At 37.2% G+C, this 144179-nt stretch overlaps 1 protein-coding gene, 1 long non-coding RNA gene and 1 pseudogene across 3 annotated transcripts; 1 reads left to right on the top strand and 2 right to left on the bottom strand.

Moving 5' to 3' along the window:
• Nucleotides 1–50361: 50361 nt before the first annotated feature.
• On the top strand, nt 50362–83652 carry WDR75 (WD repeat domain 75). 2 transcript variants are annotated; one of them, XM_025848764.2, is made up of 21 exons: nt 50362–50515; nt 55687–55816; nt 58381–58446; nt 59323–59413; nt 62746–62870; nt 64338–64408; nt 65397–65516; nt 65844–65932; nt 71038–71196; nt 72250–72309; nt 72401–72516; nt 73562–73737; nt 75253–75410; nt 75873–76053; nt 76893–76987; nt 77809–77904; nt 78541–78710; nt 79253–79312; nt 81863–82009; nt 82513–82604; nt 83291–83652. In XM_025848764.2, the coding sequence occupies exons 1-21, from the start codon at nt 50430–50432 to the stop codon at nt 83490–83492; spliced, it is 2490 nt and encodes an 829-aa protein (XP_025704549.1). In that variant the 5' UTR covers nt 50362–50429; the 3' UTR covers nt 83493–83652. The 2 variants fall into 2 exon arrangements, with proteins under 2 accessions (XP_025704549.1, XP_025704552.1); XM_025848767.2 differs by having other exon boundaries at nt 83296–83439.
• On the bottom strand, nt 59439–140639 carry LOC141370675 (uncharacterized). The gene is made up of 3 exons (XR_012374929.1): nt 140523–140639; nt 112095–112131; nt 59439–59579 (listed from the first exon to the last, which is right to left on the bottom strand). It is a non-coding gene; the product is annotated as an uncharacterized lncRNA (long non-coding RNA).
• Nucleotides 84203–111560, bottom strand: LOC112807773 (lysine-specific demethylase 3A-like; annotated as a pseudogene).
• Nucleotides 140640–144179: the final 3540 nt, after the last annotated feature.

Below are 144179 nucleotides of genomic sequence, written 5' to 3'. Positions count from 1 at the left end.
CACTAAGGTATTATTTCCAGGAGATAAAAACAGTTAACGAAGGGCTAACCAAAAGCCTGTTTATGTTAATGTGAAAAAGAAAAGCTCTGAGCATAGTTTAAAGCTCGAAAGTGTAAAGGACACCAGAGATGCCTTTTGGTTTTCCAAAAAGACCAAGACCAAGACCAGGAGAATCAACACATGGTAAATACATCTGATCCCGCAAAGGGCCTCAAACAGAACAGGAAATGGACGATGTTAAGATCCCTAAAAGGAGTTTTAAAGACAATATGCTTCCGAGCAGGGAAATTCCATGAATAAAGAAGTATTTGAAAAAGTCTGTTCTTGCTCTACTACAAGAGATAGAAAGCTCAGGAGAGATTATCAGGAAGTAGAGAGGCCTCTAAGGAGGCTGCTGCGGAAGTTTGACAAATAATGGAAATGTACTGAAACCCTAACACTGAAAGCTAGAGGGAACCTTGGAGAGCTTCTAGGCCAATATTCTCTTCTTGAAGCCAGTCAAGCAAGACAGGTTCACAAAATGTAACTGACATAAAAACTCAGATGTGCCAGAAAACTTAAGTTCCTTATTTTGTTGAAAACGAATCTGTTTCCTGTGTCTCCACCTAATACCTAGCAGTTTAAATACAGACATATTAGAGACATAGAGAGCTCTCCAGTACAATCTGGTCATTTAACAGTCCCTTCAAGTAACGTTCAAGTAATGCTCTCTCATTTGAACAAAAATCCTCAGCTTCACAGGAGCCCCTTCCTGCCCAACCTCCAGTAAAGCTGCAACCATTTGGGGTGTTATATTCTCCTGGTATTGGAGTAAAGGGGCCCTCAGCCTCATGCCAGTCCTTGGACTGGCAACTGCTGGTCTCTGAACTGACGTCCCCTGTTCTCCTGGTTACAGTTTGCCCCATTGGCCTCTGTTGTTGAGTTTATGGCCAGCAAATTTATGGTCCATTCCTTTAGCTTGGACTTTGTTCCCAGGAGAAATTGGCCTCTTCCTTCTGCCAACTCACCTTTTTTTCAATTCTTACTGGCTTTAAACTCCTGGTTTACCCTGCAGCCTCCATCCAGTACCCTGGCCCGATAGCCTTTTCTCAACCCCTGCCATGAAGTCACCTCACCCTGACTGTCTCTCATGTTAGTGTCCAAATCCCTCCCTTCCACACATTGGTCAGGGTCTCTACCCCTACTCCTAAGCTCCCCACCGAGTCCAGTTAAGGGAACAGGAAAGAGCCATATGACATTGATAGCCCATCAACTTCCCAAACACTCCTTCAACCCAGGCTAAAGCCGAGAGAGGGAAAATCAGGACACATATTTCACTGGTTCCATATTCTGCCTCTTGCTATCCCTTCTGTCCACCAATCCCGGGCCAAAAAGGAGGTTAGCACTCCTTGTATTTCCCGAACTTGAGCCCCCTTCTCTCTGACTGAAGTCTCTTTATTATCCCTTAGAGAAGATTAGGGAAACCTTCACTAAACATTATGACAAGAAATAAATTACAACTAAAGACCCGGGGCTAACCTTAATATAATATATGAGCTTAAAGGGTTAAGAATTCCTAACTCTTCGGGGTACCCAGTGGCTCAGTTGGTTAATTGTCTGAGTCTTGATTTTGGCTCAGGTCATGATCTCAGTGTCATGAGACAGAGCCCCTGGTCAAGATCTGCACTGGGCGTGGAGCCTGCTTAAGATTCTCTCTCTCCCTCCCACTTTGTCCCTCCCCACCTCCACCCCCACCCCACTTCTACTTCCGTGTGTGCATGTGCTCTCTCTCTCTCTCTCTAAAAAAAAAGAAAAAGAAAAAGAATTCCTAACGCTTCAAAAGCTTTCAAATAGGCTTTCAAATCTCTTACGAATTTATCAAGTATGCGCCTTCTATTAACCAAAGAAATCACAAGGCCAGCCCATATTCAAAGGTTAGGGAAATACTCTTCTCCTTAGTGGAAGAAACAACAAAATACTGTGGCCAAATACTTTAAGGCACGAGAGGGAAATAAGGGCTGAATCAATCCATTAGAGTCTTCCCCAAAATCTACCCAACATCATCTATTGGCATATCATTTTCTACCCCTAGCTATAAGAAAGGAAGAAAGTGAAATCTTTCTGCTGGACCCATGGCTGTCTAAAATAAAAGCAGAGTTCTGCTAGTAGAAGTAGAGATGGAGAAGGGATCTGGAGGCATTCTCACCACATTAAGTATCTCCCAAAGTTACATGAATTTTTCTGAGCCTGTGTTCTTAACCCTTAAATAAATATTACCCCAAAGTAACATCTGCTGTCATTCTATTTTGCCAAATAGGTGCTTAATAAGTTTAAACATCCTTTCTCCAAAATAACTTACTGAAATCCCTTGATATGTCCAGCACTGTGAGACGCTAGAGAGCCTTCCCCACTAAGGGATTACAATTGGTGAATAAGATGGGCTGGTAAAGAGCTAGGATATCATGTGGTAATTACACATGCATACACAGGGCACTAAGGGAGCTCAGACTAGGGGCAGGATCAATCTTCAAAGCTCATTCCCGACTCTTTCTGGTAGAGGATTTTAAGAATGTAATTACAAGGGGTGCCTGGGTGGCTCAGGTGGTTACACAACTGCCTTCGGCTCAGGTCATGATCCTGAGTCCCGGAATCGAGTCCCGCATCGGGCTCCCTGCTTGGCAGGGAGTCTGCTTCTCCCTCTGACCCTCCCCCCTCTTGTGCTCTCTCTCTCTCTCTCTCATTCTCTCTCTCAAATAAATAAAATCTTTAAAAAAAAGAATGTAGTTACAAATTCAGCATTTACTCATTTAACCTGTGCCAGTTTCTGTTCTAGATACCGAGATACAGTACTAAAGATGACTGCCCTGGAAAACAATATCATGAAGCCATTACTGCTATATATAAATACAGAGTGACTTGGCAGGGAGTGCTGGAGGGAGTATCATGGAAATGTGTTGGGGTGGTCAAGGAAGGCATCTTTAGGGAGGTGGGTGACTTTGACGAGAACTAAATAATGGGAAGAAGCCAGGTATGTGAAGATATGCCTCTCAGGTCTAGAGAATAGTCAGTTCAACAGTCCTGAGTTGGAAACTATGAAGAGAAAGAGGGTCAATGTGACTAATGTGCAGTGTGAGAGAAAAAGAGCTATGGGGCATGAGAATGGATAAGTGGGCAAGCATGTACTTGTAGGTTGTGATAAATGGTTGGAATTTTTGTACTAAATGCACTGAGAAGTCAGAAGATTTTAAAGCAGAAATAGGATAGCATATGATTTATGGTTTTTGAAAGATCACTGTTATGTAAAAAAAAATAGATTGTAGGCAAATAGGGTTAAAGGAGGAGGAAAATAAAATTAGGAATTAAGAGCTTACCGCATTCACAAACTGAAAGGGAATTATGTTCCTTTTGTTTTCATAACATTAAGTAGTAGTAATGCTGAGCAGAGAGTAGCACCTCAGTCCATGCAGTATATTTCCTCTCTTCCATTCATTCATTCATTCATTCATTCTGCAAACCTTTTTTCTAAGTCCCTTTTATGTTGTAGGCACTGATCCTAATCAGCAGAGCATAAGATTATCCCCAGTGCTTTCCACAATTCCTGATTCCAGGATATGCTAATGGAAGAACCACTGAAGAATTCCTAACATTCTATCTCACTCAGGCTATCTTGAATAGCAAGGATTAAATATTGTAAATCAGAAACCTTCTGGTTCTCATATTCTATGATTCTATGATAGTTCTATATTATTTTAGAAATTTTTAAGAAATTGCTTTGAGGAAGTAAGATTCAGAGAGAAATATGGATACACAAATATGGGGACACATTTTATTCATTATACTAAAAAAAAGAACTTTTTATTATGGATGAATGATAAAGATTCTAGGAATTTTTTCCAAGATATTTTTACATTGTTCCTCAGAGACTTTATCTGTGCTAGTGTCCTTAGAATGCTCAAATCCATGTTGTCGGTCCAATCTTTAGTGTAGAATCATTCTATAAATTTTAAATTGAAAAAAATGCAATTTGGCTTTACAACCATATATATGATCTATTTGAAATTTGTAAAGGGGTGGTGACATTATTGCTTATTCTTGTTGTATTCTCAGGAAAAGAAAATATGGTCACTTAAAGCTCCTAATCCCCACACCTCAAGCACACAACAATTAGCAATTAGATCACTGATGAAAACAAATGCTATTCCAATTTAAACTGAGTATCACTACAGTGAGAAATGTTAACTTCTAATGACCTGCTAGCATTAATGAGTTTTTAGTAAATCTAAATATATTTAAAGACTGGAAGGAAGCTATTACTGTATCAAGAAGTAAAATTCCATCAACACATTTTGTGCTTCAATAAATTTCATAAAACGTGGAAACATCATGAAGCATTTTGAATTGTGAAAACATTAGTCAGTGGAGGCACACTAGTCTATCTTTCTAATGAACAAGATGACTGAGCCCTAGAACAGACACAAGTGCTTATAAACCTCCTGGATCTCTAGGGCCCACCCAAAATCTGGTAAGTCCAGCCTATAACATTGCCTAAATAGAAAAGAATGTTTTAAAATGGGTCCCTAGAGGATGACTCTGTGTTTAACTACAGACTCACCATCTTAGCAACACCAGGTGCAGGAGCTCACCAGCACAAACCGCAACAGCATACGCCCAGATGGTTCGGACCTTCAAACCAAGACATTCACGGTCACACTAGAACATATCCATGTGGTATAACTCAAGAGTCAGCTAAAATGTTTGCAAAGACAAAAACAGATCTAATAAATAAAATATTTATATTTAATAAATAAAGCCAGGATGATTGAAACTACCAAATGTTGGCAAAATTTCTTCAGAATCAAAGAATAAAGGTAAGTTTGACTGCCTACACATCCTGATAGAGGAAAAGGCCCTTAAAGAACAGACCAAGTTAGAATTAATGAGAATCTAATGAAATCTGGCTGCTGGTGCCTAGCAATGGGATAGAGGGAGGATAGAGGGAGGAAAATAGTGACAGGGTAAGGGCTACACACAAAGATAAGCCAGGAATAAAAAGTTGGGATAAGCTAACTAAACACAGTAGCCACCCTATCTCAAAGGTCTCAAGAACATGTGGTATGGGCCATGCTCACATATGTCCCAGATTGTTTAATGATCTTAATAATGAGTTCCCAACTGTAGCCTTCACTTTATAGTGTAACCAAATACAAGAAAATAAAACATCAAAGGTAAGAATAGGTAGTCAGTAAGTAGAAGCCATTTCCCTGATTTATTTAGCAAACTGAGCCACTTATAACAAATTAGCAAGGCATCAGTAATTTATTTTTGGAATTCATTAACACTGAACTATTTTCATGCTGTGAATTGTTACCTTGGGATGAGATGCTTTCTCTAATAACTGCAGCTAATTTCTTAAAATAATAAACTATTCCTTTTGGTCATTAGGTTTGTCTAGTTTAAGTGCAAGTTTATTAAAGTTGGCTTCAAAGGTAAGTCATTAAGAAGGGAAATTTGGTGCTTGCTGTTTTCAAAGACTTTTAAAAATTACTTATTTCTGAAATGCATCTAAAGCAATAACACTCCTTTAAAACAAACAAATGGTCTGAGACTCAAATTTGGCTGGATCTCTTGGGATGGCACTGTGATTTAGATCAGAAATGAGTTAGGAGGGTAGGATACCTCCTAACCCTGTGTTCCATGAACAGCATCTAACTGACATGGAGAATTCAGCTTAGTATTAGAGCTGCACAGGCTCCTAGGCTGTATAGAAGCGGGAATCATGGAGAACATCTCTGACTTATGGCTATGGTTTCCACCTAATGCTACAAACTTAAAATAAAAACCCATTGCTCCTATTAAATGAAAGAAATTAGGGGTGCCTGAGTGACTCAGTTGGTTGAGTATCTGCCTTCGGCTCAGGTCATGATCCCAGGGTCCTGGGAACAAGCCCGGCGTTGTGCTCCCTGTTCAGCTTGTCCCTCTACCCCTCCCCCTGCTCATGCTTTCTCTCTCTCTCTCAAATAAATAAATAAAAATCTTAAAAAAACTAATTTGCGGGGCGCCTGGCTGGCTCAGTCGTTAAGTGTCTGTCTTCAGCTCAGGTCATGATCCCAGGGTTCTGGGATCGAGCCCCGCATTGGGCTCCCTGCTCCGTGGGAAGCCTGCTTCTCCCTCTCCCACTCCCCCTGCTTGTGTTCACTCTTTCGCTGTGTCTCTCTCTGTCAAATAAATAAATAAAATCTTAAAAAAAAAAAACTAATTTGCTAGTTCCTTAGGTAAAGGCTGATTGTAGTCACCGTATAGAACCAGTTTGAGCAAGGTAATAATATGAACAAAATAGCAATCTATTGTCTCAGATCTGGTGATGTGCAAAGTGTAATGTATTCTCCATTCGTTTTTAGGAATAGGAACTAATTATCTGATATATTACATATAATCTTCTCAGAGGACATCCACCAGAGTTCTTCCACTAGTATAAAGAACAAAGTTGTTAGTCCTGAAAAGATGAATTTATAAAGCCTTTTTAGGTACACTCATTAAGTGTCTTATTTCTGGACTATAAAAAAAATTAAAACTTGCTTTTAAAAGGACTTAGATCACAGTAGCTCATTCTACATGCTAAAATCATTTAATTTGTTGCTTTTGATGTTGTTGCTAATTGGCCACTAGTTCTTTTGATTTAAATGGATATGTTTTCCCCACATCAGTTATGCATCTTACTATCACTACTAAGTTTGACATCATATTGAAATAGTGTTCCCAGTAGGTAACCAGTCTATGTAAGTTATTAATGTTTAGCTGAGATACTAGTTTACCCTTTATTAAAACATCTCTTTGCCATATTAATACATGATAATGTTCCTTTATTTCCACTATTTTAAAAATAATTTGAGCAAATTTAATATTGAAATGTACAGAACTATTTTCACCTTTATGTATCCAGTTATAAAATATCTTAAAATTTTAGACATTGAACTTAATTTAACAACTCAAAATTCCACATAAACCTAGAAAAGAAAACTATGGGATGTAAAAAACCACCAGTGCAGTCCAAAGAACAGACATCTTTACAACTCTGTTGATAGATCTTGGATTCAACCAGAACAACTGGGAATATGTATACAGCATTCAAGAAATACTTCCTTAAAAATGTCACACTGACTTTGACCTTATCCTCTACAGGGGCAGTTATGTCTCCTGTGCCCCTAATTGTCCCAAACTTTCACATTCATATCAAATGACTATCTGTCACTTTTCCCTAACTCTTAAAGCAAAATCAGACAACATTTCCCTACCTCTAGCAGTAAAGAATATGCCTTCCACCTTCCTCTGACTTTATAGAACAAATGTGCTTTCACATCCCCTGATCTAAAGAAACAAATCATCTACTTATCACCAGTAGAAATAGCTTCCCTCCATCCATCACTCCCAGCCTGCAAACAGCTTGGATCCAGCCTTACAGCAGAGTGGAAGAACGAAGGGGTAAGACAGAATAAGAATTTACTGGGGCTCCTGGGTGGCTCAGTTGGTTAAGCATCTGCCTTCAGCTCAGGTCATGATCTCCAGGGTCCTGGGATCAAGCCCCACATCAGGCTCCCTGCTAGGCAGGGAGTCTGCTTCTCCCTCTGCCCCTCTACTCCCCCTTCTGCTCTCTCTCATGCTCTCTCTCTGCCTCTCAAAAAAATAAATAAAATCTAAAAAAAAAAAAAAAGAATTTACTGCAGTTGTATTACGAGTCAGAGGCACAGCAATCACACCACACGGCCCACGGTACAAAGAATCATTTGAAGGACCACCTATTTGGTAACCCTGATTGGAAGCCTTGTTCAGCATCTTCTCTTTGGATTTAGTTTGGTGATGAATTATCCAGTCACCTGGGCAGCTTAAGTAGCTACTCTGAGAGTACTGTCATCATCAGGCAAGGGTAATTAATCAAAGAGATGCCACATCTATCTGTAAAAGAAAAAAGCTGTATACTAGTTACATCCAGATTGCCATAGTCAATCTTTGCCAAGTCATATCTTACTACTCCAAATCATAGCACAGAATTCTGCTGACAAATGAAAAACTTTACTGTAAGAACAAACAGACTGAAATAAGTTCATTGCTAATTTGCCTCTAATTAGCAATGCCAATTTAACATAGTATGTGTGCCCCTGGAACTCATAGTCTTCCATCTTTCTGACACTATTTCAAAATCTTCAAATCCTTTTTATAGAAAAACACAAAAAGAAGCTGATTCCAGCTGTGCCTTCATTCCATATGTCTAAAGATACTATAATTGTCCAGTCTTGGGCCTGGCAACATCTGTATTTATTCTTTAGTCCAACACTTTTTTAAAAATTAACTGTAAACTGAAAGAAAACTAATAACTAATGGGACCAGACCATGTCCCATTTCATAGTAGCTGCAAATTTTCCTATTTTAAGGGTTCTGACACATTCCTGTTAACTCATTTCTTAATCAGCTCAATTACTGGCTAGAACTACAGGGACCTGTCTTTCTGCCTTCTAACTAACATCTCTACTTAAATTTTACAAGACTCTCATTTCTTCCCTTAGAGAGAATGTGAGTCATTGTCAAAGCACTATCTGTATAATGTCTGATGGCTGATGGGATGGGTTCATGATTTGAGGAATGCTGTTTATAACAGAGAGATTTAAAGTTGGATTCTCCTGGACAACAGTGATACAAACAAACTCTTCCTTAATCAACAAAAAAGATTAGTCATAAAGTGATAACTGGGTTTCTCAGTAACTACTTCTTACCCTTCCATTCTTGTAACTTCTCTTTGATCTACTATTCCTAGAATGTCAAAAGAAATAAACTTTCAAGTGCCTTTACTTTATGCGAAAATTCATTCAATATTTCTCAGTTACAGTGGCAAGACATGCTTTTCAAGGCATGCAGGCCCTTCATACAACAATAGCTCCCAATTGCCTTCCTGCTGTTAAGTCCTTAAAAAACATTCTGTTCACTTAATTTTCACCCCTTCTCAGACACATTTTTCATGCTTCCCATCCTTGGTAGGCATTTTCCTCTATTCAACTGTATTAATCAGACTAAATCAGGCCTCCCCTTGGGCACATCTCCTAATTACAAGTTACCATGACAACCAATCCTCTATAATTACCAACAAGTCATTATTGTGGTTTCTTTTCAAAGATCTACCCTTCCTGCAGAAGAGTTAAGTTGTTCCTAGATAAGGCTGATCTTAACCTAGGTAGAGTAGGTAATGTGCTATGAGAGAGTAAGACATGATCTAAGGAATATCAGGAAGATTCTAGAAAAAAAAAATCCCTTTAAAATTCTTCATACAAAGCTTCCTTCCTTTTTAAAAATATGAATATTCTGGGAGAGTTATGCTATGGGCTGAATGTTTGTGTCCGTTCCAAAATTCACATGTTGAAAATCCTAATCCCCAATGTGATGATATTTGGAGATGGAGCCACTGGGAGGTAATTAGGTCCTGAGAGGTGGAGCCCTCATGATGGGATTAGTGCCCTTTTAAGAAGAGACACAGACAGGTTGGTTCCTCTCTCTGGTCTCTACAGGCGAAGATACAATGAGAAGATGACCTTCTGCAAACAGGAAAAGGACCTTCCCTAAGAACCTGCCCCTGCTGGCATGCTGATCTAGAACTTTTAGAAATAAACGTTTAAGCCACCCAGCCTATGGTATTCTGTTATAACAACCCAGACTAACCTAGATAGGTTAACTCAGCAAACTATTCACATGATGGAGTCAGAGATTTATAAAATACTTTCACCTCTATACACTTATTAAGACACAAAGTATGAGAGGCAGGATGGAGTAGGAAAAAGGTATGTAATAAAATGAAGCACAGCTCACTGAAGGCTAATTCTACCTAATTAAAAATTGTTCCTGTCCCAGGGAGTCACATTTTGCTCAAGGAAAAATAAATATTCTAAACTAGACTGAACAATAACTAGTCTTGATTTACACATTTTATTTTAGTTCATTTTAGGTTTGTCTTTTCATGAGATGGTTTATAGCAGCTCCAGAATTTGTGTTATTTTCTTAGAGTACAATGCTCATTATTGGAATTTCCACAAAGCTCTTTACATAAAAAAAGATACCAGAGAAATATCTGAGTCACTAGAAGCATAATCTTCTAAAAGAATTTCAAAGTCAATAAAATTACTTCCAGATGATGCTACAAGAATAATTTAATTTAAATAAAAGATGAGAGACAGTCAAAAAGTGCCAGATTTTGAGAAGTTCTGTGTCATACTTCATTGCACACTTTTTAATGTCATTTAAAAATTTTTTTCACACTTATCATGATCCTCTGAACAAGGATGATTTTTACATTATGAATTAATGAAATAAATGAAATAAAATTTATAAAGAAAAGCATAGTGTAGATATATGCTAGAAAGCAATGAAAGAATTTTCATCTATTAATAATTTACCAAGGTCACATCACAATTTGTAGGCCAAATTTTAATCTCTCATTTTCCATTTTTAAAAACCACCCCTATGCATGTACTTGGAATCCATAACATAAAAATTATAAGCTTCAATAAATTCCATGAACTCAGGGCACCTGGGTGGCTTAGTTGGTTAAGCATGTGACTTCCGCTAGGGTCAAGATCTCAGACTCCTGGGATTGAGCCCTGTTCCGGGCTCCCAGCTCAGCAGGATTCTTCTCATCCCTCTCCCTCTCCTCCCCCCAACACATGCTTGTTCTTTCTCTCTCAAATAAATAAATAAAATCTTAAAAATTAAATAAACTCCATAAGCTCTCCTTTTGGTCTTCATCTTAGAAATGCCAGCTACAACTTGGAATTTTTTTATCGCCACTACATAATTTTAGTTAACAGTCTTAGGAAAACATAGCTGACAGTTCACATTTCCAAATGAAATTTGGAACAAAGATAGCACAGAAAGCCATTCTTTTTTTTTTTAACTTTATTTTTTTTTTCCATGCAGAATGTGCCCTCTTTAATACCCATCACCAGGCTAACCCATCCCCCTACCCTCCTCCCCTCTAGAATCCTCAGTCCGTTTTTCAGAGTCCATCATCTCTCCTAGTTCGTCTACCCCTCTGACTTACTCCCCTTCATTCTTCCTCTCCTGCTATCTTCTTCTTTTTCTTTTTTCTTAAAATATGTTGCGTTATTTGTTTCAGAAGTACAGATCTGTGATTCAACAGTCTTGCACAATTCACAGCATTCACCATAGCACATATCTTCCCCAATGTCTATCACCCAGCCACCCCACCCCTCCCACCCCTGACCACTCCAGCAACCCTCAGTTTGTTCCTGAGATTAAGAATTCCTCATATCAGTGAGGTCATGTGATACATGTCTTTCTCTGATTGACTTATTTCACTCAGCATAACACCCTCCAGTTCCATCCACGTCGTTGCAAATGGCAAGATCTCATTCCTTTTGATGGCTGCATAATATTCCATTGTGTATATACACCACATCTTCTTTATCCATTCATCTGTCGATGGACATCTTGGCTCTTTCCACAGTTTGGCTATTGTGGACATTGCTCAGAAAGCCATTCTTAAGAAGCTACTGGCTAATTTCACAATTTTGCATGAAAAGTGGTAGCTACATTTTTTTGTTGGTATTTAGAATATACCATTTATAAAGAATGTATATAAAGTGCTAGATAAGAATCAAAATATTTGAGGGAGAGTAGAAACCAAGATGCCTTTATTCAGAATATAGAAAACCTTATTACCCTTGGTCCTAATTTCTCAGTATTAGTTTTGCTAAACTTTTATAAAGTTTAAGCAATTTATAGATATTTTCTTAATGGTAAATGTACTAGATGAAAAAGCTGAAGCGTATGACCTCAAATTATTATCTCAAACTCCCATTCCCAGTTTGTTCTTTCTAAAATTTTCTTTCCTTGATTGAGTATCCCCTATGGTACACACAGTCAGTTTGGAAAGCACTAGTATAAAGAAATGGGCTTTGAAGATACTTCCAATCCTGGCTCTGCTGCTTTTGAGCATGAGCAAGTTAATTATTTCAGATGTAGTCCCTCCATGGGGCTAAAAATTCCTGTCATAAAAGTATTGTTAAGAATAAGTAAGATGGGGCGCCTGAGTGGCTCAGTCATTAAGCGTCTGCCTTCAGCTCAGGTCATGATCCCAGGGTCCTGGGATGGAGCCCTGCTTCGGGCTCCCTGCTCAGCGGGAAGCCCGCTTCTCCTTCTCCCACTCCCCCTGCTTGTGTTCCCTCTCTCACTGTGTCTCTCTCTGTCAAATAAATAAATAATCTTTAAAAAAAAAAAAGAATAAGTAAGATAACTTTTTGAGGAACCTCCCTACTGTTTTCCACAGTTGTACCAGTTTGCATTCCCACCAATAGTGTAGGAAGGTTCCTCTTTCCCCACATTCTTGTCAACACCTATTGTTTCTTGTGTTGTTGGTTTCAGCCATTCTGACAGGTGTGAGATGACATCTCATTGTAGTTTTGACTTGTATTTCCCTGATGATCAGCGATGTTGAGCATCTTTACGTGCGTCTTTGGCCATTGGTATGTCTTCTTTGGAGAAATGTTTGTTCATGTCTTCTGTCCATTTTTTAACTGGATTATTCATATTTTGGGTGTTGAGTTGTACAAATTCTTTATATATTTTGGATACTAACCCTTTATCAGTTATGTCATTTGCAAATATCTTCTCCCATTCCATAGGTTACCTGTTAGTTTTATTGATTGTTTCCTTTGCTGTGCAGAAGATTTTTATTTTGATGAAGTACCAAGAGTTTATTTTTGCTTTTATTTCCCTTGCCTCAGGAGGGAATTTAAATTAAAACTTTAAAAAAAATAATAATAAGATAATTATGTAAGTGTTCCTCTCATAGATCCTGGTGTATAAAAGACAATCACTAAATAGTTTTCTTCCTTTTTTTTTTTTTTGATTTATTTATTTATTTGAGAGAGCGAGAATGAGAGAGAGAGAGCACATGAGAGGGGGTAGGGTCAGAGGGAGAAGCAGGCTCCTTGCTGAGCAGGGAGCCTGATGTGGGACTCGATCCCGGGACTCCAGGATCATGACCTGAGCCGAAGGCAGTCGCTTAACCAACTGAGCCACCCAGGCGCCCTTTCTTCCTTTTTAATTCAATTATTCAACAAACCTTTATTGACCAGTTATAAATACTGGTGCTGGATGCTGGGGATACAAAGACAGCTAAGACTCCATGTTCCATTCAAGCCCGTGGTTTAACAGGGGACAAGGATATATAAACAAATATTAGCAATAGAGTAGGAATATTTCAATACTAGAGACTTATTTATCCATTCAACTAGTTATTTTGTGAGCTATACATCAGGCATTCTACTTGGTACTGGAAATCCAAAGGTAAAATTTAATCCCATCTGGGAAGGCTATCAATTGTTGATTCTATTTCTTTACTATCTAGAAGGATTCATATTTTCTCTTTCATGCGTGTCAGTTTTGTTAGCTTGAGTTTTTAAGGAACTTGTTTATCTAAATTCCTTAATGTGTTAGCCTAAATTAGCTTATATTTCCTTCCCATCATTTTAATGTCTGTAAGATCAGTGGTGATGTCCCCCTCTTTCATTTCAATATTGGACATTTGTGCCTTCTCTTTTCCTTGATTAATCACACAGAAGGTTTATCCATTTTATTAATCTTTTATAAAAATTGAATTTTGGCTTTTTAATTTGCTCTATTCCTTTTTTTCTATTTTATTAATTTCTACTCTTATCCTCATTATGTCTTTTATTTTACTTTCTTTGAATTTAATTTGCTGTTTAATGATTTTAAGATGAATCATTGACTTAAGCCCTTCTTCTATAATAAATTTACTCAAGACTATGAGTTCACCTCTGAGGAGAATTTTAGCTGCATTCCACAAATTTTAATATGTTATGTTTTCATTAGCATTCAGTTTGAAATGTTTTCTAATCTCTATGGCAATTCTTCTCTAAACCCATGTATTATTCACAATGGTATTTATTAATTTCCAAATCCTTGGAAATTTTCTAGTTGACATTTAGTCATTGATTTCTAGGAAAATTAAACTGTGTTCAATGAACATATTCTGATGTTGAACATCTCTTCTTTCTTACATTATTTTCAATTAATTATGTAGTTTTTATTATTTCATTTTCTTCCTATTAGCTATTTAGTTACACATTCTCTTTACTATTAAAGTGTACTCTACAACTACAATATGCGTCCTTGATTCCTTTAAGTCTAACAGTATTTTTACCATTTTTAGACAATGTGTGGACTTTAGAATAATTGTACTCCATTACCCCTTGCTCATATTTTGTGCTCTTTTTGTTACATGTTTTAAAACCAGTGGGATAGTAGCATTGATTAATACAATCAATAGCATTTGGATGCATCCATATGTTTACTCTTTCCATGGATTTTCATTCCTTTTTGCATTTTTATGCTTCTAGGTAGAATTATTTTCCTTCTGTATGAAGTACTTCATTACTACTTCTTTTAGTACAGATCTTCTGAAGATAAATTATTTCAGTCTTTGTTTACCTAAAAATATTTATTCATCCTTTTTGAAGGATATTATTTTGTAGACTGATATGTGTGTGTGTGTGTGTGTATATATATATTGCATAATTTTTTGCATTGAGTTGTAATTATAGTATCTTCTGTCCTCCATTCTTTCTGTTGAACAGTCAACTATAAGATACTGTGGCTCATTTGGCAATAAAAGCTCTTCTAGTCTGATTTAATGATTTTTTTTGCTATGATCTTTCAGCACTTTTACTATGATCTGCTTAGATGTTTTTTTCCTCCATTTTATCCTGCTCAGAGTTCACAGTACTTCTTGCATATATAGCTCGACTTCTTTAATACATTTTAGAAATTTCTCAGCCATTATCTCCTCAAATATTGGGTCTGCCCCATTCTCTTTCTTCTCACAGAACTCCAGTTACACACATGTCAGATCTCTGCACATTAACTCATGTCTCTTACATTCTCTTCTACATTTTCTATTCTTTTGTTTCTGTGATTCTGTCTGAACATTTTCTTATTCTCCATATACCAAATTCCTAATTCTCTATAGTTGCACCAAATGCTAGTAAGCTCCCCATTGAGTTCTTAGTTTCAGATATTTATTTTGAGTTCCAGAATTTCTATTTGATTTTTTTCTACAATTGATAGTTCTCTGCCAAAATTCTTCTTTCTTGACTATTAATCATAGTTATTTTAAAGTCTGGGAAACACCAGTATCTGAACCTCCTGATAATGTATTTCTATCATCCTTGATTTAGGTCAGTTCTTTTATTTCTGTATGAATGAATTAGGTTTTTATTGGGTAAAAGACCCTGAAGACTGTAAAAATAATTTGAAGATCTGGATGATATTACCTTTCTCCAAAGAATCTACTTTTGCTTTTGTCAAGCACAAAGGCCAAGAGAAGTTTGCTTTAATCAAATCAGAGATCAAGATGATTTGAAACTGGCCTTCAGTTCCCAGCCTTCAGGGTTAGTCTAATTCTGGTTTACCCTTATTCTAGGAAGCAGCCCTTTGAGAGTCCCAAATGAAAAGGAAGGCTATTTAAATGGAGTCTACTTCCTTGACAAATCCTCAACTCCAATTTTTATTCCTGCAGCTCCATATCACTCAAAGAAGCTTTCCTCAGCTTCTCAGTCTTCCACCCCTGGTTTCACTTTTGAAATCTACAATTTCCTTGAAGGTGAAAGTATCTCCAAATGCTGGGCTCATTTTGTTAGTTTCCCTCTTTTTTCAGACCTTGGCTTAGAAATACTAGGTAGCTAACTGATACCTTCATATGGCATGTTCTTTTCTTCTTAAAATTTTATCCAGACTTTATAATCATCCTCAATAGAACTGGTTTTAAGTAACCTAGTCAACCTCATGCACATTAATGGAAACTCTCTGACCCATGCTCTTAATTTTTTTAATCTATTGGCTTTTGACTGCTCTTTTCCTTCTACATTGTGTCACTTAAATTTTCAACCTTAAAAAACATTTTTAGCCAGACTATTAGTGCATCCATACTAGGCTCAGGTAGCTCAGAAAGTCTATCTCAGGAATACAATCTGAAAAAAAGAAAAACCACAATCCAGCAAAAATACTCTAGCATCTAAGATATCTGTAAATGTTGATATATCCTCAAATTATTTCCCCTAATTTTTACTTTCTTAGCATATCCACCATTGTGGGAATTCTGGGTGATTCACCTGTTATTGGACTCCAGTGCTCTGAGGTTATGATGCCTGACAGACACCACAGCTACCAGTTACTAGCTCCAGTAGGGACGTGATACAACCCAGAAAGCATATATTTCCACTTGAACTATTCCACAATTTACCCAAAAAAAATCATTAACACTAGAATGAGTAGTATGTTTCCTTTAATGGTCAACAACCATTGTTCAAGGGAAACAGAAAAAGAGCCCTAGAAATACATGATACAAGCATAAAGTAAGGGTCATTAGAAAGAAAACTTACAACTGGAGAAAACATCAGATTGCACAAGACACCAAGAGTGCTTATAATCCCATAGAACAGAGTAACTGAACTGGGCACAGCTAGATTCATCCTATAAAGTAAAGAACCCTGCCCTTGTATCATTGTCAAGTGGTATGGTTGCAAGATAAACTCCAAGTGTACTGTGTAACAATGGGAGCTTCCCGGCTGAAAGAATGTTTAAAAATAAGGGGAGCAACCGGAGCTCAGTTAAGGTGTTAATTATTAGCAACATAGCAGGTGTTAGTGAGAAATTCTTGTTATCCTCACGTGGAACAAGCATGTTCCTGCTGAGCCAAGTTTTTGCAAAGCCATCAAAAAGGAGAAGAGAGAGAGAGCCACCACGGCAATTTCCAGGGCAAGCCAAGAAGCAAGATTTATCTCTTCTCAGTTTTAGCCCTAGCTAGCCCTACCATTATGTGTGTTGTTTAGACACTTGGCTCCCATCAGTCTCAGTCCCCTCTTCAGTACACTGGAGATAATAGAGGTGAGACTGGATAAATTCAATGCCAGCTCTGGTATTAGGACACTGTTTTCCAATTATGCACAAAGTGTTTCCAAGCTCAAGTTTTGCATAACACAATTTTTCTTTCTCTAATCCACTTAGATCAGTGGGCTCTCAGTCTTGGATGCACATCAGAATCACTAAGATGTACTTGTTTTTCATTTTTATTACAAACTATGTCAAACATATGTAAGTAATCAGAAGAGTACATTAAGGCTCATGTACCCATTATGTGATTGCAACAATTATCAATATTTGGCCATTCTTATTTTATCCATATCTTCTGCCACTCCCCAATCCATCCCCAATTATCATTATTCTTAATAGTTATAAGGTATAATTTACATACATTGAAGTACAAAAATCTTGGAAGTACAACTTTGATAAATGAGTACAACTATATAATTCACATCCCTACCACAAAACAGAATATTTCCACCTGCCCAGAAAGTTCCCACATTTGGAACTGCTTTAGAACTTCATATAAATGGAAACACAGAGTTTGTATTATTTTGTCCAGCTCTGTTTGCTTAACATAAAAACATGGAATTAATGTTTTTTTAAGATATATTCCAATGTATTATATTTTTGGAAACAACATTATTTCACAAATAAAATGAAGAAATCGTAGGCTCCATCTCTGAGATAACATCTCAGACACTAATAGAAGTTGACTATGTTGAGAAATATCCAAGGCCATCAAAAAGCATATATTGCTAAAAATCTAAAAAATTAATTTTAGTGCATATTTCTGCCACCAATTATAATCTTATCCTTGCACTTCGCTTTAGTCTAAAATCAAGTTCTTCCCCCTGCTATATTCCACCAGAAAATGCACTCCTTGAGGGTCTTGGAAGATAATACCTATGTGGAAAAATTTCTATAATAAACATGATTGACCCAGCTCTGACCCATAGCCACATGACTAGGAAAATTGTTTTAAAAGTGGCTTAGACTGGATTACATATATCTTTTTTTTTAAAGATTTTATTTATTTATTTGAGAGAGAGAATGAGAGAGAGCACAAGAGGGAAGAGGGTCAGAGGGAAAAGCAGAACCCCCGCTGAGCAGGGAGCCTGATGTGGGACTCAATCCCAGGACTCCAGCATCATGACCTGAGCCGAAGGCAGTCGCTTAACCAACTGAGCCACCCAGGTGCCCTGGATTACATATACCTTAAAGGCCACTTGTGTATGGTGTAATTCAAATACAAGAAATAGCTATTAATTTGTTAATACAGCTTCTAAGGTATGGGAAATGTATCAATGATGCATGCAAGATCTTAACAATGTTCAGACAAGAGCCCATAGATAAATCATCACAAAAGCAAGAAAGATGGAGCTAAATTTATATAAGTTGAAGAAACTGGAAGAATTATTTCCTTAAACTCAAAAGGGACAGAATTGTAATTGGCTTACCAGTTTCAACCCAAATATCTATTGAATATGTATTAATTTATACTGTTTGTGCTGGCCAAGTTCTTCCTAAGCAGGAAATGCATTTGAAAATTTGTTAATGGCTATACCTTAATAGGGTGTTTTAAGATAACACCTCCTTTTCAAGAAAATGCTTAATGTTTTTCAACCACTATTAGGTTGTTGGCTTCAAGTAAGTGTTCAAAGTCTATCTCTGTAAAAGTTTTCCTATAAAATATTACTTAGTTAGAAGGTAAATAGTTGTAGGAAGTGCATGGTAAAAAGAAACTGCAAGGTTTTTCAATCCTTTGCCTTGAGCTGGGAAAGTGTAAGAAGAAGAAGGAGGTGGAGGGAAATGTTTACATCACTCAAAACATAGCTACAGCTGTTTTGCATCAAAGGAAATGTTTTTAAAATGTGCTAAAAGCTAGTTCAAAATACCTAAAAAAGAGATTCACTAGCATTGAAAGGGACATCCACCTTCCTCAAAACTTAGTTTCCTAAACGATTATGTTACTTTGGCATTGTATTTATGTGATCATGATCCAACATTATAATCACAAAAGATAAGACTCTGCTTTTAAAAATCCAAAAGCCTCCACAGCTCAGCAGCTGTGTATGATTAAGAATGTAAATAGGCTCAAGAGACTGATTCCATTTCCAGGTTCTCTGTTTATGAATCACCTACCCGGAGACATAATTTTAATGGAAACAGAATTTCTTTCTAAAGCAACAAATAAATTAACTTTCAGGAACCTCCCAGCAAGGCACTTCTTTACTAGTACTGTTGCACTGAACAAAAGCAGATTCCATTTTCTTTGCTTTAAGACATCTGTAACAGTTGACATGTCAGGAAATGAGGGTTTCTCTGTTTTTCATTTTCTAGGAAAAGAAAAATATTAAGGTGCCTTTTTCAGTCACAGCAACTTAAACTCCAGATCTTGTTATGGCAAATGAAAGATCTGTCACTGAGGATGGGTACAGCACTTAAAAAAAAAAAAAAAAAGATTTTATTTATTTATTTATTAGAGAGAGAGAGTAAGAGACAGCATGAGAGGCTAGAGGGTCAGAGGGAGCAGCAGACTCCCCGCTGAGCAGGGAGCCTGATGTGGGACTCAGTCCTAGGACTCCAGGACCTGAGCCAAAGGCAGTTGCTTAACCAACTGAGCCACCCAGGGGCCCCTGGGTACAGTACTTCTGATGGCGAAACTAGAATGTATTACTTAAGGCTGTTCAAGCCAAGAATGGGTTGGCTGCTTCTATTAACCTGGCCCATTAAACTGTTAATCTTGACCCCGATTGATGTGCTTGATTTACAGTTCAAGATGAAATCCACTCAAAAGACTGTGCTGTAAAAAATTTAGCCAATTATTTAGCCCAAGGGACCTGCTTCAAGTCTGAAAGCCATTATTCTTTCTGAGTAAAGGACAATGGGAAGTGAATACAAATCTAAGAAAAAGTAATACTAAGTAATCTGAAATAAGAGGCTATACCTGACGCTGAAGCTAAAGGTAATTCAACCTCATTGACATTAATATCCTGCTCACTGTACTATAAATTATAGTGCTTGGACATATGCAGTTTTGCTTTTTGCCTCTTCAACAGTGTGATGTTGAAAGTGCATCGATAGCATTGCTATGGAAACAGACTTGGCATACAACAATTAAATCAGACTTTTAAAAACATCCGTGTCTATCAAAACATCAAGTTATATACCTTAAATATATATAATTTTTGTAAATTATATCCCAACAAAGCCATTTTTAAAAAAATTTCTGTGACTCCTAATTCCTGATTCTGGTTTGAAGAACACAGGATATAAATTAGAAAAAGAAAAACAATCCAGAAAATAAAACTCAGTGAACATGGTGACCTTGAATAGTCATTCTTCAATTGTAATATAATATAAACGTATCAAATCAACATTTTTACAGCTTAAGCTTACACGATATTACATGTCAATTAAATCTCATATAATTTTTTTTCGAAAATAAATTGGGATATAATACAAAAAACTTTTTTAATTTTATTTTGTTATGTTAATCACCATACATTACATCATTAGTTTTTGATGTAGTGTTCCATGATTCATTGTTTGCGTATAACACCCAGTGCTCCAATCAATACTTGCCCTCTTTAATACCCATCACCAGGCTAACCCATCCCCCCACTCCCTCCCCTCTAGAACCCTGTTTGTTTCTCAGAGTCCACAGTCTCTCATGGTTCGTCTCCCCCTCCAATTTCCCCCCTTCATTTAAATACCATGATTCCTACATACTAATTTATCTTTTTGCCACTAGCCTTAAATACCCTTACATTTTACTGATTTTATAAATCCACTCAATGCTAGGACATATGCCCTCGTCAACCTGAAATGCAAGCCTAACTGCTCAATTAGCATTGTCCTACTCTGTAAGGAATTCAATGAAATGAGGAAATTATTTTTACTTCTCCTCAATACTTTCTCTGAGAAATCCTAGAAATAAGAGTTAGATCCTACTTCTAATTGGGAAGTGATGTGGGAAACCTTAAGAAATAACAAAAATTCAGATTGAAATTATGACTTAAATCCTTAAAAATTATTTATTCATCCTAAAAACAGAATTCTCTTAATGCAAAAAATAAAAACACAACCTTTACAACACCCCTTTATAAAACTAAATTTATTTGTGACATAATTATTAGTGAATTATTTTTTCAAGTGGCTTTCATAAATGAAATTACTGAAGCTTTACTATTTATTTATGAAATCATGCAAGCAGACTAGAAAACCTAAAGAATGTCATACAAGTTTTCTATCCGCTTCCGAACCGCACTTTAATGAGAACTTTAAAATGGCAAGCAAAGTACTTAGAATTTGTTTGTTTTAGAATTATATAATTCAGGCTGAAAAAATAAAGAATTATATAATTCAGGCTGAAAAAGTAATTATATAATTCAGGGTGGAAAAAATAAAAAATAAAAATATATCAATATCAGGCATTAAGTAGAAAAAAGCAATGTGAATACTTCCTTCTTCACTTAGAAGTATATTTTATTCTGATCCAGCAGAAAGATGAGATACATAAAATACTCTCAGAACAAAGCAACAGCCAACAACATTTTAAAACATCCACATTTGCCCCAACAAAAAGCATCATTCATTCCCATGTACCTAAGACTGTGGTGTCAAGACCAAAAGATGTATGACTTGAGAATCAAACAAATACTAAAACCAGAAGTAGAAAAATTTAACTTAGTTTTATAAAATAGTATTATGCAAAAAACCAAGAGCTACTGAAACATTTCCATCAGTGACTCTAAAAGCTAGACAAAAATAACATGGAATTTATTTTTCGAACATGAGTTTCTCCACATAAACTTTGAACTTGGTTTTACTTTGTGAGGAAAACACTATCTAGATAATTATTTCTGTTACACTTAATATATACATTAAATTATTCCTGTTTTATTCAACATATACTAGAGCTATCCCTTAGCTATCTGAGTTAGCCATTAATAAAGGCCAAATCACCAATATTAATTACCAATACAGCACTATAATTATACATCTGCATAACTTTTCACTTAAACTTTGCTTCTTAATCTAGAAGCTAAATATCTATGAATCTGAATGATGATTAAATATAAAGACAAATTCAAGGAGACTTTTTATGTTTATGTAACAAAACAAAATTATGTGAATTACATGTAATTGCATAAATTTTAGTTAATTCACATATTTTACTGATGCATGTGAAAAGTAACTCACTAACTTTAAGAACATCAGCTATTATGATACCTATCTAAATTTTTACTATGCAGAAAAAAGGTCATATTTTATCACCTTGAAGTAACATAAATCAAAACTTTATCATAAATCAAAACATGTATCAAAACTTTAAACCTATAATCACTAGTTTTTAATTTAAAAAGATTTTGCATTTATATTTCCAAACCTTTAGGCATGACTAAATCTGGTCTTACCCATTCTTTCTATTCTCATCACCTAATTACTTCCCCCAGTATCTGTAAGTATACCATAGCACAGTCCTTCATGTTCCACAAACCCATCCTACTATGCTCATACCATTCTGCTGCCTAGAAAATGTGCTTTCCTTTTCACTGCCTAGAGAAATTCTCCTCCATCATTCAATGCCTAGCTCCAATATTATCTCCTCTATAAAGTCTTCTGTAGTTTCCCAGAATTATGGGTTGGCTCTTCTGTGCTGCCAGAGATTTTTAATTTGTGCTTCTTTCTTTAAGAGTGGGATCTATCTTAATCCTTTCTGAGGCTAGAGTAGTACCTGGGGGAGGCCCTTAACAAATATCTTTGAAAAAAAGAAAGGAGAGAAGGAAAGAGGAAGGAAAAAAGATTAAAAAAAAGTAAATAGATATTGCTTGCAGTAACTCTACTTTTTTTTTTTCTGGAAATCACTGTAATCACATATTGTGTGATTAGAACTCTGTGAACTATTACCAACATAATTCAGTTTTGGAAGTCTTTCAAATATGGTACTTTAATATCTCACAACATAGCAGTGAGAAGGTACACAGGTGTTACACAAACATCTGCCTTTATTACTGCTAATCTTTAGGAAAATAAAAGTTCAGAGTTACTATATGTCATAATATCAGTAAGATCTAGTTTGGTTTGTATTATTGGAGTGAATAGCTTCCTAATTAAAGAATAGTTAAACCAAGCTTACAGGGAAGGAAATAAAATCATATGGTTATTAAGGAAGGACTTTAAAGCAGATTCTAACATCTATTTGGGGCAACTGTTTCCCAGGAATGAATTGCTACATGCTAATGGGGTCAAAGACACTACATGATTCCCCAGGGGCCCTTTTCTATTCAAAAGAGCTTTCTTCAAAATACAGTGGGGGTGGAACAAGAGGCTAGGGAACTATTCCTTCGTGCACCAAATGCATTCTCAGAGTACTAACATCTGTTTCAGTTTACATACTTCGAGTATGACTTTATACATGGAATTAAACTTAGGCAACATGCCTAAGAAGCCTGTCTGCAAAAGAACTCCATGTACCATCAACAGCTGGAATTTGTATAGGTCCACATTTTACACAGCCTAATATCCTGTGAGCCACCAAATGACCCCAGTCTCAAAACCTAAATGTCAAAGAACAGCTCCTAATGCTCATGAACATTTTATAGTTGAAAGGGATAAGAAAGTAAAGGAAAAGGAATCTGATTCTAAAACAACATATAGTGCTAGAATTTAAAGAGATGCTTCTGTAAATAAAGACAAAGATCCAAAAATCTGTTCGAATTTCTTTATATTAAGACATGCTTACTCAATAACATTTCCCTAGTTTTGTTAGACATTAAAAATATTTTTCATATGCTAATAGGACAATTATAATTTCTTGTAGACTGAAATATGATACAAACTCTACAAAACTAATGATGTTCCTTTGCTGCCACCATGTGGTATATCTGTATTTTTGCAGCCATAGTTTAAGTTTGTAAATAATAATTTTTATACCTAGTTCTGAAGTCTTCATCATCAGCTCAAATCGCTGGTATGCAAATACTTTCAAAAACTTCAGGAACATAGTGTCTGTTCCCAGATAAGTTACATACTAATGGATCATCAACCAGTAAGTAGTAACTAGGATCCCACAATGCAGGAAGCATTGCATTATGATATCTGGAAGAACAACACACTGTCTTATTCACAAAGAGCATACATCTGTTAACATCAAAACACTGACAAATCTCTGAAAACAGTAAAACATTGGTGAAAGAAACTGAAGACAATGTAAACAAATGGGAACACGTTCCATACTCATGGATTATAAGAACATATATTGTTAAATGTCAATACTACCTAAACTACTCTACAGATTTAATGCAATCCATTTCAAAATACCAACAGCATTTTTCACAGTACTAGAAAAAACAATACTAAAATTTGTATGGAACCACAAAAGACCCCAAATAGCCAAAGGAATCTTGAGAAAGAAGAATAGATGGAGTTATCATGATCCCAGATTTCAAGATACACTATAAAAAGTGGATGATATTTTGATGGGGATTGCATTGAATGTGTAGATTGCTCTAGGTAGCATTGACGTCTTCACAATATTTGTTCTTCTAATCCATGAGCATGGAACATTTTTCCATTTCTTTGTGTCTTCCTCAATTTCTTTCCTGAGTATTTATAGTTTTCTGAGTACAGATTCTTTGCTTCTTTGGTTAGATTTATTCCTAGGTATCTTATGGTTTTGGGTGCAATTGTAAATGGGATCAACTCCTTAATTTCTCTTTCTTCTGTCTTCTTGTTGGTGTATAGGAATGCCACTGATTTCTGTGCATTGATTTTACATCCTGCCACTTTACTGAATTCCTTTATGAGTTCTAGCAGGGCGGGGATGCAGAGAAAGGGGAGCCCTCCTACACTGTTGGTGGGAATGCAAGCTGGTGCAGCCACTCTGGAAAACAGTATGGAGGTTCCTCAAAAAGTTGAAAATAGAGCTACCATATGATCCAGCAATTGCCCTACTGGGTATTTACTCCAAAGATAGGGTAGGGATGTAGGGACCCAAAGGGATACGTGCACCCCGATGTTTATAGCAGCAATGTTCACAATAGCCAAACTGTGGAAAGAGCCAAGATGTCCATCGACAGATGAATGGATAAAGAAGATGTGGTGTACACACACACACACACACACACACACACACACACTGGAATATTATGCAGCCATCAAAAGGAATAAAATTTTGCCATTTACAACGACGTGGACAGAACTGGAGAGTGTTGTGCTGAGCAAAATAAGTCAATCAGAGAAAGATATGTTATCATATGACCTCAATGATATGAGGAATTCTTAACCTCAGGAAACAAACTGAGGGTTGCTGGAGTGGTGGGGGGTGGGAGGGATGGGGTGGCTGGGTGATAGACATTGGGAGGGTATGTGCTATGGTGAGCACTGTGAATTGTGTTGTTGAATCACAGATCTGTACCTCCAAAACAAATAATACATTATATGTTAAAAAAAAGAAGAAGAAGAAGAAGAAGATAGCAGGAGGGGAAGAATGAAGGGGGGAAAATCGGAGGGGGAGATGAACCATGAGAGACGATGGACTCTGAAAAACAAACTGAGGGTTCTAGAGGGGAGGGGGGGAGGATGGGTTAGTCTGGTGATGGGTATCAAAGAGGGCATGTTCTGCATCGAGCACTGGGTGTTATACACAAATAATGAATCAAGGAACACTACATCAAAAACTAATGTAATGTATGGTGATTAATGTAACATAATAAAAAATATTATAGACAAAAAAAGATACACTATAAAGTGGTAGTAATCAAAACAGTATGGTACTGGCACAGAAACAAACACAGAAATCAATGGAACAAACCAGAGACCCCAAAAATAAACCCACATTTATATGGGCAATTAATCTTTGACAAAGGAGACAAGAATATACAATGGAGAAAAGACAGTCTCTTTAATAAATGGTACTGGGAAAAGTGGACAGCTATATGTATAAGAAACTGGGTTGTTTTCTAACACCATACACAAAAACAAACTCAAAATGGATTAAAGACCTAAATGTGAGATCTGAAACCATAAAAATCCTAGAAGAGCGCACAGGCAGTAATTTCTTTGACATTGGCCATAGCAACATTTTTCTAAATACGTCTTCTAAAGCAAGGGAAGAGTAAAAATGAACTTTTGGGACTACACCAAAAAAAAGGAAAAAAAAATAAAGCTTTTGCACAGCAAATGGAACCATCAACAAAACAACTTATTGAGTGGCAGAAGATATACGCAAATGATATATCCCATTAGGGGTTAATATCCAAAATACATAAAGAACTTCTACAACTTAATACCCAAAAAAAAAATCTGATTAAAAAGTCAGCAAAGGAACTGAATAGATATTTTTCCAAAAAAGACATACAGATGGCCAAAAGACACATGCAAAGATGCTCAACATGACCAGTCATCAGGGAAATACAAATCAAAACCACAATGAGATGTCATCTTACATCTGTCAGAATGACTATTAACAAAAAGACAAGAGATAACAAGTGGTGGCAAAGATGTGGAGAAAAAGGAACCCTTGACTACTATTGGTGGGAATATAAACTGGTACAGCCACTGTGTAAAATAGTATGGAGGTCCCCCCAAAATATTTTTTAAATTATATACTATATGATCCAATAACTCTACTACTGGGTATTTACCCAAAGAATGAAAACACTAATTCCAAAAAGATACATGCACCCCTATGTTTATTGCAGCATTATTTATTATAGCCAAGATATGGAAGCAGCCCAAGTGTCCATCAATAGATGAATGGATAAAAAAGATGTGGTGTGTTTATATATATACATACATATGAATATTATGCAGCCATCAAAAAAAGCATGAGATCTTGTCATTTGCAACAACATGGATGGACCTAGAGGGTATTATGCTAAGTGAAATAAGTCAGACTAAGAAAAACAAACACCATATGATTTCACTCATATGTGGAATCTAAAAAACAAATGAACAAACCAAAAAAAGGCAGAATCAGACCTTTAAATACAGAGACCTGCTGGTTGCCAGAAGAAGGGGGGGTGGGAGGATAGGTAGAAAAGGTGAAGGGGCGTGAGAGATACAGGCTTCCAGTTATTCAGTTAATACGTCACAGGAATAAAAGGCACAGCACAGGGAATATAGTCAATGATTTTGTAATAGTGTTGTATGGTGACAGATGGTAGCTACACTTGTGAACACAGCATATGGTATAGTGATGTTGTATATCTGAAATTAATGTCACATTGTGTGTCAACTATACTCAAAAACAATTTAAACACAGATAAATGAAGTATTAATGTGAGACAACTCAAGAGCTATTATATAATTGGACAGGAATGAGTAGTAAAGAAAATTTTAAGTGCTCTGAGTGGAAAGTAGGAAGACACTTGAGAAAGTTCACGGAAAAGAATTAAGTTTTGTGGCTCTTGGAAAAGATTTAGATATGCAGAATGAAAGCAAGAAGGCATTTCAGGTGGAAATAACATTTAAAAAAAAAAGGTACATGTCTAGAATCCTGAGGAATGCTGGGAGACCACACCCATAGTGAAGTTCAGGCAGGTAAGGAAAAAAACAGATCAGAAAGATGTCAGGACAATTTGTGGCAGGCTTTCAAGCCAAGAAGCTTGAATTTTGGCCTATAGGTCATGGGGAGTTAGTTTTTGATTTAACATACCGTGCATTTTTCCCCATTGTAGATATAAACCCTCAGCCACATGAATATCTATGAGTTTATATGAAAATAATTTATTTCCCAAACTGAGAATGATCTCGCAGCTCATATCCTCTACTCACTCACCTTGAGTAAGTGATTGGAAATTACCAGAGCCCTGAAGTCAAAGTCAACCTGTAAATCACTGCCAAATCTCCAGGGAGCAAATTTTTGATAAGTAAGTATTATAAAGGATGATGACTGGGCCCAAGGAGATGTGAAACAGGCTTCCTAATATTTTATTGAGATCTTCTGTTCTGTTCTGAAAGGATGCTCTGTAGAGAAAGAGGAGAATTTTAACAAAGAAGGAGAAGAAATTTAGGCTCCCAGGTCCCTCTGACAGCAGAGTATAATATAATGTGTTGGGCAGAGGCAGAGTCAGATAAAGGAATGAAGGGCTGGGACAATTGCAAGGTGACACTTAAGTCCAGGTAAAAGTAAAAACTCAAACATTTGGGTCTATTTGCTTAAAACAGTGAATGTAAAAATTCAAAAAATAAAATTAAAAGCTTATTGTGGGTCATATACTATTGGATGCTCTCCTGATTTCTTCCTAAAAATGAAGCTACAGAGCACTATGAATAAAGGATTTCCAGAATGAGGTTCAAATAAGTTCCTTAATCATCACCTGTACAAAACCATAAAGGAAATTTATACATAGCCCTCTTGAGAAAAAAACAGTAATTGCCAAAGAAATACAGTAAAAGTTCATCTTGTAAACGAAAACATTCTCTTAACATCATATGCACAGATGTTCCTGCCCTCTAAACAATAGCTCTTTACATCAATGTGCAAAGTAGATATGGTTTCCCATTATTCTCAAGCTTTCAAACTGATTCCTGGGACCTAACAACTCCTAATTGTTTCATTCCAGAGCCTTCTGCTCCTTAAATGCTGCTCCTTAGCCGTAAGACACAGCTACATTAGATATTCAAGCCTTTTCTTTCTTATATTTTGTAAGTAAGAAAAATTCGTAGGCAGAGCTTTCTCTTTATGATAGAAAAGCAACAGGAGGATCTATTCAAATATTAGGATTAAAAGGGATCAACAAAAACAAAGGAATGATATTCCCTTCCATTAATAACAAGCATTAATGGAATATGGAAAAAACTGAAGTAAGTTTATCTTGTTATTATCATTCTGGCCTCTTAAAAAAGCTTAACTAATTTTCAGTCTTCTTTTACGTTCTAATAAATGCCATTTAAAGAAAACATTTATAATAGTTTTAAGATTATTTGTTTATTCGATAGAGAGAGTGAGCGAGAACACAAGCGGGGGAGGGGCAGAGGGTGTGAGAGAAGCAGTCTCCCCACTGAGCAGGGAGCCCAACATGGGGCTCCATCCCAGGACCCCAGGATCATGACCTGAGCCCAAGGCAGATGCTTAACCGGCTGAGCCACCCAGGCGCCCCTCTAATAGTGTTATATTCTATTTTGATTATACTTAACCTTCAATTATTTAGGGAAAATTTAATTTCAAAATGGTAATTGGGGTTTTTCTCTTTGTTGTTCTTTTGTCAATCATTTTGTTTTTAATTTCTAATTGTTTCAAACTGTGGTCAGTAAATACAGCCTGCCTGATATATGCTTTGCAGAATTTATTTAAATAGTCTTCATGATCTAAATCATGGTCTGCTTTTGTGAATACTACAGTGTGTTTGGGGAGAAAAAAGTATGTTGTCTGTTGGATAGGTATGTAAATTAGATCAATCTGGCTAATTGTGTTATTCACACATTCTACATCTTTACTTTTTTGTCCACTTGGTCAGTTGATTTGTGATTGCCAATTTCACCTTTAACTTCTATCAGTTTTCTTTCACGTAGTTTGAAGCTTTGTTGTTGAATCATAAAATGTTCATGATTCATATCTCCTTAATGAAATGTATCTTTTAACAACCTAAAAGTATTTCCTTGTTCCTTTAAAAAACTTTTTCCCTAACTTATACTGATTTAAATATTGCTAAACCTACATTTCTTTTATAGCATTTTTGTTGTATTTTTTCCTGCCCTCATTTTCAAACTTTCTGTATCTTGTTCTTGACTAGGTCTTCAGAAAACATGTTTGTAGGCTATTGGGTTTGCTCTCCTGCTAATATTGTCTTTTCCCACTAGCTTGTTTGGGATGGGGGGTAGCGGAAGTCAATAAATAGAAGCATTTTATATATTTCTTATATTAATTCCTTTTCATCTGCTTAATAATTTTTCCCATATCTTTCATATGTCTATTTATTAATTTGTGTATGGTGTTTTTCTGGACATAAAGGATCATTATTTCTGTAAAGTTAAATATGTCTATCTATTCTTTATGACTGAAAGATTACAAGCCTTGGGGGTCATCCTCCCTCTAAATTTTAAGTAGTCTTCTAGATATTCTTATAAATTTGCATTTGCAAACTTTGTAACTGGTTTGGATTTTGCATTTACTTCATTGTTCCATCCTATGTTTATGGTATGTAAGTCTGTTTCTATTTTCTTCTAATTACTTTCAATAATGATAGCATTATTTATTTATTCATTCATTCACTCATTTTCTCATTGATCTCCTAGCTTTGTCATGTTATTTGAAATCTATTTCTGCATTAACTATTCTATTTTAATGATATATTGGTCTTTTTATAAGAGTCTTTGTGGTGTGCTTTGATTTCTCTAAGGTAAGGCCTCCTCACTATTCCTTTAATTTTTGTTTTTCATATTTGGTTGATTCTTCCATGGCATTTCTGTTCCTATTTAAGTTTCTAGATCATTTTGCTCAATCCCAATTAAATCACTGTTGGAATTCTAGTTGGAATTCTATTTGATTTATATATTAATTTTGTGGGAAATTAACATTTTTATGATATATAATCTTCCCATTCAAAAATATGAAATGCCTTTCCATTTGTTCAAACTTTAGTCCTTTAATAAGAATTTGTTTTCTCAAACAACTTACCATTTCCACTGCCATTCTCTGAAACTCTTCTATCACCTTCATAATGAGTTAAGAGGGATGTGACAACGAAGTCTTTAAAGGTGGCACCAATACCTCTGATGGTTAATTTTATATGTCTACTTGACTAGGCTAAAAGATGCCCAGATGGCTGATAAAACATTAATTCTGGGTGTGTCTGTAATGGTATTCCAGAAGAGATTAACATTTGAATATGTACACAGAATAAAGAAGATCACCAGCACCAAACAGCCAATCCACTGAGCACTTGAATAAAACAAAAAGGCAGGAGAAGGGTGAATTTACTCTTTTACTTGAGCAGGAACATCCAAGTTCTCCTGCCCTCATACATCAGCACACCTAGTTCTTGGGCCTTCAAGTCTTAGACCAGGTCAGACACCATTGTCCCTCAATTCTTGGGTCTTTGTGCTTGGTTTGGGATTTACATTATTGGTTCCCCTGACCTCAGGCTTGAGGCTGAGACTGCATTATACCACCAGCTTTCCTGATTCTCCAACTTGTAGACAACATATCATGGGACTTCTCTGCCTCCATAATCACATGAGCCAATTCCTATAATGAATCTCCTCTTATATATACTTATATATATAAATAAAAATTATATATATAAATTGAAGAAGGAAGGAAATAAAAGACTTACCATCTATTATGACCATTCTTTTACGAAATAGGAAACATTTAAACACCAAAAAGTGTAGGAAGACAATCTCCTGGTAAACAAGAGAGTTTTTAAAATTAGATTGAATAAATACAGCTTTATAAAAATAAAAGTTACCACCTGTCCCTGGACTACAGACCAGTGTTGGGAGAACTTTTGATTTTTAAAATAAAAATGCTAGATCTTTAAATATGGCAGACACAGTCCTCTGTGACTCACGCTCTGTCTTTCAGCCCAATTTTTTATCACTCTCTCCCTGGGTTCCAGAAATATTAAGGTGTGTATAGCTGTTCCAACATCCTCAATTTGGGGTCTTTCTTTATGCTGTCAATTCTGCCTATAATTTCCTTTATAGAATCGCTTTACATGGCTGACTTCTATTCATCATTTAAGAATTAGGTAAATGACCATCTTCTTCAAAAATGCAGGCCAGGTTAGGTATCCTTCCTCTTTAACCGCATATCATCATGTGTATACCTAACACTTACGCTTGAATACACCATAACATAATGATTACTTTGTATGTCCATTTTCCTCAATATAACATGAGATCCTTGACATAGGGACCATGTCTTAACTCATCTTTGTATCCCCGGAACCTAGGTCATTGTCTTATACTAAATGTTCAATGTTTGTTGAATTAAGAGGCAAATATTTTATTTAAAAGATAAAATTCACACCTATCAGAATTGCCAAAATCCAGAACACTGACAACACCAAATGCTGGCAAGGATGTGGAGCAACAGAAATTCTCATACATTGCTGGTGGGAATTCAAAATGGTACAGTCACTTTGAAAGACAGTTTGGCACTTTCTTACAAAACTAAACATACTCTTATCATTATGATCCAGCAATCATACTCCTTGGTATTTACTCAAAAGAGATGAAAACTTATATCCACACAAAAAACTACACATGGCTCTTCTTAATAGCAGCTTTATTCATAATTGCCAAAACTTGGAAGCAACCCAGCTGTCCTTCAGGAAGTGAATGGATAAACTGTGGTATATCCAGACAATGGAATATTATTCAATATCAAAAAGAAGTGAGCTATAAAGACATGAAGAAAACTTATATGCATATTACTGAGTGAAAGAAGCCAATCTGAAAAAGTCACATACTATATGACTCCAACTAAAACATCCTGGAAAAGGCAAAACTATGGAAACAGTAAAAAGATCAGTGGTTTCCAAAGGTGAGGCTGAGGAGGAAAGATGAATAGGGAGAGCACAGAGGATTTAGGGAACAGTAAAAATACTCTGTATGATATTATAATAATGGATATATATCATTATACATTTATCCAAACCCATAGAATGTATAACACTGAGAGTAAACCCTAGGTAAACTAGGACTTTGGGTAATTATGTTGTGGCAATATAGGTTCATCCTTGGTAACAAATTTACTACTCTGGTGTGTGATGTTGATAATGAGAGAGGCTATGCATGTGCAGGGACGGGGAGTATATGGGAAATCTCTGTACCTCCCACTCAATTTTGCCATAAACCTAAAACTGCTCCAAATAGTAAAGTTAAAAAAATCAAAATTCATTAGGAAAGTATAAATTAAAACAACGACATACTACTATATACCTGTTAAAATGGCAAAAAAAGATAAACTGGATGAGGTATTTTACATAATAGTGATTTCCACAGACTATTACAATCTTATACTTGTTTGATATGTGTTTTTACATTTTCATTTGTTTTTCAGAAAATAATTGTCAAATTTATGAACTGTATTAATGTACAATGGTCCTATGTCCACTCTAAGGTGTAGAAAACAGATTAATACCTTAAAAATAGCCTTGAGAAATTCATCACACACAAATATAATAACAGGATTCATTTTCAGACTATTCATCCATCCTATATGCTGAATTGAATTGAATTCCATGATTCAAGTACAAATGGAAATTGGGAGCTTATTCAATTCAGATTTTATGAATTACAAATTAGTAAACATAATGGAATATTATGCAGCCATCAAAAGGAATGAGATCTTGCCATTTGCAACAACATGGATGGAACTGGAGGGTATTATGCTGAGCGAAATAAGTCAATCAGAGAAAGACATGTATCATATGACCTCACTGATATGAGGAATTCTTAATCTCAGGAAACAAACTGAGGGTTGCTGGAGTGGTGGGGGGTGGGAGGGATGGGGTGGCTGGGTGATAGACATTGGGGAGGGTATGTGCTATGGTGAGCGCTGTGAATTGTGTAAGACTGTTGAATCACAGACCTGTACCTCTGAAACAAATAATACATTATATGTTTTTAAAAAGAAGAAGAAGAAGAAGAAGATAGCAGGAAGGGAAAAATGAAAGGGGAGAAATTGGAGGGGGAGATGAACCATGAGAGACTATGGACTCTGAGAAACAAACTGAGGGTTCTAGAGGGGAGGGGGGTCGGGGGGTCGGTTAGCCTGGTGATGGGTATTAAAAACGGCATGTACAGCATGGAGCACTGGGTGTATATGAATGAATACGGAACACTACATCAAAAACTAATGATGTAATGTATGGTGATTAACATAATAAAAAATAAATAAATAAATAAAAATAAGGTTACAAAACAGAGTAGACAATAGCTACATATAATTAAGAATTTTTTTAAAGTCCTACAGTATCTGGAAAACCAACTTGCTGTAGAATGCAGGCTTGAAAATAATACCGTGTTGGAGATGTCAAGAGTTTCCTCCATATTCACTCATTTCTTAGCAATTGGTCTCCAATCTTGTTTAATTGTGCACCCCAATAGCTTAAGAAATAATTTTAGTATACATCCTCAAACATATGTGTATTTACTTATTTATAAATGTTATGTATATATATAAACATGTAAATATAGAAATATATATATTTAGTACTACACTCATGTCTTGTAAACACAAAAACAAAATAGAAATGAAAAGAAATGATATAAATGATATCAGAGAAGCTACAAAGAGAGATTAACAACATCAGACCCTCATCAGAGGCAGTGACTGGCCATGCTATTACAAAGGCAGAAAAACTGTTTCTTAGGGCCTTCCTGCTTTTATTCTCCATCAAGCCCACAATTTGAATCCATGAGATTTCCCAAATCCCTGTCCCCACCCTTTTCCAGTAAGGACATTTATTGAGAATATTTCTGTTTCTTGCAACCAAATGATCACTAAAACAACAATTTGTAAGTAAATATTATTTACTTATAAGGCACTGTGTAGCTTTCATTTACATATATTTGAAGTATTCTACTTAAAATAATACTATTGTTTAATATTTGAGGCAATAATGAATCAACTGCTGTCCTGATAAATTAATTTACTTTAGAAACAGAGCCGCATGAACTCACTAATCCAAGAATAATTTTAAAAGCTAAAATTGGCAATAGGTATTCTATTTCTTGTTGTGTTTTGAAAGTATTAATATACTTCACTTAAATATAAATTGGTCTCCAATCTTGTAGTAGGTCCATAGACCAACTGAATTAGGACATTCTTCTCTTATATATCTCTTCCATGCACAAATGACCTCACCATAAGAAACCTAACTTGGAGCTTCAGAATCCAAATCCTTGTGGCCTTCAGTTTCAACTTTTGTATCCCAAGTGCCTCTGTGGGAGAATCTGATTGGCTCCTTGGTTTGGATACTCTCTCCAATTATCTGTGCCTTGGCGGGATTTCTCCGAGGCAGTAGTTTCCAAAGGGGGTCACCTGTAAGATGATGCCGGGGGACATGAGGTTTCAAAATTCTAACTGCAATTTATCTCTAGTATTAACCTCATTCTCATCTCATCTGGCAAGTGCAGAAGCTGTCCTGCTTGACAGCCAGATGACCCACAAGAGGCATTATCTCTTTTAACAAATCCATAAGCATTACTTCCAGAGTTCACATGAGGGACATGCTTAATTATAAGACTGAACACACTCAGATGAGCATAAATTAAAGCATCCTTATCAAGTATGTATGTATGGTTCATTTATAGTTCCTCCTTGCCCAGATGCAATTTATTAATCCAGGGTCATTTTACCATAGATAATACTGCCTGTAATATACATGATATTCTATCTTTATATGGTTTCCAGTGGAATAGAGATAGAAAGTAAACTAAAGGTCACATTACTATGGTAGAAGCAGTAGAGGTTTTATTAAATCCTTTACCCACAGTCCTCACAATGGGTTCTTTAATGTACTTAACTAGCATTGACAGATTTGATTGAAGTTGCTCTTAAACAAATAAAACATGGACCAGAGAATGTTAGTGGAGTTAGATGCACACCTCTCTCCTGCACTGTATCCACCTCCCTTCCAAGAATATTTGGGGAACACAATGATTGCCCACAAATATCTCAATGTGCATGGGACTCTTATGACCCATAAGAAAGAAATTTATCCCTCTCTACATACATATGGGTTGAGATATAGATATTCATCTGATAGAGTGACTAAAAAGAAGGGGTAGAACAAAAAAGGCCAGACTGTAAGGAGATTCAACTGCACCCCTGAGAGAAAAGCTCCCCAGGACCGGAAAACATTTTCGGGCCTGAGAGTCGGGAGAACAGTGGTTCCCAATACTGTTTCAAGCTGTTCTTGACTGCATGTCTACTCATCCTCTAAAAGTGCTCCTGTAGTAAAATGAAGAGATACATTGCCACAGGTTCATAGAATGCTTTTAGGGATTACTGAAAGCCGAAGACTTCCCTACTGGTTGGAGAGCCAGGCAAACCTCAATAGAGCAGCAGTGACTAGAGCAGTAGGGCACCTATACTGCTGGGAGAGGCTCCAATTATAGGGACAATCCCAACACCAGTGTAAGCCTTGACAAAAAGTACCCTCACCAAGAACACACAAACTGGTGAGACCAAAACATTCCATAAAGGGGAGTAAAACCTGGAAAAGATGAGACTTTCTTTGGATGAATACAGATTCTTGAGGATTGTATTTTCCAAAGACAGCTGTATCTCCCGTCCTAGTCTTTTCTACAGTATGATGGTACCACTTCTTCCCTTGAAAGGTGAGTCCATCTCCCCTTTACTTGAAACTGGGCAGCCTTGGACTGCTTTTAAAGTCTCCAGCTCTAGTAATGGATTCATCTATTTCTCCTTGCAGTTTTATCAGTTTTTGCCTCATGTATTTTCATGCTCTGGTGTTAGGCACATACACACTAAAGACTGTTATGTCTTCTAGGAGAACTGACCCCTTTGTCATGATGTAATTCCCCCTGTATATTTTATAATCTTCCTTGCTCTGAAGTTTGCTTTGTCTGAAATTAATAGTTATTCCAGCTTTCTTTTGATTGGAGTGAGCATAGCACATCTTTCTTTACTTTTAATCTATCTGTGTCTTTACATTTAAAACAAATTTCTGGGGCGCCTGTGTGGCTCAGTGGTTAAGCATCTGCCTTCGGCTCAGGTCATGGTCCCGGGGTCCTGGGATCAAGCCCCGCATCGGGCTCCCTGCTCTGCGGGAAGCCTGCTTCTCCCTCTCCCACTCCCCCTGCTTGTGTTCCCTCTCTCGCTGTCTCTCTCTCTGTCAAATAAATAAATAAAACCTTTAAAAAAATGAAAAATAAAATAAATTTCTTATAGAAAACAGAATTGGGTCTCGTTTTTTTATCCACTTTGATATTCTGGTTTTTAATTGGTATGTTTAGATCATTGATGTTTAAAGTGATTATTGTTATAGTTGGATTAATATCTACCATAATTTTTTTACTATTTTCTATCTGTTACCCTTATTCTTTGTTTCTTTGTCTTCCATCCATTTTCTGCCTTCTCTTGTTTTAAATGAGCATTAGTGGCTGTCCTTCAATTTGCAATATACATTTACGACTATGAGTCCACCTTCCAATAACACAATACCACCTCACAGGTAGTGCAAATACTTTAAAATATCCCCCATACCTCCCTATTTTCCACCCTTATAACATTTCTGTCAGTTATTCCACTTATTCATAGGCTATAATCATCCAATACATTGTTGATATTTTTATTTTGAACAAACTGCTAGTAAAAAAAAAATGAACAATTTTATATTTCTTATCTCATCTTCCTTCTTTCTGAAGAACTTTTAACACTTCTTACAAGACAGGTGTATTAAAGATGAATTTCCTCAGCTTTTGTCTGAGAGTCTTCTTCTTCACTTTTGAAAGATAATTTCACCGAATACAGAATTCTAAGTCAGTGATTTTTTTCTTTCAACATTTTAAATACTCCACTTCATTCACTTCTTGCTTGTATGGTTTCTGAAGAGAAGTCCAATGTAATTCTTATCCTTGTTCTTCTACAGCTACTGTGAGTTTTTTTCTCTCTTTGGCTCCTTTTGTGAGTTTTTTTCTCTCTTTGGCTCCTTTTAAGATTTTCTCTTTGTCCTTAATTTTCTACAGTTTGAGTATGATATACTTAGGTGTAAATATTTTTGATATTTACCCTGCCTGGTGTTCTTCTAGCTTCCTGGATCTCTTCTTTGGTGTCTGTTATTAGTTTTGTCTCAGTTATTATTACTCCTATGGCTCCTTCTTCTCCTTCTGGTATTCCCATTATACATACAGTTATACCTTTTATAATTGCCTCACAGTTCTTAGATATTCTGTTCCATTTTTGCGTTCTTTTTCTCTTTGCATTTCAGCTTTGGAAATTTTTATTGAATTTCTTCAAGCTCACTGATTCTTTCCTTGGCAGTGTCCAGTCTATTAATGAGCACATCAGACATTCTTCATTTCTGTTAAGGTATTTTTTATTGCCAGAATTTCCTTTTGATTCTTTCTTAGAGTTTCCATCTCTCTGTTTACATTACCTATATGTTCTTGCATTTTATCCACTTTTTCTCTAGAGCCCTGAGGATATTAATCACATTTGTTTTAATTTCCAGTCTAATAATTCCAACATCTCTACCATATCTGTGTCTGTTTTTAATGTTTCCTCTGTTTCTTCAAACTAGTTTTTGTCTTTTAGTATGCTTCATAACTTTGTTGAAAGACAGACATGATGCACTGGGTAAAAGAAATTGAGGTCAATAGGCTTAATAAGGTTTTCTGTTTATCTAGCTAGGGTTTTGGCTCTATTTATTGTTTACAGTAGCTTTAGTTAAGCTGTATTTACTGTTTTAGTAACTTTAGCTTTTATTTTAACTTTAGGTGTCAGAGGCTAAAATATCCTATGGCATCCTTATTTTTGTCTCCCTTTTTGTCTTTAGGTTTCCATATTGTCTTTGGGTTTCCCTAGAGACTTATCCTTAAATAGGGTCTGAGCTATGCAGTTATTTCAGTGATATTCCCCCTTCGTTATGCAAGCACTCTATCGATGTGGTGGTAAAGTGTGAGGAAGTGTTCTACAGTGCTATGATTAGATCTTAGTCTTTTAGTGAACCTATTCCCCTAGGTTATAACATGAGTGCTTCTCAGATTTTTCCCCCTTAGGTGAGACAAAAAGGCTAAAGAGAGCAGAGTTGAGTATTTCCCTTCCCCCTGGTCAGTTGGACTCCAGTAAAAACCCAGTCAGTTAGGCTCTGGTAAGATAGCTGTGAAGAGCAGGACTTGTTAAGAATAATAGAATGGTCTGGGCCTATTTAAAAATGGCTGTTTTCCCCTCCCTATCCTGGACGCATGAGGGAATTTTTGTTTCTCACATCTTCACTGTGAGAATCCAGTAGGGTTCTTGGAGACAAAACACATGAAAGGGTTGGGGTACTCCTGAGACTAGGAGTTATACCTTTTGTAATTGCCTCACATGAGACTAGGCCCTCATGAATATTTTTTTAACCCTTAAGCTTGTCCATACTGAGCCTTCAGTAATCTGTCAATTACAGTTTAAATTTTTTTCCCCCTGCACTGGCTCCAGCAGTGGTGGTTACCGCTCTTGGGCATCTGTTCTAATAAACCATGATTCTCTGTTTCTGCCTGTCTCCCATTTTGGGAGCAGGGATAGCACTTTTTCCTGTAACCTCAATTCTTTGAAAGATCTAAGAACAGTTGTTGGTTTTCAGTTTGTTCAGCTTTTTCTTGCTGGGAGGATGAGAGTAATGACTTCTATGCTCCTTACATGCTGAATATGACTACTTTGACATGGCAGTGGGGATCCTTATGACTTTTGACAGGTCATAAAAGGTCATGAAGCTATTGTTTGATTCTCTTGAGATGCTCTCTCTGCAGGATGTCAGCTACCATGTAAAAATTCCAACTACCCTGAGATTGCCATGTTGGAGAGGCCAGGTTTAGGGGCCTAGATTGACCCCAGCTAAGCTTGCAGCTGACAGCCAGCATCAACTGCCAACCATGAGGGAGCCATTTTGGATATCCAGTCAAATCAAACCTTCAAATGACTGCACCCCAGCCAATATAAGATTACAGCTGCACAACAGACACCAAGTGAAAGTGCCTAGCCAAGCCTTTCCTGAATTCCTGACCCAACAAAACTGTGAGCAAAATAAAATTGTTTGTTTTATGCCACTACATTTTGGGGGTAATATGTTACTAGTAGTAATAAGAGAACAGACTTTTGAAATATTACTATATATTACTATATATGATGATTTTCTTCAGTGCATCATTCTCTTTTACCATGAAACTCACCAAGAGCAAATTGACTAAATGACTTCAATTTTTACAGAGTTTGTTCAAAGAAACGCTAAGCTTGGCCCAAAACTGCTTTGCAACAGCTCAATCCCTAGTTAATCCTGAGTCTCTGAATGAATGTATACCAGCATGAAATGCACCACAGAAAATCTATACCCCCCCCCAAGGGCAGTCTGCCAAATGCCATCTCAGACGTAGCAATGGAGAACAATGAACAAAGTAGATATTCCCAGAATGCAGAACTAGGGACTACAGGAATTAGTTCAAACCTCACTCAGGTCAAGCAACTCAAATCAAGTATAAATCAAGCATACAGGACTGAGAGAGAAGTTTACAAGTATGGGGGCTTTTTGAGAAACACAAGTGCCTAAGATGTGTATGTCAGAGAAGCTTCAAGTTTACTTAAGAGTTCTTAACAAAACAAAATTGAACAAAACAAAAAAATTTTTACAGCTATATTCTTTTGAGAGACTTGACTGTTACTTGTTCCTTTTTACTGAATAAGAAATGTCCCTAAATGGCCTGCTGACTGAAATATCAAGAGTTTGTAGGTATTAAGTCATGTCACGAGAAATAACAACAAAGACCCAGTCTATATATAGACAATGACAATAACATTATGACTTCTTTGAAAGACAATGAATTAAGATGTCATCAACTATAAGATGCCATTGACCATTAGACCTAGCTCAGTCAGAGATCCAAAAATGTTTCATATTTGATGAAATATTGCAATGGTTTTAGATAAGGAGTTACCACTCATAATCTAATTTAAACCACTGGTTTACCTCTAATATTCTCAAAGGGAGGGGCTGGAGAAAGAGCTGTAGTCCTACCTTTATTGTTTGACTCCATCTAATCCTGCCAAATATTAATTTTCTGCCTTCCTGCCAATGTTCTCTCACTAACCACTTGGAGTAATGAACCCAGATTTTCCATGTTTTTCCCTCTCAGTTTTCAGTTTAGGTAAATTTTATCTGAGTTAATCTTTTTCTTATAGAACCTTACTTAGGGCTGCATTTTATAGGCAATACTCTCCTACAACTTAACTTAATACTATCTCCTTGGTAAATACAGATCTGATTCTCAAGTAAGAGTTTAACCAAATTTAAAAACACTCTGAAGTTTATTTTCCACTATGAAATATCTATTGATATTAGTTATTTAGGCTATTATATAGCACAAGTGTTATAAAACTATTATTACTAGATAAAAGCTCCTCTACTAGAGAAACTCTACTTCTATCATTTTACCCCTATTATAAATACTTGATTCTTATTTTCTTTTTTTCAATAAGTTCTTTGAAGTAATAACTTTATTCCTAGTACTCTTCAAAGATGACCAGTGACTTTGTTTTGTTTGTATTATGATGAACTCATGATTTTAACCATATGTTTCAATCCACTGCAGTTATTATTCTTTTTGATATTCAAAATGTCCCAACTCAGTGGGACCATCTTCAAGCTGTTCCTGAGTCCATTTTTGAGTCAGGAACAGCTGAGTCAACCCCAGTAGTCTTTGATAGCTCTCTTGCTCTGGTATGATAAGATGTTTTGTACATCTGTGTCTCATACCTAAAATCAGCCATTTCTTCAAGCAGCTTTGTTTCCTTTTAGTGGAAAATGGAATTTAGAAGCCATATCTGGGTGTTAAGAGTGCCCATTGCTACTAAGTTAGTGACAAAATACATTTTTAAAAAACAAAATACATCATAAATTCATAATGATGATTCCAATTCAAATTTAGAACTATCTTCAGATGTTTCTAATGGGCACCCAAGGTAGAGAACCAGTAAGCTAGGCCTAGCCTGTCTCCAAACACAGCAGTATTTTTAACGTTGGTCTTTTAGCATTAAAATCAACTGGAAAGCTTTTAAAAACTTGATGCCCAAAAAGAAAGATCTCAAATCAATAACCTAATTTTACACCTTAAAAAATCTAAAGAAAGGAAAGCAAACTAAACTCACAGCCAGTTGAAAAAAATAAAGATTAGAGTGGAGATAAACTAGGCAGAAAATAATAAACAATAGAGAAAATCAATGAAACCAAAATTGAAAAGATCAACAAGATGTTTCATTGACAAATATTTAGGTAGACTAAGAAAAAAACAAGAGAGATGATGCAAATAACTTAGATGAGAAATAAAAGTGGGAACATCACTACCAATCTTACAGAAATAAAAAAGAATAATATGAACAATTATAAGCAAACAAACTAGGTTACCTAGATGAAGTGAGAAAGTTGCTGGAAACTTATGAATTACCAAAACTAACAGAAGAAGAAACAGAATTATTTCAACAGACCTATAACAAGTAGAGACTGAATGAGCAATCACAAACCTCCCAACAAAGAAAAGTTCAGGACCAAATCGCTTTACTGGTGAATTTTACCAAATATTTTAAAAAATTAATACCAATCCTTCACAATCACCTAGAAAAAATTGGAGATGAGGAAACAATTCCTAACTCATTCTATTAGGCAAGCATTAGTCTAATACCAGAGCCAAAACACCACAGAAAAGGAAACTATAGGCCAATATTCCTTAGTAATGTAGGAATAAATATCCTTAGAAAATACGAGCAAACCAAATCCTATAGCATATCAAAAGGATCATATGCCATAACCAAGTGGTTTATCCCAGAAATGGAGGAGTGTTTCAAAATATGAAAATCAATGTGGTAATACAGCACATTAATAGAATCAAGCAAAAATCCCACATGATCATCTCAACTGGCACAGCAAATTCATTTACAAAATCCAACATCTTTTCATGATTAAAAAAACACTCAGCAAACTAGTAATAGAAGGGAATTTCCTCAACAAGATAAAAGGAATTTATGAAAAACCCACAGCTACCATCATACTCAAGAGTGAAAAACTGAAAACCTTCCCCCTAAGATCAGGAATAACACAAGGATGTCCACTTTCACCACTGCTATTCAGCACTGTATTAAAGTTCTAGTCAGATCAATTAGAGAAAGAAACAAAAAATATCCAAACTGGAAAAGAAGAAGTAAATATTCATAGACGACATGATCTGATAAATAAAAAAAATCCTAAAGAATATACAACAAAAAACTATTAGAACTATAAATGAATTCATCAAAGTCACAGGATACAATATCAACACACAAAAATCAGTTTTATTTCTATACACTAGCAACTGAGAGAGGATAGATACATAGTGAGTGCTTAATGGTAAAGGGTTTCCTTTTGGAGTGACAAAAATGTTCTTGATAGATACATAGAGTGAAGGGTTGCACAACACTGTGAATATATTGTCACTAATAAAAACTTTATGTTATGTGTATGTCACCACAATTAAAAAAAAAAAAAAACAAAACTCTGATGTCCAGGTGACACTGCAGACCAATTAAAATAGAATGTCTGGGGGTTGGACCAGGTTGCATTATTTTCTAAAACACTCCAGGTACTTCCTGTGTATAGCTAAGGTTTACTACTTGTTTATACATAGTAATGAGAATTTAGTAAAAGAGTGGTATCAATAGCTAGAATATCCTTTGGGGATATGACTGGCATAAAGTATTTATTAACGTCAGGTACTTAAAAGCATAGGGTTTTGCGTAAGTACATTTTTATGGGGATAGGGCCTCAGAGTCTACTTAAGGGCTTTTTTGCACAGCTGTCACTAAAATGTACAACTTTTTTAGCTTTATGAAGTTATTCCCTATTGCCTAGTCTCTCAAATTGAGATCGAGAGTTCACTTAGAATTTTTAAATTTTGAGATGTCATTTTGATAATCTGAGGAAAAAAAAGTATCAGTATAGCAACAAAAGTTCTCTTTTACAGTGATATTTCCCAACCGAATTACATCTTCAATCTGTAAAAAATAAAATATTATTATCTATGTTTCCTGTCTTCTTGGACACCCTCCATTCTCCCTTCCTACCTCCTAAACCAAGAGTCAATATAACTCTTCCATAACAGACCAAATAGCAAATATTTTAGCCTTTCATGACATACGATCTCTGTCACAACTACTCACCTCTGAGTCTGTAGTACAAGACCAGTCATAGACAATACATTAACAACTGGACATGGCTGTGTTCTAATAACTTTATTTTCAAGAGATATCACAGGCCACTTTTGGCCTACAGGCCAGTTTGCTAACTATTGATGTGGAAAGAATGTGGAAAAGATGATTATTTCATGTCTCCTTCTCTTCTCAAACTTCCAACAACTCCTTCCCAATCCTTATCTCAGTTGATCATCTTATTTGCTGTTTCACTGCAAAAACAGAGAGCAAGGAAAAGAAAAATTTCAAAAGCTCCCAGAAGAACATCTTCCCATCTAACTGCATCTTAATCTCTTTTCATTTCTAGAGCTGAAGTGTCTGTGCTCCTGGCAAAGGCCAATTCCTCTACTTATACACTAGATTCCAAACCTCTCTCACCTATTTAAGAAGTGTGCCAGCAATTATTTCCTTACTTCCTTTCATCGTCAGTTTTTATTTCTCCTGTGTCCTCTTTCTGTTAGCCTATTATCTGCTGTATCTCAACCTTAGAAACAAAAAAAAAAAAAGCCCTGTCTCTTGACATCACTTCCCCTCCAGCTATCATGTTTCTTCCTTTCTTTGTACACCAAAACTCTTAAAGAGTCCTACTATCTCTAACTTCACTCCTCCATTCTCTCCTAAACCTGAAAATCAGATTTTCACTCCCATCACTCCATCAAAACTGCTCTTATCAAAGTCCCCAATGACTTCCACATCGCTAAGTGCAACAGTCAATTCTTTGTCTTCCAGTTATTTAATCTATCAGTCACAATTGACAAAAAGATCAGTTCTACCTCTTTCTTCATTTGGTTTTCATGGCATATATCCTTCCGATTTCCTTCTAAAACTGGCCAGTCATTTGCCGGTTTTCTCTTCATCTTCCTGATCCCTAATATTAAGGTGCCTCAGGCTCACTCCATTGGTGACCTCAGCCAGTCCCATTGCTCCTCCATATCATCTATATGCCAATGACTCCCAAATTTATATCTCCAGCAGAGACCTCTGCACTAGATTCCAATAGGATATCCAACTGCCTACTCAACATCTTCATTTTGATGTCTGATAAGAAGCTTATACCTAGTTCCACCCTCCAAAATCTGTTCTCCCATAGTCTTCCCTTCACAGTACATAGTGATCTCAATATTCAAGACTCCCAGGTCTAACCTCTGGAGTCAAGTTGTCTTCCATTGTCTTACATACATTTCTTCTATCAGAAAATACTATTTGTTTTACATTCAAAATATACCCAGAACACAAACATTTCTCACCATTCTTATTACCCAAGTCTAAACCACCATCATCTCTCAACTACACTATTTCAAGAGGCTCCTAATAGGGCTTCAAGCTTCAATCCTTTCCCCGCATCAGTCTCTTATGTATAAGAATCAGAGTGATTCTGTTAAGAAGTTAACCTAGAGACTCTCAGTTCCTGTCAAAATGGAATCAGACACTCCACTCTATCTCTTCTACTAATTACAGCTAAAAACTCTAAACAAAACACAAAATAAACTAACAGAGGCCTCTGCAAGGTAGACAAAAGTGGGTGGACGAGGTAGGAAGATGAGGACTCCAAGTAGCGACAAAAATGAAGGAGCTCTCTCTTTCCGCTATCCCCATCTGGGAGTAATGTCCCCTGTGAGATGGAGGTCTTTTAATTCTCCTGGCTCTGCCCCAGATGAGATCCAATAATAAAGGTACAGTGACTCAGGAGCAATAACAATATGGAGGAGAGGGAGATGGCAGTGGTGGCCCCATATATTCTTTGCCCTCACTACTTAGCCCCATTACAGGCCTCACTGTGGAAAAGTATACAACACTGTGAGAGGAAAAACCCTGGGTTTTCTCCTTTCTTTTCTTTCTTTCTTTCTTTTTTTTTTTTTTTTTTAGAGAGAGAGAGAGCATGAGCAGGGGGGGGGGGGGAGGGGCAGAGGGAGAGAGAGAATCTTAAGCAGGTTCCATGCCCAGCACCCCCAGTGCAGAGCTCAATCTCACAACACTGAGATCATGACCTGAGCCAAAATCATGAGTTGCATGCTTAACTGACTGAGCCACCAGCTGCTCCAAGCCTGGGCTTTCTAATCAGAACACCAGGAGGAAAATAAATAGAGCCCAAGAATATAAAGAGTATCACAGAGGAAAGAATTGGAGAAAGGGATCCTTTAAATCATAAATACTGGGCTCACTTCTGAACTGTGCATGCACAGCCAAGGCTGGAAGGATTTTAGCAGGATCCAGGATCTCTTAACACAATATCTGGGATAAAATATGAAATTATTCAACACACAAAATCAGAACCAGAAAAATCTCAATAGCTCTGAAGGGAAAGGCAATCAACAAACACCAACCCCAAGAGGACCCAAATGTTGAGATTACTAGAAAAAGACTTTAATTCAGTTATTATAACAATACTCCAAAAAGTAGGCAAAATTCACTTAAAAGAAATGGAAAGATGGAAATTTTCATGAAAAAAATAGAGGCTGTAAAAAAGAACCAAATGGAAATTAACCCAGAACAGATCATAGACCTAAATATTAAGTGTAAAACATAACATTCTTCATATAAAACATAAGAGAAAATCTTCATGAGCATGGAATAGGTAAGGAGTTCTCAGATACAACAAAAAATGCATGATCCATAAAAGAAAAAAATTGAAAAACTGTACTTCATCCAAATTTAAAACTTTAATTCCATGAGAGACACTTAAAAGAATGAAAAGACAAGCCACAGAATGGGAGAAAATATTTACAATTCATACATCAGACAAAGGAAGTGTATCCAAAATAAAGAAATCTCAAAACTCAACAGTAAGAAAACTGTGAAATGTCATTAAATATGACATTTATTAGAATATATTAGATGAGAAAAATAGACATAAAAAAGTGGAGATAATATAAATTATCTATACACAAAGACCATTAAAGTAAATAAAGGACTGGGAGAAATTAAATCAAATGATTTACCAGTATTTTATAATAATGTAAATATTATAAATGGTGTCTGAAATACAAAAATTTCCTTTCAAAAGTAAAAACAAACAAACAACAAAAAAACAACAACCACCCAATAAAACAATGGGTAAAAGATTTGAGGACCTTGCACCAAAGATGTACAGATAGGAAATAAACACATGAAAAGATGCCTAACAGTCACTAGTGAAATGAAAACTAAAACAATGGAGTCCTACTACAAATTTAATATAATGGCTAAAATAGAAAATACTGACAACACCAAATGCTGATAAAGATGTGAAGCCAGTAAAACTTTCATATATTACTGACTGGAATGAAAATGGTACAGAAACTCTAGAAAAACAGCCCAACATTTCCTTAAAAATTTAAAGATATCATTTGACCCAGGAATCCCACTTATTGGTATTTATCCTAGAGAAAGAAAAACTCATTCACACAAAACCCTACAAATGAATGTTTAGAGCAGTATTAGAAATGGGGGGAAGACTTCAACAAAAGAATGAATAAACAAACTGTGGAATATCCATACAATAGAGTATTACTCAGCAATAAAAAAGAGAAAACCACTGATCTACCCAACATGAATCTCAAATGCATTATGCTAAGTGAAAGAAGCTAGACTCAAAAGGTTTTGTACTATATGATGCTATCTATATGAGTATCTGGAAAAGGCAAAACTGTAGGGACAAAGAACCAATCAGTAGTTGCCTGTGTTATGGCTAATTTATGTGTCAACTTAACTGGATCGTGGGGTTCCCAGATATTGGGCTAAACATTATTTCTAGGTTTGTCTGAGAGAGTATTTCCAGAGGAAGTTAGCATTTGAATCTATGGACTCATGGACTCAGCAAAGCAGACTGCCCTCCCCAATGTGAGTTGGCATCATTCAGGGCCCATTAAGGACCTGAAGAGAACAAAGAGAGGAGGAATGAAGAATTTGTTCCACTCTACCTGACTGTTGGACTGGGCCATTAGTCTCCTCCTGCACTTAGCCTGGATTTACACCATCAGCTCCCCAGGTTCTCATGCCTTCAGACTCAAACTGAATTACACCAACCAGCTCTCCAGGGTGTCCAACTTGCTGAACGCAGATTGTGGGACTTTTCAGCCTCCATAATTGAGTGTACCAATCCCTTTAAATGGATAGAGAGATCGATCGATCAATCTTATTGATTCTGTTTTTCTGGAGAACTCTCAATAATACAGATTTTAGTACTGAGAGTGGGATGTGGCTGTAATTAACAAATACCTGAAAAGGTGAAAGTGGCCTTGGAACTGGATAAGGGTACAGGCTGGAAGAGTTTTAAGGTGTGTGCTACAAAAAGTCAATATTGCCATTAAAGGACTTTTAAACATGATTTTAGCGAGGACTCAGAAAGAAAAGAGGAGAGCTGGAGAGAACTAGGGATCTGTCAAATATGCTCAGCTTCCCTTCTCAACAAGGGAGCCAAGCTTTCCTAGCTCTCTTCTATGAAATGCCTAGGGAAGTAACTGATAGTTTAATAGCACATGCAGAGACTATCTAGCCACCTTCCATCATCCTCAATATCATCTTAATTCTTTCTGGTCCTCCAAACGCTTTAGAAAATTTTGCTTGTGTACTAGTGCTTGAGAGCCAATCAACAAAGATTGATGTATTACTATACAAAGGCCAGCAAATGAAAGAAACTATCAGACTTAGGAAGCAGAATTCATTATACTTAACAATTCTTGGCAAAGTGAAACCCCACACAATCTAAATACAGATAGCTCTGGCTATCTTCCAATTGTTGCTTATTGCTGCAGTATCCATAGGCAATATTGCTTGCCTGATACAATTTCTCAGTCCTTTTCCCTTCTGATTTCTTCTTAAGAAAACATACTCTCTTGTAACTCTCTTCTTCCTATGGATTTTCCCCAAACTTTAGACTAAAAGCTAAGTTAAATATTTTCCCTTTTTGGCTGCCATTAGTTATTCCTCCTAGTTTCCCCAATAACTCAGGTCTCAATTCCACAAAACATTCCTTCAAAATAAAAATGTAGATATCTTTCAATCCTGCAATACCTATTCTAGGAAGCTCTCCTATAGCAATAACAACAAATTTATGTGTTCTATAGCACTATTTGCCACTTTAAAAAATGGAAATGACTAAATATCCACCTTTGAGACAATGATTTCATCAATTACGGTACATTTACTCTACAGAATACTATGCAGTCATTAAAAAGATAAAATCTGTTTGCAGTGAAAGCGTAAGAGAAAAAAGAATTCTGTAGTGCACTGTTTTGAAGAATAATGTTAAGGTATATATATATATATATAGAAAAATATCAGGAAATTTTCAATGGTGGAGAGATATTTGTGGGATATAAGATGGGCTGGGATCATTCTAACCATATTTCTGTACTGAAATTATTTTACTGCAAATCTGTACTAACGTTGAATTTTTAAAATATTTTTTAACCTGCACAACTTAAACACATATTCATCATGTTAAACTTAAACATCCTCACAGAAATCTTTTTTTCTCATGTTACGGTCTTATTTTCTTCAGCACACAATCTGATTTACTTGTCTCTCTCCCATTGGATCACGTCTGTCTTGCGCTGTGCCTCACAATAATTATTAATAATTGTTATTTGTCTCCAGAAAAACTGAAGAGATACCATAAATTTTAACACATCAAGAGGTAACGCGTACAAGTCAGATCTCCTGTTCCTGCTAAAATTAAGCTGTCAGTGGCTCTTCACTCTTCGTAATGATACAGAGCTGGCAGAGAGGATCGATAAATGTTTACTGGATGAGTGGATAAAGATAAGCACCTGTAATATACAGGGACCACAAAAAAAAAGTACGTAACTTTACAAAAAGGAATGGTAATAGAGTGTTAAGGCTTCCTCACCCACAGGCACGGTCGACTAATGGGGGAAGCTAAAATCAAAGCAACAGGCACAGAAGAACCCGTAGCAAGACATGGAACTTGGGCGGGGGTGGGAGGGAATGTCAGATCAGTCCGAGCGGCTCCATCGAATCGGTGAAAGAAAGGTGCGCCAGAATCCCGGAGCAGGAGCCAGGCGTCCAAAGGAAAAAGCAAGGCCCTCGGCGTTGTGGAGATTCTACAGGAACCTATGGGTACGCTCGGCGGAACAGGAGAAAATGACGGCTAACGGGTGGGTGAACAGCTATGCAAAAAGTAGACAGCTACCTTTCCACCCAAGAACTCAACTGCTCGGCCGAGTAACCAAGCAGTACGAAACGCTGGCGTCATCTCGCAGGGACCGAATCAAAGCGGAGAAAAAAGCGGCCTGGTGGGTGGGGAAGGGAGGCCGACTGGAGGTCACGTGATAGGACACCCTTCTCTTCTGGCGGAAGAAGATATATAATCAAATTGACAGGGCCAGAGAAAAGAAAATTAGCACTAAATAAAAGTTCAGGGGTGTCTAATATAAATTCATTGTCTCTATGTCTCTGTTTCGCTTCTACCTTTTTACATGTGTCCTAATTTAACGTTGCCCACACAAAAGATGGCGGCACAGGCGCTGGGTCCTACCATCGAGACTGAAGCCTAGAGGGGCCCAGGCACGGGTTATGAGGGCTGCGACTCGGGTTCTACTGCCCGGCCTCCATAAAGGAAATTCGGGGCGGGCCCACGAGCGTGAGTTCCTGCATCTGCGCAAAGATGGTGGAGGAGGAGAGTGTCCGCGTGGTTCGTTGTGGCGGCAGCGAGTTGAACTTCAGGAGAGCGGTGTTTTCTGCAGATTCTAAGTATGGGGCCACCGCACATTGCCAACCGGGCTGGGGGACGTGAGTCGCCGGGGGGGGGCGGGTAGGAGGAAAGAACTGTCAGGCTCGTCCGGACTCGCAAACCCGCGTTCTGGGCTCAGGGAAGGGGGAGAGTGCGGGGGAGCTCGCAGGGCACGCGTGAGGCAGCCGGTGCCTGAGTGCTGTTGAGAGTGAGAAACCACTTCGTGCCCTGGCACCGCAGGCTGGGGCGCGCTTCTCCTTCTCAATACAGTTTACCTGCAAGTAGATTGAGGGACCGGGGGCGGATGCGCGTGTCCAGACTCAGCTCCGCGTTGGGGGCGGCGAAAAAGTCCAGGTACAGGTTTTGTACGCTACCGCTCTTGCAATACCACGGGGAGTATTTCTCTTTCGGAAAGAATCGGGACTTTGAGTTACTGAGAGAGTGAAGATGTCCGTTTTCTCCACACTGCCCTATTCTCTGAAAAGGTATTTTGGCAACCTTTTTGCAGCTTTTCCTGGGTACGGATGTTAGATTCTATGCGGGGTAATAACATATAAACCTTGGTCCCTTTTCTCAGGAGTTCAGTATAGCTGGAAACCACACAACTCGCTGGGTTCAAAACCCGGTTCTTCCATCGTGTGAGCTTTGCGAGTTTTTAATCTTTGCCTCAGTTGCCTCATCTGTAAAACAGGAATGCTATTTTGTAGTCTGTCTCACAGGGTTGTTGAGAGGGTTAATTGCTTTAAGACATATGAAGCAGGTAAAATAAGCCTGGCATTAATGGCTCGGTGTGTGTCCGCTGTCATTATTATTGCTCTGTTGTCAGCATCATCTAGAAGTGACACAATGTAGGAAGAGATTTCAAATCATTTAAGGACAGAGTAGCCCTTAGTAAAAACGCTTTCTATCTTAGAAGAGTAAAGATTGTATCTTAATGGAAGTTTGTATCCCTCACAATATCTTGCTTATGAGTGTATAATAGTTGTTGAATGCATACATGACTGAAGGAATTTTCATAAACTGTCCTGGAGGCAAAAAAAAAAAAAAAAAAAGGAATCATCCTTGGTCTTTACATGAAAGAGGGTTTTGTTGATAGTCATCTTCTAAATCAGGAAGAAACCCAGACTTCAAGAGGGTGCCAAAGTTCTGCTACTTTGGACTTACATCTAGATAGCCAGTTTCTTGTTCCAGTGTACTGGAACTCTACACCTTATTCACTATAAGAAGATTCACTGTGTTTCATTTGCTCAGTCCTACAATTTAAGTATTTGTCAGCTGTCTGTTATAACAGACTGACATAACAAAAGCTAAATTTAATATGGATCCTACCTTCAAGACCTTACAGTCTAATGAGGAAAAGAAATTAATTAATTTTAATTAATTTAAATAATTTTATAATTAATTGATATTAATTGTAACATGTTTCATACTGTGGTACTTTGGGAGTTCATAAGAAGGAGAGAGTACTTCAGACTGGTGAGGTTCCTGAGGAAGTAACCTTTAGGCTAGGCCTAAATAGGTGAATGGTATTTTGACTAGGGGATGTGGACAGAAGGCATTCCAAATAGGGGGCACAGAACGAGCAAAAGGAATGAACAGACTGTGGTACAGTTAGCTAGTGTGAATGGTATATGAAGAGAGCTAGTGTGGTTGGACAAGAAACATGAAGCCAGTTCTTGATTGTTTGGTCCAAAGAGTGTATTTTTTTTTTCCCCTAGATGGAGGGTGGTGGGAGGTAACATGGTTGTGGTTTCTTCAAGAAAAATTAATCCAAAAACTGTGTATAAAACTATGTAATAAGTGGTGGAGAACAGCAAGATCAGAGGTGGGTTGGCTTAGCATACTTGAGGTACAGTGTTGGCATGGAAGGGAGAATGATGTAGTGAAAGTTTTCCTTCAGTAGGAGGACCTTGAAAGACTAATGGGAGTTTGCCCCACTGGTGATATTGGGGGAGGACATCCAGGCAAAGTGTGCAGCTTGAAATTGCTGGGGTGGGGTTGGGGGTAGGGAGTTTCATGTGTGTAAGTCAGTATAGTTGCAGCATAAAGGAAGTGGTAGGAGAAGAATCTGGAAAAGTATAGACAGGACTTAAAAGATGAATGCAGGCATCCAAGCAAGAGATTGCTTTGGCCTGAACTAAGATATATTGAAGATGAAAAGACAGAATTTTGGAGCGATTTGGCAATTAGGATTAATGAGAAGATGTTGAGTTCATTTTGGGGCCTGATGAGTGTAAGGTACCTGTGAAACAACCGGGTGGGCCAAGCAAGCGGTAGGTAGAAATTCAGTCCTGAAGGCTGGGGAATTTGGTGAAGATTTAGATGTGTTGTTGTTGTTGTTGTTTGGTTTTTGTCTGTATAGAAGGTAGTAATTAAAATCAGTTCTCTAGCAAATTAATAGGGTTATAATGAACTCATCAAGGATTTGAATATTATCTAAAAGATACTGTAGGGGTTGGCTAGGTTATACAGAAAGAAGGTAATTTTGTATTTTGCTTCAAGGAACTTACCAAGAAAGCTGAAATAGTAAATAAAGCAATAGAATTGTGGAATTTTAGCTGTCTCCTCTTGGTCACTGGGACCTCTTGGAACGAGGACACAGAAACCGTATCTACTCTGCCTACCTGAGAGGGTTGTTATGAGAGGCAAGCCGAGAGGTGAGTACACATGAGAGTAGGTGGCATTCCTGTATCAGATATTACTGACTCCTGGTCCAGCACTGTTTGTATTACATCCTGTTACTTCCCCCCTTTATAGGATGCTCTGCATTAGGTTGCTAGAAAATTTAAAAAAGTGGGTCATTTTTGCCTTTTGCATTCTTAAATTCCCACAAAGCTAATGTCTGACTCTAAATATTTTTCTTTTGTAGACCATTCTGCGTACTGCTGCTGTAATACTTTTCCTTAAGTGTTACTGTCATAGTGTTATGACTCTCACCCTTATTCCTAGTCTTACTCCAAACCCTATAACAATCTTCTGTTGCCTTCCTTAACTATAGCTCTTTTCTCTGGCTTATGAGGCTTCCCTGATCTAGCTTAACTCTGCTTATCCAGTTGTGTTTCCTGACATAACCCATTGTACGCACTTTTCTTGTTAGGTACATTTCCTGTCTCTTGTAGGTTCTGTGTTCGTTATTTCCCAGCTTTTGCTTATGCTGCTACTCTTTTTCCTTCCCAGCTCTTAAATTATGCATCCTTCAGAGCCTCATTTAAGTTCTGGTTATTTACCAATAATGTTGGTAAATTCTCCCAACATTATTCAGCCCATATATGGCAAAGCTGGCATTCGAACCCATTTGTACTTGACTAGTTAAAAATGCACTTTTCCTACCATACTGTTTTTCTGTTATTAGATTTATAAAAAGTACACACACCCTTCCTCCCCTGAAAGAGCTTACAGTCTGGTAGGGGAAGTCTTTCAGTATGCCATGTGGTAAGTGCTGTGATGGAGCTAAGCCTACCTATTATCTTGTAGAAACATTCAGAGTGGTGCTGATCTGGAGTGAGAAAATGTGGGAAGGCTTCACCTGAGCTGAATCTTATCTTAAGGAAATATAAGAAAGAGTGTTCTGTGTAGACTGAAAAATTTACAAAAGTATAGAGAGAGCATATCATTTGGGGGCTTGCATTCAAATTTAAAGCCATTCTCTACCTAGGAGCAAGGAGAGAGGAAATTCCTTTCCTCTGGGGAAGCATATCAGAGTCAGGTGTTTTCTTGGCACACCGTACCCCCTCCCCCAACCATCATCTAAGGACTGCCTAGAGGACCCATTAGTACTAATGGAGTGTGTCCGTGGGGAGTACAAGGTTGTTGGAGCTGTGAACCACTTGAGTAGAGCATGGTTTTCAAGTGAAAAAGTAGTTCCAGATAGACCGGCTCAAATCACCAAAGGCCTTAAGAGTTTAGATCATATCCTAAAGGCAGTGGGAAAACACTGACAAATTGTAATTTAATTTTACCTCTAAGGAAGTAATGTCAAATTTGCAAAATTAATCTGGTATGAGCAGGAAAGATGAATTGAAGGGCCACATCTAGAGACTGTAGGAAGCCCTTAAGAGTGGTCCAGGCTGGAGATGCTAAGACTCTGAATTAAGGTACTCATGGGAATAAAGAGGAGGATCCAGCCAGAAGGGTAACCATAAATCTCAGATGTTTTGTTGCTTGAACTTCCTTAATCTATTAGACAGTTAAACACAACCATTTCCTGACTTTCTCCTGGCTACAGCACTTATAAAATGCATCCTGATTTCAGAGAGGTGAACGTGTGAAAAAGAAAGTGTCTTAGAACTGATAAAATAGAGTAATGGTAACCCTGGTCGGCATTAGAAGATTTACTCTTTTGTTACTTTGTAATAATTTTTTACTGGTTCATTTTATCCATTTAGTTTACCAAATCTTTGAGGATCCTGTTGGTTCCGTTCAACAAACTAGATTGGACATTGGGAATCAAAGATGAATTAAGGCCTTTGTCCTATCAGAGCTTATGGACAGATAAGGAAGGTAGATACATATGTAAACAATTTCAGCACAATGTGAAAAAGAGATATATGTAAACAATTTCAGCACAACATGGAAAATACTAGGATCAAGTCGTGTACAGGGTGCTTTGAGAGCACAGAGAAGAGGTCTAGCCTAGGAATTCTGTAGTTTGTACCTTCTATAGTGCATGGAAAAACCCCCTGCCAGGCACGTATAATGTTTAGTAATGGCACAGAACAAACATTTTTTACTTTGTCGAGATTGGAAGATTTGTACCTCTGAGCTTTGTTCTCTGGTTATATCCACAATGAAAACTGTCAAATAAATATTGCCCCCCACTTAACTACTTTTAGTAATTTAGTAGCCTCTGCCATGAATCCAAAAAGCAAAACCAACATTTTAGCAACAAGAAAAAGAACTGTCACGAAGTCTTTACACTCTGCTCTAAAAGAGGCCTTGCCAACCAGAGAGAACTTTGACTTAGTGTTTATAAGGTGGTGTGTCCAGTGAACAGTGAAGAGTGGGGGATATGGGAAGATGCTGTCAGAGTAATGGTATATAGTAAGTGAATACATAGCACACAATTTTTAATATATAGTTCTCGAAAGTATTGAAAGAAACCTCTGTTGCAAGTTAAAAAATTTTTCATGGACTATAAGGAAAGATTATACTCTCTATAGAATGCATGAAACTTAATTTTTTCTTATTTCAGGTATATCTTCTGTGTTTCTGGAGACTTTGTTAAAGTTCATAGCACAGCTACAGAAGAATGTGTACACATACTGCAAGGGCACAGAAATCTGGTGACTGGAATCCAGCTCAACCCCAACAATCATCTACAGGTGTCAAACGATTTATAATTGACTATTTTAATGTCGGCTTTGTTGTTGCCAGAAGATTATGAATTGATTTTGGCTGAGAAACTTTCCAGGTTGTAATTAGAAAAATACAGGTATCCCTTGCTTTTCAAAAGATTGTATTATGCTACTTTGTTTTTACAAAGAAAGAAAGAAGAAAAGCAAAAATAGCATTCAGTATTTATCTTGCAGCAAGGTGTTACAGAGGCAGCGTGACACCTTCCAGTGAGAGTAGCACCATCAGTCTCCTTCCCCGGGAGCTACACTCAGCATCTCAGCACCAAACCACCGTAGCTTTAAACTGTCTGCTGTGAGCATCTGTACTCACATCATACGTCCATTAGCAAGATGAGTCCTAGGGTATCAGAAAAGCCTAAGAGAGGTTATTTTTGGGGTCTGGGAAAACAGAATTTTTCCACATAAATTAATAGTAACTGCTTCTTCGTTTACATCATTTCTTCTACAAAAGGTTTCATAAGAATATTTTCTCATAGCAGGGAAGCCTGTATGTTGATTATCTGATTCAGGATATTTTTCACATATTTTTAGTTCTTAAAATAGCGTCACAGCCTAGAACTGCATTGCCCCTCATTCTGTGAACCATTTGTTCCAAAGGATGCTACTAGGTGTTGCTTGAAAGAAGACATTCTTGGCTATATGAGTTTCTGAAATTCAGGGCTAGGCACAGTTAGATGAATTTCTTGGTTGTAGATCCTCTCAGGTCCTTTTATAAATAAGCATTGTGAATATCCAAAAGGGGTGTTTCTCAAGCTTATATGCCCTTGAACCCTTTGGTTTCTGGAACACGTTTTTGAAAATGCTGGCTAAAAGGGATTGATGCTGTAGATATGTTCCCTTACAGATGAGGCTCTTCAGTGTTGATGCAGATGTTACCTAATCTTAAGGCCAGTGCTGGACAAGAAGGGCTTCAGTGGATGGACCAGTTAACTTCAGGACGAACTTGGGAGTCCAGTTTAAGGCAGATCCTTCCACTCACCCCACAAAGCAGCTCTTCTCAGAATTCAAAAATAATGAAATGTCATTTTAATTCTGTCCTTACATTTCAGCAGCTGCTAAAGAGATCTCAAAAACATTTTACTCTTGCTCTCGTTTTTGATCAAGTTCCATTTTTCTAGATTAGTCACAGCTAACTTGGAAGTATTGCTTAATATAAGAATAGATTTGCATTGCCATTCACTGTATTATCACAGAGGAAGTAGGGCATAAAGTGACAATGATCTTTTCTTTCCAAAATTAAATGAGCTACTGTGAAAATCAAAGTTAAGTAGCTTTTCTGCAGGGTGCAAGCACACATTTTTTTTCCTTGCTGTCCTCTGAGGGTTTGACAAAATAGCTTATTGTTACGTGTAGCATTTGAATGTTTTTCATAGCAGAGATATCCTTTCTTTAAAATTGGAATTTGTGAAGTCTGTATTCCTAAATTTTGTAGCAAAACAAAAAACAACATATACAAAGCATAAAAAATCTCTTTCATCTTACTGAAAGTTAATAAAATTAGAGGAGGACTATTTTATTGACAAGTTTGGTTGAGGGGATAGGGAGTGCAGATTCTCCGGACTTTAGAGTCATGGGATTTGTGTGCTAACCATTGTTTTGACAGTGATTGTGTGGTTGCCTTATATTTTACTGATCTATGTTCATGATTTTTCCTTTGTATGTAGTACTTGTATGTTTCTACTTATTATAATTCTTTTACTTGAATAGGTAATAGTCATCATCCTCTCTTCTCTGATTCCATGTCCTCACTGGCAGAAATCTTAAAATTTCCACTTTCAGAAAACCTGAAATTCTTCATAAACATTATAAGCGAAGTATTTTTCACAGAAACGGCAACAAGTAATCCACTGTGACCTTAGTAAAATTAAGTCCATTGGGACAAAAATAAAAGTAAAAGTACATGTTATTAAGGCCTTCTGGTGTTACCAAAGCGTGGTGCACAAACCAGCGCCACAAATGGTTGGTTACCATTCTGCAATGAGAATAGTGTAGGAATGGAGTGACCCAAAACTTTAGAGCACTTCGATGTTGCTGCAGCGTCCAAATGCATAATAACTTCTGTTGTGTTTTACAAAAGTATTGTTCCTTGATGTGTTGGACATTTCTTTCTTTCTTTCCGTTTTTTGTTTTTTGTTTTTTTTTTAAACAGGACATTCTCAGGTCATCTGAGAAGCACTCCTTTAATACCCATGTAAGATGAAAGCGGTTCTGCTAATAAAAGTGCACTGGGTGCTAGGAGAAATATTAGCAAGCTCTGAAGTGCTATTCATAGCTCAATGACTTACCATCTCCTCTTGAAGCTAGAGCGTTGACTTTTATCCCCCCTCATTTTAATTAAAATTTTGAAGTTCCTTCAAAGAGCTGTGATTAGATTTTCTCTTTTGCAAAAACAATATGAGTAGATGACTCTACCTCTTTAAGACTAATAATTTAATGAACAGAAAATGTCTTCTGTATCACATAATTATTCATTTGATATCTTAATGAAGTTCTATTTTATAATAAATTTTTTATTATTTTTACCCTTTTAGTTGTATTCTTGTTCCTTTGATGGCACCATTAAACTGTGGGACTATATAGATGGCATTTTAATAAAGGTACGTGTTTTGATCTTCTATTTTTCTTATTTGAAAAGGGATGGCAACATCATTTAATGACACATTGTTTTCTTCTATAAGGCCTAATCTTTAGATAGCCTTTCTAAACAAGTTGTGAAAGTCACACACCATAAAAGAAAAGAAAGTTGACTATTTGAAAATTTTAAACTTGTAACAAAAAGGTGAGCAATAAAATGAGAAGAAAATATTTACAAGAGTTACTATCCCTAATATACAGAAAATATACAGAAAACCAATAAGGAAAAACTAATAACCTAGTAGGAAAAAATTGGCACAGGGTGAGAATATGTAATTCACAGGAAAAAAATAACAGTAAACATGAGAAGGTGTTTAATAACCTCAGTAATAAAAAAATTACACAGCATTTTCTCCTATCAGTTTAGCCAGATTACAGACTGCAAAAACAATCTAGTGATAGGTAAAGTGTAGAGAAACAGATACTTTTATTTTTGTACATAGAGTACAAATGAAAATGAAAAAATAACTTTTGCTCCAGCAATCTCACTTTTAGGAATCTCTTGTTGAAATAAGGACATGTGTGTAATAATTATAGCATTGTTTATGGAAAAAAATTGAATATAACCTTGATGTCTGTTAAAGTTTCATATTCATTCAATAGAATACCATATAACCATTGGAAAGAAACAGGTGGATCTATATGTATTAATTTGAAAATTTATTTAACAAATATATATTGAGTGTCTTCTGTATACCAGGTATTCTGATGTTGGGATACAGCAGTGAGCAAAATGGATTAAAAAAAAAAAAAAATCCTTGCCCTTTATGGAACTTATGTTTGGGGGTTGAGATGAGAGTAGACAGACGATAAACAATATGGTACTTTTTATCTTTCAGACTTTCATAGTAGGGCATAAACTTCATGCCATCTTTACTCTGGCCTGTGCTGAGGATTCTGTCTTTGTTATAATAAATAAAGAAAAACCAGGTATAGTATAATTAATTTATTTTGTTTTATACAGCATTGGGTTGCTCTTTCCATAGTTTCTCAAAATATAACAGTTTGGTTTTAGTCTGAAGTTAACTGTTTGGAGCTGGCATTTAAATTGCTTCTGTTATTATTGCATTCATTTTGGGGAAGCTTCCCAATAGTTCTGAAATACACAATGCGAAAATGATTACTTAATATATAGTTGTAATAATAGATTACAGAGTTCAAATTTCAAAGCTGTTTTGCAGAAGTGGGCTAGAGTTTGTTTTTCTACTAACTTTAATTGGCCATTCTTAAGCGTCACTGTTCATTTTATCAATTATTGAACACCCTTTTGTTGATCCTGAATCTGTCAGAAATGGTATAGAAAACAGTTTGATATTAAGAGCTAGTAGTGTGAATAAATTATTCATTACCGTTGGAGCATGATTTCATTGAAATTGCCATGTTTCAAAGCATTTTATGAATTCCTGGAATATCTTCAGTGGTTACAAAAATTGTCCTTTAGCAGAGAATTTGATACATCAGAACATTGACATGAGGGATATATCCAAAGAATTTTTCTAATACTGGAATTCAAGAAAGCCACTGCATCTTCTGGTGTTCTGTATAAAATATAGCTGTCTTCAGAATTCAAAAATGAAAGCTTTAAGATGGTTACAGAGCAGTCTGCTGGATTGGCTCATGGCTCACTAGCTAAATGAATCCTTCCCATGGTATATTTTTGTTTGTTGTTTGGGTTCAGTTTAGGGGTGTGGTAATTTTGTTTTGTGTGTGTGTTTTTGGCTGGAACAAATTTGCAGATTGTTTTATATCATGGACTTTTTTTTTTTTTAGATTTTATTTATCTGACAGTCACAGCAAAAGAGGGAACACAAGCAGGGGGAGTGGGAGAGGGAGAAGCAGGCCTCCCGTGGAGGAGGGAGCCCGATGCGGGGCTCGATCTCAGGACCCTGGGATCATGACCTAAGCCGAAGGCAGACGCCTAACGACTGAGCCACACAGGCGCCCCTATATCATGGGCTTTTAAATTACCTGAGAGTAGTTAAAACTATAAAAGCTAAATCTGTTTTTTAGCTAAAAATCATTTAGTGAAGTTTGTTAATGAGTAATATTTATCTATCAAAAATGTGACATGAAAGAATAAAAGCAGTAAGTTCAGTTTTCTTATGGAGCCCATAAACCACCTCTAAAGGATATTCCAAAAAATGTTCTGGAAATGGCAACATTTCTTAAAATAGTTAAGTCTTCTTCCTAGTTGACGGTTTTAGATAGCCCTTTTCATATTTCAGTTCTGTTTTATATATGTGTGTGGATTCTTAATGTCTATCCACATACTAAAAATTCAGATTCCTAATCTCCCTAACTGACAATTGATTGATTAGTTTTGAGATTTAGTCTAGGATTCTGCATTTTTTTTTTTTTTATTTCCCCAGATGATTAAGCTCATCCTTCACATTTGGTAACCAGTCTGTATACTAACACCACGATTTCTCAGTTGCAAGGGTAGTTGCTAATTGTTGTAGCAAAACTTTTCATCCCTATTAGTGAGGTCAGTGATTCTTAACACTAGCTGCACATTAGAATCACTCCCAACTAACTTAAGATTCCCTGTGCTGGGGCCTGTTTACTTAAATATTCCCTAGTTGAGTCTAATGTGCAAGCGAGTATAGAAAACTACTGATCTAAAGTAAAGATCTTGGCATTTGCCTTTCAGAGTTAACCAAATGCTGTAATGTAATTTGAATTCTATTCATGGTGGGATTAGTGTTACTCTCCAGTACTTAACACATCATGAGAACTCAACACGTGAAAATCTATTTAGCTGTTAACGTAAAAATGTGAATCAGGCCTAAGACGGCATTTCATAGAATAGATCAAAATACATATATCCTTCATCAGTTTCATCTTTGTTCCACAATCCGAAACCAGCCTCTGATTGAAAATTGTATAAATCATGTTAAGGTATGCTTTGCTGCTTTAAAAACATTTTTTATTTACATGTCATATTTTTAGTATCTGACTGAAAACCTACTACGTGCTGGATACTATTCTGATTGCAGAGAACAAAACAGACAATCCCAACAATAAGCAGACTAGATCAGTCATCAGATGTAATAAGGTGAAAGATGCTTTAGAGAAAAATATAGCAGGGGAGGAGAATAGGTAGCTTTGGAGAAATACATATTTAAATAAGTGGTCAGGGAAGGTTCTGAGAAAAATATGCTGTGCAGCAGTATTGGAGAAGCATGTTCTGCAGCATTTCTAGCATGTTTGAGGAATAGCAGGGAGGCTGGATTGGAGTGATCCAGGGGAGAATAGGTAATATATAGCTTTATAGGCCATTGAAAGGACTTTGGTTTTTACTCTGAGTAGTTAAAAAGCTGAGTAGTTAAAAAGAGTGAAATGATCTGACGTAGTTGTACTAGATTCTCTGGCTTGATGAGAATAGACTATAGGGGACAAGGATAGAAGTATAGCGTACAGTTAAGCGGTCCTTGCTTAGGTGGTGAGAAATGATTGTGTTCTGGGTATCTTTGGAAGATACAGCCACCAGGGTTTGCTGATGGTTTGATGTGGGATATGAAAGAGAGTCTAAGATAACGTGAGGAAGTCTAAGCAGCTGGGTAAACGGCGGTGCCATTTCCTGCAGTGGGTAGAGTTGGGGAAGACTAAATTTAGAAAGGAAAATCAAGAGTTCAGGGTTTGGGCATGTGAAGTTTGAGATGACTGAGAAGGCTAGAAAAACCAAGAGTTCAGAGCAAATAATCAGGCTGGAAAATGGGAAAATGGTAAATTGATGTGTTACAGAAGTGTATATTCATTTTAATGTCTGAGAGAATAAGGAAATAGCATAGTAAAATACAGCTGTTTTCTCTTGGGAGATTTTTTAAATGGGATGTAAAGAGAACAACATGTCAGTATTACAGAAGAGAGATATCTTGTGACTGTGGTAAGCACATAGCATTTCTGAAATCTCTTGGATGGGTTGTTGCCTTTGGCTGCTCAGTTCACCAATACACCATATTCCATCTCCATTGTAAAGGGCAGCTTAATATTTTGGAATACAGAATATACCAGTAAGATAAATTGTTTTCTGTTTTAACATATATAGAGCACGTATGTGTAGGAGTTATGAAATTAGACTTCCATTTAAAACTTCTATATTCAAATGAACAGTCCAACTTGAAGGAATATTTTGTTCAAGATAGCCTGATTTATCACCATCAAATGAATTCTAGAGTACTAAGTAACAGTTTCATATGAATAAGTGCACATGTTCATTTACTCTAGAGAAGCTTTATATTAATATAGCTTCCTTTGGCTAGATGTTTTTCAGCTGGTTTCAGTGAAACTGCCAAAATCATCAAGCCAGGAAATAGAAGCTAAGGAGCTCTCCTTTGTTTTGGATTATATAAACCAGTCACCCAAGTGCATTGCCTTTGGAAATGAGGTAAAATTTGTTTTGGTTTTCTATTTTGTACATAAAATCTCTTTGCGGCAATGCTTCCTTTGAGCATTTTATGTTATAGTCTCTGAATATTGCCTTGAGTATTTTTGTTATGAGCTAAGAAGTTTGTTCCATTACTTTAGCATGTATTTATGGTGTAGATATTTTAGGATCCTTAATCTTTATATACTATTGTTCTTGTAAACCCTCTAATTGTTCAAAAAATACCAATATTTCAGCATTTGAACTCTTTCTTAGCCTGCTCCATGTAAAAGCCACTCAAATCCTTTCATTTTAGACTATGTGTCTTTAGAAAATACGACCTCCCTGTCCATAATCAGTGTGCCCATTTTAGAAAATTGGGAAGTTAAAGTGAAGAAATTAAATCTTAAAAGTGATATTTGAGGTATCTCTTTCTAGACTTTTTCCTAAACGCATATAAAATAACTTCTCCCAAACTAAATTAGGATCTGAAGGCTTTTTAATCTTTGTTTTCACTTAACATTGCAACACAAGTGTATACTTATATGTTCCTCAGAAATAATAACTCTCTGATGTTTCTACCATGATTTAGCCTTTCCCTATTAATAATCACTCAGTTATTTTCAAGTCAAGCGCCACCGAAAGTCCCTAGATGACATTGTGGTGGCATGTTCCTATAATCTAAGTTTGTAGCATTTTTTTGGCTTTGTTCTTAAAAAAGCTAATTTCTTATAGTAGAGAAAACACTTTAACATTAAAGACTGACAGTACTGAGCATTGGCAAGATAAGGAGCAAAGGTAAACACCTGTTCTTACCATGAGCCAGCAGTTCCACTCCTAGGTAGAGAAATGAGAACACGACCATAAAATGACATGTACCACAATGGTTAGTATTCATAGTAACTCCAAAGTGGAAATAACCTAAATGTTCATCAACAAGAGTATAAATAATTTGTGATACGTATTCATTTATTGGACTACTACTTCATAATAATAGAAGCTAAAGAATGAATGACTCTCAAAAAGGTGATGATGAGCTTGAGTTCAGACAAAATTGTGCATTGCACCATTCTCTTTATATGATGTTCTAGAACAGAGAAGTAAACTGTGGTGATAGAAATCAGTGGTTGCTGAGAAGGGCAGGGACATTGGGAATGACTATAAAAAGGAACAAGGAAATATTTCTAAGGTGAGAAAAGTGTTCTAAATCTGGTGGTGGTGACATGGATATACATGTCAAACATTGTACTGTTTTGTATGTAAATTATGTCTTAATGGAAAAAATTCAAATATAGGACCTAAGTTCATCTTTTAATTTTCTATGATTATTTTAAAAGGATTATCCTTTCCATAGCTAACTATATCATTTTATATGAATGTGCTCAATCTGCAAAAAAAAAAAATGGTTACTGTATTAACTTTTGTGATGAGAACATTTCTCAAAAAGTGTTACCTATTTTTGTGAATGTCATCTCTTTGAAATACTAGGGAGAATATGTTGCTGCAGTACGGGACTTTTACTTGTCTGTCTATTTTTTCAAAAAGAAAACAACATCGAGGTAAGAATTTCTTTTTGATAGCTTTATTTACTTGAGTTGGTTGTAATTTTATTTCATCTTCATACCTGTGATCCAGAGCTATTTCTAGTTTCATGTTGCAAGTGATTGTGAAACCACTACATTACAGAGGTAGAGTTCTTAACCCACAATGGATAGGTTGAAGGAATTATTAGTCACAAAAACCTAGGGAGCTTTGTTCAACCAAAACCCTTTGTCCACTTAGATTCTGGTGTGCATATATGATGTCAAAATTGGATGTAGTTTGAAAAGGCTAGCCCAGGTGATCCTTACTGCCTTTTTTTTTTTTTTTTTTTGGTTATAAGAGTGAATGTAGGCTTTGGGATACCGGGTTTAAAGTGAGTCAAATTTAGTCTCTCTGAAGCCCAGTGTACCTCAAATTAACATATATTTAAAATGGGGAAAATATCTACCCAATAGAATTATAAGGATGAATAAAATAACATATTTAAGGAGACTCTTGTCAAACCCGAGTAGTGACTCTTCAAGTGACACTGTCCCCTCTTCCCTTTTACCCTGTCAAGATTAACATGTTTCTCTTTGCAGTATAATAAGGATCCTGATTATCTTTGGACCATTAGCCACTTCTCTCAGATATAATTTATTAGGCTTCTTCACTACTAATGTTAAAATTTAGCTTCGGTTGACAAGAAATTTGAACAAACTTGGCTCAGGCAAAAGTCACTGAAAGGACTGTCTTGGCTTTACTTTGATGTCAGTGGCCTCCGTAAACAAGTTATCATGGTAGAATGTTGATCACATGGAGTTTATACTCTATATTAATTGGTGTGTGCAAAAAAAACATTCTTGATTCTTAGTCACAGTTTGTTTTTTTTTTTAAATCATGCATTTATATTCAGTGAATTTTCGGAGCTCTCCAGTTTGGTTGATAAGGGTGTGAACTCCCTTTTACTTAACTACATCACCACTTATCAAGAGACTTTAATAAGGGACAATTTTTTTCTTCTAGGTTTACTTTATCATCATCAAAAAATAAGAAACATGCTAAGAACAATTTTACATGTGTTGCATGTCACCCAAAGGAAGATTGCATAGCAACTGGTCACAAGGATGGCAAAATTCGTCTTTGGTCAGTTCACTTATGAAATGCATGGTGACCCTTTATATTATTATTTTGTATTAGTCCTGCAGAACAGAGCTATCTTTGGGCTCAGGATAAAGGATAGTACTGGTAGTAGAGATGAGGCTTTGCTGACATCCTCCCTTTCTTGTATTTCTGTGCTCTTCATTGCATAGACTTATTTTTGAATTTCTAACCTTGGGCTTGTGGGAGGAGTTAAAATTTCCATTTTGTCTATAATTGTTTTATTAAGAACTTTTTTATCATTACTTTTTGCCATTACTTTCCTAATTTAATGCCTTTGGTCAAATAAACAAATTTAGTTTTCTCCAACAGGAGGAATTTTGATGATGGTAAGAAATACACATACACATGTTTACATTGGCACCATGATATGGTTATGGATTTGGCTTTTTCAGTGACAGGTAAGTAAAGTTCAATAATTAAAATGAACTATTGAAGTATATGGATCAGCATTCACTGCGTTTATAGTTTGAAAGGTTTAGAATTGCATGGACCAAGAGAATTGTAAACTTTCTTCAGCACAGTACCATACATTATAGGTTTCAGAGTTTGAAAATGTACACTTGTGATAAAGTCCTTGTTGTTAACATAAAGAACCTATTAAATTACATTAGTCTTTTAAAATGTAATTATAATTAGCCATGGCTAAGTGCTTGTTGTCCGTAAAAGTAGCTATAGTTTATCTTGTACAAATGATTATGCTATGCTTTATATCCAGTACCTCATTTAATTCTTGAAGCTATGAAATAGGCATCATTTTGCAGATGAAGTGAGATTTGTAGTTGAGAACTAATTTGCCTAAGGTCGCACAGCTAGTAAGTGGGATTTGGACCTAGGTCTAATTCAAAAATTTGTTTTTAACTATTAGAATGCCTCATTTGCATTCACAATTTAAAATTAATTCAGAACTTCTGTTTCATTTAAGCTGCATGAGAGTGTGGCTGTAGTGATTGACAAAGTACCACACCCATTTATGATAAAACCCTCAAAAAGTAAGCTTAGAGGGAACAAACCTAATCATAATAAAGGCCATATGTGAAAAAACCCACAGCTAATATCATGTTCAATGCGAAAAAACTGAGAGCTTTTCTTCTGCAGTCAGGAACAAGACAGGGCTGTCCAGTCTCACTACTGTTATTTAAGATAGTATTGGAAGTCCTAGCCTCAGCAGTCACACAATAAAAGGCATCCAGAGTGATGAAGAAGAAGTAAAACTTTGTTTGCAGATGACATGATATTGTATATAGAAAATCCAAAAGACCACCAAAAAACTGCTAGAACTGAGAAACGAATCCAGTAGAGTTGCAGGATACAAAATCGATGTACAGAAATCTGTTGCATTTCTATACACCAATAATGAAGCAGCAGAAAGAGAAATTAAGGAATCAGTCCATTTACAATTACACCAAAAGCAGTAAGTTACCTAGGAATAAACCTAACAAAGAGGTGAAAGATCTGTATTCTGAAAACTATAAAACACTGATGAAAGAAATTGAAGATGACACAAAGAAATGGAAAGACATTCCATGCTTATGGATAAGAAAAACAAATATTGTTAAAAAGTCAGTACTAGCCAAAGCAGTCTACACATATAATCACTCCCTATCAAAATACCAACAGCATTTCTTCACACAGCTAGAACAAATAATTCTAAAATCTCTGTGGAACTACAAAAGACCCCAAATAGCCAAAGAATCTTGAAAAAGAAAAGCATAGCTGGAGGCATCACAATTCTAGATTTCAAGTTATATTACAAAGCTGTAGTAATCAAAACAGTGTGGTACTGGCACAAAAATAGACACATCAAAGGGACAGAATAGAAAGCCTAGAAACAAACCCACAATTCTATGTTCAATTAATCTTCGACAAAGCAGAAAAGAACATGCAATGGGAAAAGACAGGCCCTTCAACAAATGGTGTTGGGAAAACTGAAGAGCAACATACAAAAGAATAAAATTGTACCACTCTCTTACACCATATACAAAAATAAATTCAAAATGGATTAAGGACATGAGAGGCATGAAACCATCAAAATCCTAGAGGAGAACACAGGCAGTAACCTCTTTGACATTGGCTGTAGCAACATTTTTTCAGATATGTCTCCTGAGGCAAGGGAAGCAAGCAAGCAAACTATTGGGACTTCATCAAAATAAAAAGCTTTTGCACAGCAAAGGAAACAGTCAACAAGACCAAAAGCCAACCTATGAAATGGGAGAAGATATTTACAAATGACATATCTGATAAAGGTTATAACCAAAATATATAAAGAACTTATACAACTTAACACCCAAAAAATGAATAATCCTTGTGCAGAATAAATATGGGCAGAAAACATGAACATTTTTCTAAAGAAGACATCCAGATGGCCAACAGACACATGAAAAGATGCTTAACATCACTCATCATCAGGGAAATACAAATCAAAACTACAATGAGATACTACCTCACCCCTGCCAGAATGGCTAAAATTAAAAAAAAAAAGAAGGAATAACAGGTGTTGGCGAGAATGTGGCGAAGGGGGAACCCTCTTGCACTGTTGGTGGGAAATGCAAGTTGGTGCAACCATTTTGAAAACAGTATGAAGGTTCCTCAAAAAAAAAAAAAGTTAAAAATAGAACTACCCCTACAATCCAGCAATTGCACTACTAGGTATTTACCCTGAGAACGCAAAAATATTAATTTAAAGGAATATATACACTCCAATGTTGATAGCAGGATTATCTACAATAGCCAAATTATGGAAGCAGCCCAAGTGTCCATCAACTGCTGAATGGATAAAGAAGTAGTGATGTATATACAATAGGCTGTTACTCAACCATAGAAAAAGAATGAAATGTTGCCATTTGCAAAGACATGGATGGAACTAGAGAGTATTACGCTAAACAAAATAAGTCAGAGAAAGACAAATACCATATGATTTCATTCATATGTGGAATTTAAGAAACAAATGAACAAAGGGAAAAAGGCAAACCACTAAGAGAACAAACGGGGGAGTTACCAGATGGGAGGTGGATGGGGGGATGGGGATTAAGGAGTTCACTTGTGATGAGCACCAGGTGTTGTATAGAATTGTTGAATCACTATATAGTACACCTGAAACTAATAAATACTACACTGTATGTTAACTGGAATTTAAAACTTTTTAAAAATTATTAAAATAAAAATATTTTAAAAATCTTCCTTGAAAATAGGATGATCAACATAAATTTTGAGAGGTACATTTTGTCTTTACTTTTAGCACCCTCACACCTATGTAGTAAAAGTTATATCAGTATATTTTGACTGGTTTCTGAAAAAGGGGGACTGGATGCTAAAGAAGATTATGTGTCTGGAGAAAGTGAATTTTCTTTCTGCAGTTCTTCCTAGGAACTGTCAGAATAAGTCTTAATACCATGTGCTCTGGATCCTTACAGGGTTACTTGGGTTTAACTCACTGGAACTGGAGCCTCAGGAAGTAGAAGGCATCTTCAGCCTACTGTGGGTTGGGGTGGGGAACAGTTACTGATGTATATGGGTGTGGGACCCTGACAGAGTAGTATAACAGTTGTGATATGGGAATTAAGAATAGAGAATGAAGAGGGTATTAACCCTCTGGATAAAAGATGTAGGCTGCTCTTATCTTTTCCACCCTTCTCACAAGCCCCCCCCGAAATACAAATGGGGGGCGGGGCATGTGTGTGTACATATGTATGTCATGTTCCATGCAGCATCATTCTGCCTTTCATCCTCAGTTTCATTTAATCTGCTGTGGCCCCTGCCCTAATCTGGGCCAAGACCAGTTGATACTTACTGTCACTGACTTTGCTCTATTTTGTTACCTTGTCCATCTTGTCTGCCACCTCTCACACCAGTTAGCAGTCACAGCTCTCTGTGGTGGCTTTACTTAAGCCCTGGAACATTTGAGCCTGGCCTTCTCAGATGGGTCTTAGGGAAGGAGTAGACTCTTTGGCAGTCAAAGAAAGGGAAAGAAAAAATACAGTGCACCTCTACTGTGAGCCAAGGCTTTGGTATAGGAGGTACTGCAGCTAATCTTGGCTTATTAGAGAATTGAATTCCTGGTTTTATAAGTCATGTGAGTATTTGTAAATAAGAATAATTAAATATAGTACATGGGGGGCACCTGGGTGGCTCAGTCAGTTGAGCATCCCATTCTTGGTTTCAGTTTGGGTTGTGATCCCAGGGTTGTGAGATCGAGCCCTGCACTGGGCTCCACACTGGACACAGAGTCTGCCTAAGATTCTCTCGCCCTCTGCCCCTCCACCTGCTCTCGTGTGCGCAGGTGCTCTCAAATAAATAATAAAATTTTTAAAAATATATAGACACACATATATGTATGTACATATATATATAGTACAGGGTTTTCAGTAGAATGTCAACATTGGTCTTGTGTCAGCATTGATCTTGTATTGGTGTAAGACAATAAAAGAAGAAAATTAGTTGTCTATGTAAATGAGCTACAAAGTATAGTTGCTTTGAGAAGTGGTTATAAGTTCAGGCAAATATGAACAGTATCAACTGTTTTGCCTGTACTTTGCACTCAGTCACACTGTGTGTGAGCACTGAAGTAATTAGTTCTTTCCAATCCTTAATCCCTTCTTGTCTCATGTCAGTATATTAGGACCTCCAGTTAATGCTAAGTTACTGAGAATTTTTATCATGGGAGTAGAATTCTATCATTTATTTTTTCTACATCTATTAAGATACTCATGATTATTCCCTTTATTATGTAAATGGAATTAATTACACTTATTTTTCAAGTGTTAAGATAACCTCACATTTTTACGATAAACTCAGCTCTGCAGTATGTTATCCTCTTAATATATCCTTGGATTCAGCTTGCTAATACTTTGGGAATTTTCATCAGTCATGAAATTGGCTTATAACTTTCTTATAATTTATTAGGTTGGTAAAGGATTATGCTGTTCTTGTAAACAAGTTGGGAAGTGTTTTTTGGGTTTGTTACTTGGAAGAGTATAAAATTGGTTCATTTCTTAAACGTTTGGAAAAATTTGTCATTGACGCCATCTGGTCCTAGAGGATGTGTGTCTGTGTCATTCAGTTTTTCTATTATTGGCAGAAGAGTTGATCAGCAACAAACTAGTTAGATATTGTTGGGAAGGAAAATCCCAGAATCAATGATTGTTAAGTTTGTTGACTCTTAATCTCAGGAAACAAACTGAGGGTTGTTAGAGGGGAGGGGGATGAGGTGGCTGGGTGAGGCTGGGTGATGGACACTGGGGAGGGTATGTGTTATGGTGAGTACTGTGAATTGTGTAAGACTGATGAACCACAGACCTGTTCCCCTGAAACAAATAATACGTTATATGTTAATAATAAAAAAGTCTGTTGTCTTAAGTTTATTAAAAGATAGGAAGATACTTGTTTGCATATTTTTAAAACTAGTTTATATCTCTAACATGGTAGGGAGATTTTTAAGTGCTAATTATATTTTTCTATTTTTTCCCCCAAAATACTGTCCTTTTCATTTCTGTGGATGGATGAGAAGGCACCAGCCTGCTGAGTGGCGGTCGTGAATCTGTCCTTGTAGAATGGCGCGATGCAACAGAGAAGAATAAGGAGTTCCTCCCCCGTTTGGGAGCTACTATTGAACATATCTCAGTCTCACCAGCAGGGGATTTGTTCTGTACTTCTCACTCGGATAATAGTAAGTCTGACTTTGTCGTGAGGAGATAGAATTGTACAACTAGGGAATGGAAAATAAGAGACGTAAAACTAATTAAGAGGAGTGTAAGATATAATGAGCATTTTTTTCTTCCATTCTTCCTCTTTTCTCCATTTCCTTTTTTGACTCTAGATGCCACCAAAATCCAACATTTTCAGGATTGTTTTGATAAAAATGTAGGGCTAAGTGTATTTGGTCCTTGTACCATTTCCATTTCAAAACCTTTACATGTGGGATGTGGGGATAATAGAGGGAGGGTTTTTGAAGTGGGCATTTGTGCCTTCACAAATGTAATGATGTTTTCAAAAGAACACTTGATGTAGCCACACTCTTGGTGTGGGGGTCCCATGGGTTCTGACAGGAATAGAGGCAGTCTTGTATACCTCCAAAACTTTTTGCTCATCCTGTTACTACTCAGCCTAAATGTAAATCTCAGGGCGCATTGCCTCCTTTCCCTTCAAAAAAAGAAAAGAAAAACCGTAACTGTGAGCAATCCATTAGTGCAATGAGTCATTTCAAAGTAAACTGTCTTTTTTAGGGTATATAAGTTTTTGAATTAACACTTAAATATATTCATAGGCACAACTGATAAACCTTAAAGCCTCCGAAAAAAAAAAAAACAAAAAACCCTCTTCCCCAGCCCCAGTTTTTTAGCTAAATCACAAAATATATTCCTGATTTTTTTTTTTTTTAAGATTTTATTTATTTATTTGACAGAGACACAGCGAGAGAGGGAACACAAGCAGGGGGAGTGGGAGAGGGAGAAGCAGGCTTCTCGTAGAGCAGGGAGCCCGATGCGGGGCTCGATCCCAGGACCCTGGGTTCATGACCTGAGCCAAAGGCAGACGCTTAACGACTGGGCCACCCAGGCACCCCTTTATTCCTGATTTTCTAATAATAGTAAACTGAACTTACTAAGTTGTTTTAGATTCTGGTATATTTTAGAATGACATAAATTCATTTGATTTTTTTGACCTTGAAATTCTGACCAATTTATGGGTTTATTTTGTTGTTGTTTTTTTTTTTTACCCACAGAGATAATAATAATTCACCGAAACCTTGAGGCATCTGCAGTAATTCAAGGCCTAGTGAAAGGTATTACAAAACCCAGTGGATCTGTAATCATGCACAACTTAAAAGTGAATATTTGTATGACTTTAACTATTGTTTGTCACTTCTTTTGCAGACAGCAGTATCTCTACCGGTTTGATGATTGATCCCAGAACTAAAGCTTTGGTTTTGAATGGAAAACCTGGCCATTTGCAGTTCTATTCTCTGCAGCATGATAAGCAGTTATACAATGTAAGATTTCGATCCATTAACTGGCCTTAAAACTAATGAAAGTTCCCAACAGCACCACCAGCGTTAAGTAACTTATTTAGTAGCTTCTAAAACAAGGTCCCGTGCCTTTGTTTGCTTGAACATTATCAGTACTGTCTGTGGTTACTTAGTTGTTTACAGCATAATTCTGATGAGGCCACAGCGGCAAATTAAGGCTCCATGTAAGTCAGTTGGCACTCCTGTGCTGGCTCTCCATTTAATTATGTTTCAGACTGCACTCTAATTCGCTGTCACATATCTGTGCCTCTGAGTTACAAGAATAGGGAATCAGAATATAAGTACTCTAAATACAGATATGTCTCTGTGTTCTGCTAAAGTGTTATCCTATTACCTACCAGTGAGAATATTTTCAGTGTAAAGAGGGACGCTGCTTCTTCACCCAGACTCTCTACATCTCTGTGCCCCACAGTACCCTTTATTCCTGTCGTAGCAGCTGTACACTTGATCTTCCTTTCCCTTGCCTTTAAAACCCCCAAAGAAAGGAAACTTAATTCTTTGTACATTTTCAGTACAGTGCCTGGAAATAATAATTAATCAACATATGTTTGGTAAGTAGACAAGGGAATGGGATAAAAGAAACAATCATAATTAAAATTATCTACTTATAACATTGCTATCTTTCTTCACCACTTAAAAATTGTAGATTTTATTTTTGTTCTTGTTTTCAGTGATGTGGAATTTAACTTGAGATTTTTTGTAAAGCTCTTTGTCGATAGTAATGCTTTTCTCCCTTGCTTCTATCAGTTAAGGGTTCTGTTGTATCATGTACATGGGTCAGTCAGTCATCACTAAAATTAAAGGTCATTAAAGAATAATTGCCACTGAACTGGTGCTATATAATGTGCTTTTTTAATGGCAGTTTTGATATCCATAACTAAGTTGGTTTTTCCTTTATAACTATAGATTCTAGAAATCATGTTTGTAGTTAGTTACCATTCCTTGAAAACTTTAACGTTTATGTATTTGCATTAACGAGCATTTTGGATTTTTTTTTTTAACCCATCAGTTAGATATTATACAGCAAGAATATATCAATGATTATGGTCTGATCCAGATTGAGCTAACAAAGGCTGCATTCGGCTGCTATGGTAACTGGCTTGCAACAGTGGAAAAACGTCAAGAAAAGGAAACAGAGCTTGACTTGCAGATGAAACTGTGGATGTATAATAAGAAAACACAAGGGTAATACTACCTATATGGCTATTTAACTTCAGAGTAGAAACTACGTGATTTTGTATTTTATGTTTCATTTGTCTTTAAAAATGTTTCATTTTGATAAATTTTAGATTTAGGCAAATGAGGGAGGTGTTACTCTCCTAATAAAGCCTTTCAGCTTTTGCCCTGAGAAGGCACTGGTGTCCCCCACGTTGTAATGTCATCTCCACACATAAATGAGGAAACATGGGAAAGTGACCCCCCTGCCTCCCAAGGGCATCAAACCTAATTGCAAGCAAAGCCAGTTAGAATCCAAATTTCTCAGTCCCTTTGCTCCTCTATTCACATTATACTACCTTTGGGAGAAATGGCAGAGGTATACTGTAGTGTACCCTGTATGTTTGATTACATAGAGAGTTCCACTAGTTTTTCAGACTTTGATTATAGTAGCCGTTTATCAAGTGTCTGCTGCATGCCAAGACCTAGGCTTAGTGCTTTTGTATCTATTGTCCTACCAATCTTCATAGAAATACTGTAAGATAAACTTCTCTTCCACATTTTACAGGTTAAACAGGTCCAGAGGGATTAATAGATTATCTCTAGTCACTCTTCTTGTAGTATGGACTTTTAAAAAATCACAGCACAGGGGCACCTGGGTGGCTCAGTTGTTAAGCATCTGCCTTCGGCTCAGGTCATGATCCCAGGGTCCTGGGATCGAGCCCCGCATCGGGCTCCCTGCTCCGCGGGAAGCCTGCTTCTCCCTCTCTCACTCCCCCTGCTTGTGTTCCCTCTCTCGCTGTGTCTCTCTCTGTCAAATGACTAAAATCTTTAAAGAAAAAATAAAAAATCACAGCACAGTCTTGCCCCAATGTTCTTTTAAGAACACTGTGCTAGCATAGGTTATCTTGCATTTGAAGAGGTAGTTTTCTGTATTTTCTTGCCACAAGTAGGGGCTTTCACGACCATTCCATTTTTTGCTTATTTTTGAAAGTAGATAGTCATCTGAGTTCTATACAATTTTTTTTTTCAAGATTTTACTCATTTATTTGACAGAAAGAGACACAGCGAGAGAGGGAACACAAGCAGGGGGAGTGGGAGAGGGAGAAGCAGGCCTCCTGCTGAGCAGGGAGCCCATCGATCCCAGGACCCTTGGGACCATGACCTGAGCTGAAGGCAGACGCTTAACGACTGAGCCACCCAGGCGCCCTGTACAATTTTCTTACAGAGTTTAATACGATAGGCTTTCATGTATCATTCTGTGATGACTCCTATTTTATATTCATTTTGTAGAAGTTGACAATATACATAATGATCTCTATATTGTATAAGTTACACAAAGGCAGAGACAATGTGTTAGAACTCTTTATATCCTGTGGCCATTAGAGGTAGAGCACTCAATTGTTTGTCATTCTAGATGATAATGTATCCGTTGCCCACTCTTAAAGATGCTATTGTAAAATGTACAGTAAAAAATTCTTGTACTCATACGACAATATATAATGTCCTGATGTAAGACTAAATTGATGATTTCCTTTCTGTTAGGTTTGTTCTTAATACAAAGATTAACATGCCACATGAAGACCACATCACAGCTGTCTGTTTCTGTAATGCAGAAAAATTTGAAAACCCCACCTTGGTTACAGCTAGTAAAGATGGTCACTTCAAAGTGTGGATATTAACAGATGATTCTGATATATACAGTAAGTTAATTAAATATGGTATGTCTAAAGAGTGCATAATTTTAAGAATTGATCTCTTTCATGAATTGTCTCCATTCTAGGAGGACATTTTCTACCTTAACTTCTGTAGGTTATTGCCTAATTGATTTAAGAGATTACATTTTACATGCCTTTTCCCCAAAATCTGTACTTTTTTATCAGTCTTGATTAATCAATCATGTATTGATTATTTCTGTGAGGGTACAGTGCTAAAAAGAAAAAAAAAAGGCAATTCTTTCACTGTTCCACTAGAGGGAGGTCAAGATTTCCTGGAAGAGGTATATATTTCAAACCAGTCAGTGCTTTGGAGCATTTCTAACTCAAGTTTCAAGGAGCAAGGTTTTTTGTTGTGCTTCTTCTGTAATCCTTACTGCTTATAACTACCCTAAAGTATTATCTAGCATTTATACCATTTCTGAACTTTATGATCTTTCTTTTCCATAGAAAAAGCTGTTGGCTGGACCTGTGACTTTGTGGGTAGTTATCACAAATACCAAGCAACTAACTGTTGTTTCTCTGAAGATGGCTCTCTACTAGCAGTTAGTTTTGAGGAAATAGTTACAATATGGGATTCAGAGACATGGGAACTTAAATGTACATTTTGTCAACGAGCTGGGAATATAAGGTAAATAATTTGGGGAGTATGTCATACTGTTTGTTTTTAATTTAAATGAGTCTTTCCACATAAACCTTCAGTAGTAACTTATGCTTCCTCTAAAGGTAGTCTGTGGGTCAGTAGCAAACCAAAGTAGTAGGAAGCTAAAAACTTTGGGTATGTGAACTATTTGCTATGGTTTTACCCATTTCTGAAATGAGGATTAACATTTAACTCTTGACCTACAGGTTTTTTTTCTTCATAATAGATACTTTTCGTGGTTGTGCTACCTAAAAATAGGCGCTAATAAGCCTCAGTGGATCCAAACAATGCTTATCTTCTGTTTTCCCATAAAAACAATGTCATGCTCAAACCTTGTTTGTATTCAAAAAGGGCAAAAGAAAAAACAGCAACATCTGCCACTTCACTTCAGGCAGCTGGCATTTGAGGACAGAATGGCAGAAGGCTAACAAGACAGTTTTTAATTCCCAACATACCTGATTTTGAATTTGCTTTTACAAATTCTTAAGAATTTATATTGCAAATTTTCTTCTAGGTTAAACGAGCATAAAAAAGGGTTTTGTTAAATGACTTTGTACATTTCACGTACATGTTGCTTATAGTATGTGCCAATAAATTATACAGCATATTAGAGAAAAGAATTGGTCATCAAATATGTTTTTGTAAAGAAACAAAATAGCTAAATAAACTTTTCCTTTTGCTCTCCTTAGTCCCTTTTTTCTGCAGGATAATTATGAACAAAAATATATCTTTCTAAAAGTCTGCATTGCATAAAACTATACTAGAAGTCTGCAGTCCGAAACTCAGCATGCTAGAACTGATGGTTAATTCTTGTGGTTTTAACATAGGCACCTTTGCTTTGGGAGATTGACTTGTTCAAAGTATCTTCTTGGTGCTACTGAAAATGGCATTCTTTGCTGTTGGAATCTGCTCAGTTGTGCATGTAAGATTTTTTTTTTTTACTATAAAGTGATTTGACAAATCATACGATAAATGGCCATTAAATTTTGGCATTTTAGGACTTCTGGATCATATCTTCATGTCTCTATCCAGAGAGTAACAATTTTTCACATGTCACATTATACATCAAAATTTGAAGTGCTGAGCTTGTAAGAGATGCACATTATTTGTAATCTGCCTATTTGGCCATAAATTGACTTCCATTATTCCTTTCTCTGCCATGTATAACTTTCTGTTGCCTTCCATGTTCTCTATTCTCATAACAGCCTGAGGAATGTTTCTGCTAAAATGTAACCTGTATTAACATGCAGCATCCATGGCAGCTTTAAATTTGAATGTCTCCTTTCACAAGCCTCCTAACAAATGTGGACTTTGTTTTTACTCATTTTATTTACTTACTGGCATTTTACATATTTGAGTATGCTTGGAAGGCATGGTGGTTGTTTAGTAATGAACATATATGATACTCTGTTTATATATATTCTCTACAGTGGTTCTGGTTAACATTTTGCCCATGTTAAGCTGCCGAAAGCACCAGACAGTAGTTGCACTGAGATAATAATAACCATTTCATAGTATGTGGGAGTAGTACTTGGCTTTTCTGCTTCCTGCCCCTTGCTCTAGTGCAGCCTTCCACAGACATTTTCAGTTTGTCTCCATGTGTTATTTGGAAGTGTAATATCCCTCTTCCTAAGAATAATAGAATTGTCCCAGTAAAAATTGTGTACCTACTTTAAATAACAAGCTTAAAAAAGCTTTTGGTAAATCTCTTTCTAGAAATGAATTGCTCTTTTTTTCTCCCAGTGGAATGGAGTGCAAAATTAAACATTAGAGTTATGGAACCTGATCCTCATTCAGAGAATATTGCTGCAATCTCTCAGTCTTCGGTGGGTTCAGACTGTAAGTACAGACCATAGTTTGATAATAAGAGGAGATCTATTACCTAAATTTTCTTTTAACATCTTTAATATAGAGTCAAACTGCCTTTAAATCAAATGTTTATTTTAGGCCATTTTGCCAGAGGTACTGTCCTCTCTTGAGTTCTTACTCCGACATCTTGTTCTGTACGCATTCACACTGACTTCTGGGAGAACTCCAGTACATCTCATTTTTCACCATGCCAGGCAGTCCCACTCCACATTCAGAACATCCCAAGAGAGATTTTGCCCTTCTGAAGCATTTTAAGAAGCTTTAATCAATCTTCCTCCATCTTCTTGAAGCACTGTCTACAGATCCCTGTTCCGGTACTTAAGACAAAATATCACAATATTTTGGTGTCTGTCTTCTGCGGTGGCCGCCCTGGTCTCTGGAGCAGGGATTCTTCTTCCTCTTCTTCATCTTCATAGCCCTCATTCCTGACTGCTTGGCACTTAGCAGGCATCCAGTAGATACTTGAATTAAAGCCTAAAATAATCATGACTTGGACCATTTACTCAATCCTGGGGTCAGTCCCAGGATTAGTGTGGGCTGTCAACCTGAGGCTGGAACTAACCTTTGCAGGCAAAATGTTATGGTCTGTTTGTTTTTTCCCTCTAGTGTTTGTATTTAAACCTAGTGAGCCAAGACCATTGTATATTCAAAAGAATATCTCCAGAGAGGAAGTCCAGTGGGGAGTGTTTGTTCTGCGAGATGTGCCTGAATCATTCACCTCAGAAGCTTACCAGTGGCTGAACAGATCCCAGTTTTACTTCCTAACAAAGTCACAGGTAACCATCCCACCTCAAAAAGGCAACCACTTTGTATATGTAATTTTCAGTTCATTTTATATTTGAAAGTAATAACTCATAACAGGTGGAACAGTGATACTAAAGGATTACTTCCCAAAAGAAGTAATCTAATATGCTCAATAAAACAGTATTACTAGTCTTTTAAGTGTATTAGCACAACTTTACCCCACACCTTTGAGGCTCTTTAAATATTTGCATTATCTCCATGACAGCAAAAAAAAAAAAAAAAAAAAAAAAAAACTTTAAATAGTACTTATTAGTGTGGTTTTTTTTTTTAATTTTAGTATTTGATTTGCCATAATAAAAACTGGCCTCAGTTTGATCCATCAGTTGAATCTATTTCATTACCAGTTCTTAAATAAGTTTTCTCAGAACAATTACTAAGTATGTTTTAAACCTTCTATTACTTTTCTTTGGGCAGATATATATATGTGTGTATATATATCAAGATGAAAAATGGACCTCATTTTTTAACTATAACATTTTTATTTGGATTTTGCATCATTAATCTCTCTTTTCAGAGTTTATTGACATTCAGTACAAAGTCTCCAGAAGAGAAACTCACACCAACAAGCAAACAGGTATGTTTTAGCCACTCATGGTGCAGACTGCATTGCCTCCCTACAGAGATAACCTTATCTGTTTGAATTTAGCTATGAGAAAAATGTTCCACCTGCCCTAACATGGAATTAAACATACACTTAAAAGTAGCTTTTATATAACCTGTTTGAGGTTTTATATAACCTCTTTGAGGTTATATTTACTCTTCTAAAATATAGTTTTAATTTGTAACGTTAAAAATATATGCTTGTGATTTGAGTCAAATAGTTATACAAAACTTTCAGGAAAACTTCCTAACACCACTGCCATTACCCACAAAGATAATCACTTTCAACTCTTTTAGCTGGAGTTTTTATTTGCCTTCCTAAGAAACATGTTTATATTGCTAATTCTGGATTTTTCAGATTTAGTTATGGTCTATTTACTGATCTATTCAAGTTATTACTCTTTTTCACACCATTTTCCCCATGTACATAACACACACACCTTTCCTGTTCCCCAGTTTTCTTAGTACAGATAAATCAGGTCAGTATTCCTTATAACTGTGTAAACACAATTCATAGTTGAGTCATGTAGTAACCAGACAGATTGTTTTTCTTTTTTTTGCAACACTGTTTTCTCTGGAGTTAATGTTGCCACCTTCTTATTTGCATAGTTTCCTGTTTACTTCTAATTCACCCCCAGACTCAAGTTATTTAAGTCTTCTCTCAGTATTTCAGGTACATTAGGTATTCTTTCAAGTCTTGAAGGAATATTTCCAAGAGCCTCTGACTTGCTTCAGTCTGGACCGATTGCTCTATGAGTACCTGCTGCACAGTAGTCATAGGATCTACATTCGCCATCATTTGGGGAATCATATCACTTCCAGCTTTCCTCTTGCTTCAGTCACTTCTTTGCTTTGTTGTGAAGCACATTCTGTTAGTGCCATGGGAGGCAGATTTAAGACGTTGTGTGTTTGGAAATGTTTCTTTTCTCCCACTTGATTGGTTGGTCGAGTTATAAAGTTATAGGTTGAAAATCATTTTCTCTTAGAACTTTGAAGGTATTGTCCTATTTTATAGCTTTGGGTGTTATTAGAAGTCTAATACCATTCTTATTCCTGTTCCTTTATCTGTAAAGTAGCTTTATTATCCTCTGAAAACTTAATTGAATTTGTTCAGCAGTTTTTTGTTAAACATCAATAAGCCAGGGTCTGTTCTAGATGCTTGGAATACACCAGTGAGCTAACATTCAATTCTCTAAACAGTGTTTACAGTCTAGCAGGGAAATACAACAAGCATTAAATAAGTGAAATATGTAGTACTTTAGAAGTGGTAAGAATAATGGGTGGAGGAATAGAGGAAAAGGGTGTGGGATGCAGCTTGCCATTTTATGTAGGCCAGGCAAAGTAGGCCTTGTGAATAAAATAGAATTTGGCTTTTCCTCTGAGTAATATGTGGAGCCCCTTGGAGAGTTTTAATCCAAGAAATGACTAAGAAAGAATTACTTCTTTGCCTTCATTTTCTGTTCTTTTTCTGGAACCCTTGTTATTTAGTGCTGAACTATCATCTATTTTGTTTTCTGGGAGATTGTTTCATCTTTGTCATCTAATCTGCTTTTTTTCTGTTTTGCATAGTCCCATTTCTGTCATTTGTTTGTTTTCCATCTGTTTTAGTCTTTCATTTCACAGGTTTGCATCAGAATCTAATGATTCTCAGATGTCTGCTTTTATTTAAAAGTCATCCAATAAGCCATATGGAAGGTCTCTGCCTAGATGGAATTTGTCTGCTGGCCTCTACCACTGGCTACTTTTGAGAAAGTCTCCAAAGTCATTATTTTTAGGTTTTTTTGTCTTAGGCTGGTCAGATTGCCCAGATAAAATTCTTCTAAATTCTTGCCTGGAGGCTAGCAGCCTGGAAGCACCCTATATGACGTACAGCTGCCTTCAGCTGTGAAGACACTGCCACCAACCCCACCAGGCAGTTCAGTTTAAAGACACACTTTTGTTCCACCCTCCAAAGAATGTACTTCCAGCCCTCTCTTGGGGCTCAGAAGGAGATCTAGGAATTTGAATGCACTCTAAATGGACCTTCAGCCGGGCCACCCGGTTATTGGTAGCCTTTTTCTGAGGTACTGTTACTATTAGTACCAATTCCTGAGCATTTGCAGGATTCAGCAATATAAATTGGGATGTTTCTTGGCTTTCCCCCCCAGCCAGCTTAGAATTCTTTCTCAGGTCTACTAAGTTACCTACTACCCTTGAACTTGCTTTCCACCTTCCAGCATCTTACTTACCCATTTTCTTTCTCACTGTGGGTTTATGGCCTTTTGAAAACCCATTTGCTGTCATTTCACTGGGGGAGAAGTAGTAGTGTGTATTTTTTCTGTCATCTAAGTGTGCACCGTTAGCTTTTTCCCTAATAAATGGGCTGCTAGGCCTCAGTTGCTTTACCTGTAAAGTGAAAAGAAGCATACCAGATAATTTTTAAAGTTACTTTCATCCCTGACATTTTAGGACTGCAACACTTTTGAGTCCAAGGCAGTTCCTCCTTTATATTGAAGAAATTTCCCTTTGTCTTCAATCCTTATAGCTACTAGCAGAAGAAAGTCTTCCAACAACACCATTTTATTTCATATTGGGAAAGCACAGGGAACAGCAGGATGAAAAAACAAATGAGGCTTTGGAGAGTGAACGAGTACAACTACCCTTAACAGAAAACATACCTGCAATTAGTGAGGTAAGTAATTCACAACATGAAACAGATTAAATACATTAAAGCAGCTTAAATTAGAGTTTCTATAATTTGTAACATAACTTTTTTAAGATTTATTTGAGAGTGAGTGTGTGTATGTGAGCAGGGGGAGGGGCAGAAGGGTAGAGAGAAAACCTTTCACAGCCTGACACAGGGCTCCATCTCACTGCCCTAAGATCGGAACCTGAGCCGAAATCAAGTCAGGTGCTTAAGACCCAGCCACCCAGACACCCCTGTAACAGATAACTTTTGAATAATTATTTTGTATACTGTGCAGTTCTAATACGCAAACCAAATAACATAAATTTATGATTCCAGATTACTGTGGTCTGAACTGACAGGAGAGGAGAGATGATTGTTTGCATAATTGTCAGAAGGCAGGCATAAATTTTTTTTTGGTTTGGTTTTACTGTGGAGAAAGCCTGTTGCATTCAGCTGATGGCATTCTTTTTAAGTGAAGCCCTATTTTTCTGGTTTTTTTACTCTAGCTTCTTCATACTCCAGCCCATGTATTGCCATCTGCTTCTTTCCTGTGCTCCAAGTTTGTAAATTCACTGCTGCTGTCTAAGGAGACAAAGAGGTAAAGCAGTTTTTTAAAATATGTTTAGATATTGTTTTGGGAAACAGGATAGTTTGTTACCCTTTCTTAGAATATTCTTAAACTGTGACCCTTCAACAGTATGTAGGGTAGGAGCACCGACCCCCTGCATAGTCGAAAATCCACGCATAACTTTTGACTCCAATAAAACTTAACTACTAATGCCTGATGGTGCTTGGAAGTCTTAATAACAGTCAACACACATTTTATATGTTATGTATATTATATACTGTATTCTTACAATAAAGTAAGCTAGAGAAATTAAAATCATACAGAAGAGAAAATACATTTACAGTATCATATCAAATCCATGTATAAGTGGATGGGTGCAGTCCAAATCCATGTTGTTAAAGGTCAACTGTATTTTTCTTTATTTTAGCCTTAATAATTAGCAGTTAAAGGACATAGGACTATTAAGCCAAGTGAATAAAATACATTGAAAATAATTGTTAGATCTCGTGTGTATGGTTTAAGGAATTGATATATAACTAAAAATTATACTTTGTAAATTCACCTGTTCTTTTATAATAACCCATTTTTGTAGTGCACTCAATAAGATTTTTCATTTACTTTCCCTGTGTGGTTATAATTCTACATAGGTGTCTTAAATTAGAAAGTTATTTAGAAACTTTTTAAGTAATTCATCTTTTATTCTGTTATCATGAAAGTGAAGAAATTCCTGAAGATGTAGATATGGAAGAAGAAAAAGAAAGTGATGATTCAGATGAAGAAAATGATTTTACTGAAAAGACCCAGGACACAAATGACACAGATTTGGGAGAAGACATTATACACCAGTTGTCAAAATCTGAAGAAAAAGAACTAAGAAAATTCAGGAAAGTAGACTACAGCTGGCTAACTGTTCTTTGAGCCTTGGAGATGGAAGGTTCTTGCATTTTGTATTTTTTTTTAATTATATATTGATACTCCAAAAACATCTACTTGATGTTATTTCTTTCCTTAAAATATTAAATATGAACAGGCTTTACTTTTTAAATAACTGGTAATACAAAGCTGTGTTTGCATCATGCTTTGGAGTTGCTGGGTGCATTCATATACACACCATCTCATTTTTATTTCGAGTTACATCAGCCTTAGAAATATCTAGCTATTTTCTTCACAAGTGATTACAGCATATGTCACCTTATCTCCAATTTGGAGATATTGTTAACAGCAAAATTTACTTGGTGGCCAACAGGACCTGAACAGATGTGTTGTTTTCTTTAGTCCTGCTTCATACATCTTAGTGTGTTTATTTCTCAGAAATGTAGAGAAATAATTTGATTATGTGGTGTTCCACAGACCACACTGAGGGTATTAAATCAATAATAATAATAATAATATGGGCCGCCTAAAATCTGAAAAATTCTAAAGTGAAATCATTTGGCCCCAAGCCTTTCAGATAAGGGCTTATCTACTCTACTTGGAAAGCCTTGGAAGATATAAGAAGAGTTGATATTACTTTGTCAATGTTATAGGTGTAGGAACAACTGCTTTTTAACCAAAGTCTCATTGCTAGTAGACTAGGATCCAAGCCTCTGTATTATATTTAAGTACTGAGGTGACTGTTTTTTAACCATTTAGCATTTGGAGTTTTCCTGTTTTACTCCTGTTAAATTGACATTAAAAAGTTAACACAAAAACAGTAAAGTATACAACTTTACAGTCCAGGATAGTGTCTGAACTCACCTCCTCCACAGACACACCAAATCTATACCTGTTTCTGGAGCACTTCCTCCAGAAGAACTGAGGGCTAACTGAGCAGCTTCTGCACAACAAGATAGACTACATACAGAACAGCAAGAGAGACTCTGTAATGAAGAGAACACCTACCCCCAACACTGCAAACTGCAGCGGGGTGAGATAATACTGAAGAATCACATGCAAGCAGATTTGTCTGCGCTGGGGCACAGAAACAAAAGCCATGGTTTAAAAGAGCAACTAGAATATAAGTATTCAGCCCTAGAACTCTACCAACCGGTAGGAGAGCTGCTGGAACTTTCTCCAAGTTGGAGGGCCTGTTGGGTGCCACAGTTTATGTTCTCTCTCCATATTTGATAGCATGGATGGGAGTAAGGTCAGGGCACCCTAACCAGCCTACCACTTCGCTGAGCCCCTGGCCACTAGCCCATACCAGCCCCAGCCATCCCACCAAAGTGGCCCCAGTGTGGTATACACTGGACACCCCTGTACAGGCCTCATTGTGGTTCCAGGCATCTTGTCAAGGTGACATGGGTGCAAAGCACCCTGGAACACTCCAAGCCCAGACATCCTACCAGGGCAGCCCCAGCACAGAGTGAACTGGGATCTCCAGCCCATGCCAGCCATAGCACCAGCCAGCCAAAGTCACCAAGCATACACAGTCTATATAGAAGATGACCATACACAAAACCATTCAAGTTTAGGAGAAGTAGCTGATCCACTTAATACATAGACACATACACAGAAAGTCAAGCAAAATGAGACAGGAATATGCTCCAAATGAACAAGACAAAACCTCAAGAGAATTAAATGAAATGGTGATAGGCAATATGCCTGATAGAATTTGAAGTAATGATCATAAAGATGCTCACCAGACTGGAAAGAAGAGTAGAATAACTCAACTTCAATAAAGAGAAAATACAGAAAACCAATTAGAGTTGAATGCAATAACTCAAATGAAAAACAAACTAGATGGTATCAACAGATTAGAGAATGCAGAAGAATAGATCAGCAATCTGGAAACAGGCTAATGGAAAGCACCCAAGCTGAACAGCAAAAAAAAATTTACAAACTGAAGATAGGGTAAGGAATATGTTGGACAACAACAAGCCAACAAACATTCACATATAGGGGGCTCCAAAAGAAAAAAGTTTCAGGCAGAAAACTTATTTGAAGAGAGAATAGCTGAAAACTTCCCTAACCTGAAGAAGGAAGACACCCAGGTTCAGAAAGCACAGAGTTCCAAACAAAATGAAACCAAGGAGGTCCATACGAAGACACATAATTAAAATCTCAAAGATTCAGGGCACCTGGGTGACTCAGTCGGTTAAGCATCTGCCTTCAGTTAAGCATCTGCCTTCGGCTCAGGTTATGATCCCAGGGTCCGGGGATTGAGCCCCGCATTGGGAATCTCTGCACAGTGGGGAGCCTGCTTGTGCTCTCCTGCTCTCTGTCAAATAAAATCTTTAAAAAAAAAAAATGTCAAAGATTAAAGATAGAAAATTTTAAAAGCAGTAAGAGAAGCAAATAATCATGTACAAGGGGAACCCCACAAGGCTATCAGCTGATTTTTCAGCAGAAACTGCAGGTCAGAAGGGAGTGACATGATCCATTGAAAGTGCTGAAAGGAAAAAACCCTACAACCAACGATACTCTACCTAGCAATGTCATCATTCAGAATTGAAGGAGAAATAAAGTTTCCCAGATAAATAAAGTTAAAGGACTTCATCACCACTAAACAGGCCTTATAAGAAATGTTAAAATGAGCTTCTTTAAATGAAAAAGAAAAAAAGTATAATTAGAAATAGGAAAATTATGAATAAAGATAGAAAATATTTATACATGAAAGATGGAGGGAGTAAAAGTTCTTTTAGAATATGTTCAAACAAGTGATTATAGACTACTATATACTTAGAATGTCATAGATGAACCTCATGGTAACCACAAACCCAAAACCTATAATAGGTACACAAAAAATAAAAAGCCAAGCATAACATTAAAGAAAATCATCAATCACAAGGAAAGCAAGCAAGAGAAGAAAGGAACAGAGAAGTACTAAGAAAACCAGAAAACAACAATGGCAGTAAGTACATACCTATTAATAATTAACCTTAAATGGTCTAAATGCTTCAATCCAAAGACATAGAGTGGTGGGGGAAAGAAACATTTATGTGCTGCCTATAAGAGACTTCAGACCTAAAGATACAGACAAATGGAAGTGAAAGAGAGTAACAATATTTATATTAGACAAAATAGACTTTAAAACAAAAACTATAGCAAGAGACAAGGGCATTCCCTAATGATAAAAGGATCAATCCAACAAAAAGATAAAACAATTGTAAATCCCTATGCACCCATTAGAGCAACTAAGTACATAAAGCAACTATTAATAGACATAAATGGAGAAGTTGATAGTATTAATAAAAGAATAGTAGGAAATTTTAACACCCCACTTAGATCAATGGATAGATCACCCAGGCAGAAAATCTATAAGGAAACTTTTTGAACAACACATTAGACCAAACGGGCTTAACAGACATATTCAGAACATATCCAAATATATCAGAATACACATTCTTCAAGTACTCATGGAACATTCTCCAGGATAGATCACATGTTAGGCCACAAAACAAGTCTTAACTAAATTTTTTTTTTTTAAAGATTTTATTTATTAGAGAGAGGGCAAGGCAGACTCCCTGATGAGCAAAGAGCCTGATGTGGGGCTCAATCCCAGGACCCTGAGATTATGACCCGAGCCAAAGGCAGACGCTTAACTGACTGAGCCAACCAGGTGCCCCGTCTTAGTAAATTTAAGACTGAATTCATTACACATCTTTTCTAACCACTATGGCAAGAAACTAAAAATCACCAAAAAAAAAAAAAAAAATGCTACTAAACAACCAATGGATTAATGAAGAAATTAAAAACATGGAGGAAAATGAAAACTCCAAAATCCTTGGGACACAGTGAAAACAGTTCTAAGGAAAGTTTATAGCAATCCACTCCTACCTCAAGAAACAAAAATCTCAAACAATATAACCTTATACCTAAAGGAACAACAACAACAAAAAAAGAACAAAGCCCAAGATAGTAGGCAGGAAATAAAGATCAGAACAGAAATAAGTGAAATACAAAGTCGAAAATACCAAACCAAGAGCTGTTTCTTTCAAAAGATAATATTGATGAAACTTCAGCCACACTCATCAAGAATAAAAGAAGACAGAAAATCAGAAATAAAAAAAGACATAACAACCACCAACACCACAAAAATACAAAGGATTTTAAGAGACTACTACAAAAAGTTATATGCCAACAAATCAGACAACCTAAGAAGAAATGAATTCCTAGAAATATAATCTTCCAAAACAATCAGGAATAAGAAATCTGAAAAAAATTGAATTTGTAATCAGAAAACTCCCTAAAAATGAAAGTCCAGGACCAGAGGGGTTCATAGTGAATTTTACCTGACATTTAAAGAGGAGTTAATACCTATTCTAAAACTATTCCCAAAAAATAGAAGAGAAAGGAAAGATTCCAAATAAATTCTACAAGGCCAGCCTTACCCTGATTCTAAAACCAGACAAAGACATTACAAAAAGGAAAACTACAGGCCAATATCCCTGATGAACATAATGCAAAAATCCTCAACAAAATGTTAGCAAACCATTTAATAATACATCGAAAGTATCATCTACAATCAAGTGGAATTTATTTGGCAGATGCAAGGAAGTTTCAATATTCACAAATCAACATGATATACCACATTATCAAAATAAAGGATAAAAATCAGATCTCAGTATTTGAAGAGCATTTGACAAAATTCAACATCCATTCATGATGAAACTCGACAAGTGGGTGTAGAGGGAACATACCTAAACATAATTAAGGCATTATATGAAAAACAGCTAACATACTCCAGTGAAAAACTGAGTTTTTTTCTAAGAATAGGAATAAGACAAGGATGTCCACTCATCACTTTTATTCAACATCATATTAGAAGTCCTAGCCACAGCAACAAAACAAGAAAAAGAAAAGATACTCAAATTGGTAAGGAAGAAGTTAAACTATCACTATTTGCAGATGACATAAAATATTTTACATAGGACCTAAAGACTTCAATACAAAACTGTTAGGAATAATAAATGAATTAAGTAACATTGCAGGATACAAAACTAATACACACAAATCAGTTGTGTTTTTATACACTAATAGCAGCAGAAAGAGAAATTGAAAAAACAATCCCATTTATAATTGCATCAAAAATAACAAAATACCTAGAAATAAACATAACCATGAAGGTGAAAGGCCTGTACTCTGAAAACTATAAAACACTCTTATGAAAGAGATTGAAGACAACACAAACAAATGGAAAGATACTCCATGCTCATGGATTGGAAAAATTAATATTCAAATGTCCATGCTACCCACAGCAATCTATAGATTCAATGCAATCCCTACAAAATACCAGCAGCATTTTTCACAGAATTACACCAAATAATAAAATTTATATGGAAACTCAAAAGACCCTGAATAGCCAAAGCAATCTTGAGAAAGAACAAATGGATGTATCACATTCCCAGATTTCAAGATATACTTCAAATCTGTAATAATCAAAACAATATGGAACTGGCACAAAGATAAAACACACAGATCAGTGGAACAGAGAGCCCAGAAATAAACCGATGCTTATATGGCCAACTAATATACAGCAAAGGAGGTAAGAATATACAATGGGGAAAAGATGGACTATTTAATAAATGGTCCTGGGAAAACTGGACTGGACAGCTACTTGCAAAAGAATGAAACTGAACCAGTTATACCATACACAAAAATCAGAATGGATTAAAGACATAAATGTAAGACTTGAAGCCATAAAACTCCTGGAAGAAAACATAGGCAGTAATTTCTCTGACATCAGCAATAGCAACATTTTTCTAGATAGGTCTCCTGAGGCTAGGGAAACAAAAACGAAAATAAACTATTGGGACTACACCAAAACAAAAAGCTTTTACACAGCAAAGGAAACAAAGGCAACCTGCTGAATGGGAGAGAGATTTAGAACTGACATCTCTGATAAGGGCTTAATATCCAAAATATATAAAGAACTTCTACAGCTCAACACCATAACAAACAATCCAACTAAAAATGGGCAGAGGACCTGAATGGACATTTTTCCAAAGAAGACTACAGATGACAGACTCATGAAAAGATGCTCAACATCACTCACTAATCAACAGAGAAATATAAATCAAAACCACAATGAGATATTACCTATCAGACCAGCTAAAATCAAAAAGACAAGAAATAACAAGTATTGGAAAGGATGTTGAGAGAAAGGAACCCTCATGAACTGTCGGTGGGAATGTAAATTGGTACAGGCATTGTGGAAAACAGTATGGAGGTCCTCAAAAAATTTTAAAGTAAAAATGCCAAATGATCCAGTAATTCCACTACTGGGTATTTATCCAAACAAAAACACTAATTTGAAAAGATATATGCACCCCTATGTTTACTGTAGCATTATTTACAATAGTCAAGATATGGGAGCAACCTAAGTATCCATTGACAGATGAATGCATAAAGAAGATGTAGGGTGTGTGTGTGTGTGTGTGTGTGTGTGTGTGTGTGTGTGTGTGCGCGCGTGCACACATGCGTGCACGCACATGCACACATGTCTGTGTAAAAAATGGAATATTACCCAGCCATAAGAAAGAACAAGATCTTGCATTTGTGACATGGATGGAGCTAGAGAGTATTATACTAAGTGAAATGAATCAGACAGAAAGATAAGTACCATAAGATTTCATTTACATGTGAAATCTAAAAAACAACATAAATGAACAAACAGACCCATTCAGAGAATAAATTGATGGTTGTCAGAGGGAAGGAGAATAATAATGTCTACATTATTTACAGTAGGAGGATGGGCAAAATGGGTGAAGAGGAATGGGAGATACAGGCTTTCAGTTATGGCATGAATTAGTCATGAGGATAAAAGTTTCCACATAGGGAATATAATCAATGATATTGTAATTGTATGGTGACAGATGATTGCCTCTGGTGAGCATAGGGTAATGTAATAGAGTTGTTGCATCACCATGTTGTACACCTGAAACTAATATAACATTGTGTGTCAACTATACCTCAATTAAAAACAAAACAGTAAAGTATACAAATCATAAGACACATCTCAACAAATATTAATGAAATTGCTATAAATGGCTTTTCAGTGTGTTTGAGTCAGTATCCAAAGCCTATACAATTTTTTTAAATAATAGCAAGATTGAGATATAACTCACACACTATACAATTCACTCATTTAAAGTGTACAATTCAGTAGTTTTTTTTTGTTTTTTTTTAAGATTTTATTTATTTATTTGAGAGAGAGAGAGTGAGAGACAGAGAGCACGAGAGGGAAGAGGGTCAGAGGGAGAAGCAGACTCCCTGCTGAGCAGGGAGCCTGATGTGGGACTCGATCCCTGGACTCCAGGATCATGACCTGAGCCGAAGGCAGTCGCTTAACCAACTGAGCCACCCAGGCTCCCACAATTCAGTAGTTTTTTTAGAATATTCACAGAATTGTATATCATCACCACAATCAATTTCAGGTTATTTTCATCACCCCAAAACTCAGTGCATTAGCTATCACTTCCCATTTCTCCCAACCTACCCCCTCCCACACCTTAGGCAAAGATAATACTTCTGTCTTTTTAGATTTGTTTATATGGACATTCCATATAAATGGAATCCTATCATATGTGTGGTCTTTTTTTGACTGGTTTCTTTCCCTTAGCATTCATGCTGTACTATGAATCAGTACATCATTCCTTTTTATTATTTTCATTTCTCCTGGGTATATACCTAAGAGTGGAATTACCAAGTTACTTCATAAGTCTGTGTTTAAATTTTTGAAGAATCACAAGACTTACAAATCAGTCACAGAATTTTACATTATTTACAGTATGTGGAGCATTCATTGTTCATAATATGGTCCATTAAATTTAGGTCCCTTTGCAGGGTTAGTTTTTGAGGCTAGTCTTTGAGGGTTTTTTCTGATCCCAGGAGGATTCTTTTTAGGTGTCTCTTCCTGTTTCTTTCTGGTAAACTAGCTGGTTTATGGTTTAGTTTATTACACTGACGGAGCTACTTACAAACCTCATCTTAATTGCTTACCACCAAAATCTCCACTGTTTTCAGGGACACCCTTAGGCTCGAACTTTATTTCAAATCATGTCAGAGCTCTCTATTCTTATGGACTGTCCCTGGGCAAAATCTGTCAGCCACTGCTCCAGAACTAGGGTAGACACAATGACCCCTTCTCTCATAGTGACACCTTGCTTTGCAAACTGGGAGGGACAACCACCTCGACTTTGCTTATTTGCTTATCTCGCCTCTTGGAACTTCTGCCCTAAGCAAGCTGGGGTAGGGATGACCAGGACTCCAGTATTCTCAGCCTGCTCTCAGCCTAGGGAGTAGGGCATACTGATACAGTTACAAATAAATTTCATTATTATTTTGCCATATTGATGTTGACATGGTACTTCCAAGTTTAAGAAATACCTATTTTTTGCAGCTATATATGAAAGATTCCATAGTTTCAAATCAAATAAATTTAGAACATATCTTTTTAAAATAATGATTATTATACAATCTGAGTGGTTACTTTATATGGATTTAATTACTTTTTCTCAAAAGTTGATCACTCTAACACTAAAACATGACAACACCGTTGGGAAGAATTATCCTAATTATTCCTCCTCCAACACTAAAAAATATATATATACTGTTTCCTTTTCCAAAGACAACATTACAGATAAAAGCAAAATGGCCATTTTGGTCATTAAAATCTGGACCTGTCCAGCAGATTTGTAGTGCTGGCCCTCCAGGGTTTTTTTTTTTTCCCTACAAAGAACTAGACTAGTTCCATCATAATAAGTGAACTAATAAAGATTATTCCCCTTGTCTCCTCCCTCATTTATCTAATTTATCTGTCCATGAACCCGTTACTTGGTGCTTTCACTGGGGCAGCCTGTACTTAGGAAGTATGTACAGCCTCAGTCTCATGGCGGATGGATAAACCACATGTTAACCACTTGCTCATGCCACACATTTCACACACATCACACTTTCTCCACAACAACTCTATATGTCAGGTAGTCACCCCAACTTGACAAATAAGGAAACTGGCTCCAGAGAGCGCAAGTAAGTTGTATCTAGATCACTGGCCTCAAGAAGTGGGGTTAAGACACAAACCCTTCCTCATCAAATTCTAAATCCTGTGCTCTTTCTAGAATAGCACATGGTCTCCCAGGCACTTAAGACAGCTACTTATCATTACAAAGGCATCTGTAACTGGGGAAGAATCAGGATAAGAAACAAACAGAATAGAGAGCCCAGGTTTAGACCATCCCAGCCACAGACAAGAGGTAGCTAGCTCTGTGACCTGGCTGAAGACATTCAAGCTGCTGAACTTTAGCCCCCTCATATGTAAAATGAAGCTCTCCCTCCTTATGCAAATGGTTTTGATTATCTGACTAGTACCATCGTGTTCCAAATACAGGAAAGGTATATAAAATTTAGATATTTTATGAGACTATGCACTTGGTTATATGCAAATTTTTAATGAAAAGCTAACTGAATACCTACATATTAATTAGAATAAGCTCACTATTAATGTGCTGGAGCAATGTTCCTCTTTGTTTTGTTTTGTTTTCCTTATAGACTAGCAACCAGTACAGAAATCATAAAATATATTGTAACATTGTAATAATGTGTCTTAAATAATTTGGGGTCTCTGTACTATGACTATAATGGACCATTCAACAGAAACCTATTAAGTTGAACATAACTGCTTGGTTAAAATTAACTAAGTCTTGTAAATGGCATTGATTTTTCTGTGAGGCTGTTTTATCTGAAAATTGTGCTTTCTTCCGTTAGCTCTGTTTCTTGAAAGCCATGAAAATGGCAAAATTGTCTTACAACAAAGTCAAGATTCTGTAACACCACACAATCCTAAATGAAATAGTAAAAGCTAAGACCCAGAGTGGATTTAGGATCCCAGGTAGATTACTATCATTGAGATTAAAGAGAAATAAAAATGGAAGGAATTGGGATTTGATAGCAGTATACCACAGAGTGGTTAATGTGAGTAGAATACAACCAGAGAGATGCAATCAATGACTGAACTATTCGAATCGCTTTTGCTTTTCAAAACCCATGAACAAACCACTTATTCTCTGAATCACAGTTCCTCCCTCTAAATTGCAGAATTAAAATGATCTCTTCCAGCTCTGATACTCTGTGACCACAAAACTAAGATGCCAGAGTGGTATATTACAGTACCACTCCCACCCCATGTCCCCAAATGCCAAGAATTTGGTCTTGCAAGTAGTAAATTTGTGGTATCTGTATATAAATACGTACAGGTATAGCTATCTTAGTTTCCTATCTTCAAGCATAACATACCTCTAGCTTGGAAACTCCTTGGGAGATCAGAGCACTTAGTTCACAAAATGAAATAATCAGACATGAAAGTGCACCAGTTCCTCCCATTGTTGTGTAGAGTTTTGATAATCCTTGTTACTCAGTGGTTGCCCACTTTAACGGAAGGACGAATATAAGTGCTCTGAAAACAATCACTTTAAATGCAAATATTGATATTATATTCTAGCTCACATAGGAAGGTAACATTAAACTTCTTGCTCCCACAGAAATGCCTGTTTGCAGTTGTGAAATTTGAGTCCACTAGTCAAGCTTTATTTGGTGAGCGGTATCTTATGCCAGAAAGACCATTGGTCTAGGAGTCAGAAGACTACTAGTTCCAGCTCTGCCTCTTTCTAGGTGTGTGTTGGTATTAAGTTTATTTGAGGGCATATTTTTTTTACCTCTAAAAGAAGAGAGCTGTGTTTTGTTAGATGGTCTTCTAAGGCTTTTTTTGCTTTGTTTTGTTTTGTTTGCCTCTCAAATCGTGATTCCACAACATGCCCAGAAGCCTATTAGCCTTACTCAAAAAAATATGTGTGGCTTTGCTGCTTAATTACAGCCTCCTTTGGTGCTGGAAACAAGAGCAAAAAAGCAGCTTAAAAGATTTTATTTCTGAATAGGAAAGAAGATCCTGCCCCTACTTAGGCTTGAGATGCACTTGACCTGAATCTCTGCAGACTTTACCCAAGAGAACAGCTTAGAATTAGAACTCCTCATCAGTAATTTCCTCAGAAACGATGAGCAAAAGCAAAAACTGGAATGAGGGACCAGGCTATATGACACACAAGAGGCACTTACATTTGTTGAATTAAAGAGACCACAGGGGAAAGAGCCAAGATGCCCTTCAACACATGAATGGATAAAGAAGATGTGGCCCATATATACAGTGGAATATTACTCAGCCATCAGAAAGGATGAATACCCAACTTTTACATCAACATGGATGGGACTGGAGGAGATTATGCTAAGTGAAATAAATCAAGCAGAGAAAGTCAATTATCATACGGTTTCACTTATTTGTGGAACATAAGGAATAGCAGGGAGGACATTAGGAGAAGGAAGGGAAAAATGAAGGGGGTGGAAATTGGAGGGGGAGATGAACCATGAGAGACTATGGACTCTGAGAAACAAACTGAGGGTTCTAGAGGGGAGGGGGTGGGGGGATGGGTTAGCCTGGTGATGGGTATCAAAGAGGGCACGTAGTACATGGAGCACTGGGTGTTATATGAAAACAATGGATCGTGGAACACCACATCAAAAACTAATGATGTATGGTGACTAACATAATAAAATTTAAAAAAAATACAGACCACAGGGTAAAGATGATGGGAAGGTAGGTTTACAACTTTTGCCCTATCTAATCAAATCTATTTCCCAGGCCCCAATTACTCCCAGAAACCAATGAGGACTTACATATTCTGCAACATAGGCAACACAGTCCATGAGTTTTAGTCATCAGCGGGGTAGCTAAAGAAAATTGAATACAGACTGGGTTTTCCAATCTTAGAATATGGGGCTTCACTAGATATTTGAAGCTGCTGCCCACTCTCCACATTCGTCAGCATCAGGAGAGGAGGTTGGCTTACTTTGTGTTCCACACGGACAAAAACCATTGCTGCTTCATCCTTGTGCCTCATCCACAAGCACATCCTTTGAGTTGATGAGTGACTTAATTCTCACTCCCGCCCTCTTGGTTTTGATCCCATTCTTTCCAGGCTGCTTGGGACCTTGCTACAGCAATCATCACCCCTGACTCAATCTTTAATTTTCACTTTCTCCTTTCCCCTTGGCATAGGAACATGCTTACACTCAAGTATCTTCAACCTTTAAAACAAAATCCCGCAGCTGACAATTTGTGTTGCATATGAATTTCATTGTTGGCATTCTTTTTCTTTGATCCCAATTGCGTTTACTTACTTTTTTTCTTCTTATTGTTTTTTGTTAAATCACATGTATTTCTGTAAGCAATCTTAAATCTTTTTGGACACAGACCTGAATATAAGGACATGCAAATATTCACATATCCTAAAGGTATCATATCCAACTTGTCAACCTAGATCTAGCAAAGTGAGTTCCAAATGAAAGTTTGAAAACTCAATGAGCCAATAGATGTCATAATTTATTAGGTAACATGCAATTAAAACAACATATTAAAGTGAGATTTTTGTTTTATTTTTTATTTTTTTTAAAGATTTTATTTATTCATTTGAGAGAGAGAATGAGAGAGAGAGAGAGAGAGCATGATGGGGGGAGGGTCCGAGGGAGAAGCAGACTCACCGCTGAGCAGGGAGCCCGATGCGGGACTCGATCCCGGGACTCCAGGATCATGACCCGAGCCGAAGGCAGTCGCTCAACCAACTGAGCCACCCAGGCGCCCCGTGAGATTTTGTTTTAAAACTGGCCATTTTTCTACAGAAATTGTGGTTTCAAAGATCTTAATTAACCTGACTTCTCTGGCAAACTGATCTTTCCAGTAACCAATTCTGAAACAAAAACCTTTCTCAGGCACAGGGGAATGTACTGTATGTGCGGCTGCAAACCAGCCCAACAAGCAAAGATGTGAGTCTCTCTGGAAATTAGGACCAACCAAATCTCCTCTCTGAGGCCCCGAACATCTCACAACCTCACAGGATCATCCTGAGCATTAAATACAATCATGTATGATAAAGCTGTTCACAAAAATACAAATTTTTGCATAAATGTTAAGCAAACCATTTGGCAGATTTAGCCACCCTGACTAAAATATGTTGCCTGAATAGTGAAAGGATTTCACTTTACCTTGAAGATGAATTACAGCAAGATTCAAACCTATCTTGAGGTTGATTCTTGATATTTACGTTGCCAAACATATTGTATCTGTTTTATAAATCAGTTCCTTTAAGACAAAGGAAAGTAAAAAGTATAAGCTCTAGAATGAAAAAGATTTGATTATCAGTAACAGAAGCCAGCCCTCTGATTCCTGAGCTACACGTAGCACAGAGGGGAGTAGGATTTTGAGATGAATCCAATTTGTGTCATGCAGGTCTAGATCAGCTTTCAGCACATCCCATTTGTTCTTTACAAAACACATATTCACTATGACAGGTAGAATCAGCAGCAGGATTGTAGGACTTTGGTTCACTGTGATTTACTGTAAAGCTTATTGTCTACAGTGCTATTTATGCGGTACTGATACAAAAAATGTTTAACCTAAATTCAACCATGAGAAAACAGACAAGACCAAACTGAGGGACATTCTGCAAAACAACTGATCTGGACTCAAAAACGGCACTCTCGAAAGAAAATAAAGCTGGGGAACTATTACAGATTAAAGGAGACCACAAACGATATAACAACTAAGTGCAATGTGTGATCCTTGGTTGGATACTGGATTGGAGGGGAGAAAAAAGCTATAAATTTGGGGGACATTTTTGGAATGCCTGGGAAAATTTGCATATACACAAATTTTAGATATAGGATTATATCAATGTTAAATTTCCTGAAGGTGGTAAGTAAATTGTAGTCATGTTGTCATGCCCTTGTTCTTGGAAAATAAATGACGAAATATTTAGGTGTTAAGTGTGACACAAACTATTTAAAATTCACAGGTAATATAAATGTTTCATTAACTAAAGATGCATATGAGATAGCAAATCTAGCAAAATGTTAACCACTGTTAAATCTAGGTAAGGGGTATATGGATATTTAATGTTCTCTTCTTGAAAACGTTCTATAGGTGGGAAGTTTTCAAAATAAAAATATTTTAAAAATTCAAAAAATTATATAAAAATACTACTTCTGCTATCTCTATTGCTGCAGGACCAAGTGCTTGCAACCTGTCTAGCTATCTTTAGTTTGTCATCAGAACTGCTCAGATTCCTTGCCGATATGCCTCCTGATGACTTCCTTCTTTCCTCCTAAACTATAACTACCCTCAAGTTTCACAGCTACCATTTCCTCTTAAGCAATTTATCTAGCCTTAGCTTTGATAACACCACTCTGCTTATCCCCTTACTCTCTGCTCCTTTGTCTTCCTTTGCATTTATCTTGCTCTCCTATTCTATTGCATTTGAACCAGTTTGCATCCTCCAAGTTGAGTTCTGAGATCTTTACTATTCCCATGTCTCCTGCATTCAGGGCAGTAAGCACTCCTGCTCAAATGGTTCTCACTATGTGACACAATCTGTTCTGCCTTTCTGCCCTGTCTCCCCCATAATTTGGCAGATTTTTGGAATTCTTGCTAACTGAATGTACCCAAATTCATTCCATCCTACCCTCTGGTGTATCCAATGTGTAATACTCCTCTCATCCCCCCAATTCATAACCTTGGTAGAAAATATCCTATTGACTATATAAGACAACCTAAAGAAAACATTGAACACTACATTGAACACTACAAAATATACCAATATGTTCAGGTCCCTTAAATAAAGGAGGAGATGTAAAACTGGCTATTGAGAACAAACTACCCAGAAAGTATACCCTTAATTGGTATGTCCATTAATTGGGAGTGTCTTGAGCCAAGGATAATTGCTATTTCATATTTTGCCATTGTCTCCTAACATTTTCAAAGTCCTCTTTTAATGGGAAATTAGGTCACTCTGAATATCTCTACATCTTTTGGAAGATCTCTAGCAGGAGTAATCTGTGTGCCAGTCACTATGGGTCCATATATCCGATTCAGGATGTTATGGAATCTACTCCCAGGCCACTCTTGGAGGGCAAAGAAAGTAGAACTCAGTCCCTGACTCAGTCACTGTGGCTCTGCTGAACTGCTTGGAAAAATCACTTAAACTTCCATGGCATCCATTTCCCCATCAGTAAAGTGGAAGGAAACTGTCATCTCTGAAATGACTTCCAGCTCTGATGGTTCTTGACTGCAAGAGTACTACATAACATCTTTTGCAATTAGGATGGTAGTAATAATTAGATTTCTGTGTATGATTTATGCATGAAACATTATATCTGTTTGTATTGTAAAATGTTTCTTTAAATCTCTTTGTGTAGTCATGTAATGTAATGTTTGGGAGAATAGACTCTGGAGACAGAGTCTTGGCTGGAGTCCGTGCCTCACTAGCTGTGGGACCCTGAGCCAATATTGCTCTTTCCTTCCTTATTTTTTTAAAGATTTTATTTATTTATTTGAGAGAGAGAGAGACAGAGATAGCGAGAGAGAGCACGAACGGGGAGGAGAGGGAGAAGCAGTCTCCCCACTGACATGGAGCCCAATGTGGGGCTTGATCCAAGGACCCCGGGATCATGACCTGAGCCAAAGGCAGACGCTTAACCAACTGAGCCACCAGGTGCCCCCAATCTTGCCCTTTCTTTAAGGGCAATTTCCACTTGAGAAAAGCAGAGATACTTTTTTAAAAAAGATGATAATATTTCATTATTGAATATGTTAATAGACTAGGGAATCCCACTACAGTGTGCAGAATTCCTTATACAATTAAAAGAAAGAAGTGTGATTTGACAACTACCTCTGCCCATGCCACAGTGACACTGGCCCTGGTCCTACTGTCTGGGTGCTTAAGTCCAGATGTGTTTGCATGTTTGGGGATGGGGGTGGAGGGAGAGTCAGACATGAAACAACTCATTGCAGAAATAATTCCTACCTTCTTAAGGGCCCCACAGGTATAATAATGACAGAACAATGAGAATACCTATCATTTTTTTAGGGCTCACCATGTGCCAATCCTCATGTTAGGATGTAGTTACACATTAAAATGCAGTCTTGTTTTCCCTATTTTGCCGGTAGGACTGAGGCCGAGGAAGGTTAAGTGACTTGCCCAGGGTCACAGTGCTAATAAGTAGCAGAATGGAGGTTCGACATATATTTGGAGCTCCTAGAGCCAAATGGACCCACTCCCTTATCCAGGGCAGTCCCCACAGCCAGTAAAGCAGCACCCCTTCTGGAGCATCCTCCCTCCAATGAGGCTGGGTCAGTGCTCTGCCTCTCCCTGCCGGCTGTGCTGTGGTCAATTAATCGCTACCTCTGCCCACCCTCTGGAGGCCCTTTGATCTTCTTCATATCTCTTCTCAACCTCGGCATAGCCTCAGCGAGTCTGAAAATCCTGGGTATCCTTCTGATGTTGCCTGGCCTTCCTGACAAGATAGTTCTTCTCTAGAGGACCTGTTGCTGCTGGGGGAGGGACACACACCCACATTTCCCTCAGGACTTTGGAGCACCTCTATCCCTACTCAGGGGTATAACTCCTAGAAGAGCAGCAGGTAAGTTACCAGAGAACCCTCACCTTCAAGTCTTGTGACCTTTGGCTCCTGTGTCCCCTTTAACTTATTACCATGTGCCCTCTGGGAGTGAAGACTTCTGGCCCTTCCCAGGTCCCAGCTGCACTATAATCTCCTACACTTTCACTTCTCCCTCACTACATGCTCTGCCTATGCCCTGCCCCATACTCAAAAGTTTTTTTCCTAAACTAAGTGTGGATTTAAAAAAAGAGAGGCTGGGTGAGGCATCTACAGTTCAGGCCCCATCTTGGCCATCAGTCCCCTTGGCTGGAAATTCAGTATTATTATATAATTATGCCAAAACCATTGAGCTTTAAATATTTATCTCTATTACTTTATCCTGAATATGCACATATGGTATTGTGGATCAGAGACAGAGTTCGTGTTAGTTACCCTACAGTGAAAGTGAATAATGAGTATACTACTAGCCTTTCCCCCACCACCCCCCAAAGGGTATCAAAATGAGAGCAAGGTCCATTGTCCTACACAAATATCTGGACACTCTATAGGTGAGTGATATTGCCATCAGTTGACCTGCACACTGTGGCTTAACCTAGGGACCTAGTCTGTTTTGTAACCATTTGGCTCTTCTCAGGAATATAAAAGAAATTTTATTATCATTTCAGATCAGAGCAATTAAACAGACAAGTAGATACAGATCTAATTCTTATGGTATGTAAAAGGTGTTGGGAAGCTAGGGCTTTCTACTGGAGCACAAGGAAATCCAGGGAAGCTTTATTTCCCTGAAAAGACCCCAATATTCTAATCATACCAACGAGTGCCTGAAAATTTCTGGTGCCCCCCAAATTCATTTCACTCAACAAGGTTTTAAGTTTATACTTTGTGAAAAGGTAAGATGCGGGGCGCCTGGGTGACTCAGTCATTAAACATCTGCCTTCGGCTCAGTTCACGATCCCAGGGCCTTGGGATCGAGCCCCACGTCGGGCTCCCTGCTCCGCGGGAAGACTGCTTCTCCCTTTCCCACTCCCTCTGCTTGTGTTCCCTCTCTCGCTGTGTCTCTTTCTGTCAGATAAATAAAATCTTTAAAAGAAAAAGAAAAGGTAAGGTGCAGTCCCTGTGCTTAAGCTGCAACAGTGCTTCATATGGTCAATTTGTTAGAGGCCAGTGGGATCTGAAACTACAGCTTACAGTTTCAGAGCAGGCCCATCCTCATCACATATAAACATATATTTCATGTGAAATAGTAAGAGAAGACTCTAACCAGATGTCCTGACCCAGAACAACCACACACAAATTGCTGCCTCACTCTGTCACTGCACACATCTGTTCTGAGGATATGTACTATTAATAGAAATTGATCTATCCAGACCTCTCTGCAATTTACCTAATACAATGCCCATTGAATACCTCATTGGTCTCTGTAACTATATAGTAGTCAGAAGAATGGTTATTAGAGCCTAGAAGAAGTTAAATGACTTATTCAAAGTCATATAATGAATAAATGATACAACTCAAATTCTAATTCAGATCTTTGATAACAAAACCAGAATCCTTTTCACTAAGTAAGTTCTGTGTAATATTATGTAAGCACCCAATACTGCCAATGTAATGTTAATTATTGTAATAGTTGCTGTATCTTTCACTCAACTTCTTATAACATGAAGATTTACAAATTCTTAAATCAGACCAGTTGAAAAAATTGTGTAAGGATGCATTGAGGCCCCACTTGTTGCCATATGACATAAATTGAATACTGAGAAATGACAGCAGCAAGTGGGCTAATTCAGTAGATGACTATCTAAGATCACATTTTTTATCCTCCCCCTCACCCGGCAGCACCCAACCACTGATCTTTTTTACTGTCTCCATAGTTTTGCCTTTTCCAGAATATCTTACAGTTAGAATCATACAGTATGTAGTCTTTTCAGATTGTTTCCTTTCACTTAGTAATATGTATCTAAGATTTCTCCATGCCCTTTCATGGCTTGATAGCTCATTTCTTTCTAGTGCTGAATACTATGCCATTGTCTGGGTGTACCATAATTTATCTATTCACCTACTGAAGATATCTTGGTTGCCTCCAAGTTTGATAATTATGAATAAAGTTGTTATAAACATTTGTGTGCAGCTTTTTGGGTAGACATAAGTTTTCAACTCCTTTGGGTAAATACCAAGGAGTACAACTGCTGGATCACATGGTAAGAGTGTGTTTAGCTTTGAATGAAACCACCAAACTGACTTCCAAAGTGGCTGTACAATCTTGCATTCCCACTACTCATGAATGAGAGTTCCTGTCACTCCACCTCCTCACCAACACTTGGTGCTATCAGTATTCCAGATTTCGACCACTCTAATAGGAGTACAGAGGTCTCTCAAAGTTTTAATTTGAATTTCCCTGATGACTTATGATGTGAAACATCTTTTCATATGCTTATCTGTAATCAAAATATCTTCTTTGATGAGGTGTCTGTTTAAGTCTTTGGCTTTTTTAATCAGGTTGTTCTCTTATGGTTGGTTTTTAAGAGTTCTTTTATATTTTGGATAACAATCCTTTATCAGATGTGTCTTTTGCAAATATTTTTCTCCTAACAGGTTTCTTTCTCATTCTCTTGCCATGGTCTTTCGAAGAGCATAAGTTTTTAATTTTAATTAATCCAATTTATCAATTCTTTTTTCATAGATTGTGCCTTCAATATTGCATCTAAATAGTCATTCTATACCCAAGGTCATCTAGGTTTTCTCCTATGTGATCTTCTAGGAGTTTTATAATTTTGCATTTCACACTTAAGCCTGTGATCCATTTTGAGTTAATTTTGTGAGGGGCATAAGGTCTGTGTCTAGATTTTTTTTTTTGTTTATGGAAATTCCATAAGTTCCAGCACAATTTATTGAAAAGACTATCTCTTTTGTCAAGGATCAGTTGACATTATCTATTTCTTGGCTCTCTATTCTGTTCCACTGTTCTATTTGTCTGTTCTTTAACCAATACCACACAGTCTTAATTAATGTAGCTTTATAGTAAGTCTAGAAGTTGGGTAGTGTCAGTCCTTCAACTTTGGTCTCCTGCAATATTGTGTGGGCTATTTTGGGCCTTTGCCTCCTCATATACATTTTAGAATAAGTGTGTTGATAATCACAAAATAACTAGCTGGGATTTTAATTGGGATTGCATTGAATCTACAGATCAAATTGAGAAGAATGGACACCATAACAATCCTCTTTCTATCCATAAACATAGACTATTTAGTTCTTTGATTTTTTTCATAATTTTGTAGTTTTCTTCATGTAAGTCATGTGCATATTTTGTCACATTTATACCTAAGTATTTCATTTTTTTGAATACTAAATGGTATTAGGTAAATTTGAAATCTACTTGTTCATTGCTGGTGTATAGGAAAATGATTGATTTTTGTATATTAACCTTGGATCCTGCAAACTTGCTATAATTGCTTATTAGTTTCAGGAGTTTTTTGTTGATTCTTTCAGATCTTCTACATAGACAATCATGTCATCTATGAACAAAGACAGTTTTGTATCTTCCTTCCCCAACTGTACATCTTTTATTTCCTTTTCTTGTCTTGTTGCATTTGCTACAACTTTCAGTACAGTGTTGAAAAGGAATGGTTAAAGGAGACATCCTTGCCTTGTACCTAATCTTAGTGGGAAAGTTTCAAGTTTCTCACCATTAAGTATGATGTTAGCTGTAAGGGTTGTTTTTTTGTTTTTTGTTTTGTTTTGTTTTTTATTCTTTATCAAGTTAGGAAAGATTTCCCTATATTTAGTTTACTGAGTTTTTATCACAAATTAGTGTTAGATTTTATCAAATGCTTTTTCTGCATCTATTATTACAATCATTAGATTGTTCTCTTTTAGCCTATTGATGTGATGGATTACATTAATTGATTTTCAAATGTTGAACCAGCCTTGCATACCTGAGATAAATCCCACTTGGTGGTGGTATATAATTCTTTTTATACATCATTGGATTTGATTTGCTCATATTTTGTTGAAGATTTTTACATCTATGTTCATAAGAGATATTCATTCATCTGTAGTTTTATTTTCTTGCAATGTATTTTGGTATTAGGGAAATCCTGGCCTTGTAGAATGAGTTAGGAAGTATGCCTCTGCTCCTCGCCTCTGAAAAACACTGCAGAGTTTTGGTAAAAATTTCTTCCTTAAATGTTTGGTAGAATTCACCAATGTACCTGATACTTTCTGTTTTGGAAGTCTATTAGTTATTGACTCAATTTCTTTAATAGATATAGGTCAATTTGTTTTACCAATTTCTTTTTGTGTGAATTTTAGCAGATGGTGTCTTTCAAGGAATTGATCCATTTAATCTATCACATCTGTGGGCCATTGAGTTGTCCATACTATTCCTTGATTATCCTTTTGATGTCCATGGAATCTATAATGATGTCCTCTTTTCATTTTTGATATCAATAATTTGTGTCCTGTTTTTATTAGCCTGACTAGAGGGTTATTTCATTCGTTTCAAAGAAACAGCTTTTGGTTTCATTAATTTTCTGCCTGCTTTCCATTTCACTGATTCCTGTTCTAACTCTTATTATTTCTTTTCTTCTGCTTACTTTGGATTTAATTTGTTCTTATTTTTTTAGTCTCCTAAGGTGGAAATTTAGATTATTGATTGTAGAAATTTCTTCTTTTCTAATATATGTATTCAATGCTATAAATTCCCCTCTAAGTGCTGTTTTCATTGCATCCCATATATTTTGATAAGTTGTGTTTTCATTTTCATGTAGTTGAAGGTTTTGGTTGTTTTTTTTTTAAGATTTTATTTATTTGACAGAGAAAGCATGCACACAAGCAGAGGGAGCAGGAAAGGCAGAAGCAGGCTCCTCACTGAGCAGGGAGCATGATGGAGAGCTCAATCTCAGGACCCTGGGATCATGACCTGAGCTGAAGGCAGACACTTAGCCAACTGAGCCATCCAGGCACCCTGAAGGTATTTTTTTAATTTCTCTAGAGATATCTTCTTTGGCCAATGTGTTATTTAAAAGTGTGTTGTTTAGGGCACCTGGGTGGCTCAGTCAGCTAAGCGTCTGCCTTTGGTTCAGGTCATGATCCCAGGGTGATGGAGTCCAGCATCAGGCTCCCTGCTCAGTGGGGAATATTTTTCTCTCTCTCCCCCGGTGCCCACCATCCCCGCACCCCCAGCTCATGCTTGCTCTTGTGCACTCACTCTCTTTCTAGCAAAAATAAAATATTTAAAAAATAAAAAAATAAATTTGTGTTGTTTAATTTCCACATGTTTGAGGATTTTCCTATTACTTTTCTTTTATTGTTTTCTAGTTAGCTCATTTGTGGTCTAAGAGAAGATATTCTTTGATTTCTATTCTTTTAAACTTGTTAAGGTGTTTTATGTCCAGAATGTAGTCTACCTTGCTGAATGTTCCGTGTGAGCTTAAAAAGAATATGTATTTTGTTGTTGTTGGATAAAGTGGCCCATAGATGTTGATTGTATCCAGTTGATGGATGATGTTGTTGAATTCAACTATGTCCTTACTAATTTTTGCCTGCTGGCTCTGTCAATTCTGACAGAGGGGTGTTGAAGTCTCAAATCATGATAATGAATTCATCTATTTCTCTTTTAAATCTATTACTTTTTGCCTTACATGGTCTAATGTTACATTACTTTTATTTTAGCAAAGGTATTTTGCAAGCTTTTTTTAAAAATTATATGAATAGTGCAAAATGCTTAACACTTAAAACCAGCAAAGCTTCATTTAAGTAAAAAACTTTATTTGAAAAAAGATTAACCCCCAGAATTTTACAGTAGTTGATTTCTACTATATAATGTCAATCCTATGCAATATAATAAAAATTCCATCATTAGCTGTTGATTTCCTCCATTGCTCTTCTGAATCTTAAAGGACAGAGGAAGGGGTACTTAGACAAACATGAAACAAAATTCAACCCAAATAAACTGCAAAGGATTCCTAATAGTTATAGATGCATTTTGTCTAAACTATCCAAATAAGTAGCTTTGAAATAACTGTAGGACTTGCTCCAAAGCTGGTAAGAGGTTTTGGTTTTGCAGGTTGCAAAAGCTCTGCACTGGGTGAGAAGTCACAGTTTAAGGATGCATGTTCTGTAAATATTTACTACGCATACACATTTAATGTCTGTCAACACTAGAAATACACATTAGAGTACCCTCAAAAGTCAGGTATGACTTTTTAAAAATGAAGTAACTTAATTCTTAAAATCCACAGGAATCCTGTCTGAAGAATTTGTTTTCTTTTTTTAAAGTTGTTTTTTTTTTTTTAATTTTACTTATCTGAGAAAGAGAGAGAAAGCATGAGCAGGAGGGAAGGGCAGAGGGAGAAACAGACTCCCTGCTGAGCAGGGAGCCCGATATGGGGCTCAATCCCAGGACACTGAGATCATGACCTGAGCAGATGCTTAACCGACTGAGCTACCCAGGCACCCCTGCCTGAAGAGTTTTGACAGCTACCAATAAATTGCTTCCATTGTGCAGGGGTTACAGCATGTCTGAGACCTTTAGGGTTTGCTGAAACTGGATTTGCTGGCTTTTAGTATTGCTGCATGGTAGATAACATTCTTCACCTGTAATTTATCTTCATGACTGGTATAAGTCCATGACAGATGACAGAATTCCTGAGTAAACCAGAAACATTGTATAACATGCTAGAAATAAAATCATCAGCCACTTGATCAGTTAAATAAGTTATGAACCTAATATGGTATTCCTACGGGGATATTTACCATATCTCTAGTAAAAATTTTTTTAAGATTTTATTTATTTGAGAGAGAGAGAGAGAGCTCAGGTAGGGGGAGCAGCAGAGGGAAAAGGAGAAGCAGGCTCCCCACTGAGCAGGGACCCCAATGCCAGGGTCATGACCTGAGATAAAGGCAGATGCTTAACCAACTGAGCCACCCAGGTGCCCCTCTGGCAACTTTCAGTTGCCCCACCTTCAACTTTATACTTTTGATGAAGATGCTTTCGTAGTGATGGGTCTAAACACCAGATCTGATTAGTAAGGTTATTGTTGCTGGGTTTTCCTGAGCTTGCTTTTTGATAACTTTTAAAGAAACACTCATACCTTCTCTGTGTCTTCTCAAATATACATATCTGATATGTATGTACCAGAATGCTCTAGGCTTCTCTTTTCTTTCAATAAATTGCTTTATTGTGAGTTCATGAAAATTTCCATTTTAGACAGTTTTAAGAACTTCTTAGTCACACTGTTCTTTTGAAATTCCCACATAGACCATGACATCAGCTGCACCAGATATGTCTCAGCAGATGTCACTCCATATTTTTGGTCTTCCAAAGTAATTTGTCTACAAGCATTACACATCTTGGGACCTCAATCTGGCCAAAGTATTTTGGTAACCTAGAAACAAAATACGGTTCACTGTCTCATCTTGTATATTCAAGCAATGGAATGTTGGCCATCAGATCATCAAACCTGGAAAGCATATCTAAAATTTCTTCCTCGTACGCAGTCCTTAAGTTTCATCATTGCTAATTCCTTTTTGTTTTTCAAGAAATGTGGAACTCCTTCAAATCCATCTCAAAAGTCTCCTGTTGTGACTTCAGTGATGATTTCATTCGTCCTTGATATAGACTGAATGTGTCCCCCCAAAATTCATTTTTTTAACCTAATCCCCCCATGTGATGATATTTTGAGGTGGGATCTTTGGGAGTTGATTAGGCTCTGCCCTTATTAATTCATTAATGCCCTTATAAAAGAGACCCCAGAAAGTTCCCTTGCCTCTGTCCTGTAAGGACACAGCAAGAATACAGTTGTCTACGAATCCAGAAGTGGCCCTCACCAGACACCAAATCTTTCAGCGTCTTGATCTTGGACTTCTCAGTCTCCTGAACTATGCAAAATAAATGCTTGCTTTTTAAGCTATCCAATGTATGGCATTTTGTTATAGCAGCCCAAATAGACTAAGACAGTCCCACAATTAACTAAATCACCTTACCAGTCACCAAATTCTTTGATGAAAGTGTCAGGTTTTCAAAATTCAGTGTTCAATTTATAATGAATCCAGACATCATTTCTGGCTACCCTGTGTCCAGTACTCCCTGAATACATTCCAGTTCCTCTTATTGTTGGGATCTTGCAAGCACAGTAAGTAATTACCACACAGCCAATAGTGAGGAGTATCAGAATGTTGTTCTTCTCATCATTCCTTGAAGTTCTTACATAAATCAGAGCAAGTCTTATTTTCTACCAAAGAAGCAAGGATATCAAGGATTTTTTGTGTATTCTTGTGTCCATTTTGTCTTTGTTTTCCTTATTGACATTCTCTCTGGTAAAGTCTGCTGGCCAATTTAAAGGAAGAGTGCTGGTTGGACAGGTCAACGTTATGCTGTTGGCTGGCTTGGAGGCTGCACTCTTACCCATAGCTGCTGGCTCCCACTGAGGGATTTTACAGGAGCGCAGCATCAAGAAAGGGTTTTTCTCAAAATAAAGGAGTCTGCTTTATGTCTCAGAGGCTGGCTTTGGAAAGAGCTTGAATTACCTGTTTTAACAAGGACAATTTGCCTTTATCCCACATTTTGCTCTTAGAAAATGAAGTCTCCAACATTATAGATAACTTTTCCAAGAATGTTCTGTGTATTCATCAAGTTCCTTGGTTCACGTACTTGACTCTTCACTCACCCTAGCCAAGGAAAAGTAGGTAGCACCCTGTTGGCAATTTTTGCTCTTCATTTGGTAGCAATCCACACATACTCCAAATTTACACTGAGGATACATGCAGTGCAAGTTGAAGATGGTGGTATTGCACACATCACACATTTCTTGAATACCTTTGGCAGCTTACTCCCTGGCAACCCTCTAAGAGATGCTTTTACTGTGACTCTACAGTTGACACAGCTCCCTTTCCAGAAATCACCATTTGACATAGTGGTTTCCAGTGTTGGCCAGGATGTACTTTTTTGTATCCAAATCAGTCCCCACCATGTTTTTGGTTAAAAGTAACCATAAGCTAATTGTTCATCATTATTACAAACATTTGACAACGAGGCAACACAGGAAAAACAAACAAACCAAGACTACACACAGACATCAGGCTCTAATAACCCAACAAGATTTCCTAAGGTTTATGTGAGGAGACTTGTGATTACACAGCTCCCTTTTAATCACTCACTTCAGAGAAATAGTGACTAAGATGATGAAACGGACATATTTCAGTTATAGTAGGTTAGGAATGGCTTAGAAAGCAAGAAAAACATCTGACTAAATAAGAAGTGTAAAGATAGGTGGTTGTGGATATTGGTCAGCCACTAAGCCATGTCATCAGGAGCCTAGACTTTCTATTTGTTTGCTCCATCATCCATAGCTGTTAGTTTTTCATCTTTGTGTTTTCAAATTATGGTCTCAAAATGCCCACTGAAATTTCAAGCAAGAAAGAAGAAGGAAAGACCACTTTCAGCCCTTACAATGCCTTTTACCATGAAAGCAAAAGATTTCTCAGAAGTCCCCAGAAGATACCATCATATATTTCACTGGCCAACACTGGGTCATTTGGCCACCTTTAGCTCCAAGTGAATCTGGAAAGTTCTCTTGTATGGAAAAGAACTACAGGATTAGCTTATATTAATTATGATTCATCTTCTAGAGGTGGGCAGACAAGTACCTATATTAGCCAGCTTTTGCTATGATAATGTTTCATAATAAGTAAGCCCCCAAATCTTCGTGGTTTATAAGAACAAGCATTTTTTCCTCACTTACAGGCATGTAGGCCATCTGTGATTCTCCTATGTTTGGCTGGGATCAACTGGGCTTGGATACAGGACTGTGTGTGTTTTCATGTTTGCCCGATGCATATTCTTATTCAGGCACTACTGACACTCCTGGCATAGTCTCATGGCAAATGGTAAGTGCACAAGAAGCCAGATAAAATCACACAAACACATTTAGAGTCTCTGCTCATGTCATGTACAGTAACACTCCATTTGCCAAACAAATTACCTGGCCAATCCCAACACAAACTGGGCAAGGATATATACTCTGCCTACTCCTGTGGAAAATGCTACAAAGTCAGATACCAAAAGGTGTAGATGTATAATTCCATTAGAGAGGGAATGAAGGGCTGGGAACAAAAATCTAATCTATCCCCGCACTCCAAACTGGAGCCCTGAGAGCAAGAAAGAAAGGAATAAATGTTGGGTAGCCATCCAACAGTGCCTTCCACACTAGAGCAATCAAAAGATGTAGAAACTTATTTTGGAGGGTTAGGTTAGCAGGAGGAAGAGGAGGAAGTGAGGAAATGGATGTGATACAGGCTGCTTTCCTGGGCAGGGGTTTCCAGCTATAGCTTTGACAGACAATTGAATAGGCCGACATAGACAGTTTAACATCTCAAACTCTCAATTCCGTAGTTTGTCAGCGTTTGAATTCCTGCTAATAGCAAACATTTCTGATGCAGTATGTTGCAGGTACTAAAGTACTTTACATGCATACTTTATCCTCACAACAAACCTATGAAGTTACCCTCACTTTATAGCTGAGAGGCCAGGTAACTTAGGCAGCTGCTTTATAAATGGCAAAGCTATGAATGGAATCAAAATCTGTCTGAATTCATTCACTTAGGCATCCACTACTTGCCAGGCACCATGCTTAGTGTTGAAGATGCAGATCAGTGGTATAGCACAGTCCCTGCCCTCTAGGACCTTATTCTTAGTCTCCAAGCTTTACAGTCCAGTGGACATTCATTACATGTTAACTAAAAAACAAGTCCAATATAAATATGTGTGTTATTTTTCAAATGAATAGCTATGTGCCAGGTAGTCTTCTAAGGGCTTTTCATGTCAGATATCAATGAACCATCATCAACTTTATGAAATAAGCATGATTACTTGCCATTTTAAATATTAGGAAGCTGAGATATGTAGAGATTACTTTTGTTACACACTAGGAAGTGAGGGAGCAGGATTAGAACATAGGCAATCTGGCTCTAGAGCTCATGTTCTCACCACAACACCACACACAGCCCAGGACTAATAAAAAACAGGTTTACTTCAATATATTAATGCATCAGTATACCTTTTTATGTGTATTTTCTTATTAAAGGAATACTCATTATAGGGAGCCTGCACAGGGAAGATGAATCCCCAAAACATTTGCCTTTGAAAGTGAGAGGGGCTGAATTTTGTTAGTTCTTACAACCAGCAGGACTTAAAGCCTGGAATTATAAAAATCAGTGGGTGGCTCTGGGAAAACCTGGAGGGCATTAGGAAGCAGAGTACCCTCCATTAAAAAAAGAGCATAACAGCCCTTGCAGATACAATTTAGAACCAGCAATTCAAACAATGCTTGGGGCAGACTGGATGGAGAGTGATTTACTCATCTCAGAGTGTGACCTGGAGAGGCAAGGATCACAGGGAGTCCCCTCCACAAAGGAGCTGGCAGAGGCCATTTCCATCCCCCGCCCCCCAGCATAAACCCAGGGCCACTGCAACAACACTTGTTACCTAACTTGCTTACACTAAGCTTGGCCCCTATGCTTGGGAGGATCCACCTTTCCCAGTCACGCTTGCCTCAGTTCCAGTGCCATATGCCCCCTGCCCCAGAAGACCAGCATAAACCCCACCAACACCTCCTTTCAAGACTTGTGCAATTTATGAGACCTCGATTTCGATGATGGCAGGTCTTATTTCACAAGCAAAACAGCACACACCTTGTTAAAACATGCCACACCCCTGCTGGGGACCAAACACTGCCCACGACAGGCAAAGAGAGCCTCTGCAGACAACTGGACTGAAGGAAAAAGAGGCCAGGACTCAATAGCAGAGCACATGCAACACACATAGGAGACACTCCTTGAAGCCCCAGGCCCTGGGGAACAGGGGACACTAAACTGCAGGGCACTACAGGACCTCTTCTTCCCAAGGTCATTATCTTCAAGAGCTAGAGGTATAGCTGACTTTCCTAACACACAGAAACAGACACAGAGAGTTAGACAAAATGAGGAGACAGAGAAATATGTCCCAAATAAAAGAACAGGACCAAACCACAGCAAGAGACATAAGCAAAACAGATATAATATGCTTGATAGAGAATTTAAAGTAATGATCATAAAGATACTTACTGGACCTGAGAAAAAAGTGGAGGACATCAGTGAAACCCTAACAAGGAGATACAAAAAAAAATCAGAGATGAAGAACACAACAAATAAAATTAAAAATATGGTATAAATAGCAGGGTAGATGAAGCAGGGGAACGAATTAATAACCTGAGAGACAGTAATGGAAGTAACCAAGCTGAAAAAAATGAGAGGAAAAAAATCATGCAAATTAAGATTAGTCTTAGGGAACTCAGTGACTCCATCAAGCACAATAACATTCGCATTATAGGGATCCCAGAAGAAGACAGAGAAAGAGGAGCAGAAAATTTATTTGAAGAAATAGCTGAAAACTTCTCCAATCTGGGGAAGGAAACAGAAGCCCAGATCCAGGAGGCACAGAGACTACCCCCTCCTAAACCAACCCAAGGAGGTCCACACCGAGACACATAGTAATTAAAATGGCAAAAAAGTCGTGATAAACAAAAAAAAAAAAAGTTAAAAAATAGCAAGAGAAAAGAAGTCAGTTACCTACTTATGGGGAAACCCCATAAAGATATGAGTGGATTTTTCAACAGAAACTTCGCTGGCCAAGAGTGTCAGTATACATTCAAAGTGCTGAAAGGGAAAAATATGCAGCCAAGAATACTCTATTCAGCAAAGCTCTGATTCAGAATAGAAGGACGGATAAAGAGTTTCTCAGACAAACAAAAGTTAAAGCAGTTCATGACCACTAAACAAGCCCGATAAGAAATATTAAAGAGAACTCTGAGTGGAAAACCACTAGTGGGAGTATGAAAAGTAAAAGAACACGAAAGTAGTAAAAGTAAGTATACCTGTAAAAATTAGTCAAGGGAGTCATAAAATAAAAAGATGTAAAATATGACAATGCCATATACCTAAAAAGTGTGTGTGGGGGGGAGGGGAGTAAAGACTGGATTCAAACTTAAGCAACAATACACTTAATATACACTGCTATATGCAGAAGATGTTATATACAAACCTAATGGCAACCACAAATGAAAAACCAGTAATAGATATGCAAAGAATAAAGAGAAAGAAATCCAAGTATACCATTTACAAATGCTACAAACCATGAAAGAGAGCAAGAAAGGACCAGAGAAAAAGTACAAAACAACCACAAAACAGGTAATAAAATGGCAACAAATACGTATCTATCAATAATTACTTTGAATGAAAATGAACTAAATGCTCCAATCAAAAATATAGGGTGACAGAATGGATAAAAAATGAAGATCTGTCTATATGCTGCCTACAAGAGACTCATTTAAGACCTAAAGTCACTGAAGCTTGAAAGTAAGGGGATGGAGAAACATAATCATGCAAATGAGGGATGTCAAAAGAAAGCCAGGGTAGCAATACTTATATTGGACAAGGACTTTAAAACAAAGACTGTAATAGAAGACACAGAAGGACCTATATAATAAAGGGGACAACACAACAAGAGGATATAACAATAGTAAATATTTATGCACCCAACATGGGAGCACCCAGATACATAAAACAGTTAATAACAAACACAAAGGAACCAATTAATAGAAAAACAATAATAGTAGAGGACTTTAACACCCCACTTACATCGAGGGACAGATAATCCAAACATTTTAACAAGGAAATAGTGTCTTTAAATGACACACCGGACCAGATGGACTTAAAAGGTATATTCAGAACATTCCATCCTAAAACAACAGAATACACATTCTTTTCAAGTACACATGGAATTTTATTCAGAAGATCACATATTAGTCCACAAAACAAGTCTCAATAAATTTAAGAAGACTGAAGTCATACCATGCTTCTTTTCCAACCGCAGTGCTATGAAATTAGAAATTGACCACAAGAAAAAAATCTGGAAAGAGCACAAATACATGAGGGATAAATAACATGTTACTACACAATGAATGGGTCAACTAAGAAATCAAAAAAAAATTAAAAATTACATGGAAACAAATGAAAGTGAAAACACAGTCGTCCAAAATTTTTGGGATACAGCAAAAGCATTTCTAAGAGGAAAGTTTGTAGCAATACAGGCCTACCTCAAGAAGTAAGAAAAATCTCAAACAACCTAATCTTACACCCAAAGGAGCTAGAAAAAGAAGAACAAAACCCCAAACCAACAAAAGGAAGGAGATAATAAAGATTAGAACAGAAAGAAATGATATAGAAACTAAAAAACAATAGAAGAGTTTAATGAAAGCAGATCTGGTTCTTTGAAAGGATCAACAAAATTGATAAACCTTTAGCCAGTCTCACCAAAAAAGAGAGAGAGAACCCAAATAAAACCACAAAGAGGAGAAATAATAACCAACACCACAGAAATACAAACAATTCTAAGAGAATATTATGAAAAATTATATGCCAACAGTTGGACAACCTAGAAGAAATGGATAAATTCCTAGAAACATATAACCTTCCAAAACTGAAACAGGAAGGAATAGAAAATTCAAACAGACTGGTAGCCAGTAAAGAAATTGAATCAGTAATCAACAACTCCCAATAAATGAATCAGTAATCAACAACTCCCAATAAACAAGAGTCCAGAACCAGACAGCTTCACAGGTGAATTCTATCAAACATTTAAAGAAGAGTTAATACCTATTCTTCTAAACCTATTCTAAAAAAATAGAAAGGAAAGGAAAACTTCCAAATTCATTCTATGAGGTCAATATTATCCTGATAACCAAAACCAGATAAAGACACTACAAAAAAAAAAGAGAGAGAGAGAGAGAGAGAGATTGAGAGAGAATTACAGGCCAATATCTCTGATGAACATAGATACAAAAACCTCAATAAAATACTAGCAAACTGAATCCAACAATACAGTAAAAAAATCATTCACCACAATCAAATGGGATTCATTCCTGGGATGCAAGGGTGGTTTGATATTTGTAAAAACAATGTGATAAGTCCCATCAGTAAGATAAATGATAAAAACTGTATGATCATTTCAATAGATGCAGAAAAAGCATTTGACAAAGTACAACATCTATTCATCATAAAAATTCTCAACAAAATAGTTTTAGAGGGAATATACCTCAACATACTAAGGCCTTATGCAAAAAACCCACCACTAACATCAATGGAGAAAAACTGAGAGCTTTTCCCCTAAAGTCAGGATCAAGACAAGACTGTTTACTCTCACCACTTTTATTCAACAAAGTACTGGAAGTCCAAGCCACAGCAATTAGACAACAAAAAGAAAAGGCATCTAAATTGGTAAGGAAGAAGTAAAACTTTCACTATTTGCTGATGACGTGATACTCTATATAGAAAACCCTCAAGAGTCCACCAAAAAACTACAACTACTGATTAATGAATTAAATAAAGTCGCAGGATACAAAATCAATGTACAGAAATCCATTGTATTCCTATACAGCAATAATGAAGCAGGGGTAAGTGAAATTAAGAAAACAATTCAATTTACAATTGCACCAAAAACAATAAAATATCTAGGAATAAACTTAACAAAAGAGGTGAAAGAACTGTACTCTGAAAACTATAAAACACTGATGAAAGAAATTGAAGATGATATAAAGAAGTGGAAAGACATTCCATGCTCATAGATTGGAAGAAAAAATATTGTTAAAATGTCCATACTATCCAAAGCAATCTACACATTTAATGCAATCCCTACCTAAGTACCAATAGCATTTTTCACAGAGCTAGAACAAACAATCTTAAAATTTGTATGGAACCACAAAAGACCCCAAATAGCCAAAACAATCTTGAGAAAGAAAAACAAAACTGGAGCTATTACAATTCTGGACTTCAAGTTATATTGCAAAGCTGTAGTAATCAAAACAGTATGGTACTGGCATAAAAATAGACACATAGATTAATAGAACATAGTAGAAAACCCAGAAAATAGAAAACAATTATATGGCCAATTAATATTCAACAAAAGAGGAAAGAATATACAATGGGAAAAAGTCTCTTCAACAAATGGTGCTAGGAAAACTGGACAGCTACATGCAAAAGAATGAAACTGGACCAATTTCTTACAACAGAAAAAAATAAACTCAAAGTGGATTAAGGATCATAGGCGAGATATGGAACCATAAAAATCCTGTAAGAGAGCACAGGCAGTAATTTCTCTGACATCAGCTGTTGCAACATTTTTTTCTTGATCTGTCTCCTGAGGCAAAGGAAATAAAAGCAAAAATACGTTGGGATTACATCAAAATAAAAAGCTTCTCCATAGCAAAGAAACTAATCAACAAAACTAAAAGGTAATCTACAGAGTGGGAAAAGATATTTGCAAATGACATATCTGATAAAGGGTTAGAACCAAAATATATAAAGAAATTTTACATCTCAACACAAAAAAACAAATAATCCAATTTAAAAATGGGCAGAAGACATGAACGGACATTGTCGAAAGACAACATCCAGATGGCCAACAGACACATGAAAAGATATTCAACATCACTCCTCATCAGGGAAATGCAAATCAAAACCACAATGAGATATCATCTCACACCTGTGAAAATGACTAGTATCAAAAACACAAGAAAATAGATGTTCGCAAGGATATGGAGAAAAGAACCCTCTTGCACTGTTGGTGGAAATCCAAACTGGTGCAGCCACTGTGGAAAACAGTATGGAAGTTCACCAAAAATTAAAAATAGAGCCACCTGCATGGTTCAGTCAGTTAAGGGTCTGCCTTCAGCTCAGGTCATAATCCCAGGGTCCTGGGATCAAGTCCCACATTGGGCTTCCTGCTCAGCAGGGAGACTGCTTATCCCTCTACCTCTCCCCCCAGCTTGTGATCTATCTCTCTCTCTAAACAAACAAACAAAAAAACTACTCAATGATCCAGCAAACACACTATTGGGTATTTACCCAGAAAATACAAAAACACGAATTCAAAGGGATATATGCACCCCTATTTTTATAGCAGCATTATTTACAATAGCCAAACTATGGAAGGAGCCCAAGTGTCCACCAATAGATGAATGGATAAAGAAGTGGTGTGTGTGTGTGTGTGTATATATATTATATATATATAATGAAATATTATTCAGCCATAAGAAAGAATGAAATCTTGCCATTTGCAACAACGTGGATGGAGCTGGAGTGTATAATGCTAAGCAAAATAAGTCAGTCAGAGAAAGACGAATACCATAAGATTTCACTCCTATATGGAATTTAAGAAACAAAACAAATAAAGGAAAAAAGAGAGAGAGAGAGAGAGAGAGACAAACCAAGAAACAGACTCTTAGCTATAGAGAACAAACAGATGGTTACCAGAAGGGTAGTGGGCGGGGGGCTGGATGGAGTAGGTGATGGGGATTAAAGAGCACACTTATCATGATGAGCACTGGGTAATGTATAGAATAGTTGAATCACTATATTGTACACCTGAAACTGATGACACTGTATGTTAACTATACTGAAAATAAAAAACTTAAGAAAAAAATTGTTATAAACTTAATCACATAAAGGCCTATAAAATATTTTCTGTTATAAAAGCTTCCTCAAACTTGAAAAACTTGGGATCATGGATCTGGCATTTTTAAAGTCTTCTAAAATTATAAACTAAGAGGAAAAATATTACTATATAAAACAATTAAGTGCCATTTCTTTTTCCTTAAATCTCAGAGATGGATTTCAGTTATGCTACTCTTGTATGGGTGTGTGATACTTACCTAATACTTTACAATTGCTAGTTAATCACAGTACACTCTAGTGGTAATTGTGCACATTATTATTACAAGCCCTCTGTGTGGGGTGCTGAAGGTGCCACTGGAGAGGCCATGTCTGTCAGCTCCACAGAGCAGCTGGTGGTTGGGCCACTGTCCCACAGCATCCACTCCAGGCCCTGCTGCTTGGCGGCAACAGGAACCCCATGATGCCGCTGCAGAGCAGGGGGCGCTGCTGAGCCCAGGATCCCCGCCCGCAGCGCAGCGCCCCACTGCCAGGCCACACCTGGGATCCTAGGTCCCAGGGGCCGTGCCACCTCAGCCCACTGTACTTCAGTCTGTTCTGCCCAGCTGTCCACCGTCCAACTCTGGAGAAAATTTTCAGAAGATAAATCATGAAGATAGTCATTATCAGAGGTAGAGACATTCACAAGTTGTTCCTAATCAGAGTGAAGCTTGTATTTCGGAGAATCAGCCTTACTCCTCAGCATGCATACCACCTAGTTCTCCAGATAGCTTCTGAAGAAGGACCAGCCCCACTTTACCTCCCTATAAGTTGGAATAATATGTAAGCATCTCTTAAAAGACTAGGAAGATCAGATTTAGGAGGGGTATGAGCAAATCCTCTATAACAGTGTAGCAGAATATGAATCTTTTGTGAAATTCATACATGACTGATCACATTATGTAATGATATGGAACAAGGTCAACAAGCTATGCATCCGGAAACTTTTTTGCCTATGTGGGAACAGGTTTGACTGCAAGGCATAGCTGCTGTATGCTTTTGCAACTGGTTTGTTACATTTCAGCTCCAGTTTTCCATCCTGACAACACTTAAATATGTCTTTAGGTCCATTTTATACCACTTAAAAAGACCTTAAAACTGTGTAAGAGTGGGGCACCTGGGTGGCTCAGTTGTTAAGCGTCTGCCTTCAGCTCAGGTCATGATCCCAGGGTCTTGGGATTGAGTCCCACATTGGGCTCCCTGCTCGGCGGGAAGCCTGCTCTCCCTCTCCCACTCTCCCTGCTTGTGTTCCCTCTCTCGCTGTGTCTCTCTGTCAAATAAATAAAATCTTTAAAAAAAAAAACTGTGTAAGACTGATGAATCACAGACCTGTACCTCTGAAACAAATAATACATTATATGTTAAAAAAAAGAAGAAGAAGAAGATAGCAGGAAGGGAAGAATGAAGGAGGGTAATCAGAGGGGGAGATAAACCATGAGAGACGATGGACTCTGAGAAACAGACTGAGGGTTCTAGAGGGGAGGGGGGGTGGGGGGATGGGTTAGCCTGGGGATGGGTATTAAAGAGGGCACATACTGAATGGAGCACTGGGTGTTATACGCAAACAATGAATCATGGAACACTACATCTAAATAAATAAACAAACAAACAAAACCTGTCCAGTTGCCACAAGCATCTCTTCCTTTTCTCCTCATCCAATAAACAGCTGTATGGGGATAGATTTTCCAAACAAAAATACCTGGAATAGCATACCTGGAATAGCATGTATTTAGCAAAATAGGACTTCAGTGGCACTCATCAAATAAAGTTTCCCTAAGTACAGTTCTGTAAGAAGTGTGTGTGTGTGTGTGTGTGTGTGTGTGTGTGTGTGTGTGTGTGTGTGTCTTTTATTTGTATTGTGTAAATTTTTGTGATCTTTGGGTTTCTGACTGTGAATTTGATGCTTGACCAGTTATGGTTTAAAACATTTGCTTGGTCTGTAGAAGATTACTAAAGTTTTGTGACCATATGCCTGGTAATAGTGGATTGTTTTACATGTAGGTATTATTTGTTAAATGCAGGGACTGTTGTCAGGCACAGAACATCAATCATAAGTTAGGACAGACATTAGATGTGATTATGATGACGTAGCAGTGGTCTGTGGTCCTAGGTCTACAAATGTGTGGTGAGGGATTAGGACAAACTGGAAATGAGCCATTTGATACCTGGACTCTGCCCAGCCATGTTGCAAAAATACTTTTGCCCCCAATCCTTAAAATACTCATATGGAGTCTGCACTCACATCATTAGCACAAAGAGCTCCCTGGACACTGAACCTCTAAAAAGAAAATGTCTCCTCTGGGCAGAAGTACCAGATTTTTTCAGGGAACATAACATAGGTGAGCACCAGGCTGGGCCAGGCTCTGTCATCACTGGTATTTTGGAGGAGCCACTTCACCTTTGTATCAGTTATCACAAATAGAACTGGGATCGTTTGTTATGTTCCCCCAAATTCTTTTAAGAGATGTCCATATTCAACTGCTTGAGTTTTGTTTGTTTGTTTTTGTAGATTGATTTATTTACTTATTTTAGACAGAGAGAGAGAGAGAGAGAGAGAGCAGGGGGAGGGGCAGAGGGAGAGGGAGAGAACACCAAGCAGACTCGCTGCTGAGTGGGGAGCCTGAGGTTCAATCCCATGACGCTGAGATCATGACCTGAGCCAAAACCAAAAGTCAGATGCTCAATCAACTGAGCCACCAAGGTGCCCCTCAATTGCTTGAGTTTTGTTTTAGCAACCTCCTTTCTCAAAGTTGCTGAGGGGCTGTTCTTTACCTCGTTTCCAAGTCTGAGGAACAGAAAGTATCCTCTGTTTTGAGGAAGTGAAAGTTATGTATTTACTTTTTACTGTGGCTTGTTCAGGACAACATTTTACAAAATGCCTTGCTTCCTTAATTAGTGTTTCTAGAAAGGAAAGTTCTACTAAAATAGTTTTAGTTGGAATATCAAATAGTTTTTAATAGGGCTTATTTTGAAAAAATTGTATTTAATTCAAATGCAAAAAGTTATAGGTAATCTCACTGATAAATACAGTTGCAAAACTCCTAAATAAAGCATTAGCAAATTGCACTCATCAATGTACAAAAAAAAAAAAATAACACTACATCATTATCAGTGGTGGATCTAGGAATGCAAGGATTTTTCAACATTGGAAGATCAATTTATGGAGATCATTGGCATATAAATAATACTTAAACACTTGCTAGTAAAGAAGATTCCCTAGGAAAAACAAATTAGATAACAAAAAGTGATTCCTAACAACATGATCTCCAACAATTTAAAACTTATGGAAGAGATCCCAAAGGAGCAGCCAATGAAAAGGGGGTGGGGGTGGAAAAGAGGGATGTGTTGTGTCAAGGTATCCAAGAGAAGAAGGTGGTTTCAAGAGGAGGACAGAGGATTGACTATTAATGCTGCACAATGGCAGTCACTGGTTCTTGGATAAACACAGTGTCGGTGGAGTCGTGGAGAGGAGCTGGATTGGAACGGGTTGAGAAAATACAAAATGGGGAAATGGAGCTGAGACTATCATTTAAGAAGTTAAGCTCTGAAGGGAACAGATAAATAGGGGTGGTAGCTTGATTCATTTTAAAGGAGTGCAGTAACAGGTTTGGTTTAGTATTTTGTTTTGTATTCACTGTTGTTGTTTAAGGATGGTAGGTACTGAAAGATATTTTATACCAAAGGAAATAATCTGCGAGTAAAAGTTTGATGATGTAGAAGAGAAAAGACAGTTATGGGAGCAATGCTTTCTCCCTCAGCCACCAACACCTTGCCAAATTCCAACTCAAGTGCAACTCAACTGTCTGCCATTCTCCTGAATTCAAGCAGCTGAACATAGTGGGAGAAACATACACAGCTGGTCTCATTTAAAATCCATGACCACAGATCTCAAATGAGCCCTTAACACTAATAATCCTACCCTATTTGCCTGATATGTATTACAGCTTCTCCTCTCTCCAAAATAACCACATCCTACATTCTCCTCTCTCCAGAAACTTACTCACATCCTTTACCTCCTTCACTTTTAGTTGCTCTCCTTGCCCCATACATCATGAGGGAAAATAGAAGCTCTTGGATAAGTGTTCTTTCATCTTCCCACCACCGAATCTCCCTGCTTTTTAGCACCTGCCTTCTTCTGTGACACCAGGTGGAATGGACAGCTAGGAAACCAGCTGAAGGGATAATTGCACACGTTAACCCAGAAAAATTTTGGCTTTCTTTAGGAGAAATAAATTGCTAAAACTATATACACAATAAAATTTTGATTAGAAGTAATGGAAGAATTCCATCTCCTTGAAAAAATTAAATTTGACCTGGGGAAATTGGACTTAGTAGAAATAATGCACCCTAATAAAGGTCATGTACTATGTGCCATCAGTAAAAATCTTCATTACAGAATTTACACATAAAACCTGTTCCCTGAAGAAAATCATTTTAGCAAAATAAAAATAAAAATGGAAACAATACATTTTAGTTCTGAAAATCAATTGTTAAAAAGCAAAAGTCAACTGAATAAATCTGAAAATCTAATTGGCTTTATTCAACAATTCATGAGTTGGGCAGCATCCCACCTAGCAAGTGGAAAAGAGCTCTGAAGAGCTGAACTAAATGAAAGGATTTATAGGCAGAAGGGGGCTGTAAAGGAAGTTTCTAATAAAAAATAAGTTGTTTCAGGCAAGGTTGCCTTCCTTTCAGGGAAGGGCAGGGGTCTATCTTGCAGATTACCCCACCAGTGCTGATCAGGTGATTCCACCTTAGCTGGTTAAAGGTCATATTCCCTGCAAAGGCTGAGACCACAATTAACTTGGATATTAAGTCTTGGTTTGCTGACATGGGGCCCAGCACAAGTGACTCCGTTTTGGATTTGTTGTCTCTCTCTCTCTCTCTCTCTCTCAACACAATAAGACTATAAATGGTCATTAAAGTCAAAACAATCCCATAGAACAATATTGGGAAAAAATTTTCCAACAGAGAGGTCAAAATATCCTGTACTAATTTGGTATATTTCCTTTCAGATCTTTTTTTAATGTATTCAGACAGAAGAGTGGGGTCCACTCCCAGTTGCTCAAGCTTAGGGTCCTCAAGCATAGTCAGTTTGTCAGCTCCATCCCTCCCATACCACCACCACACCAATAGGTCCCCTTGGCTAATAGATGCCCTAAAGACATTGTCAAGAGGTAGGAGAAAGCAAAGACTGGTGGATGGACTGGGCATTGTCATGCTGGATAATCAGCTGGTGAGAACCTGGTACAGAGAGAAGACAGTTCCCCCAGAGTGCATATTACATGATGGACAGAAACAGGTCCTGGGTATAGGCAATGTGAAGTTCTCTTTCATAGAAACTCTAGATAGTTTTCTGGCTGGCAAGGCCTCTCATCCAATTTGAGTCTTGGCACCTCACAGCAATATTTCCTCAGACCCAATGCCCTTACACCTTGTATAGAGGTGCTCTCTCTTGGGCCACTGTTTTCATGGGCTCCTGGTATTTTACCTTCCTTTTTTATCCCATGCCCTGGCTTCCCTCCTCCGCTCTCCTTTTGCCCTAGAGACTTCTTCCATTTCTCTTGTAAAATCCCTTAATGTTTCTTAGGAAGAACCTCAGTGTCTCCTTAAAAACTCATTTCAAGGCATTTATTGTTTTGCATTTAAAGAAGTTGGCGGTAGCCATGCCATCCTAACAAGTAAAAAGCTAAACACGCTGAAAAATCATCAACTCTTCCTGGATTCATAAGGGAGGAGAGGACATTGGGCAAATCTCTATCTCCAAGACTGGAAAGACTGATCGGCAAACAGAGAGTCATGGCTTACCAGAGCAGAAACTCACTTAATGGAAACCACCTCAGTAATGAGGCTCAGAAAACCTGAACTGTAATTGATGAATTGCTGGAGGCTCAGGATATCCAAATCTGAGGGTTAAGAACTCCAGGGGACTCAATCATAGTGGATCTCCACAATTTTGTAAAATTTACCTCCAGGAGATTGAGCACGGAGAAAATTCCCCTTCGGCTTCTGGCTGGGAAGGAAGAAGTATCCATTTTGAAAGAGATCAGAAGCGTCTGTTCTTCCGAATAAGGCCTGCCCTCAGGAGAAACTAGTTAACCAGAGCCTAGCCTGCTGGCGTATTATAGAGCCTAACTCACCTGGGGAAGGGAAATAGCCACTCCAGTCAGCTCTGTTCTTTCACGTAGGGGAAAGGGAAATACCCAAGGCCAGCCAACTCTAGCCATCCTGTCTCACCCAAAGGGGGAGAAAAAGACTATGAAACACTTTGACATTTACAATCCAGAAGCATAGGCTCAAAGTCTGAGACCTGACCATAGAACAGTAAACTCCTTCCCCCCAAACACACACTTTTTTTTTTTAAGATTTTATTTATTTATTTGACAGAGAGAGACACAGCGAGAGAGGGAACACAAGCAGGGGGAGTGGGAGAGGGAGAAGCAGGCTTCCTGTGGATCAGGGAGCTCGATGCGGGGCTCGATCCCAGGACCCTGGGATCATGACCTGAGCCGAAGGCAGACGCTTAACGACTGAGCCACCCAGGTGCCCCCCAACACACACACACATACCTTATTACTAAAGGCCCATCTACAGCAGTTCCTTTTACCAGTACATCAAGTCCAGCTATCCAAAAAAAAGTTATAAAGCATACTAAAAGTAAATTTAAAAACAATACCTACATAGTATTCTAATAGACGCATGTATCATATTCTATTATACAATCTCCCATCTATGTTGTTTAAATTTTCCACTATTTTAAAACAATAAAAACCCTTACACCTATGATATGTATATTTATGTAATTGGATGATACATTTCCTTAGATTATATTTCTAAAAATTATTTGTCGGAAGTTTGGAAATACTAGGTCATCAGACAGTTTAATAAACAACTCTGGCAAAGAAAGAAGTGTATGGGGAGGAGTGTGGGAAGAGGAGAAAGTCAGTCTAGGAAAATTTATGACCATATATTTTTCTTTTTTCTCCTCTCAAGATGTTTTTATTAACTTTTCAAATATGGTGAAAAGATCCTTGAATTTCAAATAATATATGTAAAAAAATAATCCTGCCTCCCATATGTCTCCCAGATCCCAGTTCTCTTCATTGTTTCTTATTTACCCTTTTAAATATTAGGGTAAACCATACAGAACAGCCATTTTTGTAGGTCAAACATGGTTTAGAGAAATGCAATATGGTTCCACCTAATATTACATACCCGTCCATTTACTTTTCCAAATATGTGATCTTAAAATACTCAGTGACTTCATCATCTATATGAAGATGTTTTGCTATAAACTTCTTTCCTTCATGAGAACAAAATATCTGAAAGTCAGGTTTTAAAAATCAAAACTCCAAGGAATGTTAGATAAGTGGAGTAAAGGAGGTCTTGGGTGTGGTGTTATTCATTTACCTAAAATGAGTAACAGTGTCCTTTAACTTGAAGAGGGAGTGACACTTTTGAAGTCTATAAATTACATAAACAAATGATAAGAGAATATATTGTATGAAGAAAATCTCCTACTAACAAAGCCTAATGGTTTCCTACAGAATCCTAGAAAGCCCTGCCTCTGGCTATGCAGGCATGCAGGCTAGAGGGCGCTGTGGCCCAATCCTAACTTGGTTCCTATAGCCCAGATTGGGAATAAAATTGCCTAGACTAGTTTTGCACCAACAAAGGACTATGGGTGAATAGTTTGTCTATTGTGACTTCACTTCCTGAAGTAGCTTTTCTTTAGAAAAGCAAGAGGCAATTACTAAATCTTCTTAGCTGTATAATTAGAATATCTTTTCAAGAAGATTCAGATTACGGAACAGGAAGAGACTTTAAAAGATCATCACGGTTCATGGTTCCTCACAGAGAATCATATCAAGTCTCCTGTGGCTTTTGGCTAATCACTCAAGGGTGGTAAAATGATTTTTCTTTTTTCAAGTTTGAACCCAAGCCTTTGGATGCTGTGGCATTGGAAAGGGATTCTTCCTATGTTAGTTTGTCCAGCTTTTCTGAATTACTGCTCAGTCACCTTCTCTCAAAAGATACTCCTTATTATTTTCCCCAAAAGTATGTCTGGAATCATTATATCCTGGCCAACTCTGCTAACCCATAAATACATTTCCTCTTTCCTGATCCCTATAATAAATGTATCCTTATACACAGTACAAATTCTGTCTATTCGTGTATTGGGTTTGTTCTGACCTTCTCTTGCCTCTCTGTTGTACACATGTGTTACTGTTTGTTTCTAACTTAAAGGCATTAGGTGGAGTATTAAACTGACTGTTTCAATGGGAAAATGTGTTCTTGTCAGATTAGAAAAATGATGGTTGGGCTTCCATGTCAGACCACCAACACCTTTTTTTTTTCAGATTTATTTATTTGAGAGAGAGAGAGCACATGGACAGGGAGAGGGGCAGAGGGGCAGAGAGAATCTTGAGCAGACTCCCCACTGAGTGCAAAGCCCCATGTGGGGCTCAATCCCAGAACCCTGGGATCATGACCTGAGCTGAAACCAAGAGTTGGACACTTAACCAACTGAGCCACCCAGGTCCCCCCACTACAACCACCAAACCTTTTTAATCTATAATTTACCTGGCCCACAATGCTGGTGGTCCTTTTTCAATTATACCTCTATTTCACTGAATAAGCATGCATTGGAAAATTGTGATATGGTCCTGATGTGGGACACCAGCAACAGAAATTTCTAACTTCAGTAGGAAGCACGACCACTGTTATAGAGTCAAAAAGGATTGCTGGGCATTGGTCTCAATGTTCACTCACTGTATCTGAAATACCTCTGGTCCTCAAATGTACTCTTGTTTTATGTTCAGTAGACATTTATTATTCTGAAAAATAGATCTCAAGCTAATGAGATCTAATGGCAAAATTGAAGTGAGTGCAGTTAGACAGGATTTAGTTTAGTAATGAAAGGACCTGAAACAAAGTAAGTTAGCCTACAAAGCACAGCCACCCCAACTGTATCCTTTGTTTAGGGGATAAGCTAACCAGGTACACGGGGAGCATTAGGGCATAAAAAGAAGAAAACTAGAATTCTCAAAGCGGAAGTAAAAGAGTCTGGGGATAAATTTAAGAGGGAGAAGATAGCAAAGGTTGACTGCAAATGCTTGGTGAGGAGTGTGGTCAGTTCCCACAGCCCTGTTAGGTGTGGTTTGTTCTGGATCACTGTAAATGATTCTATTTCCTAAAAGCAACAATGATGCGGCTGTTGTTTTACCGGCATACATCACCTCACCAATAAGAACATATCTGGACAAATTAAAGACTCCGGTCTGACTTACATTCCAATCTCCTGTCAACTGCCTCTCACATTGTTTATAAGATCACCAGCAACAAGGGGCGCCTGGGTGGCTCAGATGGTTGGGCGTCGGCCTTCGGCTCAGGTCATGATCCCGGGGTCCTGGGATCGAGTCCCGCATTGGGCTCCCTGCTCTTTGGGAGCCTGCTTCTCCCTCTGCCACTCTCTCTGTCTCTCATGAATAAATAAATAAAATCTTTAAAAAAAAAAAAGGTCACCAGCAATGAGGCAAGTAAGGCAAGGTATGGATAGATCTGTGAAAATCCACCAGCACGAATGGAAAACAAGTTCCTGGTCCGTGTCAGTGAGTCCATCACATCCTATTTGCAAGGAGAAGACAACGGTATTTATTGTGTAGACAATGGCTCATTAACATACAATTTTTTTTCAGAGTGTTAGTGTGTTGGCTTATAAGTGGATATAGTCCCCATGCAAACACAAATGTTCTCATGTGAGCAGAAGGTAAATACTGCCAGCAGGGTTTTCTTCTTAGACGAGCTTTGCTGTCTGGGTGCAATATGGAGGGTGATAGGGAAGTAGGGAGAATGGATTATGGAATAAGTAGCAAATGTTTCCTGGTGACTGGTTTACATAAGATTAAATACAATTACCTGTTCCTCTGACTCACTGAAAAGTTTTTCAGTCCAAGAGGCAAGGTTTGACCCTGATATTCAAGGGAATCCAAAGGGCTTTTCTGATTACCTAGCTCCCAGAATATCCACAGTTCTCATAAAACATTAGTGCAGATCATGTGAATGGACTAATCCATCATCAACTGTGATCATCTAAGAGAGAAAATGTCCCTAATAAAACACATCAACCCTGGAGGCGCCTGGGTGGCTCAGTCGTTAAGCGTCTGCCTTCGGCTCAGGTCATGGTCCCGGGGTCCTGGGATCGAGCCCCACATCGGGCTCCCTGCTCAGCGGGAAGCCTGCTTCTCCCTCTCCCACTCCCCCTGCTTGTGTTCCCTCTCTCACTGTGTCTCTCTCTGTCAAATAAATAAATAAATAAAATCTTTAAAAAAAAATACATCAACCCTGTTGAGATTGAGGTGTTGTAATGGATGGTAAATACTGTGAAAAAGGGAAAGAGTGTTAACATTATAGAACTGAAAGATATTTTCCTTAATTCAATTCAGGACATGTTGTGTCACAACATACAGCTAACAAATATGCATTTGTAGAAGTGCCAAGTTTGAGTTCTTTGCTGGAAAAACATAAAAGGCACAAGAGGGGCTAAGATTTTTGAAGGCATTCTTCATTCTCCTCACAGAAGCCTCAAGCAGAAATCCCACAGGCTTATTCTGAGACAAAAAGTACTACATACTTACATATTACTGCACACTTCCATACCTTTTTCTGCCAGGGAAGAACCCAGATTACCATCAAACAGAATCAATTATATTCCGCCCCCCCCCCAGTATCTCATGTAAATCCACACACTGGCATCTCCTGTGGAGATGTAACAGGAATCCAACCGTGTGATTTCCCTCATAGTAAGAATCTATTTCTGGGCATCTAAAAATGGATCCAACAATGACAAGCTGTACCAATTGTAGAGTTGGTTAAAAGAAAAAGCTCAACTATATTTGACCCAGTTGAAGCTATGTGTCTAATATTTGACCATTTTTCCATTAGGAGGAAAATGACAAAAACGATAATAAAACATTTGTTTGAACAAGTTTGACTTTTTAATAATTTATCAGTAGCAAAAAGAAATCTAACTTGTCATTTTCATCATTCTGTGTATACACATTACAGATTATATATTGAGGCTTTAAAAAATAATGACTCATTATAATGTAAATTCTCTTTACAGACTCTCCCATGCGTACAGCAGAGTATATTTTTAGAAGCCCCATAAAAAGGAACGATTTTTCTAAACCACTGGCTATAGAACAAGGTGATTTTAGGCAAGAAGTAATTTAGAAGGAATTTACAGAAAAAAAAGACTAATGCTTTTTCTAGAACGATTCTGAATTAAAATCATCACACTTTCTTATAATTTTTTTATCCACAGCAGCTATTAACAAAAACTTTCTAAATTTTAGACTATTGACTCTTCTTAGTAATACAATGCTTTGCCCTATATTTAGACTAGAGAAGAACTTTCATCATAGTAATTTCAAAGCATTTAAACTTCTTTATGAGGCAATGCCTGTCATATAATCTGCACTAGATGCTCCGTGTGCATCTGAAGGAGTCAGTCCCCAGTGTGAGTTTACCAGATTCCCACTCTAGTCAGAATGTAAGCAGGAAATCACTGTCTTCGGGCTTGTAAATAACACCAGCATAATTTGTTACAGTAAGTTTTCCTATAATTATAGATGTTATAGATTTTATTGATGTCATTTCAGTTTAAGTGAATTCATCTCTCTTCCACATTTCATAAGTCTATTTTCAAGCCATCTGTCTGAAATCACATTATTTAATAGGGATGTGTAAGAAATTTGTTGCTTATTTTAGTTGCTTTGAAGTAAATGTTTCAGAGTTTCAAAAGTCCATACACAAAATACAAGTTTTCCCCTTGTATTCTTTTCTATTCATGCAGAATCTAAATTAAAGAATCTGAAATGTTTGAGGATTTTTGTTTTTGAAGAAATATCCAGTTGCCAGTAATTACCCACCATGTAAAACCTCCATCTTTTGAGATGTGTTTAGTTGCACTATCAGGGGATATCTGGCAAGCAGTTTTGAAACTCACAGTCCTGAAGTCCCTTGAACTGAGATATTTTGATCCAGGCTATGATCCAGGCTAACTCATGTAAACTAAAAAGTAATTGGTCACATAGAATTAGCTACCAGGCTTCCTGTAACCTAAGATGCACTTTTTTTTTCCAGTTTAACTTTTCTAGAATCAAAATGTTTTTATATTAATGTGCTATTTAAAATGGGTTCTTTCCCATGAACTGAGCTTTTTGCTCATTTGTTCATTTGTGTTTATGAATCCCCGCTGCTTTCAGAGAGAGTTGGTGTGGCCTGGGACTGCTGGAGTCCTCAGGACCATGGCCTCCTGCTGGCTTTCTTTTCTTTCTTGAAAAGGAAAGAGGTTGTTTTCAAATTCCTGGTAAATCTTACAATCTACGGTGTCTGCACAAGGGCCTGCAGTTTCCAGGTATATTGCACAGCTCCTTTTAACCTCCTTCTTTTTTTTACTGAGCCCCTGCAGCAAATGTGTTCATCACATTCCCATAGTGACACTAGAACCATGACCTAAATTTACAGGTGATCTTCAAATAAATATTTATGGAGCCAAGAATTAAACTTCAACTGCCACCATAAAGCTTGCCTTAAGGGGAAGACACTCGATAAAAATCTAAATTAGCCCAAAGTAAAGAGTCAGATATTCCACACTGCAATTACTTTTCTGTTTTTCAGTAGCAACTAACCGGCTAGTCAGGACTAACAAACCTTGAATTCAGAAATGGACATCCAAATTCTTGTGCAACTAAATGCCCAGCAATAAAGGACTTGGCTGTACCTGCAAACCTGAATGATAAATATATATACTTCTCTTTTTTTAATGCTGCAAAAGGTAAGGTTTTGCCCCCAATTTAGGATGCCTAACCAGCTGTTATAAAAACTACTCTATCTAGGGGCGCCTGGGTGACTCAGTTGATTAAGCAGCTGATTCTGGATTTCACCTCAGGTCATGATCTCAGGGTTGTGAGATCAAGCCCTGCATCGGGCTCTGGCTCATCCCAGAGTCGGCTTGAGAATCACTATCCTCTCCCTCTGCCCTTTCTCCCACTTGTGCTCTGTCTTGCTCTCAAATAAATAAATAAATCTTTTAAAAAATTTTAAAAGCTACTCTAATAATTGTTTTACATTTTTTATTTTATCTGAAGTGATATAAATATGGCGTGATAATATCATGAAAAAGTAATGATTCAAACAGATGAATAATAATAATTCATCTTTCCATAGATTTGAGGGTTTGTCCTATTATTTTGTAAACCCAGTGAACAATTCTTTGAACATTATCATTTAAATTAAAAAAAAAGAAAGAAAGAAGAAGAAAAGAAGGAAGGAAGAAAGGAAAACATGGCTATTTGACAAAGACAATTATTCAAGTCAAATGTCTCCCCTCTAGTATAAGAAAAACTGATACAGATGGAGGTATTCTCCCAAATTAGGAGAGAGATATATATAAATGCCATAATACATGTCACATATGCCATATATGTAGCTGTGATGCAAGCTACATCATTCTTGGGTTATTGTTAACCCTAAAAGTCCAAATTCAGACTTGACCAAGTGAAAAGAAGCCAGAGAAGCTAGAGAAATTATCTAGCAGTGGGAAAAGACAGAACATGGCATTGCAAAATCTGGAATGAAGTCCCTGCTTAGTCCCTTATTAGCTGAGAGAATTTGGGTTAGTCACTTAATCCCTCTAAGCCTCATTTTCCACATCTGTCAATTAAGAATAATATGTTCTTTCAGAGGGTGTTTGGCGACTGAAATGACATAATGAAAATGTATATACTTTATAATTATAAAATGCTCTACAAACGTTATTTTAAAACATTTTAAAAATAAAAACTGTGACAATGAGCAAGGCTTTCAGGAATTATTCAAATCATCAGAAGAGAAGATCACCAGAAATTGAAATTGGCAATATTAAGCATGAGGCAGTCACAATCCATGCTTACTTCTGGGGCCAGTGTACCTACTCCAGGATCCCATGCCCTCTGTCTGTGGAAGACCTACTCCTTGGAGATGTGGGGGTCAGGGGGACACTTTTCAGGCTCTTAAATGATTATAACTCGTTGGTCTCTTCACTCATTCTCTATACTGGGTTCTGGAGCTACAGAGAGGACTAATAGCCCAGGTGCCTCCTCTTCTGGAGCTTACAGTCTAGTAAGAGAGACACAAATTAATCAAATAATCACTTGAATACATTAAAACAGAGAAAAGCCTTTAGAAGGAGAGTTCAGGGGTCTTTGAACCTTGTGAGAGATAGACTTGATCTATTTTGGTGTTGTCAGGAAGCTTTTCTGGGGAAGTAACATTTGGGCTAAAACATGAAGGATGATTAGTCAACAACTAGATGAAGTTGGGGGGGGGCAGAAATACTTCAGGCAGAGGAACTGCCTTAGCAAAGACTGAAAGGAGGATGTGTTGATAGAGCCTGAGACTGGTGACAGTAGGAGAAGCAAGCAGGAGCCAGTCTTTAAAAGTGGAGAAGTGACAAGATTACTTTTTTAAAATAACACTGTAGAGAGTGCACTGGGGGGGTGGGGGGCGGGGGGAATAACAGTAAGTTTGATTCATTGGAAAACCTCTGATAGCTTCAAAAGAGGTACCGGGGACATCACTTGTCTATAGATGTGGGTAGATTAAGAGAAAGGGTTTAGGAATAAGTCTTGAGGGGCTCCAACCTTTATGGTCTCATTAGAGGAGGGTAAGTCTAAAAGAGGGAGTAGGAAGGTCAGAGGGACATTAGGAGTCACAGAAAAAAATTCTGCCTTGTGGTCAAATAAGATGAAACTAAAAAAAAAAAAAAATCAGTCATCAGCAAGAACTATATTGGAAGGGAGATGGAGAAAAAAGTCAGGTCATACAGTGAGAGGGAATAAGGAAATGGGGCCAACCTGTTTAAGAAGTTTGGCTTTGGAAATTACAAGCAAAAGATCATGGTAGCAGAGGGGAGAATAGACAGGGAAATATTGGGAGATATTTTATTCACCCCTCAAATTGTGAGTCAATCCCTTTAGTCTCAGTCTAGAATTTCTTTCTTTAATTTAGGGTGGTTTTGGTCCTATCCAGACTATAGCCTTAGAAAGTATTTGAGGAGAATGGAGACTGGACTAATATATGTAGACTCCAAAATTTAAAAAACACAATAATAAGCGGGTTATTCAGTCACTCACTATCCACTACCAACAAGACCCACACTAGTTTATAGTTTCTAAAAGCCATTCTCAGTGGTGTAGCCCTGGAAAGAAAGGAAAAACAAGACATAATATTTCTCCCCTTAGGTCTGGGACTTCCCTCTTATTCAAAGACTCCTTTCCCCAAACAACGATGCAAAGCCGTGTCCGTTTGCCCCTAACATCTCTAGTCGGCCCATCTCACTCATCTCTATATCCACTGGCTTGGAAACCTCCCCTTCTATATTGGGCCCTAGACAGGAATGGGCCCTGGGGGGGCACCACTGCCTTCTCTATCCCAGTCATCATCACTCACCCCTCTTCTTACTGTAGAGACGTCCAGCAAGCACCCAGCCATTGGTGCCATATTGGTGTGTGCTGTGGCTGACCAAGATGAGATGTCAGCCCCTCTCACCACCCCGTCAATTCTCTACTGACCCCACTGATAATAAACCACATGTCAAGAGTTGGCAGTTGTACTTGTCTTGCAGGCAGCTCCCCAACATAGGTTCAACATTTTAGAGACCCTGATGTCTCCTGGAAGTTTCCTTCTAGCTGAAACTAGCTGTTGATGGGAAGTATAGGATATTCTACAACTCAGATATATTTTTAGAGCTGTAGATTTATTTTCCATTACTTGACCCAATTTATTAGCTAGTTAACTGAAACAATTAGAAAACCTAAGGGTCAAAAATATTTTATGAAATTAAAAAAGAAAAATTTAAGAGTGTTCTGGAAACCATTTCTTGGATTCTTGGTTGCTGAACTCTCAAGTGAATCTTTTTTTTGTTAAGATTTTATTGATTTATTTGCAAGAGAGCCTGCCCTGAGCAAGTAGCCCCGTGAAGGGCTCGATCTGAGGACCCTGGGATCCTGACCTGAACTGAAAGCAGACACTTAACCAACTGAGCCATCCAGGTGCCCCTCAAGTGAATCTAGAGTATAAATATGAAGCTTATATCTGTGGGAAATGTGTTGGCATCTCTGTTTGAAATGAAACAATGAAAAAATTTGAAGCTTTCCCCACTTACAATGGTTCAACCTAAGATTTTTCTATTTTACAATGGTGCAAAATGATACATATTCAATAGAAACCATACTTTGAATCTTGGATTTGATAGTTTGCCAGCCTAATGATGTACAGTATAATACTCTCTTTTGATGCTAGGCAGCACAGTGAGACACAGCTCCCAATCAGCCACACGATCACAAGGGTAACAATGGATATGCTTAGAATTATTCTGTACCCAGACAACCATTCTGTTTATCACTTTCAGTTCAGTATTCAATACGTTACATGGGATATTCAATAGTTTATTATAAAATAGGCTTTGTGTTAGGTGATATGGCCCAACTGTAGGCTAATGCAAGTGTTCTGAGCACATTTAAGGTGGGCTAGGCTAAGCTCTGATGTTCAGTAGATAGTAAATGCATTTTTATATGATATTTTCAAATTATGATGGGTTTATCAGGATGGAACCCTATTGTAAGTCAAGGAAGATCTGTACATGGTATCAACGTATGTTTCCATTAAAAAATCCACAACTGAAAGTAGAAAGTTGTACATTTCAAAACACAAAAAAGGGCAGAAGACTTGAATAGATAATTCACTAAAGAAGGTATATGGATGGTAAATAACACATGAAAAGATATTGGACATCATTATCCATCAGATAAATGCAAATTAAAACTACAATGAAATATCACTATATACCTAACAGACTAACAACATTAAATGCTGGAGAAGATGTGCAAAAACAAGATCACACATACCTTGCTGGTGGGAAGTAAAAAGATACACCCACTCTAGAAAACAGCTTGGAGGTTTACCTAGATTTTCATATAGCTTTATTTGTATTAGCCAAAAACTTGAAACAGCCTAGATGTCCTTCAACAGAGGAATGGTTAAACAAACCAGTATATCCATAGCATGGGTACTACCCAACAACAAAAAGAAACAAACTATTGATATTTCCAACAGCTTGGATGGATCTTTAGGGAATCAGGCTAAGTGAAAAAAGAGCCAATCCTGAAGGTTACATAATATGTAGCATTTTTGAAATGACAAATTTTAGGAGTGAAGGGCAGATTAGTAGTTGTTAGGGGTTTGGGTGGCAGTGAGTGGTACAAGGGGAAGAGACATGGCTATGGTAATAAAAAGAAACAGGAGGGATCCTTGTGGTGATGGAATTGTTCAGTGTCTTGACTAAGGTGATACAGAAACCTGTATGTGATAAAACTGTATAGAAGGAAACACATACACACACAAATGAATATGAGTAAAACTGGGGACATCTGAATCAGATCAGTGGATTAAATTAATGTCAGTATTCTGGTTGTGATGATATAGCTTGCAAAATGTTACCATTCAGAGAAGCTGGGAAGTGTATAAACAAGATCTCTCTGTATTACCGCTTAACTGCATGTGAATCTATGTCTATCTCAATAAAAAAAAAAATCAAGCAAAAAAGAATACAAAGCAAGTTTTCTTGCGATAGTCTTTATCACCATGGATTTCTTTTCTTTGCAAGGTACTCTCTAAGCAAAATAGTGATGAATAATGATCATTAATAAGCCAATATGTTACCACACACAGGTTAAGACAGCTGTGTCAATAGAATATCAACCACATGAACTGGAAAATGATAGTTTAAACAGTTTTTTATCAGTTAGCTGATGAATACTTTATATTGTTTTCAAATAACATGCTAGAAGCCAATTTACTATGTGAAAACTATACCATTAATTTTTCCCAAACCTTGTTTTCATGGCAATCCACTTCTATGAAAATGCAAGCAGGAACTTCCACCTGGGCAGGAGTTTACAAAAGTATTTCTTTAACGTATTTAAAAAACTTTGACTTTGGGCTTCCTACACAAGTAGTAGCTACATGAGAAACTCCTGTTAATTTAAAGGGCAGAATCCTAAGATTTTAGGAGCAGGCTTTGTTTTGAATTCTCTCTTCTGCTCTTCTCCCAAGCTCATCTGGGACATTTGAAACATGAGAGGGGGAGCTCATTGCCCCAGCTTCTCAACAGTTTACCACTGCAGCAATCAGACTACATAAAAACCCCATTACTCATTTACCTTAACATAGACATACTTTTGCCAGTTTGTCTTAACATTTTACCTTCTATTTTAGAAAGAATTGTTATAAGAATAGCCATATGAAGACCGTTTCTGCATTTCCTAAACTATGAATTGAATGTACTATCAGATATCTCATATGTAATGATTTTTGTGATAAATTTCTCTTAGAGTATAGGGAAAAACAAAATGTTCTTTTAGACACAAAGGTATATAATTCCTTACACTAGATAATAAAAAGTATACAACCCAACGAGTCACTTTGACACTTACTACCAAGAAACTCAGATCTAAGTTTTCTGCTCATTTACTATTTTGAGACTATTTAGTCTCAAAATATCTCAAGGAGATATTTTCTCCTTCCCCCTACTCTATTTCAACATAATCTGTCTTAAAAGTTGTATTTTTTTAAATTTTATTAAAGATTTTAGCCAACTTAAATTCATTTAATTCTAACAGTTTAATAATAAATCATTTTTTATAATACTACTTTAAGGATCATTTATTTTAATTCTTTTTTCAGAAGGATAAACAATATATTTGAAGGAAATAGACCTAGCAAAAGTACAAAAGACATGTGCAAGATTACTTAATATGTTTGTGTTTCCATTTACTTAAAACTTAAGACTCAGGGATGTTTAGTTCCTTATTTTAACAACTTCATAGATGTCTCTTGATTTAAAAGAAATTGGTTGTTTAGGGGTGCGTGAGTGGCTCCCCTGAAGGCATCTGCCTTCAGCTCAGGTCACAATCCCCGGGTCCTGGGATGGAGCCCCATGTTGGGCTCCCTGCTCAGTGGGGAGTCTGCTTCTCTCTCTGTCCACCCCCCCCTACTTGTGCTCTCTCTCTGTCTCTCAAATAAATAAGCAAAATCTTAAAAAAAGAAAAAAGAAATTTGTTGTTCAGATCTAAGTTCAAATCACCAAGTATAACTCCCATAGTAGGCCTTAAAAAAAAAACATCCTGCCAGAGATTCCCCCAACAGTTTCTGGCCCTAAATAAATAACTCATCTATAAATATATTTTCTGCTCAAGTATAATAAGCTAAGTTCCCTAAAAGGTGATGTATTAATAAAAACTGATAAGGATGCAAAAGTTCATCAGGTCACCATGGAAGAAATCTTATTTCTGACCTGCCAGTTTGCAAACCAAAAACCAGTGACAAAGGGCATCCATTGCACATTTCTGGCTTTTTGTAGCTATCTTTTCTCTTACCTTCTACCAGGAGTCCAAGGATAGGTTATAATTCTACACTAACTGTTCTAAAACTCCTGTCAGGAGTTTTCTGTTCCCCAAGTCCCCATCTCTATTCCCTTCTCTTATAACAAAAGTATCTTCCATTGGAATTTCAGAGAAAGGCTCATGGAGGCTACGGAGCTATGTGGACTCCCAGTGTGATCCTCTAGTTACCTTTCCATCTTTGTGGACTCTCTGCTGTGGTTTTCCTTGGTTTCTTTTGACAGTAGTTCCCAATGTCAACAATTCCATGTAGTGGACAACTTCTTTGGTTTACCATGACCTGCCTTAATGAGTGCTCTTGCAGGTGATCGTTCTGATCAATGGTGACCATCTTGTTAGCAGTGTCCCTCATTTCTGTACATGTCTACCATGACCCTGTGTCTTAACTGAAGCTGACTCATTCATGCAAATATAGCTGGTGCCCAACAAAGGAGACTCTAAGCATCATTACTCTGCTCATTGCAAAAATTCCAGACCTAGACTCCTTTGCTCATGAGCTTTTTGCTCCTCCTCATCTTGTTTCTGAATTCCTGCTTGACTTATGGAACCATAACTGATTTTTTCTGACTTTAACCCAACACTCTTTCTTAGACATATACTATAGACTACCTTTCTGGATGCCTCTGATTCCTACAGTTAAATAGTACTACCTTGTGCAGTGCCCCACAAGCCTGTCTCACTCTCCCATCAACCCCATTTTGGGGCTTTACAGCTCTCTCAGGGGCCATATTCAAAGCCTCTTCTGAATGCTAGTTTCCTTTCGTCTAGGGAAGCTGCCCCTAGCAAGGGCAGGGAGGAGAGTACCCAGAACTGCCTCACAGACTTTTCCTGCTCATCCCTGAGACAGAACCTAAGCCTACTCTTGTCACAAATAAGCCCTCAGAATATTTGACACTCTCCACCCCAGGCGTGCTGTGCAGAGTCCATCACGTCCCTATATCCAGTTCAGATATACAGGCAACTTGACCAAACACCCAAATCTTTTTCATTTTTCCTGCTCACACAAAGCACTCATTCAAACTGGATCATAAAAATGAACATTCTTGGCTATTTCATAGCTCCCCAAGCTGGGTTAATTCATTAGACTCTAATATTCAGATCGCACACCACTTATACTGATGATTTTCAATATTCCACTTAGATGGTCCAGTCATGATAGCCTTCTTTCAATTCTTCAAATACACCAAATATGTGGTAATAGGGCTTATTAGGCATTGTATGCTCTAGCTTCTGCTCACCAACCCCATCTTTTGTCACTTCCTCCCTCCCTCCAGCCATGCTAAATAAACTTCTTTTAGTTCCTCGAATGCAAATCCTGGGATCCAGGATTTCACACTTCTTTGTCTTTTTGCCTAATATTATCTAGGCTCCGGCTCTTATTCATCCTTATAACAGTACCTCCTTAGCCCAAGTTTGGATCCTATGGTCTCTCTGTAGGCATACACGGTGGAGAGCTGCAGAGGATCATGATTTAATGGGAATTAAAATTACATCTGCTTAGAATTTTCAAAATGTTATCCTGGGTACACCTGTTTACTTGACAATCTCTGCCACTGGCCTGAAAGCTTAGTGATGTCAGAGGCTGGGGCCGACATGGGAAATAGTCAATACATATTTGTTGAATGGATGAATAATCAAACTATGTTTTCCAATAAATCTTCCCAGTGAAGTGCCTCACTTCTACTTAGATTGGTTACACTATGGGTATATATTTACTCTTGCGACCATGGAAAGCTTATCCCGTCAGCGTTGCCTGACCCTGTCTCCCTGTATCAATGGTCCAGCTGTGCTGTACCTGTTTTGAGAGTGAGAAGTAAAATGAGGTTGCCTTAGTTTCTATTAAATTAATTTTCTGAAACTAAAAAAAAAAAAAAAAATCTCAGACAGCAAATACATTGCCACATTCACAAACTAAGCATGCAGGCTTCAAATGAAAGGTACTTGAAAAGCCATTCCTGTCTTTTTTCTTATGTATGAAAACGTTGACTTTGGCAGTTTATAGTCCAAAGCACAGAAACCTCAAAGTTGGCAGAGAATGTTATCTGGAAAGCAATGTCTGACCAAATACTGAATTATTATCTCATTCCCAGGAAATGTCCTTCCTATGAGTCACTTTTGTTATGATTCTACCATAAGCTTGAAATTGAGGGGAGTTTCATAAACAGTCTACTTTTTTTTCTTAGGGCAACTTTAAAAGCAATGTTTTTGCCAGTTAGTGGAAATGGCACTCATTAATGAGAAAAATCTAACTTGTTTTTGCTGACCAAAGCCATCCTCATTTTTTGCTGAATCACCAACCATGCTATGCTTTGCTTTTTGCTCTCATTGAAATGTGTTTATGTATCTTACTAAAATAGAAACAGTCACTGTAATCAGTTCCCTTGGAAAGGAAGGAAATATTAGCCTTTCCTTCACAAGAGGATGTTTGTTCATGGGAACAAGTACCAGCAGTAAGTGTTGCCCAAATTTAAGGCGCATTGATCTATTTTTTTTATCAGATTTCAATATCCAATGGTTTTCAACTACTCCAGAAGATTCAAAACCTGTCAAAGAGTAAAATACTAATTTTTTCTCCAAGTTCTATCTTGAGTTAATCCTATCTAATTAATAGAGTCAGTTAATCAAACATTTGAAGACACGCCATTTCATGCTTAAACCTTCTAGGGATGAAAGAAATAATTATCACTTTTCAGCCTCTAACTTCAAAAATCCAGATTACCTTTCACATGGTTTTATTATTAATCAAGGCAACTACCCAAGCAAATACTTTAATTTTCTTCAAGAGCTTCAAATCGTCAAAGATTGTCCTGAGACCTGAGCTCAGAACATTCAAACTGCAGATCTTAAAATTGTTCAATCAGTTCTAAGATTCTAGAACACGCCTAACTCAAGTGCCAGTATAATGAGACGGCGTGTGGGGAGCGGGGGTGGTTTGGTGAAGTAGCAAGATCTGTCCCATGGGAGTAGGGTATAGAAAGGAGAAGTGTGGACGGTGAGGAGGAAGAAAATAGGGCAGACTCTAGTCTTGGACAAGCCATAAATTATTTTAGGACATTGACCCAGAGAGATAGGTCTAGGGCAGGTAACTCATCAACATTCCTGAGTTGTTGGAGCCACCTGGCCAAGAGGGGCAAGCCCCCCTCATGGGTTATTCTGCTGATTGCTTTAAGCAAAATGATCTTTCTTAGCTGTTGCACGTGTCTGTCACGTGTACTGTCTAGTTATATAGCTTTCTGTTTAAGTTTCTTGAAGCAAGCGCCCTTGTCTTATAATAATCTGCACCACCATGCAACTGTGCCTGGCACAGAGCAATATGCAATAAAGGTTTGTTAAATTGATGAATAAATAAATTTTTACGATACTTCTTCAGTGTAACAAATCACAGAGAAAAGCACAAGTTCAAAACAGTTTCCTCTATTACTATTTAGATGATAGATAATAAGCAATCTATTATTTGATTAATACTTACAAAGGCATATGCTTAAGGAAAACGTTAACTCACCAACAGAAAATGCAAGATAAAGTCTTCTTATTTGGAGTATGCTGACATTTAAGTGGAATAAAACTCAGCATTTTAAATCGCTTAGTGTAGGATTAGTTCTGCTTTCTCATCTTTGCTAATCTTCATGTTTGTCACTGGCAGAGTCACACTCTATATTTATTCCACAACATTAGTTCATCTGCAAGCAAAATATGGTGCTTCCCTTGTTTGAGTTCTATTTCTGCTTCCTCTGCAACTCCCCCACCGTATCTACTAATGCTGCTTTTCACCTTTACTGTTCAAAAAAACATTTATTAGGAATAAAACATTTCCATTGGCCTTTATTATTCCCAAAACATGACAAGAAATGTTATGTTATGGAATCTTACAGCAAACTTCACACTTGACAAAAATGGAAACTTCAGAAACTTACATAAATCTCCCACAGTCATATATATGTCAAAGCTGCTATCAATAAGACGTAAATGGAGCTCAAAAGAGGATTGATGCAGGAGAAATAGATTTGATATCAGGAGCTGAGGGACCATTGGTAATTGTTGACACTCTGGCAATGCGTGAAATGACTAACTCAGGGAGAGGACATGGAGAAGAAAGAATGACAAGTAAATCCTGGGTGAATCCTGGGTGATTAAAAATGTTTAATATGAAGAAGCAGGAAGAATGAGAGAAACCAAGAAAGAACAATTAAAAAGGTAAGAGAACAAAGAAAAAGAAAGTCAATAGTGTAGTTGTTATAAAGAAGCCAAGAAAGGTGAAAACTGAAAAAGAGGTTCTGGATTTGTCAATGATAAAGTTACCGGTAATCCTAACCAATGCATTTGCTAAGGAGTTGTGGAGATAGAAGTCAATTTGCAAAGAGATCAGGGAGTTAAAGAGAGCAAATATAGACAACATAGATCTTACGTGAATTTTGTGTCCAAAAAAAAAAAGAAGAGAGATAAAGCAGAAGTTTGAGGTGGAAGCAAAATCAAGAGAAGATTTTTTTAGTCTCTTTTGGCTGGAGGGAGGAGACAAAGTGCAGAATGTGAAGCCACCGGTAACTGATTGAACAAAGTCCTGATGGGGAAAGGGAAGGATTCCCTAAGGGGGAAGGGAAGGATTGCCTTAGGGAGACAGAATGAAAGGAGGAGGTGGTGGGTGAAGTTACTAATGCTGGAAGGACAGGGAAGGGAAATAAATGAGATTAATTTTATCCATGATTTAAGAGATATAGTCACACACTTAGAATGAGAAGATGTATAATAAGATAAAGAGTCACAGAAAATCTGACAATATTTGGGGCCATCCCAGTGGAGAAAAAGAAAGCAAAGGTGGCCTGGAAGCATTAAGTGCCCAGAGGGAGGGTGGGAATCACCATAAATTCCTCCATTTTCCTAACAATGCAGGGTCAGCAAGTTCCCTGTCCACCACGGCTCTGGGAATCAAACACTCTTGTAAGAGAAGGTTGAAGATGAAAAGTGCAGATGGGCCAGGTTGGGAGGTGACACACTCTAGGACATCAGCTACGCACAACATACAGCAGTAGTTTCAAAACCAGGTGCAGTCCTTAAGTTGTGAGACCAAGTGAAGCCTTCCCTGGGGCGCCTGGGTGGCTCAGTCCGTCAAGCCTCTAACTCTTGATTTTGGTCAGGTCGTGATCTCAGGGTCATGATCTCAGGGTCGTGGGATTGAGTCCCACCTCGGGGCTCCACACTCAGTGCAGAGTTTGCTTGTTCCTCTCACTCTCTCCTCTCTCTTTCTCTCAAATAAACAAATAAATAAATAAAATCTTAAAAAAAAAAAAGTGAAGCCCTCCCTGTATCATTACCCTTTCCACACTACATCTACCCCTCCTTCTTCCCAGAGGATGTACATCCTTCATTTTCCTTTTCTTTCTCCTCACCTATTTTTCTCAAACCCCTCTCGTGGTATGCCATTTATAAAAATCACAGCTGAAAAAGACTTATGAGTCATCTTCAAATCCAAACATGACATGGTTGGAGAATATTTCATTTTTATTCCACTTTGGTGGAGGTCAAAGTGCCAGGTTCTTAAGCCAGTCACAAGCGTGCGTTCACTCCTGAGGCCTGCAAAGCAAGGGATCCTATAACGGAAACACTTGACAATGAGGAAGCACTTTGTGATATGACTGGGTTACTAATCAGAACTTCTAATTTTGAAATTTTCCTCAAAAATCCCATATTCTAGCACTCCTCTCTATCTATATATATACATATGGATTAAAAATCATTTTAAATAAACTTACATTTGTGAATGAAATGGAAAGTTATGTTTTCAAGTCCCTTCCCCCCACCCACCCATACACACATTTAACTTTTAAAATGACCAATTTCTCATTAATTCAATCCTTTCTCTGACAATTTGGGTAATTCAGAAATGAGCTAAATTTAAATTTTCCCTTTTGCATATTTTTGAAGAAGTCAATTAATAGAGTAAACACAATTTTAAGGACATTTTCTACTTGAATGTGTAAACCATATTAAAGTTTGGAGTAAATAGGTGCCAATGGTAAGTTTTCTATGGTAAGGTGATTCAGCACAACATTGCCTAACTCAGAGTTGCTGATTATCTTTCTATATTCCTTAAAGCAGGCCCTCCACTAGAACACACATTAACCTAGATCCAGGTCCTGTCTCTATTTGAAAGCAATACAATTGCATTCCTATTTAAATATTTTTTAAATTTCACTTTAAAATGTTTATTACTGAAGTAAAGTTATTATTATATGTTACATTAGTTTCAGGTATACAACCTGATGATTAAATATGTCACTGAGTCAAGTGATTCAGTAATTCTAATCAGTCTCAGTCATAATTACGTACTGTTTTACTAGGCAGTTGACCCTTGAACAACACAGGTTTGAACTGCATGGGTCCACTTATATGTAAATTTTTTTCAGTAAATATAGTAGAGTACTGTAAATGCTTTTTCTCTTTCCTATGATTTTGTTTTCTCTAGCTTAATTTGTTGTAGGAATACAGTACATAATATACAGTGTATAATACATATAACAATCAAAATGTGTGTTAATTGATTCTATGTTATACGTAAGGCATCTGCCAGCAGTAGGGTATTAGCAGTTAAGTTTTGGGGGACTCAAAAGTTATATACAGATTTTTGATGGTGCAGGTGTCTGGGTCCCTAACCTCCACAATGTTCAAGGGTCAAGTGTAATTTCATATTTATTTTACTTTTATCTTTTAAAGTATAAATTAATTTTATTCCGATGACCTTTCTGAAAATAAAAATTTAGTTCACCCGTGTCAGTCTAGAATGCTTTCTTTTGCTTCAGACCAGAGGTAGTATTTCAAAAGGAACTGTTTTCAAGAGCTATGACAGTTCCTGTCACATAGCTGAGTGAAAAGGAAGAAAATCTCTACTAGGCAACATTTTTAAAGGCTACTACGAGATATTCTGTCTATTTAAAAGTAAAAAAAAAAAAATCTACTTAAACAATTTTTTTCTATTTGTATTTTGTGTTAATTCTGACTAGGCATCTAAGTTATTTATTGACATATATAATTGTTAAATAGAACTTTACTGTATATTGACCTTACTTGAAATAATCTTAACTTTCCCTTTTATTTCAGTGTCATTGTCTAAAAGTGACCTCTCTAAATTTGTAGTTTCTAGAATCTTTGCTTATTCTATTTTTTA

Source organism: Callorhinus ursinus, unplaced genomic scaffold (genome assembly GCF_003265705.2).
Source record: "Callorhinus ursinus isolate GAN/ISIS: 27379988/994484 unplaced genomic scaffold, GSC_fseal_2.0 scaffold2, whole genome shotgun sequence".
Taxonomy (NCBI): Eukaryota; Metazoa; Chordata; class Mammalia; order Carnivora; family Otariidae; genus Callorhinus; species Callorhinus ursinus.
This window is presented reverse-complemented; position numbering and strand designations above follow the sequence as displayed.

Excerpts from the sequence above, each read along its gene's own strand:
- WDR75 (XM_025848764.2), top strand. The coding sequence starts at position 50,430 with ATGGTGGAGGAGGAGAGTGTCCGCGTGGTTCGTTGTGGCGGCAGCGAG. Across the intron at positions 65,517-65,843 it reads GATGGCAAAATTCGTCTTTG|GAGGAATTTTGATGATGGTA; the intron begins GTCAGTTCACTT and ends TTTCTCCAACAG. Across the intron at positions 75,411-75,872 it reads AGATGATTCTGATATATACA|AAAAAGCTGTTGGCTGGACC; the intron begins GTAAGTTAATTA and ends TCTTTTCCATAG.